Genomic DNA, 133,226 nt, shown 5'->3' with positions numbered 1-133,226 from the left:
ACACAATTTTGTACTAACATTTTTTATGAAATTGTATTAATACTTTTTATATCCATTAATGCGTTGTATTCTTACCTATTGTGTATTTTTTATTTTTTTTAGCAGAGATGGAAAAATGGCACCAACCTATAGAATGTTTACTATGAAATAAACACTTCAACAAATTAAAATGATAGCCATATTTCAAGAACCGTCCCCACCAAGAGTACTACTTATATAACACTCGTCTAACTCAGTGTTTTTCAACCTTTTTTGAGGCAAGGCACATTTTTCTCATTTGAAAAATCCAGAGGCACACCACCAGCAGAAAATGTTAAAAAAATTAAACTCCACCAGGTCGTCGTGCCTTATTTTGAGTTTGTTAGTGTTTTCCCGTGTGTAGTGCTTTAGTTCTTGTCTTGCGCTGTTATTTTGGTGGCCCTTCCTGTTTTGTTGGTGTTTTCCTGTAGCAGTTCCATGTCTTCCTTTGAGCGCTATTCCGCGCACCTGGTTTGTGTTAGCAAGCAAGGCTATTTACATTGTTGCTATCCTTATTTGTGTGGACATTGTTTATTGTCATGTCAAGAACGGACGTACTTTGTGGACGCCGTAAGTTTTTGCTGTCGTCCAGCGTTCTGTTTGTTTACTTTGTAGCCAGTTCAGTTTTACTTTCGTTTTGCATAGCCATTGCCTTTCCCTTTCGTTAATTTTTGGATCCCGATGTGGTCTGCATATTGGGATCACAACAAACCATCCTCGTCTCACCCGACACTTTATGACTTTTACAAAGCAAGTAACTACCCGCTGCCACCTACTGACATGGAGTATTACGTGGTTACCCTGCCGAGTTTTACACAGCACAGACACTAAGCAACGGCACATTATTTGCAGATTATAATTATTGATTTGCAAAAAATATTTTTTGGCCCAATTAGGTGAAGTTGCATACTTTCCCACGGCACACCAGACAATATCTCGCGGCACACTAGTGTGCCGCGGCACAGTGGTTGAAAAACACTGGTCTAACTGATATTAGCGATTGTTGCCTTGATTAAAAACACTAAGTCTGTTTGAACGGCTCTTTGACAGGAAAGACCAGACTCCCTTCAAAGAGCCGTAAATCAATTTTTTTTACGGGTGTATTTGTTTCTGATATTGTATGACTAAAAACCCTCTTAATGAAACCTTATGAACAACTTTGGTTTTATTCAACAGCAACAAAAGTGACGACGAGTTAGCCTCCGTGCTAACTGCGGCAGCTAAGTGCTGTCGCCACAAACGTGCCCGGTCAAAAACACGTTGACGTTGCTGTGTAACAAGTCGCGCATGTTAATCAAATAAACGCAAGAGTTCCAGTCCGTGTTTGCCTGCCTCGGTTGTTGGTGCTAAAATGCGAGCTAACAGCGGCTATGAAGCTTCCACGCAGATTCTACCAGCAATAACGACAACATAAGCATGTTTCACTGCGGTACTGTCAATGTTATTGGCGCCGATAAGAGACGTTTCTCGTCCGTGTTCAAACCCCCGAGCACGGCCAGCCACACCCTCTGCCCCGGTGACGGCTGTCGGACCGCTGCACACTGGGTAAAAACCAAGTTATATACTAACCTCGGGAAAAAATTTCCAACAATTCCTCCTGTTCGACCACCATGCACCAGTGCAGGAAACACTCTCACCGGGAACATGTATGACAGCATGAGCCTCCCTGCGGAGCCCGCCCGTTTTTTCCTTCACACCGCATCCTGATTGGCGGGAAGCCGGCGGCAACGCCTCCTCATTGGCCGAGACAAACGTCTGTCCGGCCGAGGGGGGGCGGAAGTATTGCGGCCATTCAGGTTTGCGGGCCCCATGACAGGCGCCATTCCGCGTCGCTTTTCGTAGTGTCGGTGACTTTTCGACGCGAGCGTGGTCCCAGGAAAAAAAACACGCGAAAAGACACGACGGCGGTGGGTGGCGAGCCAGAACTCGGAGAATGTCCTCTGGGAATGTGGCGTTCACCCCGCTGTCGTTGGCCACAAGCGCCAGACGTGCGGGGGAACCGTCGAAGCGTCCATGTTGGAAAACAAGGCCGTGTGGGTAAAAAAACAAGGGCAGTGTGGGCAATGCAGTCTATGCGCTAAATACTTTCTTCCACTCCTCATTTTTTTTAAAAACAGGGTTCGTACGGGTGCTTAAAAACCTTGAAAACGCTTGGATTTTAATGTTGTGTTTTCAAGCTTTGAAAAATGCTTGAATTTTGGGTGACGTGCTTGTAAATCAGGGGTGTCAAACTCAAATACAGAGTGGGCCAAAATTTAAAACTGAACAAAGCCGCGGGCCAAGGTTGAACAAATTAACCTTTTTAATAGGGACCCAAACAAGTTTTGCATTGAATATTGAACAAGCAAGTCTTATATAACTTTATAGTGACATGCAAAATCGAGTTTCAAATAATAATAATTAAAAAATATCAATGGCATATCAAATACAATTTAAATAAAAATTGAATGCCTCTTTTCTATTTGCAGGTAAATATCAACATTAACTTTTTCCACAGGCTAATACATTTGAAAATAAAATCACAATGAATAAAACAACCATTCAGGACTTTAAACTGCTCAGTTTGCAACACCCATCCATCCATCTTCTTCCGCTTATCCGAGGTCGGGTCGCGGGGGCAGCAGCTTAAGCAGGGAAGCCCAGACTTCCCTCTCCCCAGCCACTTCGTCCAGCTCCTCCCGGGGGATCCCGAGGCGTTCCCAGGCCAGCCGGGAGAGATAGTCTTCCCAGCGTGTCCTGGGTCTTCCCCGTGGCCTCCTACCGGTCGGACGTGCCCGAAACACCTTCCTAGGGAGGCGTTCGGGTGGCATCCTGACCAGATGCCCGAACCACCTCATCTGGCTCCTTTCGATGTGGAGGAGCGGCGGCTTTACTTTGAACTCCCCCCGAAAGAGAGCTTCTCACCCTATCTCTAAGGGAGAGCCCAGCCACTCGGCGGAGGAAACTCATTTCGGCCGCTTGTACCCGTGATCTTGTCCTTTCGGTCATGACCCAAAGCTCATGACCATAGGTGAGGATGGGAACGTAGATCGACCGGTAAATCGAGAGCTTTGCCTTCCGGCTCAGCTCCTTCTTCACCACAACGGATCGATACAGCGTCCGCATTACTGAAGACGCCGCACCGATCCGCCTGTCGATCTCACAATCCACTCTTCCCCCACTCGTGAACAAGACTCCGAGGTCCTTGAACTCCTCCACTTGGGGCAACACACTGATCTAATCTGATGTGCCCAAGCCAGATACCTAGCATCTTTTCTTGGATGCCAGTTCATTAATGTCGGGGCTCAGGCTTTGAGCTGAGGCAACCTTCATTATCGAACGAAGGTGTTCATCAGTCATTATATCTCGTATTCCACAGTCTTGGGGGCGTGCCTTACAGGCACTGCTTTTAACGTCCTCTACGAGTTGTCGTCACGTCCGCTTTTCATCCCTTCTAACAACGTGCCGGCCCAGTCACAACATATGTGCGGCTTTTGTACACACACATACATACGTGAATGCAAGCATACTTGATCAACAGCGATACAGTTTACACTGAGGGTGCCCGTATAAGCAACTTTAACATTGTGGCCTATATACGCCACACTGGGAACCCACACCAAACAAGAATGACAAACACATTTTGGGAGAACTCCGCACAGTAACACAACAGAACAAATACCCAGAACCCTTTGCAGCACTAACTCTTCCGGTACGCTACAATATACACCCCGCCCATACTTGCCAAACTTGAGACCTCCGATTTCGGGAGGTGGGGTCGAGGTTGGGGGCGAGGGCGTGGTTAAGAGGGGAGGAGTATATTGACAGCTAGAATTCACCAAGTCAAGTATTTCATACATATACATATACATATATATACATACATATATATCCATCCATCCATTTTCTACCGCTTATTCCCTTCGGGGTCGCGGGGTACACACACACATATATATATATATATATATATATATATATAAATCCTGAAAATATGCAAACAAAACTGTGTTTAGATCATTAATACTTCAAACTTGCATAAATAAATCTTAAGGAATATAACATAACTTGGCTTCTGAGAGCTTCAAACTGTAATGAATAAAATGTTTAATTTTAATAATTAAATATGGTCATTTTAAATGAATTATTATGATCATTTAAAATTAATTATTTCAAACATGTTTATTTTAATGTATAATTCTATGACTGGATGTAATAAGGAGTCAGAAAAAATACAAATAAAAATACAATTAATTTTGATGTTTTTAGCAAAATATAGTAAACATTTTATTTTTTATTTTTTAATTAATATATATATTTATTTTTAGGTAAGATAAACATAATAATACAATTTATCTCTACTCTGGATGATTTAGTTCTTGTCACCCTGTTGTCCTCCCGTCATAAAAAAAAGGCTGTCCTCACTCAGGTCCGCATGGAGCTGGACGGGGTGTGGCCTACAGCTCCGGCTGAAAATCGGGGGATTTTCGGGAGAATATTTGTCTCGAAAGGTTTTCGGGAGAGGCGCTGAATTTCGGGAGTCTCCCGGAAAACTTGGGAGGGTTGGCAAGTATGCCCCCCCTCACACACACACCTTGTAGCGTCCCGGAAGAGTTAGTGCTGCAAAGGGTTCTGGGTATTTGTTCTGTTGTGTTTATGTTGTGTTACGGTGCGGATGTTCTCCCGAAATGTGTTTGTCATTCTTAGTTCGGTGTGGGTTCACAGTGTGGCTTATATTTCTAACAATGTTAAAGTTTTTTATACGGGCACCCTCAGTGTAACCTGTATCGCTGAAGATCAAGTATGCGTTGCATTCACTTGTGTGTGCGTGCCAAAGCCGCACATATCTTATGACTGGGCTAGCACTCGTTGGACTAGACGAAAAGGGGACGTGACATTTTCAGGAGGGGCACTGAAATTTGGGAGTCTCCCGAAAGGGTTGGCAAGTATGAGAATTAGCGGTGAATGTGGTGTTACCGCGGCACCGCCGCTGTATATAATCGGTGGGCCAGCTCTAGTGTTAATTTGATATAGCCTCAAATTTGGCCCGTGGGCCAGAGTTTGACACCCATGTTGTAAATACTTGGGAATGTTCATCATATATCTCTGCAGTCTGACTCAATAGGCTAATTATAAAATGGAAACAAATAAAATAAGCAATCTTAAACATGAAAGCGACACGCTTGATCTGTTGGCTTTACACAAGCCCTTACGTTAGGTCAGACCTGGGCAAATTAAGGCCCGGGGGCCACATGCGGCCCGTTAAGCTTTTCAATTGAGCCCGCCGGACATTCCCAAATAATTTTTTTAGATCTTTAAGATGGAAACTGTAGCTGCCATTGTGATGTGCAATGATGTTTTCAAATGACCGTAAATCTTGAACTGAACAACATATTTCAATGGTTGGAATCTGCGCTTTTGCATGATATTTTAGTGACTAGTGTTGTCCTGATACCAATATTATTTCGATACTTTTCGGTACTTTTTGATACTTTTCAAAATTAAGGGGACCAGAAAAAATTGCATTATTGGCTTTATTTTAGCAAAAAATCTTAGGGTGTGGCGGACCGGTACTTTTCAGAGGCGGTATGGTACTGAATGATTCATTAGTATCGCGGTACTATACTAATACCTGTATACCGTACAACACTACTAGTTACTATGGTAATCTACGTCACAGCAGGTCAGACGAGGCACCAAGCAGTGTGGGTAGGGAGCGTTTCCACAGAGTGTTTCCAGAGCGGCCAGCCTGAAATGTGGGTGTCAGGGACAGACGCGAAAGGAGATTTTTTACAAGAAAGTTCTAAATCTTAGTGATGTATCAGATACATCAGAATGTAGGTGTTTTTTTTACCCTTCGCATTCATATTTCACTGTGTTTGTTGCGTTTTGCTTGATTGTAAAGTATGTCGATTGAAACGGGGTGTGACGTTCATATGTTGAGACCTACACTGTTTCAATGTCCAACCTAACCCCCCCGACCTCCGTCTCGTCCCGTCCCAACCCCCGGAATGTAAATAATGTAAATAATTCAATGTATATACTCTGATGATTAACTTGTGTGATGACTGTATTATGCTGACAGTATATATTTGTACCATGAATTGATTAACATGGACCCCGACTTAAACAAGTTGAAAAACTTATTTGGGTGTTACCATTTAGTGGTCAATTATACGGAATATGTACTGTACTGTGCAATCTACTAATAAAAGTTTCAATCAATCAATCAATCAATCACGCTTGATCTGTTGGCTTTGCACGAGCCCTTACGTTAGGTTGTTGCCATGTATATACGGCTCTGTGTCGCCCCTAAGAGGACAGTGGTGCATCGGTCCATGTTTTAATGAACATTGGATGGAAAATGACAAATACAAACTTTGGATAAAACGTTGGACCAAATCCAAGTATACAAAAAGGAAATCCAACATGGTTCGATGTATTTTTTGCTCCATTATTTTGGTTGTCTACTTCAGTGTTTTTCAACCACTGTAGTGTGCCGTGAGATCATACTTGCCAACCTTGAGACCTCCGATTTCGGGAGGTGGAGGGGGGGCGGGGCGTGGGCGGGGGGGATTGCGTGGTTGGGGGCGTGGTTAAGAGGGGAGGAGTATATTTACAGCTAGAATTCACCAAGTCAAGTATTTCATATATATATATGTGTATATATATATATATATATATATATATACAGGTAAAAGCCAGTAAATTAGAATATTTTGAAAAACTTGATTTATTTCAGTAATTGCATTCAAAAGGTGTAACTTGTACATTATATTTATTCATTGCACACAGACTGATGCATTCAAATGTTTATTTCATTTAATTTTGATGATTTGAAGTGGCAACAAATGAAAATCCAAAATTCCGTGTGTCACAAAATTAGAATATTACTTAAGGCTAATACAAAAAAGGGATTTTTAGAAATGTTGGCCAACTGAAAAGTATGAAAATGAAAAATATGAGCATGTACAATACTCAATACTTGGTTGGAGCTCCTTTTGCCTCAATTACTGCGTTAATGCGGCGTGGCATGGAGTCGATGAGTTTCTGGCACTGCTCAGGTGTTATGAGAGCCCAGGTTGCTCTGATAGTGGCCTTCAACTCTTCTGCGTTTTTGGGTCTGGCATTCTGCATCTTCCTTTTCACAATACCCCACAGATTTTCTATGGGGCTAAGGTCAGGGGAGTTGGCGGGCCAATTTAGAACAGAAATACCATGGTCCGTAAACCAGGCACGGGTAGATTTTGCGCTGTGTGCAGGCGCCAAGTCCTGTTGGAACTTGAAATCTCCATCTCCATAGAGCAGGTCAGCAGCAGGAAGCATGAAGTGCTCTAAAACTTGCTGGTAGACGGCTGCGTTGACCCTGGATCTCAGGAAACAGAGTGGACCGACACCAGCAGATGACATGGCACCCCAAACCATCACCCAACCATGCAAATTTTGCATTTCCTTTGGAAATCGAGGTCCCAGAGTCTGGAGGAAGACAGGAGAGGCACAGGATCCACGTTGCCTGAAGTCTAGTGTAAAGTTTCCACCATCAGTGATGGTTTGGGGTGCCATGTCATCTGCTGGTGTCGGTCCACTCTGTTTCCTGAGATCCAGGGTCAACGCAGCCGTCTACCAGCAAGTTTTAGAGCACTTCATGCTTCCTGCTGCTGACCTGCTCTATGGAGATGGAGATTTCAAGTTCCAACAGGACTTGGCGCCTGCACACAGCGCAAAATCTACCCGTGCCTGGTTTAAAACCATGGTATTTCTGTTCTAAATTGGCCCGCCAACTCCCCTGACCTTAGCCCCATAGAAAATCTGTGGGGTATTGTGAAAAGGAAGATGCAGAATGCCAGACCCAAAAACGCAGAAGAGTTGAAGGCCACTATCAGAGCAACCTGGGCTCTCATAACACCTGAGCAGTGCCAGAAACTCATCGACTCCATGCCACGCCGCATTAACGCAGTAATTGAGGCAAAAGGAGCTCCAACCAAGTATTGAGTATTGTACATGCTCATATTTTTCATTTTCATACTTTTCAGTTGGCCAACATTTCTAAAAATCCCTTTTTTGTATTAGCCTTAAGTAATATTCTAATTTTGTGACACACGGAATTTTGTATTTTCATTTGTTGCCACTTCAAATCATCAAAATTAAATGAAATAAACATTTGAATGCATCAGTCTGTGTGCAATGAATAAATATAATGTACAAGTTACACCTTTTGAGTGCAATTACTGAAATAAATCAAGTTTTTCAAAATATTCTAATTTACTGGCTTTTACCTGTATATAAGAAATACTTGACTTTCAGTGAATTCTTGCTATATATATACATATATATATATAAATACATATACATATATATATATATATACATATGTATATGTATATATACACACACACACATATATATATATATATATATATATATATATATATATATATATATATATATATATATATATATATATATATATATATATTAGAGATGCGCGGTTTGCGGGCACAACCGCGGAGTCCGCGGATTATCCGCGGATCGGGCGAATGAAATTAAAAAAAATTAGATTTTATACGCGGGTCGGGTCGGGTCGGGCGGTTGAAATAAAAAAAAATTAGATTTTAAATAGATTCAGGCGGGTGGCAGTTAAACCAATTCGGAAATATGTATACATAGTTAAATGTTGTTACCCACATATGAAAAACGAGCAGGCACCTGCTGCATATGCCACAACAGAAGAAAAAAAAAAAAGAGATGGACACTTTTACGGAGCGGAGAAGGGACGCCTCGCCGGGGTCCGGGACCGAGGCCCCTTCCCCCGAGAGGGCCCCACCGGGAGCCGTAGCTGAGGCGATCCGCGAGAAGGGCCCGACGCACGTCCAGGGTCACCACCGCGCCCACCGCACCGACACCCCGCCTCGTCCGCCTTCGCCGCGGCCGGCGTCACGCGCAGCAGGTAAGCAGCTTACCTGCCCGCCACCCCCGTGGCCGGGGGCTCGTAACAGGGGTCACTTCGCGCGCTCCGCCCGCCACCCCTGTTGCCGGGGGCGCGTAACAGGGGTCACTCCGCGCGCAGTGCGCTCACGAAAGGGGTGGGGCTCACCCTGGTTGATATAGACAGCAGGACGGTGGCCATGGAAGTTGGAACCCGCTAAGGAGTGTGTAACAACCCACCTGCCGAATCAACTAGCCCTGAAAATGGATGGCGCTGGAGCGTCGGGCCCATATACCCGGCCGTCGCCGGCAGCGAGACGCGCTTGGAGGTGCGCTCAGCGCGGCTCCCATATGATTGCGCACTGGTGTGCGTCTGGGTCGTGACAGCGTGGCACGCGAATGTCTGTGCTGCATTGGATCAGTCTCCTTTCTTTAACAGGCAAAAGCTTTATAACCTCACTAATGCCTTGCATCGTCTATATTAGATATATAACAACGGGCGGGTGCGGGCGGATGCGGTTCTGATCAAATGTTAGATCGGGTGGATTGCGGATGGTTGACGACTTTTTGATGCGGTTGCGGATGAAATAATTGCCTATCCGCGCATCTCTAATATATATATATATATATATATATATATATACATATATATATATATATATATATATATATATATATATATATATATATATATATATATATATATATATACATATATATATATATAAGAGAAATACTTGAATTTCAGTGTTCATTTATTTGCACATATACACACACATAACACTCATCTCCTCATTGTTGAGTTAAGGGTTGAATTGTCCATCCTTGTTCTATGCTCTGTCACTATTTTTCTAACCATGCTGAACACCCTCTCTGATGATGCATTCTGCTTCGTCTCCTTGTTGTGTGCACAGTTGTGCACTGCACTATCTAAAAGCCGTAGATGTTATTGTCACATATGCATCTACAGTAAATGGCAGTATTGTCCTGTTTAAGAGTGTCACAACATTGCTGTTTACGGCAGACAAACTGCTTTACGGTAGACGAAAACGTGACTGCTGTTGTTGTGTGTTGTTGGGAGGACGTTAACTGTCTAACAATAAACCCACATAAGAAACTAAGAACTCGCCCTCGATCATTCTACAGTTATAACGTGATTGGGCAGGCATGCTGTTTATATTGTGGGAAAGCGGACTTGAAAACAGGCTGTCGACACGTCACTCAGGTCCGCCTGAATTTCGGGAGATTTTCGGGAGAAAATTTGTCCCTGGAGGTTTTCGGGAGAGGCGCTGAATTTCGGGAGTCTCCCGGAAAATCCGGGAGGGTTGGCAAGTATGCGTGAGATATTGTCTGGTGTGCCGTGGGAGATTCTGTAATTTCACCTAATTGGGTTAAAAATATTTTTTGCAAACCATCCATCCATCCATCCATCTTCTTCCGCTTATCCGAGGTCAGGTCGCGGGGGCAGCAGCCTAAGCAGGGAAGCCCAGACTTCCCTCTCCCCAGCCACTTCGTCCAGCTCTTCCTGTGGGACCCCGAGGCGTTCCCAGGCCAGCCGGGAGACATAGTCTTCCCAACGTGTCCTGGGTCTTCCCCGCGGCCTCCTACCGGTCGGACGGGCCCTAAACACCTCCCTAGGGAGGCGTTCGGGTGGCATCCTGACCAGATGCCCGAACCACCTCATCTGGCTCCTCTCGATGTGGAGGAGCAGCGGCTTTACTTTGAGCTCCCCCCGGATGGCAGAGCTTCTCACCCTATCTCTAAGGGAGAGCCCCGCCACCCGGCGGAGGAAACTCATTTCGGCCGCTTGTACCCGTGATCTTGTCCTTTCGGTCATAACCCAAAGCTCATGACCATAGGTGAGGATGGGATCGTAGATCGACCGGTAAATTGAGAGCTTTGCCTTCCGGCTCAGCTCCTTCTTCACCACAACGGATCGATACAGCGTCCGCATTACTGAAGACGCCGCACCGATCCGCCTGTCGATCTCACGATCCACTCTTCCCTCACTCGTGAACAAGACTCCTTGCAATAGCTGGTTGAGAAATGTTGTTCTTAACAATTTGCTCACGCATTTGTTGACAGAGTGGTGACACTCGCCCCATCCTTGTTAGTGAATGACTGAGCATTTCATGGAAGCTGCTTTTATACCCAATCATGGCAGCCACCTGTTCCCAATTAGCCTGTTCACCTGTGGGATGTTCCAAATAAGTGTTTGATGAGCATAACGCAACTTTCTCAGTCTTTTTTGCCACTTGTGCCAGCTTTTTTTAAACATGTTGCAGGCATCAAATTCCAAATGAGCTAACATTTGCAAAAAATAACAACGTTTTCCAGTTCGAACATTAAATATCTTGTCTTTGCGGTCTATTCAATTGAATATAAGTTGAAAAGGATTAGCAAATCATTGTATTCTGTTTTTATTTACCATTTACACAACGTGCCAACTTCACTGGTTTTGGGGTTTGTACATATTTACGAGTTTGCCCCGGTTTTATGTCAAACGTAATATAACATGTAAAATGTCATGGCATGGAAATTCATATAACATTTTACCACAGCCGTATTGCCAGTCCCTTCCTGCCTATCCCTTCTGCATTTGGGCGGCAGGCGGGGTACACCCTTGACAAGTGGCCGCCTCAAGGCAGCATATCAACAAGCATGTATAATAATAATAATAATAATAACTGGGATTTATATAGCGCTTTTCTAAGTACCCAAAGTCGCTTTACATGTAGAACCCATTAATCATTCACACCTGGTGGTGGTAAGCTACTTTCATAGCCACAGCTGCCCTGGGGTAGACTGACGGAAGCGTGGCTGCAATTTGCGCCAACGGCCCCTCCGACCACCACCTATCATTCATCATTCAATTCACCGGTGTGAGTGGCACCGGGGGCAAAGGGTGAAGTGTCCCGCCCAAGGACACAACGGCAGCGATTTTTTTGGATGGTAAGAGGCGGGGAGCGAACCTGCAACCCTCAGGTTTCTGGCACGGTTGCTCTACCCACTTCGCCATGCCGCCCCCGTATAATATTTATTAATGTGCTAAAATGCCTATTTGTCCGTCACATAAGATTGTGTTACGTAAGGGTACTCACCCTCGTCAAGTGCGTACTTTGTGTACTTTCAGCATTGTGCAAGGGAAAATTTACTGTAATAAAACACTTCAAATATTGAATGAACCTTTTTGCTCAAACAAAGCCGTAAGTCAATCATTGACATTTATATCAAAGGTTTCCCGCAAGACTAGAATAAAATATATTAAGAAGGCATATTGCATAAGCACACATGAAGCATATAATGTGTTCATTCAAGTCTCTATGATGATCACTTATTGAACTGTAATCAATCAAAATATACATTGCAACAATTAGGGCTCACCTCAGTATTGGTGACCAAAAGGGTCTCAGTCATTAAAGTGCTAAAAATGAGTCATACATTAATTTTTTTTTTCCACTTTCAACGCTTAAATATCTATAGATCAACTACAGATCTACCCGTTGGCATAGAGTTTACATTTTCTTATGTGTTACCTACCCCCTTTTTGTCAGAGAAAATAACTCTTTTTTTTTTTACGGCAAAACCAGAAAATTAGCAATATTTTTTTACCCCCAAAAAGTGATAGGAGCCTTAAAAATGTAAATATTTCCTATGGCTGCATTACGTTCATTGTTGTTTTTTGTGAACACATATCAGACTAAAAGTCTTAGGTATTAAAAAGGGCCCCACTGATAAAAGTGTTAAAAATAAGTCATACATCAATGAATACTAGAGTACGCCTGAGCGGAACTGAACCGGGTGAGAGGAGTGTGTGGATGATGGGACGGTTCAAATCGGATGAGAAGAAAAACACTGGAAATTCAGGGAAAACCAGGACTTTTGAGAAAGGAAAAATATGTTTTGCGTTCGGGACAAGCGGTAGTAAATGGATGGAAGGATATGGGTAGAGCAGTGTCGGTGGATGGTTGAAATGTCGGAATCGAGTTTAAAAAAGTTGAACAATTTTGAGAAATGTTCCCATTCATTTGAGTGGGAATTTCCTGGAAGTTTGGGAATTTTGCGAATTTTTGAAAATATTGATCCTAGCACATTTGTCCAAGATGATATGAATGGGTCGGTGTTGGAACTTTTCGAATCGGTTGAAAAATGTTGACGTAGTAACACTTCGAATTTAGAAGTGGTATTTTGGAATTCCTGGAATTTGGAAGAAACTGGGAATTTGGAAGAAAAAACTTGTAATGTTGTTGTCCCAAATTTAGAGGAATGTTTTGAAGGTGGAATCGTCAAAAACGGTTGAAAAATGCAGACTTTGAAAACTTTTCAGCAAGAGGGGAAAATAGGGCTTTGGAAAACCGGGAATTCTGGGAATACCTGGAATGTTTTAAAGTTGGAAAACAATAGTTTGCTTGTCCAAGGTGAGTGGAGTGTGTGGGTGGTGAAATCGTTCAAATCGGATGGGAAGAAAAATACTGGAAATTCAGGGAAAACCGGGAATTTTAGGAAAGGGAAAATATGTTTAGCGTTCGATATATGGGTAGAGCAGTTTTGGTGGATGGTTGAAATGTCGGAATCGGATTTAAAAAAGGTGAACAATTTTGAGAAATGTTCCCGTTCATTTGAATTGGGAATTTCCTGTAAGTTTGGGAATTTAGCGAATTTTTGAAAATATCGATTTTAGCACATTTGTCCAAGATGATATGAATGGGTCGGTGTTGGAACTTTTAGAATTGGTTGAAAAATGTTGATGTAGTAACACTTCGAATTTAGAAGTGGTATTTTGGAATGCCTGGAATTTTGAGGAAACCGGAAATTTGGAATAACATTTTTTTAACTTTGTTGTCCCAACCAAGAGGAATGTTTTGAAGGTGGTATGGTCAAAAACGGGAAAACAGGGTTTTGGAAAACCGGGAATTCTGGAAATTCCTGGAATTTTGAGGAAACCGGAAATTTGGAAGAACATTTTTTAATTTTGTTGTCCCAACCAACAGGAATGTTTTGAAGGTGGAAGGGTCAAAAACGGGAAAACAGGATTTTGGAAAACCGGGAATTCTGGAAATTCCTGGAAATTTGAGGAAACCGGAAATTTGGAAGAAAAAACTTTGTAATTGTGTTGTCCCAACCAAGATTAATGTTTTGAAGGTGAAATGGTCAAAAACGGGAAAACAGGATTTTGGAAAACCGGGAATTCTGGAAATTCCTGGAATTTTGAGGAAAACGGAAATTTGGAAGAACTTTTTATTTTATTTTGTTGTCCCAACCAAGAGGAATGTTTTGAAGGTGCAATGGTCAAAAACGAGAAAACAGGGTTTTGGAAAACCGGGAATTCTGGAAATTCCTGGAATTTTGAGGAAAACGGAAATTTGGAAGAACATTTTTTAATTTTGTTGTCCCAACCAAGAGGAATGTTTTGAAGGTGGAATGGTCAAAAACGGGAAAACAGGGTTTTGGAAAACCGGGAATTCTGGAAATTCCTGGAATTTTGAGGAAACCGGAAATTTGGAAGAACATTTTTTTTATTTTGTTGTCCCAACCAAGAGGAATGTTTTGAAGGTGGCATGGTAAAAACGAGAAAACAGGGTTTTGGAAAACCGGGAATTCTGGAAATTCCTGGAATTTTGAGGAAACCGGAAATTTGGAAGAACATTTTTTAAATTTTGTTGTCCCAACCAAGAGGATTTTTTTGAAAGTGGAATGGTCAAAAACGGGAAAACAGGGTTTTGGAAAACCGGGAATTCTGGAAATTCCTGGAATTTTGAGGAAACCGGAAATTTGGAAGAACATTTTTTTAATTTTGTTGTCCCAACCAAGAGGATTTGTTTGAAGGTGGGATGGTCAAAAACGGGAAAACCGGGAATTCTGGAAATTCCTGGAATTTTGAGGAAACCGGAAATTTGGAAGAAAAAACTTTGTAATTTTGTTGTCCCAACCAAGAGGAATGTTTTGAAGGTGGAATGGTCAAAAACGGGAAAACAGGGTTTTGGAAAACCGGGAATTCTGGAAATTCCTGGAATTTTGAGGAAATCGGAAATTTGGAAGAACATTTTTTAAATTTTGTTGTCCCAACCAAGAGGAATGTTTTGAAGGTGGAATGTTAATAAAGGGGAAAACAGGGTTTTGGAAAACCGGGAATTTTGGAAAGTCCTGGAATTTTGAGGAAACTGGAAATTTGGAAGATCATTATTTTAATTTTGTTGTCCCAACCAAGAGGAATGTTTTGAAGGTGGAATGGTCAAAAACAGGAAAACAGGGTTTTGGAAAACGGGGAATTGTGGAAATTCATGGAATTTTTTTAAACTTTGGAGCCTTGAATACGTCAATAATCCATAACAACCTAGATTTTGATTCATTATTATTTTGTAAGCAATGACAGTTAGTATTGTCACTTTTTCATTACATCACACCCGTTTGTTCTTTTATTCCACCTTTTATATATATATTTTTCGTACGAATGTTTTAAAAATCCCCTGCGGGCCGCACTTGGCATACCCCTGCACCACCGCGCCTGATTTGCTGGAGACATGCATGTTTAGCAAGACGTGTTGGGGGAAAAACAGCGTTCCAATATTTCCTGAACAAGCAAAGAACAATTCAAATGTACCGACAAATCTCCAAAGTGTTGCATAATTGTCAGAGACAGTTTGATTTAGAACGTTCTAGAGAGGATCAAGGACACAAAATTGACTTCTGTGTTATCAGTCGACAAATTGCTTTTCATTGTGTTGACTGTTATCTGTGTTTGTTAGAAATTAATATGTAACTTTTCAAATGGTTAACCATCATTTTGTATGGTAACGAGCGCTATAAATTCCCCCAGTCGGTCGTCACCTCGGAACGTCGGCTCCTGGACTTCCTCCTCGTCAAGGTAAGTGGATGGATTCCGTAACAGAAAACGGGGGAAATCTAACGTTGAAATTTAACTTATTCTTAGGTTGTGAAAAGAAAAGAGCTGCAGGATGTTGACAGCTGCGAGCGTCTTCCTGCTCTTCCTGCAGGTCGTGACACGAGCGTCAGGTGAGGTTTTGAGTAAATTGAACATTTTCAGCGGGCTTGTAAGGGGAGAACACGCACACGGGTAGGGGTGTTCAACAAAAAAAAATCAAAAAAAAAATCTGATTTTCAAAATGAATCGTGATTCTTATTTATACGATTCTTAATCGAGTAATAGAAATTTATTTTTTTCCTCAATCTGTCCATCCACTCAGAAAATCATATTATTGATGTAGATCAGGAGTGTCAAACTCATTTTAGCTCAAGAAATTGTGTGCACACGCGGGCCTGACTATTAAAATCATGGCATTAAAATAAAAAAAATAAATACTTTGGCCAAAAAATAGAACAAACACATTCTGTAAATATTACAATAAAAGTGAATGAATGTTTTTAACTGAATAAATGTACACGAGTGTCAGGTGAGGTTTTGAGTAAATTGAACGTTTTCAGCGGGCTTGTAAGAAGAGAACACGCACACGGGTAGGGGTGTTCAACAACCAAAAAATAATAATAATAAAAATAAAAAAATCGATTTTTAAAATGAATCGTGATTCTTATTTATAACGATTCTTAATCGAGTAATAAAAAATGATTTTTTCTCCTCTATCTGTCCATCCACTCAGAAAATCATATTGTTGATGGAGATCCGGGGTGTCAAACTCATTTTAGCTCAGGAAAATCTGTGCACACGCGGGCCTGACTATTTAAATCATGGCGTTAAAATAATAAAATAAGACAACTTCAGATTGTTTTCTTTGTCTTACTTTGGCCAAAAAATAGAACAAACACATTCTGTAAATATTATAATAAAAGTATAGAAAAAAGCGGTACAGTTTCGATCCATGAAGGAAAGAAGAAAGTGAATGAATGTTTTTAACTGAATAAATGTACGTATGCATAACATGCATGACACGAGTGTCAGGTGAGGTTTTGAGTAAATTGAACGTTTTCAGCGGGCTTGTAAGAAGAGAACACGCACACGGGTAGGGGTGTTCAACAACCAAAAAATAATAATAATAAAAATAAAAAAATCGATTTTTAAAATGAATCGTGATTCTTATTTATAACGATTCTTAATCGAGTAATAAAAAATGATTTTTTCTCCTCTATCTGTCCATCCACTCAGAAAATCATATTGTTGATGGAGATCCGGGGTGTCAAACTCATTTTAGCTCAGGAAAATCTGTGCACACGCGGGCCTGACTATTTAAATCATGGCGTTAAAATAATAAAATAAGACAACTTCAGATTGTTTTCTTTGTCTTACTTTGGCCAAAAAATAGAACAAACACATTCTGTAAATATTATAATAAAAGTATAGAAAAAAGCGGTACAGTTTCGATCCATGAAGGAAAGAAGAAAGTGAATGAATGTTTTTAACTGAATAAATGTACGTATGCATAACATGCATGACACGAGTGTCAGGTGAGGTTTTGAGTAAATTGAACGTTTTCAGCGGGCTTGTAAGAGGAGAACACGCACACGGGTAGGGGTGTTCAACAACCAAAAAATAATAATAATAAAAATTAAAAAAACGATTTTTAAAATGAATCGTGATTCTTATTTATAACGATTCTTAATCGAGTAATAAAAAATGTTTTTTTTCCTCAATCTGTCCATCCACTCAGAAAATCATATTGTTGATGTAGATCCGGGGTGTCAAACTCATTTTAGCTCAGGAAAATCTGTGCACACGCGGGCCTGACTATTTAAATCATGGCATTAAAATAATAAAATAAGACAACTTCAGATTGTTTTCTTTGTCTTACTTTGGCCAAAAAATAGAACAAACACATTCTGTAAATATTATAATAAAAATATAGAAAAAAGCGGTACAGTTTAGATCCATGAAGGAAAGAAGAAAGTGAATGAATGTTTTTAACTGAATAAATGTACATATGCATAACAAGCATGACACGAGCGTCAGGTGAGGTTTTGAGCAAATTGAACGTTTTCAGCGGGCTTGTAAGAGGAGAACACGCACACGGGTAGGGGTGTTCAACAACCAAAAAATAATAATAATAAAAATAAAAAAATCGATTTTTAAAATGAATCGTGATTCTTATTTATAACGATTCTTAATCGAGTAATAAAAAAATGATTTTTTCTCCTCAATCTGTCCATCCACTCAGAAAATCATATTGTTGATGTAGATCCGGGGTGTCAAACTCATTTTAGCTCAGGAAAATCTGTGCACACGCGGGCCTGACTATTTAAATCATGGCATTAAAATAATAAAATAAGACAACTTCAGATTGTTTTCTTTGTCTTACTTTGGCCAAAAAATAGAACAAACACATTCTGTAAATATTACAATAAAAGTATAGAAAAAAGCGGTACAGTTAAGATCCATGAAGGAAAGAAGAAAGTGAATGAATGTTTTTAATTGAATAAATGTACATATGCATAACATGCATGACACGAGCGTCAGGTGAGGTTTTGAGTAAATTGAACGTTTTCAGCGGGCTTGTAAGGGGAGAACACGCACACGGTTAGGGGTGTTCAACAACAACAACAAAACAAACAAAAAAAAAAATATATATATATATATCGATTTTTAAAATGAATCGTTATTCTTATTTATAACGATTCTTACTCAATTGAAACAATTGATTTTTTTCCCTCAATCTGTCCGGTCCATCCACCCAGAAAATCCTATTGTTGATGTAGATCCGGGGTGTCAAACTCCTTTTAGCTCAGGAAAATCTGTACCGGACTATTAAAATCATGGCATTAAAATTTATCCTGACTGATCAGGATAAATCAAAACATAGAACAAACATATTCTGCAAATATTACAATAAAAATGTAGAAAAAAGCGGTAAAGTTTAGATCCATGAAGGAAAGAAGAAAGTGAAGGAATGTTTATAACTGAATACATTCACATGTGCGTAAAAATGTGTTTTTTTTTGTATAATTTTATTTAATGAATGAAGTAACGTTTATGACAACCTATTTCCGAAACACAATATAGAATGTGAGATATAACAGGATAATGCATACCTTTATCATTTGTTTTCAAAACGGTTAGAAAAAAGTGGGACCCCAAAAATGTACTGTGGGACCCCATTTGTATGACTTGATGGGTCCCTGGGACCCCATCAAGTATATCACAAATATCATCCTGGGGGGTCAAAAAAATTAATTAATTCGCGGGCCAGATCTGACCCACGGGCCTTGACTTTGACACCTAGGATGTAGATGATCATATTTGCTGAAGTGTGGGAGTACTCCTCTTGTTGTTTTATTTGTACTTTACTTTTTTAAATGTTTGGGTAGAATTTTACTAAACAAAACCAGTTTTCTTTTAAGTAATATGGACATTTATTAGAGTTGCTTATCTATTTCACTGTTATTAGAAAAGTATTGATTTTGAATCGAAAGTCGTTTCGAATTGAATCGTTACCCCCAAGAATCGAATTAAATTGAATTGTGTGGCGCCCAAAGATTCCCCGGCCCTCGTGGTCCATATGGGTACTCAGTTGTAATACACTTTTCCACCACTTGTGGCAATAATGGCAATATCAAACAAACAAGAAGTCTGGAGCTGAAGTCATAGAGGTTTTTAAGCGCAAAAATTATGACTAAAGGGTGAAGCTGTATTTTCATTTGCGCTTACATTTTTTCGACCGTTTATTCAAGAAACATATATATTAGGAGTGTAAAAAAAAATAAAAAAAATTAACGATTCCTAATCGATTAAAAAAAATAAAAAATCAATGTATTTTTTTAAATTAATTATTTATTTTTGTCCTGTTTAGACACTCAGACAAATCATATTGTAGATATTAATGTTCTATTTATTTGTATTTGACTTTATTAAATAAATAGGTAGAATTTTACTAAACAAAACACGGTTTTTGTTTTTCTGGGGGGGTTTAAATGTATTCCGAACATGTAAGCAACTACAAGTGATACCTTGTATAGTTTACACATTTACATTTCCATTTGCAACATGTTTGAAAAGGAGAAGGAAGAAGGAGAGCTTATTTAAGTCAACCCCTTTTTCCGATTCATAGCGGTTTTAGTAGCAGGTGTTCACTTCCTGTCTCCATTCATGGATACAACAAATCTCTTAATAATAGTTAAGTCAGTTATGGGTCACATACGAGATGAATAATATCGCATTTTTAATCAATTTCAAGATGTTCTTCAAAATTATTCTTCCTTGTACTTGGTAAACATTTTTAGCTTGAACAGCCTCTTAAAGCGGATCATATTTAACACATTCCATAATTTAATTGAACGGTTTTAAGTGTTGTACGTGCATACAAATGTTTTAAAATAGATCTCTGTTTAAGTACAATTGACATTTATTAGATCTGATTGTCTATTTTATGGAGGAATGCAGTTAATCACAGAACTAGCACCCAATATTATTAAAAAAAAAAATTGATTTTGAATCGAGAATTGATTCTGAATCGAATCGTAACCCCCAAGAATCGACTCGTAAACAAATAATACGCAACAAACACCATTCCGGTTTCTTAATGCAAAAAATGCCAGCATGCAATTGTGTTCAATCACATGTCGTCTGTAAACACAATTATGAAGTAATTTACTCTATAACTAATAAACGGGGAGTAGAAATAATTTATTATACAAATGTCCGATAATATTGAAATAAATTAAATACGATTTTTTAAATTAATTTTCCTTTATTTAACCAGGTAAAAATCTCTTTTGCAAGAGGGACCTGGCCAAGAGGGCAGCAAAAAGAGGTTTCATACATAAATAGGACAACAGTAGCAAACACACACTACAGTTAAAAGTACAGATTTACTTACAAAAGGGACATAAAAACACGCAATAGGTACAAAAAAAAAAAAGTTCAATAAAAACAAGTACAATGCCCAGTAGAAACAGTTTCTATATCTTTTAAAATGGCCTGAAATTCCCCCAAAGGGATGAGTTCAGGTAGCCTCAGATCCTTTTGTCATTCATTCCATGACCGCAGAGCAGCAAATCGGAAGGCTTTTTTTGACCGAGACTTGTGCTCCAGGAACAAACATGCTAAGTATGTCCTGTGACCTTAAACTGTATGCATAAAACAACATAAATACGGGGGAACCACACCAAGAAGTGATTTATATATAAAATAGAATAAAAAGGACGGGAAAAAGTACAGAACAAAGTACAGTAGAAAGTACAGACCAAATTACAGAACAGAGAACAGAACAAAGTACAAAACAATAACAGAACAAAAAACAGCACAAAGAACAAACAACATACAGAAAAAAGTGCAGAACAATAACCGAACAAGCACAAAGATTGTACAAAGCACAGATCAAAATATAGCCCAAAGTACAAAACAAAGTAGAGAACAGAACAAAAGATGGAAAAAAGTACAGAACAAAGTACAGTAGAAAGTACAGAACAAATAAAACAAAAAAACAGAACAAAGTACATTAGAAAGTACAGTACAAAGAATAGAACAGAACAACAAAGTACAGCAAAAAGAACAGGATAAAATACAGATTAAAGTACAGAACAAAGTACGTTTGTATATAACAGAGAGCAGAACAAAAGACGGAACAAAATACAGAATAATAACAGCATTAAGTACAGAACAAAGGAAATAAAGTACAATAGAAAGTACAGAAAAAGGACAGAACAATAACCGAACAAGAACAAAGTATTGTACAAAGTAAAGAACAAATAATACAAAATACAGACCCAAGTAAAGGAACAGAGTACAGAACAGAACAAAGGACAGAAAAACTACAGAACAATAACAGAACAAAGGACAAACAAAGTACAAAACAATAACAGGACAAAGGACAGACAAAGTACAGAACAATAACAGAAGAAAGGACGAACAAAGTACAGAACAAAGGACAGAAAAAGTACAGAATAATAACAGGACAAAGGACAGACAAAGTACAGAACAATAAAATAACAAAGGACAAACAAAGTACAGAACAGTAACAGAACAAAGTACAGAATAATAACAGAACAAAGGACAGAAAAAGTACAGAATATCAACAGGACAAAGGACAGACAAAGTACAGAACAATAAAAGAACAAAGGACAAACAAAGTACAGAACAAAGTACAGAATAATAACAGAACACAAAGGACAGAAAAAGTACAGAATAACAACAGGACAAAGGACAGACAAAGTACAGAACAATAAAAGAACAAAAGACAAACAAAGTACAGAACAATAACAGAACAAAGTACAGAATAATAACAGAACAAAGGACAGAAAAAGTACAGAATAATAACAACAGGTCAAAGGACAGACAAAGTACAGAACAATAAAAGAACAAAGGAGAAACAAAGTACAGAACAATAAAAGAACAAAGGAGAAACAAAGTACAGAACAATAACAGAACAAAGTACAGAATAATAACAGGACAAAGGACAGAAAAAGTACAGAACAATAAATGAACAAAGGACGAACAAAGTACAGAACAATAACAGAAGAAAGGACTAACAAAGTACAGAACAATAACAGAACAATGGACAAACAAAGTACAGAACAATAACACCTGCACCAGTAATGACCAATAGGGGTGTGAATCTTTGGGCCCTTAACGATTTGATCCGATTCCGATTCCTGGGGAGACGATTCAATTCAGAATCGGTTCTCGATTCAAACAGATTCCCGCAATGTATTATTTCGTATAATAATTATAATGAAACTTTTCCAAAACAGGTTACAAGTTAGAAAGGCTCCTTCTGGTTAAATGGAGACGGCCTACACAATGTCTTTTTAAAAATAGATTTTTATTTAAAAAAAACATTTTTTTTTTAAACAATATTCAAAAATTAGTGATCTATTTAAAAACGGCATTTAAAAGAATTGTGATTTACATGTGAATACATTTTTTGTGCAGCCCTATTGACCAATAGGTCAATTCCGATTCCTGGGGTGACAATTCGATTCTCGCAATGTAATATTTGGTACAATAATCATTACAATTTTTAGGTTAAAAAAAGAGCCTTCTGGTTGCATGGAGATGGCCTAAAATGTATTTTAAAAATGTATTATTTTTTTATTCAAAGATTGTTTCAATTTTTTTATTTTTCAAATCAACAAGGCAATTCAGAACCGGGATGAACAATAATCGCAATTCGGATGACAATCATTTATTTTGTGTGCCCCTATTGGCCAATAGAGGTGTAGAATCTTTGGGCACCCTATGATTATATCCGATTCCGACTCCTGGGATGATTGCTCGATTCAGAATAGATTCTCGATTCAGCACAATTCTCGATTCAAACCGATTCTCGCAATGTATTTTTTGGTATAATAATTATAAGGAAACATTTCCAAAACAGGTTAGATGTTATAAAAGCTCATTTTGGTTGCATGCAGATGGCCTAAAGACGTGTTTAAAAATGGATTCTTATTAAAAAAAATACATATTATGAACGATTACGAATCGGGATGAATAAAAAATTCTGTTTTATTGTGCACCCCTAACAACCAAGTTTTAAAAACATGACGTGTATGACTTTCCGACGATAAAATTGCATTTGTGTCAAAATATTAGGTTATTTTTCAAAGCTAATGTCAATTATGCAAGCAAGTAATTAACTCTGATTAATTATGATTCACCCAAATACAAAAGTGGGATTAACCTGGCTTGGAAAATGAACCGTTTGACCGCGCTAGTATTTGCTACTTGTCGTAGGAAAAACGAAGAATACAAGCAGCAATGAAATATGATGACTTTTCCAGGTTCGGTTGTCTCCAGCTGCGAGGCGTGCCACAATGAAGCAACATGCCAAGAATCACAGCAACGAGGCGACTCCTTCCCTGACATCTCATGTGTCTGCAAAGACGGCTTTGTGGGTGATGGTGCCGCCTGTTACGATACCTCTACCTGCGGCGATGGTTCTTGTTGCCACCCGGGTTATCAGTGGGCGCCTGGCCGCGGCTGCGTGGACGTTGACGAATGCACCCTCTCCGACTCACCGTGCACGGCGCCTTGGGTTTGCCAAAACACGGCAGGCTCCTATGAATGCCTGGCACCTGCTTCGCTCTCCAAATCCGCCATTTCTTCACCGTCCGTCCAGTTCAGATGTGGCGACGCCGCGTGTCCGGTTGGCATGGACTGCCTTGGAAATAACGGGACGAGCTGCGAAGACCCGTGCGAAAGCTACACTGTACTGAACGACACCTGGCGGTCCACAGAAAATGGATTTGACTCTCACAACGTAGCATGTGACAGTAGAGTGGAGTGGCGCGGCTGGTATCGCCTGTTCCTGGGACCAAACGATGCACGTATTCCTGAGGGATGTGTTCCTGGATTCAAGTGTGGAACACATATTACAATGACGCTAAATGAACCTCATCCCACACTGTCTGATGGCATTGTAAGTCGCTCTGTATGCAACACCTGGGCTAGCGATTGCTGCGGTGTCAATAATCAAATACGCATCCATGTCAAGATGTGCTCCAGAGCACATGCTTCCAGCTTCTACGTGTACAAACTTGTCACGTCATCAGTGTGTCACTACGCATACTGTGCAGGTACGTTTCGCTCTGTGAAACCTGAACAAAATGATAGAACATTCTGGTAGAAGGTTTGGAGTTCAGCTTGGTTTTATGCTTCTGTGTCAAAAATATAAATCCAACCTCACATTGTAGGGGCTGTGACTGGTCGGTTTTTAGGACATTCTTTTCTGTGTGGGGGGCGCCTTCTCTTTTATCGGTCAAGCTACATTCCTGTCCTCACATATTCTCAGGGCATTCAGTCGATCGCAAACTGGACTGTTTGGTTTGTCTTAGAAGACGTTTGTTTGGCCTCTCATCCAATTTGCAGACTTAGATTGGTCAGATCAAGGCTTTGATGAACTGATGAAGCCTCTAAATGTCCTCTAAGACAAACCAAGCAGTCCAGTTGCGAGCTATTGAATGCCCTGAGATTACAATGACCTGGGTGAATGAGAACATCCTCACCTATGGTCACAAGCTTTTGGGTTGTGACCGAAAACATGTGGCTGAAATAAGGTTTCTCTTTCGGGTGTCGGGATTCTCCCTTGCCATTCCAGAGGAGCTCAGAGTAAAGCCGCTGCTCCGCCACATCGAGAGGATCCAGATGAGCTGGTTTGAGCATCTGCTCAGGATGCGCCCCGGACACCTCCCTGGGGAAGTGTTCAGGGCACGTCCGACCGGCATGACTCTCTTTCACTAGCGACAAACGACAGTAACAAGCTAAATAGTCGGCGACTGTCATGGTTGTTCACTGACTTGACTCTCTGGAAAATGCAGTGTATGCAGATGTAGCGGTTGTGTACTCTCCTTCCCTCTCTCTGCTGCATTGTGTTTTTTCTACTACTCCGAGGGGGGCACAAACCCAGGTCGGGCAGACTACCGGGCTAAAAGCCCAGGCTATACGCTCGATAGCCAGAACTACTCTTGAAGTTGTTAGGGAGTGAGTGAATGTATACATGGCCCAGCCACACTGGCTAGCCTCCATTACACAGAAGCATAAACCAGATGTTATGAACAAATAGCTTACCACCTGTTGGCACATCTATTTAGGGTCTCATCCCCCAAAAACTGCAATTTTAACTAAATGTTTTTTTGTCCTCAGAGGTAAACGAAGCAGGTTCTTTTACACCAGAACCTGAAGGACCTTCAATGGAACCAACAACTTACACTTACCCAGGGACAAGCAATGCCATGGAAACAACAGAAGCTAACACTTATCCAGAGACAGAGACAACCACTGCTGCCTCAACAACGGTGCCCTCAATAAATGAGGGCGAGGTCCGTCTGGCAAATGGAAGAAACAGCTCCTGCTCCGGTAGAGTGGAGATCTTCCACCGTGGACAGTGGGGAACAGTGTGTGATGATATCTGGGACCTGAAGCATGCCCAGGTGGTGTGTAGACAGTTGGGCTGTGGCAGGGCCCTATCAGCCCCACAGCAAGCCCACTTTGGACAAGGAAGAGGACCCATTTGGTTGGACAATGTCAGATGCAAGGGCAGTGAATCAAAGCTCAGTGAATGTACACACCAAGGGATTGGATCACACAACTGTGGTCACCAAGAAGATGCTGGTGTGGTCTGTGAAGGTAAGAAGATATAAATTACAGACACTGAAATCTTTAGTCTGGACTAGGGATGGGACGATTTATGAAAAAAGCGACGAAGGAGTGGGATGAGGTATGGGGTGCAGTGTGTGTAGTCGTCCAAGGGTGCCTGTTTGTCCATAAGCCTGGAAGTCACTTTGTTCGGCGGCATCATGGAATAGAGTCAACATTCCAGGTGTCTTTGCAAGAGAGATACGGGAGAGGGAGGGGATAAGTCTGCCTTTGTTGAAAGCCCAAAGAAGAAGCATTATTGGGATGTACGGTATTCTGGGCTGTTAAAGAGAACAATGTTCATGGAATCCAACTAAAAACTGAGTCACTGATAATCTATATTTAAACCATAGATTTTGTGAACCGTTCCAACCTGGATCCATGTGGTGTAAGAATGTTAGAAAACTGATGTCAAGACTTAAAAACAATCATCAGATGCAAAGTCTGAAGATTGTACCAATATGTTAGTTCCATAATGTATAGGCAGACATGCATGAGTGATGTGTTTTGTTGTGTCAGCTGCTTCCCCCTTAAGGCTGGTCAACTCTGACAACCGCTGCTCTGGAAGAGTTGAGGTCTACCACAATGGACAGTGGGGGACGGTGTGTGACGACATATGGGACCTCACCAACGCCAAAGTGGCGTGCAGACAGTTGGGCTGTGGCAAGGCTCGGTCGGCACTGCACGGCGCAGCTTTCGGACAAGGCAGAGGACCCATCTGGTTGGATGACGTGCGCTGTTATGGCAATGAAACATCCCTAGTGAGCTGCAAACATCTTGGATTTGGGAGACACAACTGTGTCCACAGGGAGGATGCTGGCGTCATTTGTGAAGGTGGCTTTTATTTATTTATTCGAAAAATATTTTGGCACATTAAACTAAGGAAGGGAAATTGACGGCCTTTTAATACTTTCTTTAAAGTCGGAAACTATAAAACATATATTACGATGATGCTAAATGAACCTCATCCCACACTGTCTGATGGCATTGTAAGTTGCTCTGTATGCAACACCTAGGCTAGCGATTGCTGCGGTGCCAATAATCAAATACGCATCCATGTCAAGATGTGCTCCAGAGCACATGCTTCCAGCTTCTACGTGTACAAACTTGTCACGTCATCAGTGTGTTACTACGCATACTGTGCAGGTACGTTTCGCTGTGTGGAACCTAAACAAAAAAATGATAGAACATTCTGGTAGAAGGTTTGGAGTTCAGCTTGGTTTTATACTTCGGTGTCAAAAAAATAAATCCAACCTCACATTGTAAGGGCTGTGACTGGTCAGCTTTTAGGACATTATTTTCTGTGTGGGGGGCGCCTTCTCCTTTATCGGTCGAGCTACATTCCTGTCCTCACATATTCTCAGGGCATTCAGTCGATCGCATCTGGACTGTTTGGTTTGTCTTCGAAGACGTTTGTTTGGCCTCTCATCCAGTTCGCAGACTTAGATTGGTCAGATCTAGGCTTTGATGAACTGATGAAGCCTCTAAATGTCCTCTAAGACAAACCAAGCTGTCCAGTTGCGAGCTATTGAATGCCCTGAGATTACAATGACCTGGGTGAATGAGAACATCCTCACCTATGGTCACAAGCTTTGAGTTGTGACCGAAAGGACAAAACCATATGTATATGTGGCTGAAATAAGGCTTCTCTTTCGGGTGTCGGGATTCTCCCTAGTCATTCCAGAGGAGCTCAGAGTAAAACCGCTGCTTCGCCACATCGAGAGGAGCCAGATGAGCTGGTTTGAGCATCTGCTCAGGATGCGCCCCGGACACCTCCCCGGGGAAGTGTTCAGGGTACGTCCGACCGATATGACTCTCTTTCACTAGCGACAAACGACAGTAACAAGTTAAATAGTCGGCGACTGTCATGGTTGTTCACTGACTTGACTCTCTGGAAAATGCAGTGTATGCAGATGTAGCGGTTGTGTACTCTCCTTCCCTCTCTCTGCTGCATTGTATTTTTCCTACTACTCCGAGGGGGTCACAAACCCAGGTCGGGCAGACTACCGGGCTAAAAGCCCAGGCTATACGCTCGATAGCCAGAACTACTCTTGAAGTTGTTAGGGAGTGAGTGAATGTACACATGGCCCAGCCACACTGGCTAGCCTCCATTACACAGAAGCATAAACCAGATTTAGGAACAAATAGCTTACCACCTGTTGGCACATCTATTTAGGGTCTCATCCCCTAAAAACTGCAATTTTAACTAAATGTTTTTTATCCTCAGAGGTAAACGAACCAGGTTCTTCTACATCAGAACCTGAAGGAACTTCAATGGAACCAACAATTTACACTCATCCAAGGACAACCAATGCCATGGAAACAACAGAAGCTAACACTTATCCAGAGGCAGAGACGACCACTGCTGCCTCAACAACGGTGCCCTCAATAAATGAGGGCGAGGTCCGTCTGGCAAATGGAAGAAACAGCTCCTGCTCCGGTAGAGTGGAGATCTTCCACCGTGGACAGTGGGGAACAGTGTGTGATGATATCTGGGACCTGAAGCATGCCCAGGTGGTGTGTAGACAGTTGGGCTGTGGCAGGGCCCTATCAGCCCCACAGCAAGCCCACTTTGGACAAGGAAGAGGACCCATTTGGTTGGACAATGTCAGATGCAAGGGCAGTGAATCAAAGCTCAGTGAATGTACACACCAAGGGATTGGATCACACAACTGTGGTCACCAAGAAGATGCTGGTGTGGTCTGTGAAGGTAAGAAGATATAAATTACAGACACTGAAATCTTTAGTCTGGACTAGGGATGGGACGATTTATGAAAAAAGTGACGAAGGAGTGGGATGAGTTATGGCATGCAGTGTGTATAGTAGTCCAAGGGTGCGTGTTTGTCCATAAGCCTGGAAGTCGCTTCGTTCGGCGGCATCATGGAATAGAGTCAACATTCCAAGTGTCTTTGCAAGAGAGATACGGTAGAGGGAGGGGATAAGTTTGCCTTTGTTGAAAGCCCAAAGAAGGAGCATTATTGGGATGTACGGTATTCTGGGCTGTCACTGAATCCAACTAAAAACTGAGTCACTGATAATCTACAGTATAACTAAACCATAGATTTTGTGAACCGTTCCAACCTGGATCCATGTGGTGTAAGAATGTTAGAAAACTGATGTCAAGACTTAAAACAATCATCAGATGCAAAGTCTGAAGATTGTATCAATATGTTAGTTCCATAATGTGTAGGCAGACATGCATGAACGATGTGTTTTGTTGTGTCAGCTGCTTCCCCCTTAAGGCTGGTCAACTCTGACAACCGCTGCTCTGGAAGAGTTGAGGTCTACCACAATGGACAGTGGGGGACGGTGTGTGACGACATATGGGACCTCACCAACGCCAACGTGGCGTGCAGACAGTTGGGCTGTGGCAAGGCTCGGTCGGCACTGCACGGCGCAGCTTTCGGACAAGGCAGAGGACCCATCTGGTTGGATGACGTGCGTTGTTATGGCAATGAAACATCCCTAGTGAGCTGCAAACATCGTGGATTTGGGAGACACAACTGTGTCCACAGGGAGGATGCTGGCGTCATTTGTGAAGGTGGCTTTTATTTATTTATTCAAAAAATATTTTGGCACATTAAACTAAGGAAAGGGAAATTGACGCCCTCATAATACCTTCTTTAGAGTCGGAAACTTCACTCAGTATATCCCGCCTCATCTGCGGCTCTGACAAACTCCAAGTTGGGCTGGATTCAGTTAGCACAACAAGCGCTGGTTATAACCCACTCACTGGCAATCTGGCAGTCCACAACTGTTCCTGGGTCAGAGTGCAAGATGGCATTGTGTGGTACGAAGTCGACGCCCAGGCAGATGCTTGTGGAAACAAACTGGCGGTAAAAACAAACTTATCTATTTGTAAACATGTAAGGATTGGAGTCATCTTAGATCATAAGTGTTGTAGATTGTTATTTATCAGGTTCTGGTCATCAGCAAAGGTGAAATGGGGGCAACTGAACTCTTCTTGACATTTCATTCTGAAAACTTTTTCACTTCTACATTTCAGGTGTGACCATCCTTCATTTATGTCCCTGACATGTCCCCTTGGGGTAGTCGCAATCGGTCAAATGTTGGCCGCACAGTCAGGAGATTGAGGGTTTGAATCTCTACTTGGGCATCTCTGTGGGTAGTTTGCATGTTCTCCCCGTGCGTGCGTTTGTTTTACGCCGCCTTCCTCCCACATTCCAAAAATAGGAACGTTAGTCCAATTAGAGACTGTAAATTGTCCATAGGTACGAATGTCTGCGATTGGTCTCTTACCCAAAATCAGCTGGGTTAGACCCCAGCATACCTGTGATCCTAATGAAGACAAGTACCGTATTTTCCGCACTATAAGGCGCACCTAAAAACCACAAATTTTCTCAAAAGCTAACAGTGCGCCTTATAACCCGGTGCGCTTTATTACGATTCATTTTCATAAAGTTTAGGTCTCGCAACTACGGTAAACAGCCGCCATCTTTTTTCCCCGTAGAAGAAGCGCGCGGTGCATGCTGGGATATGTGACGTTTCATTTCCATTTGTGTGTTTATGTAAAGACCCCAAATGGCTCCTATTAAGTGTGTTGTCTGTCTAATTATAAATAATGCAGACGAGGCGTGTTAACTGAGTTCTCAACGTTTTCTCACAGCGTGCTCATAACCACATTCGAACTCCCAGCATACAACAACGCTTCTCAGGGCTACCGCGCATGCTCGTAACTATCGTTGCATGCTGGGTAGTGTAGTTGTTATATTTGCTAGCTCATAACAGCACATTGAGAGACACGCTTACGCGCTTAATTCAATACTCGCCGTCATTCCGGGTGGATTGACAAAAGACCTCCAGCCGCTAGATATTGGTGTCAACAGGGCATTCGAAGCTAGACTGCTAACTGCGTGGGAACTTCTCAGGGCTACCGCGCATGCTCGTAACTATCGTTGCATGCTGGGTAGTGTAGTTGTTATATTTGCTAGCTCATAACAGCACATTGAGAGACACGCTGACGCGCTTAATTCAATACTCGCCGTCATTCCGGGTGGATTGACAAAAGACCTCCAGCCGCTAGATATTGGTGTCAACAGGGCATTCGAAGCTAGACTGCTAACTGCGTGGGAACAATGGAGGACAGAAGGCGAACACACCTTCACTAAGACGAGGAGGCAGCGCCAGACGACGCCAACATCTGCCAGTGGATCGTAAATTTGCCCAACTTTTCACTTCGGACACCGAAGACGAAGGATTTACGAATGAAGAATAACTTCAGAAAGTAAGCGCTATGTTTATTTTGTGTGTTGTGACATTAACGTTCGAGCAACATTATGTTGCTATTGCTCTGCACTATTTTGAATTTTACTATGTTTGTGATTGCACATTTGCGTACATTTTGGGAGTGAACAGAGTTGTTAGAACGCTGGTTTTTAATATATTATTAAAGTTTGACTGACCTATCTGACTGTTTTTTTGACATTCCCTTTAGCGCAGCGTAGGCGCGGCTTATAGTCCGGGGCGGCTTATTGGTGGACAAAATTATGAAATATGTAATTCATAGAAGGTGCGGCTAATAATCCGGTGCGCCTTATAGTGCGGAAAATACGGTACTAAAGAACATACATGAGAAGCCTTATGAACGATGAAACGTTTTCAACAAACAAGAGTCCAGTTGCCACCATTCAACCCTTGCTGAATCTTTGACCATCTCTTCAACATACATTTATTAATCATCAAGAAAAGACTGTAGTTGATGTTTCAAGTCATGACTATGTGTTTTTCAGACCAACGGCACACATGCCATCTACTCCAACAGTTTATTCGTCTATCCAACAAACAACGCTTCCTTCTCTGTCCCCACAAGTCTTCCGTTCTCATGTGCTTATCCCCTGGACACAGAGAGCAGACTGAACGTGGCCGTCCGACCATCCCTGGCGTGAGTAGCTGTCAGGTTCAAACACAAGCAAGGAATCATGCAGAGACAAAGTTCAATTTGGCTCAATGAGGAGAGACGTTTTTGGGCTGTACTCTAGTTACAGAACCAACCTACGCTCTAAAATCCTGCCCACGTGCTCCTCTATTTATTTGGGAGGTCCCTGGTTACATCACTGAGGCTGCCGCTAAAGGAAGGGGGTAATCTCAGCAGCCGCAGTTAGACACAATATATGACTATTAATGAAATGCAAATGTGCTGACACTCTTGATATCGCCCTGTCTCTGCTCTGTCTGCGTCACGGCACTCGATGTTCGCCCTTGGCAGTCAGCAGGCCGATTCTGGAAACAAACACTGATACGAGACGACTCGCTTTGCACAGATAGAAAAGTACAACTTCAGCACAATTGATAATAACTATTGCAACGGCCTTTAAGCATAAGAGTTGTGTGATAACTTACACATAATTATTCTAACAGTAACCCATTCAAGAATAGGACATTTATGATGGTTTGCAATGATTTTAGTCAATATGTCTACTTAAAATACTTAAAGAGAGCAGTCAGAAAGTTTAGGAGATCCACTTTGGTGTGGTACTGCCAGCTTCATCTGGCCGTGATCTTCAACATTTATTGGATCGGTTCGCAGCAGCAGAGTGTGAAGCGAATGGGATGAAAATCAGCGACTCTTAGTCAGAGTTCATGGTTTTAGCCCGGAAAAAGGGTAGAATGTCAACTCCAGGTTGCGGATGAGGTCCTGCCCCAAGTGGAGGAGTTCAAGTACCTTAGGGTCTCGTTCACGAGTGAAGGAAGAGTGGATCGTCAGAGCGACAGGCGAATCGGTGCGGCGTCTGCAGTGATGCAGACCCTGTACCAATCCGTTGTGGTGAAAAGGGAGCTAAACCAGAAGGCAAAGCTCTCAATTTACCGGTCGATCTACATTCCTATTCTCACCTATGGTCACAAACTTTGGTTTGTGACTGAAAGGACAAAACTGTTGATACAAGCGACCAAAATAGGTTTCGGGGTAAAGCGGCTGCTCCTCCACACCGAGAAGAGCCAGATGAGGTGGCTCCGGCATTTGGTTAGGATGCCCCTCATACGCCTCCCTGGGGAGTTGTTTAGGGCATGTCTGACCGGTAGGAGGCCATGGTGAGGACCTAGGACACGGAGAGATAAATTCTCCCAGCTTGCCTGGGAACGCCTTGGGAGCTGGACAAATTAGCTGGGAGCGGGAAGTCTGGGCTTCTCTGCTGAGGTTGCTGCCCCAGCAACCCAAAAAAGAAAAAAGATAGACGAATGTCTACTTAAAATACATAAATGTGTTGATAGTTTTCTTGTTTACTCTCGGGCTGCAATTTTAGTCATGACATCAAAATGTTAGAATAAGAATAATAATAACGACAAAAGGAACTAGTTTTATGATTTTATGTGTATTTCATTGACAGGGTGGAAGGCGGTATTGTTGGTTTAGGTGCCAAAGCTAGAGCCTCTATGGTCCTGTTCCACGACTCCAACTATACAGAAGCTTATCCATCTGGTACGGTGTACCTTTCAGTGGGCTCACCACTGTATGTCGGGGTCTCGGTGGACAAAAGAGATCCCAGCTTGGCAGTTGTCCTGGAGGACTGCTTCGCCTCTCACTCCTCAAACCCTAACTACTCTGAGCGATACTCCCTCATCCACAATAAGTACGTCTACGCTCAGTTGGGTAAACCAGAGACCGGATGCTTGCTGAACGCCCACTGATAAGTCATTGTCTTCGTCAGGTGTCCCACTGACCGCCAACAAGTGTCTGTGGTTGAGAGCGGCTCATCCCTGCGGGCTCGGTTCTCTGCCCTGTTCTTCCTTCCTCAGGGAGAATACCGAAATGTTTACCTCCACTGCAGCCTCAGCCTGTGCGACCGCAGGGGCTTGTACTCTTGCGCTCCGGTGAGTCACACGTCACATCTCAATTCTGTCTCTGTTATTGTTTCTAATGTTTCGTGACATACTCCCACCGTGTAGTCTTGCACAAGGCGACAACAACGCTCGGTCTCTCACTCCATTCAAACCGAGCCACTGACCATTGGACCAATCACGTACGTATCTCATGAAGGCAGTGGTTTTTAGGCCCCTTTGGAGGAAGACCAGTCGTCGTTCCCCGTGCTTCGCCACACTGTTAACTTCTACAAAATCCTAATAAAGAAAAACTACTTTCATGGCATCTTTGTGAATCAATTTTGGTACATTTTGGCTCAGACCAGGGGTTTGCAAATTTTTTGGACACACCTTATCATTCACAACACAACTGATGGTCCCAACCCCATTTCTGGCGGTATAGCTCGGTTGGTAGAGCGGCCGTGCCAGCAACTTGAGGGTTGCAGGTTCGATCCCCGCATCCGCCATCCTAGTTACTGCCGTTGTGTCCTTGGGCAAGACACTTTACCCACCTGCTCCCAGTGCCACCCACACTGGTTTAAATGTAACTTAGATATTGGGTTTCACTATGTAAAGCGCTTTGAGTCACTAGAGAAAAGCGCTATATAAATATAATTCACTTCACTTCACTTCACTTCTGGCGACTACCTCTTGAAGCTCATCGAGAGAATGCAAAGCAGTAATCAGAGCAAAGGCTAACAAAAAACACTGAAATAACTGAAAACATGTCTTATATTCTCGTTTTTTCAAAATAGCCACCCTTTGCTCCGATTACTGTTTTGCACACACTTGGCATTCTCTCAATGAGCTTCAAGAGGCAAAGTTAAAGTTAAAGTACCACTGATAATCACACACCCACTAGGTGTGGTGAAATTACTCTCTGCATTTGACCCATCCCCTTGTTCCACCCCCTGGGAGGTGAGGGGAGCAGTGAGCAGCAGCGGTGGCCGCGCCCGGGAATCATTTTTGGTGATTTAGAAACCATTAGTAAATCAGAGGCTACTCAGAGGGTGAGATAACTCCTGGAAATGACTGGCTTTTAATGGCCAAAAGTATAGATGTGTGTGTCCAAGTTAAAGGAAACGGCAGGCTGTCTTCTTCTAATGTATTTATTACAATCTGTGGCAAGCTGGGTAACGTTTGCTGTGGTCTGGAACAATATTTTTTACATACAGATAATGTGTCATGAGACATGCAAAACTAAATTATATACAAAGAGGATAAAAGTAAAGGAAATTAAATTAGCTCAAATATACCTACAAATGAGGCATGATGATGCAATATGTACATACAGCTAGCCTAAATAGCACGTTAGCATTGATTAGCACTGACCAAATATGCCCGATTAGCACTCCACACAAGTCAATAACATCAACAGAGTGCACCTTTGTGCATTCACGCACAGTATAAAAGGTTTTGGTGGACAAAATGAGACAAAGGAGTGGAAGATTTTACATGTAAACAAACCGTCGCGTCACAGTCCACACTATGGTGAGTTCAAGAACCGCCAAAATGAGTTGGACAAAACGATGTTCACCAAATACTCTTATCAGTGAAGCATACACACACACACACACACACACACACACACACACACACACACACACACACACACACACACACACACACACACACACACACACACACACACACACACACACACACACACACACACACACACACACACATATGAAACAGTGGGCTTACTAACAATTGGGAAGGTTTGTGTCATTTTTGTCCTAAAAAAAAAACATACTAAAACTAAACAATTATTTTTTTACATCTTTTTCCATGTTCAATCCTTTTTTTTTTTTAAATGCTCCAGGGAGCCACTAGGGCGGCACTAAAGAGCACACAGACAAATAATATTGCTCTAATGAAGCCACAACAATACTAACTGTCTCTTCTGCCCAGAAGGTATATTGTGCTGTTATGCCCCACAATGTTATTTTCTAAGACACCTAGTGGTGGAAATCAGTTTTGCAGTTTGTGTTCTATTTTGACCCTCCTGTCTTGCCGTAGCCAGCTTAGTGTGTGTGTTTTAGACAGCAGTATGAGAGCAAATGTCAAACAAATAGCACTTACTGCAGCCTTCAAGCTTACTTTTCAACTTTGAAGGTCTAAACCTGTAAGTTTATGTGAAAGCAACATTCATATGTATATTGTGACACATTATTTGTGCATCTTCAGTTTAAGTCTGCTTTAGTAAGATATTTGTGCCTATTGTTGAAAGCGAATTACTGGCAGCGTTTTGTTGGTTTGGATGCTAAATAGGTTACATAGCAGACTTCTATATTGGTTTATATAGCTATAAAATGTTTGTTTATGTGTTTTTGTTCACAGTTTTACAAAAAATACGATTGATCCTTCACTAAAAAGGCCTAAACTACACCCCAGACGCTTGGGACTCTTTTTTTTTCATCGAGGATTATATTGTTATGTTATTGTTTTAAATAACACATCGTTGGATGACTTGCAGAACTGTCTTTTCATCACGATCACATATTACAAACGCTACTTCAACACTCGTGCGTACAAGGTGTGTACCTCTCTCAAGAGTCCTACCTGACACATACTATATATTGGTTCCTAGTCATTTGTAGACTCTTACTACCACCATGTGGTCAAACACTATCATTACATCCCCCTTTCTAAACTAAGCACCCATTGCTAATACAATGTTTGTATTAAACAAATAACTTGTTTTTCTATCTTGACCACATGAATATGCAATCTTTTCAAAAACTATCCATGCACCACAGTATTACAAAACATTTAAAATATTTTTAAAAAACGAACTCTTTAGCTTGTCAATCAGTTTGATATTATACGAGTTCAATAATACACGTAGTCATCATTCACAGGTTTCTTGATCTGCCTTGTAGATCTTCTCAACACAGGTTCAGGATCGTCAGTCACTTCTTCATTCATGTGCTGCGTTGGCATTGTTTCACAGTCAGTAAGTGTAGATGAAACCTCGGACTCAGCTGTTGCTTGGTTTGAAACAGTCGGTGTAGATGAAACCTCGGACTCGGCTGTTTCTTGGTTTGGAACAGTCTCTGGAACCCTCAGCAAACTGCGACGATTGCGACGTAGTATCTGTCCTTCTTCACTCCTCACAGTATATGATCGTGGTGATGTTTCTTGAAGAACAGTAGCTTTGGTTTTCCAACCATCAGGACCTTCAATTCTCACTGTGTCACTTGGTGATAGTGATGGGAGCGATTTGGCTGCTTTGTCATAAAACGACTTCTGCTTTAGCTTTTGTTGCTTTAGCTTCCGTTGTACTTTTTGACTCTGCGTTGGTGTGGACATACTTGGTAGTGTAGTACGAAGCTTTCTGTTCATCAGTAGTTCAGAGGGTGACAAGCCACACTCAAGAGGTGTCGCTCTGTAGCTAAGTAGTGCTAGGTATGGATCAGAGTTACTATCCACTGCTTTCTTCAAAAGTTGTTTGAGAATATGTACTCCTTTCTCAGCCTTTCCATTTGACTGTGCGTACAGAGGGCTTGACGTCACGTGTCTGAAATCATAGTGTTTTGCAAATTGCTGCCACTCTTTACTGTTGAAACATGGTCCATTGTCACTCACCACAGTATGCGGTATACCATGTCTAGCAAATATAGATTTGACATGCGTGATCACACAGTTTGATGATGTGCTTGATAGCAAAGCCATTTCAGGGAAATTAGAATAGTAGTCAATTACAACAACATACTCTTTGCCCTTCAAATAAAACAAGTCCATTCCCACTTTCTGCCATGGTGCAGTAAGAACTTCAGGCAATATCATGGGTTCTTTGGTTTGTTTGTTTCTGTATTTTTGACATGTTGCACATCTACCAATCATGTTGTCAATGTCTTTGTTGATTCCAGGCCAGTATACAGTGTCGCGTGCTCGTCTCTTGCACTTTTCAATCCCTAGATAACCTTCATGGATTCTTTGTAGTATATCCTGCCTCAATGTTTGTGGAATGACTATTCGGTTTCGCTTCAGTAAAAGTCCATCCACAACACTTAGTTCACCTCTAACATGGAAGAACCGTGGGCTGGAACGTGGAGGCCATCCATTCTGCATGTTGGTAATAACACGCTGCAACTCTTCATCTTTTGCCGTTTCCTCAGCGATTTGTTGTGATTTTATGTCTGACACTGGAAGTGTAGCTGACACCATATTCACATGGTTTTGTACATCCTCTTCAGTAGCACTGACGCTGTTTTTCATGGGTGCTCTTGAGAGTGCATCAGCCAGTATCAAGTGCTTTCCAGGTGTGTAGATGAGCTGAAAATCATATGGCTGCATCTTCATCATGAAACGTTGTATTCGTGGTGTCATGTCATTCAAGTTTTTCTTGATGATGGAAACTAGTGGGCGATGGTCTGTTTCTACAGTGAAGGTAGGGAGACCATAAACATAGTTGTGGAAGCTCTGCAGGCCATATGCTAACCCTAGACATTCCTTTTCTATTTGAGCATACCTACATTCAGCCTGTGTCATGGATCGTGATGCATAGGCTACTGGTTTCCAGTGTTCATCATCAGCCTGTAGTAAAACTCCACCCAGTCCATCTTTTGAAGCATCTGTTGACACCTTTGTTTTCTTTGTAGGGTCAAAGAACGTCAGCACAGGTGCAGTAGTGAGTGTTTCCTTCAGTCTCTGCCACTCATTCTCGTGCCTGGACGTCCACTTGAACTCTGTGTCATTGTGAAGGAGTTCACGAATGCAGGATGTTTTCACAGCAAGGTTTGGGATGAACTTGCCAATATAGTTGACCACGCCCAATATACGCTGTACACCTGTCTTGTCTGTGGGACTCGGCATTCTTTGTATGGCGTGTATTTTTTCATCATCAGGTTGAACGCCATGTGCACTGAGCTTGTCTCCCAGAAAAATTATCTCTGACACTCCAAACTGACACTTCTTTTTGTTTAATTTGAGTCCATATTGTTGTACTCTTTCCAACACTTTGGTCAGCCTTTCGTTGTGTTCTTTTGCTGTTCTTCCCCACACAGCAATGTCGTCGATGTACGCTCGCACGCCTTCCAAGCCTTCAATGATATGTTCCATTGCTCTATGGAATATTTCTGATGCAGATTTGATCCCAAATGGTAGGCGTTGGAAGCAGTAGCGACCAAAAGGCGTGTTGAAAGTGCAGTATTTGCTACTGTTTTCGTCTAGTTTGATTTGCCAAAAGCCATTTGACGCATCCAATTTTGAGAAATATTTTGCCCCAGCCATCTCACTGGCTATTTCTTCACGTTTTGGTATTTGGTAGTGCTCACGTTTTATGTTTTCATTCAAGTCTTTTGGATCCATGCATATTCTTAGATCGCCATTTTTCTTTTTCACACAGACCATGGAATTTACCCAATCTGTTGGTTCCTCAATTTTCTTTATTACACCCAGTGTTGTCATCCGGTCCAGTTCCTTTTTGAGACGCTCTTTAAGTGCTGCTGGAACTCTTCGCGCTGCATGGACAACTGGACGTGCCTGCTCTTTAAGCTGTATTTTGTATGTAAAAGGTAAAGCACCAAAACCAGTGAACACACCAGCGTAGTTCTGCACTATTGAATCAGTTTCAATTTTTTGAGCGCTCACATCTGTGTTCACAAGATACACTCTTTTCACCAGTCCTAAAACTTCACATGCTTTGTCACCCAATATTGACTCTCGTTCCTCAGTGACAACTGAAAATAGCAGGTAGTGCACTTTTCCTTTTACAGTGACTCTCAATTTGCATGTGCCCAGACTGTCAATGCTACGACCATTGTAGTCTTTCCGTACAACTGTTGTTTTGTGGATTTTCGGTTTTTCTCTCAATTCCTTGATGTCTGACATGTTGATCAAGTTTGCCTTTGCACCAGTATCTAGTTTCATGTTAACTCGAGTTCCATTTATTTGTAGCGGTGCAATCCACTTGTCTTTTTCAACAGCATTAACTACTTCTTCAGTTTTATTTTCACTGTTCACTAGGCCAACAAAGAATGTTTCACCCAGATCAGTGTCCTCCACTACATTGACAGATTTTTCCTTTTTAGCGCATGGTTTTCCTTTAGCAAAACATTGTTTGGCAAAGTGATTTTTTCCATAGCATTTGGAACACTGCTTACCAAATGCTGGACACTGCTTTGGCTTGTGCTGCGATCCACAGCGCTTGCATTGGAACATGACGTCACTCTTCTGCTGTGCAGGCTGCGACTTCCATCCCCTTGACACGACATGCACATTGTCGCCTCCCACGCTGATGGCTGCGGTGGACGCCATTTCACCAAACGTCTTGACGTGCATCTGTGACAATTCTGCTGCATGACAAATTTTAATGGCATTCTCCAACGACAATTCTGTCTCTCTCAACAGCCTTTCTCTGACTTTTTTGTCTTCTATGCCACATACAATCTGGTCCCTTATCATAGAGTCCTTCAGTGTAGCAAAGTTGCAAGTTTGTACTTTCAGCCTCAAATCAGTCACAAAACTGTCAAAACTTTCTCCATGAGCTTGCACTCTTGAACGGAACACATATCTTTCATATGTCTCATTCTTCTTGGGAGAGCAATGAGCATCAAACTTTTCAATGACAACATCCAACTTGTTTTTTTCATCTGGATTATCAAACACAAAAGTGTTGTAAACTTCAATGGCATGTGGGCCTGCTATTGTAAGCAGTAACGCTACCTTCCTTGCATCCGGCTTATCCTGCAGTGCCATGGCCGCCATGTACAGCTGGAACTGCTGCTTGAAGGTGCGCCAATTGCTGTCGACATTTCCACTTAGCTTCAGCTTTTCAGGTGGCTTCAAATCCATGTCGCTTTTCACAATACACCACTTCAATTTTCGTTCACTCCTGGTACCATGTTATGTTATTGTTTTAAATAACACATCGTTGGATGACTTGCAGAACTGTCTTTTCATCACGATCACATATTACAAACGCTACTTCAACACTCGTGCGTACAAGGTGTGTACCACTCTCAAGAGTCCTACCTGACACATACTATATATTGGTTCCTAGTCATTTGTAGACTCTTACTACCACCATGTGGTCAAACACTATCATTACATATATCATGCTAGCTATCTGCTAAGCTAACCAGCAAAAAGTTGTTTAAACAAATATAAAGCTTGTCTAAAAGATTTGACTTCATGAGCACGTTCAACAATGTTGCCAAAATAACGATAACTGACCGAGAACACGTTTGTTGTGTTCTTTAATGAATATTTTAGCACATGTTTGCATCGAGGATGCTGCTTTTTACGAGCTCTTGAACGTGACACTTGAATGTGGCGGCGCGAAAGTGGGCCGACGTCGACGAGGGGTCGACCCTCGAGGCGGGCAGGGACTGACCTGACGTCACTGTGGCGACGAGAAACTTCCACAGCATTCGGAGTGGCTGCCGAGACGTATCGGGCGCCGTCTCCGTGGAGACCGTCAACAAGAGAGGAGGCTTGTCCTCAGCAGCTGACAGACAGAATTTAATAGGTAGGAAAATATTCACACTTTATGTCACATTACAATGATTACATCATCTCTTAATGGCTGACACATACACATATGTACATTTTAAAATATAACATATATATACAAACATATGGCAAACATACCTGTTAGCCCTAAACACTTTATAATGGGACTGTCTGCTTGTAGTTACAACCCCGCGCAGTAGATGGCTTTGTCAGGTCTTCTTTTCAACACTCATATGCACCTGGTCTGCCAGAGAATAAGAAGACACAGCAGGAGGGATTAGTGTTGCCAACTTATCGACTTTGTTGCAATATTTTTTATATATATATATATATATATATATATATATATATATACACATATATACACATACATTGATATATACAGTATATCATTTATATTTATTTATTTTGCCGTTTCTGTTTACATGTTAAAGGTGTTTTAATGAATATACATGCATGTTTAACACATATAGATTCCTTTCTTTCATGTTGACAAGAATATAAGTTGGTGTATTACCTGATTCTGATGACTTGCATTGATTGTAATCAGACAGCAGTGCTTAACGTCCACGTTTTCAAATGCAGGAGAAAAAAAGTTCCTCCTTTCTGTCTAATACCACATGAAAGTGGTTGGTTTTTGGTATCTTATTTGTCCAGCTTCCATATTCGTTTTCACACACTTTACAAGAAATACATTGGCGGCAAATTCCGTAGCTTGCTAGCTTGTTTGCGCTGGCTTTCGGAGACTCTTATTTTGAAAGCGCAGGCGCGATGGAGCGGCACTTTTATTGTGAAGACAGGAACTGTGCAGTCAGTCTTTAGGCTTGTGACGGGATGTACGTTTGAAATAAAAAAGTGTCTTTTTTCCTTCACACTTTTGATTGATTGATTGAAACTTGTATTAGTAGATTGCACAGTACAGTACATATTCCGTACAATTGACCACTAAATGGTAACACCCCAATAAGTTTTTCAACTTGTTTAAGTCAGGTCATGTGACCGCCTGGCTCTGTTTGATTGGTCCAACGTCACCAGTGACTGCATCTGATTGGTGGAACGGAGTCAAACGTCACTAGTGACTGCATTTTATTGGTGGAACGGAGTGAAACGTCACCAGTAACGCAGGCACTTTGAAGGTCTGTCTGACAGACCAAAACAAACAAAGCGTGCATTAACAGATCGATAAAAATTTGTAGCGAGCTGAATGTAGATAAAAGTAGCGGAGTAAAAGTAGCGTTTCTTCTCTATAAATATACTCAAGTAAAAGTAAAAGTAAGTTGCATTAAAACTACTCTTAGAAGTACAATTTATCCCAAAAGTTACTCAAGTAGATGTAACGGAGTAAATTTAGCGCGTTACTACCCACCTCTGCGTATAACACTTACTTTGTTGTTGATTGGGTTGGCTGATTGGGCACTTTTAGGGACAAATGTGAAACTTTCAGTCATTTCCTGCACAGTATTAAAGAATCTAATTTTGTTTTACACAAAAATGTATGGAAGTTCATTTGTGACTTTATTATAAAAGCTTTTTTTTGGACACTAATTTTTTTGTGTTTAAAATGTGTAAACTGAGTTTTTTTGTTTGTTTTTTTGCATCAAATTATGCTAACAATTACATTAAATGAAAAGAATGCGACCAAAATGTGTGTTTTCAGTTCAGGGGCCGCCGAAAAGGGGGGGTAAAAGAGACGGATTCTAGGGGCCCATGATGGAGGGGGGCCCAGAGAGGCCCCTAATGATGATGAAATTATAATACAGAAAAAATAATGACACTGTGTTGGGGGCCCTGTAAAGATTCTTGTCATGGGGCCCAAAATCCGTAGCGGCGCCCCTGTTTCAGTTTGTCAAAATACAGTAGTGTTTTAAAATGTGTAAAAAAAAAAAGTCAGTGTATGACAATTCAATGCAAAAAAAAAAAAAAATCAGTACAAAATAAGTTCAGTGCAGAAGAACTTAAGCAACAAATATTTCTGCGCTGAATATTAACAAACTGAATTTTTAAACACTCACATTTTTATTGAATAAAAAGTGTGAGCAAAATGTATGTTTAAAAATTCACTGTACAGTGTTTTAAAATGTACTGTAAAAAAATTCAGAGTAAACAAAAAAAATAATTGGTGAAAAATTCAGGGTAAAAAATAAATTTGGTGCAAAAAAAATTCTGAAATGTGTTGCTTGTTGGATCTTGAATTTTGAAGCAGCAAATATTTCTGCACCAAATTTTTCTGCACAATTCTTTTACACTTGATTTTTTAATTGTTTAACGTTACTTACTCACATTTTATTGAATAAAAAGTGTGAGCAAAATTTTTGTGTTTTAAAAATTCAGGGTGAAATAATTTGGCTGAAGAAAAATTCAGTGTAAAAAATCAGTGTAAAAAAAATTCAGTGCAAGAAAACGTTCCGTGTAAAATAATTCAGTGTAAAAAAATTCAAGGCAGCAACATTAAGAAATATTCGTTGCTTGTTGAATCTTGAAGCAACAAATATTTTTGCACTACATTTTTCTGCACATAATCTTTTACACTCAATTTTTTTCCACACTCAATTTTAAAACATTGTAATTTAACTGAACTTTTAAACACTCACATTTTTATTGAATAAAAAGTGAGCAAAATGTGTGTTTAATAATTTTGGGTAAAATAATTTGGTGCAGAAAAATTCAGTGTAAAAAAATAATTGCAAAAATAAATTCAGTGGGGAAAAAAATCAGTGCAAAGAAATGTTCAGTGTAAAATAATTCAGTGCAAAAAAAAAAGTGTAAAAAATTCCAGGCAGAAACATTAAGAAATATTTATTGCTTGTTGAATCTCGAAGCAACAAATATTTTTGCACAAAATTTTTCTGCAAATCATTTTTTACACTTGACTTTTTTCCACACTGAATTTTAAAACACTGTAATCTAAGAAACTGAACTTTCAAACACTCACATTTTTATTGAATAAAAAGCGTGAGCAAAATTTGTGTGTTTTAAAATGTAGGGCAAAATAATTTGGTGCAGAAAAATTCAGTGACAAAACGAATTCAGTGTAAAAAAAAAAATTCAATACAAAGAAACATTCAGTGTAAAATAATTCAGTGCAGAAATAAATTCAACTTAAAAAAATTCAGTCAAAGAAAAGTTCAGTGTAAAATAATTCAGTGCAAAAAAAAATCAAGGCAAAAACATTAAGAAACATTCTTTGCTTGTTGAATCTAGAAGCAACAAATATTTTTGCACTAAATATTTCTGCACACACTTATTACTCATTTTTTTCCACACTGAATTTTAAAACACTGTAATCTAACAAACTGAACTTTTAAACACTCACATTTTTATTGAATAAAAAGTGTGAGCAAAATGTGTGTTTAAAAATTCAAGGTTAAATCATTTGGTACAGAAAAATTCACTGTAAAAAATCAGTGCAAAAATAAATTCAGTGTAAAATAAGTAAAACATTCAGTACAAAGAAACATTCAGTGTAAAATGATTTAGTGCAAAAAATTCGATGAATCTCGAAGCAACAAATATTTTTGCACTAAATCTTTATTTTATTGAATAAAAAGCGTGAGCAAAATTTGTGTGTTTAAAAATTTAGGGTAAAATAATTTGGTGCAGAAAAATTCAGTGTAAAAATTAATTCAGTGTAAAAAAAAATTTGTGCAAAATAAATTCAGTGTGCTTGGGAGAATTTAGGGTAAAATAATTTGGTGCAGCAAAATTCACTGTAAAAAATCAGTAATAAAAATTCAGTACAAAGAAACGTTCAGTGTAAAATAATTCAGTGTAAAAAAAATTCAGGGCAGAAACATTAAGAAATATTTGTTCCTTGTTGAATCTGGAAGCAACAAATATTTTTGCACTAAATTTTTCTGCACATAATTTTCTTACACTTGATTTTTTTTCACACTGAATTTTAAAACAGTAATTTTACAAAATGAACTTTTAAACACTTACATTTTTATTGAATAAAAAGCATGAGCAAAATATGTGTTTTTAAAGATGTAGGATTAAATAATTTGGTGCAGAAAAATTCAGTGTAAAAAATCAGTGCAAAAATATATTCAGCGTTAAATAATTCAGTGCAAAAAAAGTTCAGTGTAAAATAATTCAGTGCAAAAATAAATTTGGTGTAAAAAAAATCAGTGCAAAAATAAATTCAGTGTAAAAAAATCAGTGCAAAGAAAACTTCAGTGTAAAATAATTCAGTGCAAAAAAAAATTGTGTAAAAAAATTCAAGGCAGAAACATTAAGAAATATTCGTTGCTTGTTGAATCTTGAAGCAACAAATATTCCTGCACTGAATTTTAAAACACTGTATTTTAACAAATTAAATTTTGTCAGCATAATTTGAAGTAATTTTTTTTACAAAATTCAGACGCAAAAAAATTCCGTGAAAAAAAAAAAAGTTCTGGCAATAAAAAAAAAAAAAGAACCCCCATAAAAATGTGATCTGGTTCGTAAATGACAATAATTTATTTTAGGCACTGGTGTTGTTGGCATGACAACCCCAGCCAGCCAGGACGAGTGGGCTCCACCGCGGTCCGGAATGGCGTCCGGGCCGTCGACACTCGCTTCACTGGTTCCACTGGTCTTGGGTCAGCCGGGCTCCAACACCACCTTTGTGTTGGATCGATCGGCGGACATGAGCGCTGCTCTGGAGTCTGTCAAGGAGCTTCTGGTCCAGACTCTGGTGAGCAAGGCGTCCCACAGAGACTCGCTCTTCAACATCCTGTCCTTCTCAGGCCAGGTGAGGATGAAGGTGATGTTCCGGAGTGTTCCGCAGGGGGCGGGGTCTGACAGTGTTCCCCCCTTTGTAACAGGTAAGCTGCTGGTCGCCCCGCATGCGCCCCTGCACCGCCCACAGCGTGTACACGGCCCTGTGCTGGATTCGCTCTATCACCTGCGGCCCGGGGAAGGACTTCCTGTCTGCCGTGACTCTGGCCCTGGCGGACCCGTCGTGCCAGGCGGTCCAGATGCTGAGCGCCGCCATGCCGGAGCAGGCAGCGGCCGTGCTGAGGGCGCTGCCCCGCTTAGCGTGCGGGAGGCCCGTCAACGTCTTCTACCTGCTGGACGCGGGACGGCAACCGGACGCCGGCACGAGAGACTACCTGCACGCGCTGACCGACGCCACAAAGGGGCGCTGCTATGTGATTCCTGTGGACCACAGTGGTGGGCTGGACCAGGTACGCTTTTCCATTTTCAGCACTTTAACTTCCGGTCTGTTGCTGAGGACCAGAATGAAACACAAAAACTAAAATAAAAACGAATAATGTTCATAATCAATGTTTGTTTCACCAGGAAGGCCCAAGTGTTCACAAACGAAAGAAAATGTTTTTTTTATATCAGTGTATTTATTGCTTTTTTTTTTGTATTCCGGTATATTTACTTTCATTGCTTGTTGTTTATTTGAGTTTGTAGAAAAGTGCTTGTAAATAAATTGAATTATTATTAGAATAGATTTAAATGCAGCTCCCCACAGGTTCAAGAAAATAATAATTACATGAGTAATTAAATAGTGACATATTGAATACCGGAAATAAATAAATGTTGAAATTATAAAACATGAAATAATTTAATGATGTAATAATTAAATAAGTAATTAAATAGTAAAATAATTAAAACATGAAATAATTAAATTATGTAATAATTAAATAGTGAAATAATTAAAACATTAAATAATTAAATTATGTAATAATTTAATAAATAGTGAACTAATTAAAACATGAAATCATTACCTGTTGTAATAAATAACTAATTAAATGTTGAAATATTTAAAACATGAAATAATTAATTTAAATAAGTAATCAAGTAATTAAATAGCGAAATAACTAAAACGTGAAATAACAAAATTGCGAAATAATTTAAACATACAATAATTAAATAGTGAAATTATTAAAACATGAAATAATTATGTTGTAATAAATAAGTAATTAAATTGTAAAATATTTAAAACATGAAATAATTAAATAAAATAATGAATCAAGTCATTAATTAGTGAAATAACTAAAACGTAAAATAATAAAATTGCGAAATAAAACATAAAATAATTAAATTATGTAATAATTAAATAGTGAAATAATTAAAACATGAAATAATTAAATTATGTAACAATTAAATAAGTAATTAAATAGTGAAATAATTAAAACATGAAATAATTAAATTATGTAATATTTAAATAAATAGTGAAATAATTAAAATATGAAATAATTATATGTCGTAATAAATAAGTAATTAAATGTTGAAATATTTAAAACATGAAAAAATGTAATTAAATAATTAATCAAGTCATTAAATAGTGAAATAACTAAAACGTGAAATAATAAAATTGCGAAATAATTAAAACATAAAATAATTAAATTATGTAATCATTAAATAAATTAATTAAATAGTAAAACAATTAAAACATGAACAATGTATTCTCCTTGGCACTTTTGCTAGCCGAAAGCTGCGTTCGTTAACCGATTAGACACTTCCTGTCCCTCAATTTTAAAACGTACCGGGAGGGAAATTCGCTACATATTCTGAATACGTGTAAAACCGCTAGGTTAAAAACTACCCAATTTGGGTAGTTTTCTACCCAGCTGCTGGGTAACTACTGGACCAAACCACCCATCCATTTTCTACCGCTTGTCCCTTTCGGGGTCGCGGGGGCTGCTGGAGCCTATCTCAGCTGCATTCGGGTGGAAGGCGGGCTACACCCTGGACAAGTCGCCACCTCATCACAGGGCCAACACAGATAGACAGACAACATTCACACTCACATTCACACACTACGGCCAATTTTAGTGTTGCCAATCAACCTATCCCCAGGTGCATGTTTTTGAAGGTAGGAGGAACCAATGCTGGGTTAATTTAACCCAGCAAGATGGGTTATATAACACTTTTATAAGTGGCACCCTTTTGGATCCATTATAATTTTAAAATTTCTTTTTTAACAGTCATGCCTCAAAAAATAATAATGACAAAATAAATGTTATGAATTATTGATCTATTTATATTTCACAAATATTCCACTTTGAATTGGTTTTGATGGAAAATGTTGCATATTTTGTTTGTTTTTGCAGTAAAAAAAATGGGTTTTCTTTGACATAAAGACTATAAAACATAAAATAAATACAACGTTATACTGACAGATAGATCTGAAGTTTATTTAGAGATTTAAGTGTTGAAAATAAATAATATATGACTTGTTTTATTTTTTTAAATTGACAGACCCTTTTGGGTGTGTAGGACTAAATTTGACCAACAACCGAAGTTTTCTTTGGCAAAAAGGGCATAAAGCAAACACAAAAAAAACATAAAAAATTATAAAAACTTATAAGATCTGAACTTAAACATGGAAAGTTAAAAATCAAATATAAATGATGTGTGACTTATTTTTAACACTTCAATGAGTGGATCCATAAGAATTTTAATGGGATTTTTTTTTGTTTTAAATGTCAAAAATAGTAATTAATCAAAATCAATGTTATCAATTATTGGTCTATTTATACTTCAAATATTCCACTTTGAAATGGTTTTGATGGAAAACGTTGCATATTTTGTGTTTTTCCAGTAAAAAACAAAAGTTTTTTCTTTGACATAAAGGCTATAAAACATAAAATAAATACAATTAGATGCCGAAAGATAGATCTGAAGTTGATCGAGAGATTTAAGCATTGAAAAAAAGATATATATATAATGACTTTTTATTTTTATTTTTTTTATTTGACAGACCCTTTTGGGTCCCTGGGACCAAACTTGACCAAAAACCCAAGTTTTCTGTGGCATAAAGCAAACACAAAAAAACATTAAAATTTTTTTTTAAAAAACGTATAATCGACGGATAGATCTGAAGTAGTGTTGAAAGTTAAAAAAAATTAAACTGATGTGTGAATTATTAACACATTTATGAGTGGATCCCTTTTGGATCCTTGATAATTTTAATGGGATTTATTTTTTTTGTTTAAACTGTCATGTCTCGGGATGGTTTCCTGCTGACCCCACTGTGGACTGGACTCTTACTGTTATGCTGGATCCACTATGGACTGGACTCTCACAATATTATGTTAGACCCACTCGACATCCATTGCATTCGGTCTCCCTAGAGGGGGGGGGGGGGGGTTACCCACATATGCGGTCCTCTCCAAGGTTTCTCATAGTCATTCACATCGACGTCCCACTGGGGTGAGTTTTTCCTTGCCCTTATGTGGGCTATACCGAGGATGTCGTTGTGGCTTGTGCAGCCCTTTGAGACACTTGTGATTTAGGGCTATATAAATAAACATTGATTGATTGATTGATTGATGTCTCAAAAACTAATAATGAATCAAAATCAATGTTATGAATTATTGGTCTATTTATACTCCACAAATATACCCCTTTGAAATGGTTTAGATGGAAAATGTTGCATATTTTGTGTTTTTGCAGTAAAACAAAACAAAACAGCGTATTCTTGTTATAAATCGTAAAATAAATACAACTTTATACCGACCGATAGATCTGAAGTTGATCTTGAGATTTAAGCATTGAAAAAAAGATATATATAATGACTTTTTTTATTTTATTTTTTTATTTGACAGACCCTTTTGGGTCCCTGGGACCAAACTTGACCAAAAACCCAAGTTTTCTGTGGCATAAAGCAAACACAAAAAAACATTAAAAAATAATTTAAAAAAACTTATAATCGACGGATAGATCTGAAGTAGTGTTGAAAGTAAAAAAAATTAAACTGATGTGTGAATTATTAACACATTTATGAGTGGATCCCTTTTGGATCCTTGATAATTTTAATGGGATTTATTTTTTTTGTTTAAACTGTCATGTCTCAAAAACTAATAATGAATCAAAATCAATGTTATGAATTATTGGTCTATTTATACTCCACAAATATACCCCTTTGAAATGGTTTAGATGGAAAATGTTGCATATTTTGTGTTTTTGCAGTAAAACAAAACAAAACAGCGTATTCTTGTTATAAATCGTAAAATAAATACAACTTTATACCGACCGATAGATCTGAAGTTGATCTTGAGATTTAAGCGTTGGGAAAAAAAAGTGTCCAGACTAAAATATGTTTGTGTTGAGTTCAGCCAGTCCCGCTGCACAGTGCGGACAATACCTGTCCCGCCCGGTCTTGCTGTTCTATCTCTGACCATCTCCCAGCATGGAGCAACATGACCTCGCCTCCGTTCAGGTGGGTCTCCATGGCAACCGCCTCCTGCTCCCTAACAACATCATCCTGCGCTGTCAACATTCAATAAACAAATAGTCACTTGCAGAATGAGAAGCACAACAAACCTCAGCGCCTTGTTGACTTCCTGTTTTCCTGCAGGCGTCACCTTCTCCGTCCTTGCACTTCCTGCGTGCTTCCGGCTGCGACCTTGTCCACGTCCGAGTTCTTCCCAGGGTGTCGGGTGCTGGCCAGGAAGGACGTGGATGCTTTTTATTACCTTGCTACTGTCATTCAGCGAGTGCAGGTGAACGTGCGTGACCAGAAATAACTCTTTCTCTCATCTTGGGATGGCGTGGCAAAGTTGGTAGAGTGGCCATGCCAGCAATCGGAGGGTTGCTAGTTACTGGGGTTCAATCCCCACCTTCTACCATCCTAGTCACGTCCGTTGTGTCCTTGGGCAAGACACTTCACCCCTTGCTCCTGATGGCTGCTGGTTAGCGCCTTGCATGGCAGCTCCCGCCATCAGTGTGTGAATGTGTGTGTGAATGGGTGAATGTGGAAATACTGTCAAAGTGCTTTGAGTACCTTGAAGGTAGAAAAGCGCTGTACAAGTATAACCCATTTACCATCTTGTGTCAACTGGCACCATCCAGTGGCAGGAAATATATTTCATCCTTTGCAGTTTTATTGTGGTGACTATACAGAATATACAGTAAAAAAACTTGCATGCTAACGTTACACGCTAAAATGCTAACTAACATCTGTCCAGTACAAAATTATTACTCTGAGGGGTGTACTTGAAAAATGTGTTCAAAATGCTAGCCTGCTAACGTTAACATGCATAAAGTACCAAAATATGATTGATGTGTATACCTCCAAAATGAGTTTAAAATGCTAGCATGCCAACATTAACATGTATAAAGTACCAAAATATGATTGAGGTGTATACCTCCAAAATAAGTTTAAAAAGCTAGCATGCTAATGTTAGCATGCTAACATGTGTATCATTCGTCAAGTAACAAAAAAGTCTATACCTGCAAAATTAGCTACAAAAAAATGAATGTTGGCATGCTAAAATGCTAACTGTAACATGTGTCAAGTCCCAAAATACTGTTACTCTGATGTGTCGCTAAACATATTTTTGTTTAAAATGCTCATTTAGCAAAATATGTCTGAGGCGTCTACCTGTAAAATAAGCTAAAAAATAAAATAAAAAGCGAGCATACTAATGTTAGAACGCTAACATATCATTCCTCATGTGACAAAATATTTGACGCTGAGGTGTATACTTGCAAAATTAGCTACAAAAAAACTAGCAGGCTAAAATGCTAACTGTAACATGTGTCAAGTCCCAAAATACTGTGCTACTCTGAAGTGTTGCTAAAAAAAAAAAGGTTTAAAATGCTTTTAGAAAAATATGACTGAGGCGTGTACCTGCAAAATAAGCTAAAAAAAAAAAAAAGCTAGCATACTAACGTTAGCACACTAACAGATATCATTCTTCAAGTGACAAAATATGTATATATTATATATATATATATATATATATATATATATATATATATATATATATATATATATATATATATATATATATTAACGTTAGCACGCTAACAGAAATCATTCCTCAAGTGACAGAATTATATATATATATCTATATCTATATATATATATATCTATATATATATAAATATATAAATAAATAAGACGCTGAGGTATATACCTGCAAAATTAGCTACAAAAAAATTAGCATGCCAATGTTAGCACGCTAACAGATATCATTCCTCAAGTGACTATATATATATATATATATTAATATATATATATATATATATATTAACGTTAGCACGCTAACAGATATCATTCCTCAAGTGACAAAATTATATATATATATATATATATATATATATATATAATAACTGTATATATATATATATATATATACATACAGTATATATATATATATATATATATATTTATTAACGTTAGCACGCTAACAGATATCATTCCTCAAGTGACAAAATTATATATATATATATATATATATATATATATATATATATATATATATATATATATATATATATATATATATATATATATAATTTTGTCACTTGAGGAATGATATCTGTTAGCGTGCTAACGTTAATATATATATATATATATATATACTGTATGTATATATATATATATATATATATATATATATATATATACTGTATGTATGTATATATATATATATATATATATACTGTATGTATGTATATATATATATATATAGGGACGGCGTGGCGCAGTGGAAGAGTGGCCGTGCGCGACCCGAGGGTCCCTGGTTCAATCCCCACCTAGTACCAACCTCGTCATGTCCGTTGTGTCCTGAGCAAGACACTTCACCCTTGCTCCTGATGGGTGCTGGTTAGCGCCTTGCATGGCAGCTCCCTCCATCAGTGTGTGAATGTGTGTGTGAATGGGTAAATGTGGAAGTAGTGTCAAAGCGCTTTGAGTACCTTGAAGGTAGAAAAGCGCTATACAAGTACAACCCATTTATCATTTATATATATATATATATATACAGTATATATATATATATTTTGTCACTTGAAGAATGATGTCTGTTAGCGTGCTAACGTTAGTATGCTAGCTTTTTTTTTTTAGCTTATTTTACAGGTACACGCCTCAGTCATATTTTGGTAAAAAGATTTTTAGTATTTTGGGACTTGACACATGTTAGTTAGCATTTTAGTGTGCCAACATTAGCATGCTAGTTTTTTGTAGCTAATTTTGCAGGTGTATATACCTCAGCGTCTTATTTATATATATATATATATATATATATATATATATATATATATATATATATATATATATATATATATATATATATATATATATGCAAAATTAGCTACAAAAAACTAGCATGCTAATGTTGGCACACTAAAATGCTAACTGTAACATGTGTCAAGTCCCAAAATACTGTGCTAAATTTTTTTTTCAAATGCTCATTTACCAAAATGTGACTGAGGCGTGTACCTGTAAAATAAGCTAAAAAAAAAAAAAAAAAAAAAAAAAGCTGGCATATGCTAACAGCTATCATTCGTCAAGTGACAAAATATTTGACGCTGAGGTGCAAATTTATCCAAAAAGCTAGCATGCTAGTAGTATCAGAACGCTAACGATTGGTAAAAAATGAGCGGGATGCACTTTGGACACCCATTTTGTGCTTGCATACAGTAAGTCCACACCTTTCTGTCCAATCAGGGCCTCGCAGGAGTTTGGGCGGTGGAGTTCGACTGTACAGGAAGTGCCATCTTGGGCGCTGAACAACAGCTGGTGTGCACCGCAGACATGATCAAACACTGTGGGACAAGCCTACCCTCCCTACGCTGTGGGGACGTCGTCCTGTCGCCCTGGGAAGCCCACCTGCGCAGATACGGCCCTGGAAGAGTGACGTCTGTGAGGGAGTGTGGAGGTCACTTACTTCCAGGTGAGGTCCAAAGCCTGGTCCAGGTGCAGATGTGGAACACCTGCGTGTGTTTGCTTCCGCCCGCTCTGGTCCGGCCAATCACGGCCTGCCGCTACAGCACATTGGTCCTGGAGCTCTGCAGCACCGGTTCTGCACACAAGGGCCCGGAAGGAAGGATAAAGTGTGACAGCACCCGGGGTCATGATGGAGATGTGATGCAGGCGGACACGGAGGTGACACTACCGTCCTCCGATGATGATGATGATGATGATGAAGGCGCATTTCTTCCTGCTGTTAAACGACGAGCGAGCAGACAGCGTCCTCCTTGGAGGTACTGGAAAAGAACGGGTCCGGAACCGCAACACACACAACCAGGTTAGTAATAGGGCTCCGACCCTTTTAGGAAGGAGCGAGTCCACCCTTTGTTGTAAGGCCGTCTAAAACGATGGGCGGTTTAATAGACTTTTCCGGACTAAATTTTAGAAGAAGAATTTTTATCCATATATAAGCCACACCTGACTAAGCCGCACCTGACTATAAGTCGCGGATATATACTTAAAGTTAAAGTTGAAGTTAAAGTACCAATGATTGTCACACACACACTAGGTGTGGCGAAATTATTCTCTGCATTTGACCCATCACCCTTGATCACCCCCCGGGAGGTGAACGGAGCAGTGAGCAGTAGTGGTGGCCGTGCCCGGGAATCATTTTGGGTGATTTAACCCCCAACTTCAACCCTTGATACTGAGTGCCAAGCAGGGAGGTAATGGGTCCCATTTTTATAGTCTTTGGTATGACTCGGCCGGGGTTTGAACTCACAACTAGAGATGTCCGATAATATCGGCCGATAAATGCTTTAAAATGTAATATCAGAAATTATCGGTATCGGTTTCAAAAAATAAAATGTATGACTTTTTAAAACGCCGTTGTGTACACGGACATAGGGAGAAGTACAGAGCGCCAATTAACCTTAAAGGCACTGCCTTTGCGTGCCAGACCAGTCACATAATATCTACGGCTTTTCACACACACAAGTGAATGCAAGCATACTTGGTCAACAGCCATACAGGTCACACTGAGGGTGACCGTATAAACAACTTTAACACTGTTACAAATATGCGCCATACTGTGAACTTACACCAAACAAGAATGACAAACACATTTCGAGAGAACATCCGCACCGTAACACAACATAAACACAACAGAACAAATACCCAGAACCCCTTGCAGCACTAACTCTTCCGGGACGCTACAATATACACCCCCCGCTAACCCCCCCCCCCACCCCCCCCCACCTCAGCCCCGCCCACCTCAACCTCCTCATGCTCTCTCAGGGAGCGCATGTCCCAAATTCCAAGCTGCTGTTTTGAGGCATGTTAAAAAAAATAATACACTTTGTGACTTCAATAATAAATATGGCAGTGCCATGTTGGCATTTTTTTTCCATAACTTGAGTTGGTTTATTTTGAAAAACCTTGTTACATTGTTTAATGCATCCAGCGGGGCATCACAACAAAATTAGGCATAATAATGTGTTAATTCCACGACTATATATCGGTATCGGTTGATATCGGAATCGGTAATTAAGAGTTGGACAATATCGGAATATCGGCAAAAAAGCCATTATCGGACATCTCTACTCACAACCTACCGATCTCAGGGCAGACACTCTAACCACATATACGTAGTGAAACGAGTTACTTACACTGAAATATTCCGTAAATGTTCATTTACGTGCCTTAATCGTGTGCGACACAGCAGTAAAACGGATGATCAAACAAAACAGAAGTCGCCGTCATGGACCCGCCAGCTGCGCAAGCTAGCTCTCCAATCAGCTAAACAGACTCAGTAACTCCACAGTGACGTTTTGATGAATTTACTGGATGAATTTGTAAAACTGAAACAATACAAAAATAATGTCATTGCAAGTTAATAACACTAACACAGACACTTGTAAGTGTGTTAGCATATTAGCTGATGCCAACGACGCTAGATTCATTACATTATGACAGCACGTGCTAATATGCATGAAAACACTCCAACGGACGTCACACATGGGACGGTTTAGTAAGTAAGAATTGTTTTAGTTGTATTGTAAAACTCACAAACGTCGCTTGGAGTGACGAATGAAGGCTCCGTACGAGTGGAAACGCTATGGACGCTCACTTTTGGTTTAAGGCGTTAAAACAGGACGTTCATTGTGAGCGAACTTGTCCAAGAGATGGCGCCATAGCACAAAGACTAACATAATTTCAGCCCTCTGCTTGGGTTTAATGCAAACTATTGAACACAAAACATTATGGGCATTAGCGGAAAAAAAAAAAGTAAATAAAAAATTAGCCGCTCCGTCTTATAAGCTGCAGGGTTCAAAATCTAGGAAAAAAGTAGCGGTGTCAGGTTTAAACACTGATGACATCTATTAAATAAGACAAGAAGCAAAGAATTAAACAGACAGAATTAAATTTGGCTCAATTGAGGAGACACGCCTGGACACTGTACCCTTGTAAGTGTCTCACCACGCTTTGGCGAAAGATTGTACGCCTTTTCTTTTATTTGGACTTTCCCTGATTACATGGCAACAGCTGTTCCTAAGGGACGGGGGTCATAAACAGCCATCGCCTTTGATTAAAACAGTTCACAGAAAAGGTCGTAAAACAAAGAAGAGGTCCCTGTAGGGGAGTCAGGTCCTGCTTCCTCTTCGCTTTGTAGTTCTTGGGTCAAAACAAAATATTTCTGTTGATTGCAATACATGAAAGAAACAGAACACCTTCATGTTATCTCCCATCCTACACAGTGGAGTTTTACAAGCCTTCTGCTTGGTAGGATTAAAGACAGCTTTTGTCTGCTCGCCGGGGAACTCATTGAAACAAAGTTTTGTGATAACTTAGATACAATTATTCTGACAAGCGGAATTCACGGTAAGCACCGGCCGTTTAAAGTCCGGAGCAATCTCTAAAATGGTCCCCCGTCTCTCGTGCTTTTGTCCACCGAGATTGCTCTTCCTTGACAGGGATCGAAACTGAAAGTACACACTCTCCCTCCAGGCTGGTACTTCATGACACCAATAAACTAGAGAAAATGGAATATGCGTGTGAGTTAGGGCTGCACAATTCTTCTCTCCAAAATGTTTATATTTCCAACCTAAAAATGCATAAAACTGCAAAAAACAACGAGTGAAAAAAGACATGTCACTTTTAGACCGTCAATCAGAATATTCTTACTATATTAAACAATATGCAGTAATTTACTTAAAAAAATATATGGCTTTTTGCAGCCTTTGTCTACATCACAGGTGTCAACCTCGAGACCCGGGGGCCGCCACATCGCTTTATGAGGCCCCCGGGAGCCTGAACATATAAATACCGCACTTTATTTTTCTCTTTTCTTTTTTGGGACGGAAAAGTTGCAAGTACTGCATAAAATGTCGTGTCTTTTCAACTTTATTGTTATCTGTTCGTGCAAAAAAAACATATTACCAAAAAAAAAAAAAAGGTAAAAAAACCCCCACAAACCTAAATATCTGCTTATGATTTCAAAGAAATTATCCATCACGTACGTAAAAAAAAAAATTTGTGTAATAATATCATTGAAAATCATATATATATATATATATATATATATATTGCTACATGTGGCCCTCAGAGGGCAGCCATTACTGCGATGTGGCCCCTCGGTGAAAATGAGTTTGACAGCCTTGGTCTATGTCATGGTCTTAAAATGAAGAAATTACTACTAATGATAATAATAAAAACTACAGTGTTTATAATGTAATGTAATTATTACATATAATAATAACGCAAGGTGACATTTATAGGGGTGTAAACTTTTGACTAACTTTGACATTTGTTGTCCTAAATAAACAAAACAAACAAAAATTAAAGCTGCAAGCAGCGATGGACGGGACCGACTTTGAGGGCTCATAAAATCCAAACCGGAGCATTAATTAAAACTCTTTCATCAACTTTTAATCAGAAGGGTTCAATCTCTCTCCTGTGCTAATTTGAAGCCGACACGACAAAGCCGCTCAGAGGAGATAATGTTTCAAAAAAGGTGACTGTTTTTACACAACTTTTGTTTTGAAGGGGGAATTGCAAACTTCCTGTTGATTTTTGCTGGGGGTTGTCAGTGTATGACATATAGGTCTAAGTGAGACCTACATAAAGGTTTTTGTTTCATGTCTCTACGACATTCCTACTGGGAGTTCCAGGCAGTTTTGTCTGTGTTTTCTTCCTAGGGGGCGCTAGAGCGCAATTTTGAGTTTTGGTTTTTTGATTAGATCGCAATTTTTGCCAGTCCTGATGTGTGTGTCCAATTTGGTGAGTTTTGAAGCATGTTAAGGGGGTCAAATTACAGCTCAAAGAGGCGGCGGTATAATAATAAAACGCTAGAAATTCAATAGGGTCCTCTGTCCCAAAGGGACTCGGTCCCTAATAAATTGCACTCATTTCTGTAAGCAAAAATTTTACTAAATATTGAACATCTTAAAGTACTCCCCCCCCCCCCAGTTAGAAAAACTGGGTCTTTTTTCTCTCTCGCTCGTTCGTCCGTGTTGATGGGCTCGTATTGCCCACCCGATTTGAAGCTGAAATATTACCACGACGGGACATTTGGCTTGGGAATCATATTTTCTTCCGCCTCATTTTCGAGTCTGTACTTCCTGCCCACCGAGACAAAGATTGTGAATGACTGAAAAGAGGGCTCACTGCGTTCGGTCAATTCTACTGGTAAACGAACGCACTGAGAGCGATGCACAGGCTAACGAACGCGAGGCTCAGCGATTCTGATTGGCGAACTTGTCTGTCACTCAAATGCCGGTGACGGTGGAGAAAATCAAACAAAAATTTCAGCATCTTGCGGGTATTTATCGCACTAATTGAACCCGTGCAGCCCTAGTGTGTATCTCTTCTAGCAGAACGAAGGCAGAAGCTAGGGATTTGTAAAAGTGGGAAAACATTTGAGTACATTAACACATCCAGTATTTCAAACATCAACAATGTTCACCATAACTATTGATTATGTCGGCATTTTGTGAGTAACATACACTCAAACCATTTCAGTTTGTTGTTAAAGTTTTGATTGTTATTTTATTTTTCAATTACCCACAGCAGGTGTTTAAACTGTGATATGATGTTAAATGTTTTATGTACTTATTCAAAGCCAAACTGTGCATCGTTATTAGTTATTAATATCAACATTTCCTCTTTATTTTGTGACTTTCTGCTCTATTTAAGCCAGTGAAAAAACTAACGGTGTGCTACAAATGTTCCCCAGGCCACACTTTGCACACCCCTGGGCTAGGACTAGTACTAAATATATTCATATTTTTTCAATAATGTACATTTCTGGGCACACTTTGTAGTTTGTAATATTGTACGAATATGTTTGTGTTTCTTGCCAGTGAGGACGTCGTCGCCTGCAAGATCCAACTTTTTTATTTCGCGGACCAGCGCCTCGCCCAATCATAGCTCACGATTTCAATCACTTCCTGGTTCTAAACTCAATCACAGCTCTGTGTTTTAGTCATGCTCTGGTTCTAAACCCAATCACAGTTGTGTTTCAGTCACTTCTTGGTTCTAAACTCAATCACAGTTGTGTTTTAGTCACGTACTGGTTCTAAACCCAATCACAGTTGTGTTTTAGTCACTTTCTGATTCTAATCCCAATCACAGTTCTGTGTTTTAGTCACTTTCTGGTTCTAAACCCAATCACAGTTCTGTGTTTTAGTCACTTTCTGGTTCTAAACCCAATCACAGGTCTGTGTTTTAGTCACTTTCTGGTTCTAAACCCAATCAGAGTTCTGTTTTAGTCACTTTCTGGTTCTGAACCCACTCCCAGTTCTGTCTTTTAGTCACTTTCTGATTCTAAACCCAATCCCAGTTCTGTGTTTTAGTCACTGTCTGGTTCAAAAACCCAATCACAGTTGTGTTTTAGTCACTTTCTGATTCTAAAACCCAATCACAGTTGTGTTTTAGTCACTTTCTGATTTTAAACTCAATCACAGCTCTGTGTTTTAGTCACTTTCTGATTCTAAACCCAATCACAGTGCTGTGTTTTAGTCACTTTCTGGTTCTAAACCCAATCACAGTTCTGTTTTAGTCACTTCCTGGTTCTAAACCCAATCACAGTTGTGTTTTAGTCACTTTCTGATTCTAAACCCAATCACAGTTCTGTGTTTTAGTCACTTTGTGGTTCTAAACCCAATCCCAGTTCTGTGTTTTAGTCACTTTCTGATTCTAAAACCAATCCCAGTTCTGTGTTTTAGTCACTGTCTGGTTCAAAAACCCAATCACAGTTGTGTTTTAGTCAATTTCTGATTTTAAACTCAATCACAGCTCCGTGTTTTAGTCACTTTCTGGTTCTAAACCCAATCACAGTTCTGTGTTTTAGTAACTTTCTGATTCTATACCCAATCACAGTTCTGTGTTCTAGTCACTTTCCGGTTCTAAACCCAATCACAGTTCTGTGTTTTAGTCACTTCCTGGTTCTAAACCTAATCACAACCCTATTCCAGTCACTTCCTGGTTCTAAACCCAATCACAGCACCGGGTTTTATTCACTTCCTGGTTCTAAACCTAATCACAACCCTATTCCAGTCACTTCCTGGTTCTAAACCTAATCACAACCCTGTTCCAGTCACTTCCAGGGTCTAAACCCAATCACAGTTCTGTTCCAGTCACTTCCAGGGTCTAAACCCAATCACAGTTCTGTTCCAGTCACTTCCTGGGTCTAAACCCAATCACCGCCCTGTTCCAGTCACTTCCTGGTTCTAAACCCAATCACAGCCCAGTGTTTTAGTCACTTCCTGGTTACTCGGAGGTAATCACAGATGAAGGCTTCCTTCTTTTCTCGGACTACTACAAAGCCTTTGATGTGATTTGTGTATTTTCTTTGGCTTCTGGTCTCCATTTAAATGTGAATAAGTGTGAACTAATGGCTGTGAACAGATGTGAAATGCTGTCTATATGTAATATTCCAATTAAGGAGAAGATTAATTACCTGGGAATAATTGTTACTAAAAATCAAGAGTTCTAGATCAGTCCTGAACTTGACTCCAATTGTAGATAAAAACCAAGAAAAGATTGAACCAATGACTGCAGAGATATTTATCCTTAAAGGGCAGAACGTTACTCTCCAAAGCAGAAGGTATCTCCAGGCTTACGTATGCAGCTATTTCTTGAGTTGTTAACCAGAAATATGTAAGACTATTGACAAAATACTTGTTGACTTTATTTGGAAAATTCATTATATTAACAAATCTGTTCTAATGAACCATTACAGTAAGGGTGATCTAAATTTTCTCGATTTCACTACACTACACAACATCTTCAAGGTTAATTGGATAAGACACTATTTGAAAGATCCTACCCCAATTTGGAACTTCATTTCTCATCGTGTCGTCTCTAATCTCCAGGGCTTCAAATTGTTGTTAGTGCACAACTACAATATTGATAGGATTCCTGTTTCTCTTTCAAACTTCCACAAACACCCTCCTGGCATGGTCTCTTCTCTATAAGCCAGTGTTTTTCAACCACTAGTGTGCCGTGAGATACAGTCTGGTGTGCCGTGGGAGATGATCTAATTTCACCTATTTGGAAAAATATTTTTTGCAAACCAGTGATTATAGTCTGCAAATGATGTGTTGTTGTTGAGTGTCAGTGCTGTCTAGAGCTCGGCAGAGTAACCGTGTAATACTCTTCCATATCAGTAGGTGGCAGCCGGTAGCTAATTGCTTTGTAGATGTCGGAAACAGCGGGAGGCAGCGTGCAGGTAAAAAGGTGTCAATTGCTTAAACCAAACATAAACAAAGGGCGGGTGCCCCAAAGTAAACAAAAACAGAATGCTGGACGACAGCAAAGACTTACTGTGGAGCAAAGATGGCGTCCACAATGTACATCCGAACATGACATGACAATCAACAATGTCCACACTAAGGATAAAAACAACTGAAATATTCTTGATTGCTAAAGCAAAGTAGATGCGGGAAATATCACTCAAAGGAAGACATGAAACTGCAACAGGAAAATACCAAAAAAAGAGAAAAAGCCACTAAAATAGGAGTGCAAGACAAAAACTAAACCACTACACACAGGAAAACAGCAAAAAAAGTCCAAATAAGTCACGGTGTGATGTGACAAGTGGTGACAGTACACCTACTTTGAGACAAGAGCTATAGTGATGCAGTCATAGCCAACAATTGCGACAACGACTTTTTACTGTCAACCGAGTTTCGTTTTTTAATGATTTCTGCTGGCGGTGTGCCTCCGGATTTTTCCAACGCAAAAAATGTGCCTTGGCTCAAAAAAGGTTGAAAAACACTGCTATAAGCACACTTTCTCACCTACAAGATACTTCATTTGGAACAAAAGAGGCATATGTGTCAAAAATAAATCACTTTTCCTCAGTCAGCGTTTCAATAATTACCAGGAACAATTTACCTGTGACTCCCAAACAATTTGCCATTGTCTTTGATGCCATTCCAACAGGTGTCATGTTGTACTTCTTGTCCTCTTTCTGCTGTAACAATTGTGAACGATCCACTTGACACCCCTCCTTTTGATCAGAAAAATAACAGAATAATCTGCAGCTTATTCCAAAATGATTGTGTTACTGTCTCCTATGTAATTGTGCTCTGGAATAATGTTGTGAAGGGTCAATACGTGGTCTCTTCCGAACAGGTATTTACTTACCAACAAAGTCAGAGATCTCTTTCGAAATCATTCATGACTGCGATGGTTAGATCCAAGAAGGACATTGATGTAACATGCACCCAGACACTGTTTACCACCAGTTTTGGACTTGTGAAAGCACTCGATCACTATGGCAGGTAATCCTGGACAATAGTCATGACAAATGTGTGCTTTGTCTTAAAGATGCGCTATTTGGATTTACACTGCATGAGAACAAATTTGAAAATTAATTTCACCTTTGCAACCTCATTGGCTAAGTTTTATATTCATAAATGTAAGGTTCTGAATACTCAACCTGTTTTTGTGCCTTTAAAAAAAAGTTTTAACTTAAAAAAAAACAAAACATTATCTACCTCTAACAACCAAAAAGCTGTGAAAACTATGATGCTGTGCTCCAAATGTAAACTATTTACAGAACTTGTGTGAGCCTATAACTATACACATTACTACATATGTATATTTTACATTCTACTATAATTCTTTTAATGAACTAACAACCCCCTGGCGCTGTATTGTACTGTTTTTGTACTTGTTTTAATTGTACCTGTTCATGTTTGTTTGTAAATGTTGAACTGTATAAATAAAGTGTATATATATATATACCCTGTTCAAGTCACTTCCTGGTTCCAAAACGCAATCACAGCCTTGTCTTTTAGTCACTTCCTCATTCTAAACGCAATCACAGCCCCGTGTTTGAGTCAACTTCAGATTCTAAACTCAATCACAGCTAGGGTGACCAGGTGTCCGGATTTAGGCCGGACAGTCCGGATTTTTAATGCCCTGTCCGGCGTCCGGCGCAGCTTCAAGCCGGACACGTATTTGTCCTCCTTTTTGAGGCACTAGGCTTGAAGAGCGGAGTTTTTTCATCTTTGCTGGGCTGCAGCGCGATAGCCAATCAAAGACCGTAAAAAATGCCCCCAACGCAGTAACGTATCAAATGATTGGCTAAGAGTTGTGTCGGATACAAATCTGCTTATCATTGGTTAAAAAAGTAAACAAGCATTTGCATATGTTCTGGACGTGCCCAAAACTCTCAAGTTTTTGGTCGGCTATTTTTGACACTGTTGGGCAGGCCCTCGATAGGACAATAACACCCAGCCCGCTGACTGCCCTTTTTGGCGTTCCCCAGGTGGACGGTTTACCTTCAACCGCTCGTCATGTCATTGCGTTAACGACTCTGCTGGCTAGGCGTACAATTCTTTTTAAATGGAAGCTTGCGTCTCCGCCGAGCCATAACAGTTGGATACAAGATGTCTTGCGGTGTCTCCAGTTAGAGAAGCTTCGGTTCTCCCAGAAAGGATCTGTGTCATCTTTCCATAAAACTTGGGGCCCCCTCCTAGACCTTATTAGGGACAAGCTTGACATCACCCCAAGCGATTCGAGTAACACAACTTAGACAGAGCTGACCGCTGAAGGCCCCCCCCCCCCCCCCCCGACCCTCATTCCTTGTGTTTATTTACTTTTATGTTATATTTTTATTTATTTATTTATTTATTTTTTGCACATCTTATGTAGTATTTATTTATTTATTTACCTTATTTATCTTTTGTTTATCTTTAATATATTTTTTTAGATTGAATCTAAGTTTGCATATATTCATGTGTGTCTATATTTGTTGTGGGCACTAGGTGACAATTACCTTGGGAATTAAAGTGGGTGGGTATTGTAAGGGGTGGGGCTTACTATGTTACATATTGTAAAATGTGCAGATACCTCAACTTGCTGTTGCCATGATCCATCATACTGTACTGTCTGCAAAATTCAATAAAAATAATTGAAAAAAAAAAAAAAAAAAGGAAACAAGGGTCCATGTGCTGCTGCGGCATAACATTGACAGAAAGTTAGCATCATGCCAAAACGCAAGACCTCGTTTAATTCTGAATGGATAAAAGAGCACGAATTTATAACGAAAAGCAGCCGAGACTCATTCCATGGCTTCTGCACACTTTGTCGATGTGATGTCGACGTAAGTAGTCAGGGGAAAGCTGCAATTGAACGGCATGCGGGTACGGATAAACATAAAAGTAATAAACATGCGGCAGGTAAGTCTTCAATGAGGACATTTTTTCATGAAGTTTCGTCGCCCCTGGATGACAAGATAACTGCTGCGGAGCTGTGCAAGGTGTACCATGCTGTAAAGCAGTGGTTCTCAAATGGTACCCTGGGGGTATGTAATGTAATGTAAGTTCATAAACTGAACATCAAATTAAGTAGGCTATTCCATTCATTACCATAAACCCAGAGTTTCCCCCATGCCATGATGGTTTGACCCTCACTAAAATGTCTGTCAAAAAGAACTGTGAAAAGAAATGCAACAATGCAATATTCAGTGTTGACAGCTAGATTTTTTGTAGACATGTTCCATAAATATTGATGTTAAAGATTTCTTTTTTTGTGAAGAAATGTTTAGAATTAAGTTCCTGAATCCAGGTGGATCTCTATTACAATCCCCAAAGAGGGCACTTTAAGTTGATGATTACTTCTATGTGTAGAAATCTTTATTTATAATTGAATCACTTGTTTATTTTTCAACAAGTTTTTAGTTATTTTACATATTTTTTTCCAAATAGTTTAAGAAAGACCACTACAAATGAGCAATATTTTGCACTGTTACACAATTTAATAAATCAGAAACTGATGACATAGTGCTGTATTTTACTTCTTTATCTCTTTTTTTCAACCAAAAATGCTTTGCTCTGATTAGGGGGTACTTGAATTAAAAAAATGTTCACAGGGGGTACATCACTGAAAAAAGGGTTGAGAACCACTGCTGTAAAGCATCACCAGTCCTACAGAAGTTTAGACTGCGGCATGAAAGTGGACCGGGAGATTTTCAGTGACTATCCCACAGCTAAAGGGATGGCCTGTGGCCGAACAAAAGCCAAGGCATTGTGCGAGAACGTCATCGCTCACTATTCGGTACAGGAACATACCGACTACATAAAAGAAAACAACCTACCCTTTTCCGTAGCAACCGACGCCTCAAATAAAGGAACAAACAAGTGTTTTCCCATTGTGGTAAGGTATTTTCACTTTGATGAAGGCATCCAACATGTCCTGTTGGATTTTTATAGTGACAGCAACAAAACGTCAGAAGCCATAACAAACCAGCTGCTGGCAAAACTTGAGATGTCTGGCTTAGAGGTGAAAAACATGTCTGCATATGCAGCAGACAATGCCAGTGTCAATTGTGGCAAACATAACAGTGTGTATCAGAAGCTGAAACTGAGCCAAAAAGATGTGCTCCCTGCAAACTGTTTGGCCCATATTCTGCATAACGCAACCAGATATGCAGCAAGCAGCCTTGATGTTGATGTGGAAAAATTTTTGTGGCATTTTTTTAAAATTATATATGTTAACTACATTTAAGTCCACACATGTTATGCTTTGTGGCACTCTGCACTTGAAAAGATTCATCTCAGTGGTCACTTTTTGAACACCACAATGTATTGAATAAATACAAATACTGTTAACAAACACTTGACTTTAATATTTTTTCCTATTCAGCCACACAAACATCATCTTTAAACCACTCAAAATTGTACTATAAATAAGAGTATACCAGAGTCCTATGTACACCATAGTAATTTATTGATATGCCGCATAATGTCCTCCTTTTTGGTATCATGGAAATGGTCACCCTAATCACAGTCCTGTGTTTCAGTCACTTCCTGGTTCTAAACTCAATCTCAGCCCTGTGTTTCAGTCACGTCCTGTTTTTAAACCCAATCTCAGTCCTGTTTCAGTCACTTCCTGGTTCTAAACTCAATCTCAGCCCTGTGTTCCAGTCACTTCCTGTTTTTAAACCCAATCTCAGCCATGTTTTTCAGTCACTTCCTGGTTCTAAACTCAATCTCAGCCGTGTGTTTCAGTCACTTCCTGGTTCTAAACTCAATCTCAGCCCTGTGTTTCAGTCACTTCCTGTTTTTAAACCCAATCTTAGCCCTGTTTTTCAGTCACTTCCTGGTTCTAAACGCAATCAAAGCCCTATATTTCAGTCACCTTATGATTCAAAACCCAATCAGAATTCAGTGTTTTAGTCACTTCCTGTTTCTAAACCTAGTCCCAACCTTGTTTTAGTCACTTCCTGGTTCTAAACCCAATCACAGTCTTGTGTTTCAGTCACTTCCTGGTTCTAAACTCAATCTCAGCCCTGTGTTTCAGTCACTTCCTGTTTTTAAACCCAATCTTAGCCCTGTTTTTCAGTCACTTCCTGGTTCTAAACGCAATCAAAGCCCTATATTTCAGTCACCTTATGATTCAAAACCCAATCAGAATTCAGTGTTTTAGTCACTTCCTGTTTCTAAACCTAGTCCCAACCTTGTTTTAGTCACTTCCTGGTTCTAAACCCAATCACAGTCTTGTGTTTCAGTCACTTCCTGGTTCTAAACTCAATCTCAGCCCTGTGTTTCAGTCACTTCCTGTTTTTAAACCCAATCTTAGCCCTGTTTTTCAGTCACTTCCTGGTTCTAAACGCAATCAAAGCCCTATATTTCAGTCACCTTATGATTAAAAACCCAATCAGAATTCAGTGTTTTAGTCACTTCCTGTTTATAAACCTAATCACAACCTTGTTTTAGTCACTTCCTGGTTCTAAACCCAATCGCAGTCTTGTGTTTCAGTCACTTCCTTGTTCTAAACCCAAACACATCTCAGTGTTTCAGTCACTTCCTTGTTCTAAACTCATTCTCAGCCCTGTGTTTCAGTCACTTCCTGGTTCTAAACTCATTCTCAGCCCTGTGTTTCAGTCACTTCCTGGTTCTAAACTCATTCTCAGCCCTGTGTTTCAGTCACTTCCTGGTTCTAAACCCAATCTCAGCCCTGTGTTTTAGTCACTTCCTGTTTTTAAACCCAATCTTAGCCCTGTTTTTCAGTCACTTCCTGGTTCTAAACGCAATCAAAGCCCTATATTTCAGTCACCTTATGATTCAAAACCCAATCAGAATTCAGTGTTTTAGTCACTTCCTGTTTCTAAACCTAGTCCCAACCTTGTTTTAGTCACTTCCTGGTTCTAAACCCAATCACAGTCTTGTGTTTCAGTCACTTCCTGGTTCTAAACTCAATCTCAGCCCTGTGTTTCAGTCACTTCCTGTTTTTAAACCCAATCTTAGCCCTGTTTTTCAGTCACTTCCTGGTTCTAAACGCAATCAAAGCCCTATATTTCAGTCACCTTATGATTAAAAACCCAATCAGAATTCAGTGTTTTAGTCACTTCCTGTTTATAAACCTAATCACAACCTTGTTTTAGTCACTTCCTGGTTCTAAACCCAATCGCAGTCTTGTGTTTCAGTCACTTCCTTGTTCTAAACCCAAACACATCTCAGTGTTTCAGTCACTTCCTTGTTCTAAACTCATTCTCAGCCCTGTGTTTCAGTCACTTCCTGGTTCTAAACTCATTCTCAGCCCTGTGTTTCAGTCACTTCCTGGTTCTAAACTCATTCTCAGCCCTGTGTTTCAGTCACTTCCTGGTTCTAAACCCAATCTCAGCCCTGTGTTTTAGTCACTTCCTGTTTTTAAACCCAATCTCAGCCCTGTTTTCTGGTTCTAAACTCAATTTCAGCCCTGTGTTTCAGTCACTTCCTGTTTTTAAACCCAATCTCAGCCATGTTTTTCAGTCACTTCCTGGTTCTAAACTCAATCTCAGCCCTGTGTTTCAGTCACTTCCTGTTTTTAAACCCAATCTTAGCCCTGTTTTTCAGTCACTTCCTGGTTCTAAACGCAATCAAAGCCTTATATTTCAGTCACCTTATGATTAAAAACCCAATCAAAATTCAGTGTTTTAGTCACTTCCTGTTTCTAAACTTAATCACAACCTTGTTTTAGTCACTTCCTGGTTCTAAACACAATCACAGTCTTGTGTTTCAGTCACTTCCTGGTTTCAAACCCAAACACATCCCAGTGTTTCAGTCACTTCCTGGTTCTAAATCCAGTCACAGCCTTGTATTTTAGTTATTTCCTGGCTCCAAAACACAACCACAACCTTGTTTCAGTCACTTCCTGGTTATAAACCCAATCACATCTCAGTGTTTTAGTCACTTCCGGTTTCTAAACCCAACCAAAGCCTTCAGTCACTTCCTGGTTATAAACCCAATAACAGCCTTGTCTTTTAGTCCTTTCCTGGCTCCAAAACGCAATCACAGCCTTATGTTTGTCACTTTCTGACTCTAAACCCAGTCACAGCTTAGTGTTTTAGTCACTTCCTGGTTCTAAACCCAGTCACAGCTTAGTGTTTTAGTCACTTCCTGGTTCTAAACCCAGTCACAGCTTAGTGTTTTAGTCACTTCCTAGTTCTAAACCCAGTCACAGCTTAGTGTTTTAGTCACTTCCTGGTTCTAAACCCAGTCACAGCTTAGTGTTTTAGTCACTTCCTAGTTCTAAACCCAGTCACAGCTTAGTGTTTTAGTCACTTCCTGGTTCTAAACCCAGTCACAGCTTAGTGTTTTAGTCACTTCCTGGTTCTAAACCCAGTCACAGCTTAGTGTTTTAGTCACTTCCTGGTTCTAAACCCAGTCACAGCCTTGTTTTAGTCACTTCTTGGTTCTAAACCCAATCTCAGCCCTGTGTTTTAGTCACTTCCTGGTTCAAAACCCAGTCACAGCCCAGTGTTTTAGTCACTTCCTGGCTACTTAGTGGCTTCCTGTTCCACTCAGGATTGAATACAAAGTCTACCTACTAACCCACCAGTGCCTCCATGGAAATACCCCCCTCTACCTCAAAGAACTACTCACCCCCAAATCCTCCACGACACCTCCGCTCCAGACGGGCTAACCTCCTCCAACCTCCGAGGACAAAGCTACAAACAATGGGAGACCGGGCTTTCTGCTCCGCCGCTCCCAGTCTGTGGAACGCTCTCCCTGACCACCTGAGGGCACCACAGACTGTGAATGCTTTTAAAAAGGGCTTAAAAACCCTTCTTTTTAAAAAAAGCCTTTTTTTTTTTTTTTTAAGATATATGCATACTATTTCTAGCTATTTGGCTGTTTTATTTTTTATTATCTTTTTATTTTTTAATACACTGTAGCACTTTTGAGGTTGTTTACTCAATGTAAAGTGCTTTTTACAAATAGAAACCAAGTCACAGCCTGGTTTCAGTCACTTCCTGATTCTAAAGCCACTCACACATCCCTTTGTTTTAGTCACTCCCTGGTTCTAAACCCAATCACAGCCTTTTTTCAGTCACTTCCTAAAAATGTGAATTATTGATTGTTTAGAACGTGAAACTGCATTTATTTGAGATTAGAATAAATTGGCTAAAAGACAAAAAGGTATATACCTGTACATATCCCCATGTGAGATCTTGTTTGATTGAGAGCATTAGAAGTGTTTATTTACTCGATTAAATTTGTCATGTTTATTACAGATGGCAACCTGGAAACGATTACTTTGCAAGCTAAGTTTTTCATACTTCAAAGTCGATTTCTTAAAGTGAAACCCAATTCATCGCATTGGATTATTTTAAATTATAAAAGCTTAAGCAAGGTTTTCTTTATTAATGAATTTAAGTTTTATATGAGGTGGCGACTTGTCCAGGGTGTACCCCGCCTTCCGCCCGATTGTAGCTGAGATAGGCTCCAGCGCCCCCCGCGACCCCAAAGGGAATAAGCGGTAGAAAATGGATGGATGGATGGATAAGCCCAATTTTTTTTATACATTAGTTTAATGATTATATAATTTCTTCCTTTTACAGTTTGTATAAGGATGTATAGCAATAGATGATATCTGCCTATTACCTGACATGTTAGCTGCTTCTCTTTGTTTATGTTTATAATGTCTATTTTCTGCCGGATCTACTCTCTATTTTATGCTGCTGCTGTCACATATACTGTAATATTGTACATGGTCTTTGGTATATATGTATATATAATATACTGTACACATATGTATATATGTTAGATTTTTTATCGCTATATTAGTCTATTTATACCTGCATTGTCCTTTCCATCCTTACACTTTCCATCATTGTAACTGAGCTACTGTGTTGAATAATTTCCCTCGTGGATCATTAAAGCTTGTCTAAGTCTAAGGTTGCTCAAATTGAAAATATTGATTTAATTTGTACAATAAAAAAACATTTCAATCACTTCCTGTTTTTGGGGAAAGAAAAGCAAACATAGCCGCTTTTAGAGCGACTGTGCTTCAATGTGGAGGAGGAGGAAATGTTAGCGCTCACAGAGTCGTCTCCACGAAGACAACATGACATTCTCTCATTGAAAAATAAAATCTTTATTTTGATACTGGGCGGTGGGATTTGGTATCAATAAAAAAACGCTGACATAAAAAAATATATATGTGTATACATGTATCATTACTAGTGACAGTCTTGGTGTGGCCGGGTCAGAGGTCAAACGTGAGGCTGACCGTCTCGCCGGCGCCGAGGTTGATCATCTGAGTCTTCTGCTGTGAGCCCGGAAGGCTGGCGCTGACCGCGTACTCTCCTGGGGCCACCTCGATGTAGAAGTCCTCCTCTGCCGACGTGCCTCTACCCTGAACACAAGTTGGTAGTGTGAGTCTGACGTCACCCAAGATGCTCATTGACTTCTCCCTGCTCACTTATTTCTACACTTTGTGTTCAAATGGGGCTCTCCTGTACATTTGATAAAGCTCTTGTGGAGGCCACAGTTTGACCCTGGAACAGATCATTTCTTATGGAAAAAAAGGCCAGTGTTCGTGTGTATTAGCAACTGCATAGTTTAGGCGGTTCAAACATTCAAACTTCAGCTAAGTGATTTTAGAGTAAGTTGAAATTTTAATTCAAAAAATATATATATATTTAAACCTTTCACATTAATTATGGAAAACAAAGAATACATTTTTTTTTTTTTTTTTTTTTTTAAAGACGATAAAAATAATTTCCAAAAATACATTTTGAACATAGGAAGAAAATAAGTTTATATATATTTATTAAAAAAATTAAGGGAAAAAAAGAATGAAGGAAAATAAAGATATTAACAGAAAAAAATTATACTTGTGTAAATATAAAAAATGTATTTTTAATAATGTAAGCGGTAGCATTTTTGAATATCAAAGAAAAAAGATGAAAAACATTAAGAATAATGAATAAAAAATATTACAGTAAATAAGTTGAAATATTTGTTCATTAAAATAAATGGTAAAGTAAGGCGGAAAATAATTTTCCAAATGTCAAAGAAAAAAGTTACAATTTTTTTTTTTTTTTTTTTACAAGAATACTTTTTTCCCTCCTGTTAATCTAAGAAAAAGATAAGAAAACTGATAAGAACCAAGTCAAATATGTAGAGAAAAAGTGAATTTGTTTGTAAATGTTTTAAATTCAAATTATATATATATATATATATATATATATATATATATATATATATATATTTAAACCTTTCACATTAATTATGGAAAACAAAGAATTAAGTGTTTGTTTTTTTAAGACAATAAAAATAATTTCTAAAAATAAATTTAAACATAGGAAGAAAATAAGTTTATATATTTATAAAAAAAATTAAGGGAAAAAAAAAAAAGGAAAATAAAGATAAACAGAAAAAAATTATACTTGTGCAAATATAAAAATGTATTTTTAATAATGTAAGGGGTAGCATTTTTGAATATCAAAGAACAAAAGATGAAAAACATTAAAAAATAAAAAATATTACAGTAAATAAGTTGAAATATTTGTTCCATTAAAATAAATGGTAAAGGGGGAACAATAATTTTCCAAATGTCAAAGAAAAAAGTTGAAAGTTTTTTTTTTTAAAGAATACTTTTTTTCCCTGTTAATCTAAGAAAAAGATAAGAAAACTGTGATAAGAACCATGTCAAAATATGTAGAGAAAAAAGTTAATTTGTAAATGTTTTAAATTCAAAAATTAACAAGCAGAAAAAAGGTAGAAATATTACAAATCAAGTTAATATTTGGTCAAATAAACTGTAAAAATGGAAAAATATAAAAAACTAAAACGAGAGAATTAGGAAAATTAAGTGACAGCAGAAAAAAATATTGATCCTATAAGAAAACATGTCATTTTTCAGAATAAAATGGTATTTTTTTTTTTTTTTTTTTAAGTTGTCATACGAGAAACAAAAATAAAGTTGGAAGAAAAAGTTACAATATTCTGAAAATAAATTAAATGTGTGGGGAAAAAAAGATATGCAAGAAAAAAAAGTTGAAATATTTGTAAAAACATGAATTACTTTTATTGTTGAGTTTAGCGATTATTGATTAGGCCATGAATTGATTAACGTGGACCCGACTTGAACAAGTTGAAAAACTTATTGGGGTGTTACCATTTAGTGGTCAATTGTAGGGAATATGTACTGTACTGTGCAATCTACTAATAAAAGTCTCAATCAATCAATCAGGGATACTAGCGATGTGTCAAATAAAAAGTATCAAACATGGTGACAGCCCAAACTTCTCGTAGACACGTTTTTTCCTCAGCGGTTTCACTGGAACATGCATGCACATTGCTTGGCCTATTCATACTTTATACTAATAATCATGAGAAGCCATGATGGAAACTAAAGAGTTTTTGCACTCACGTGTCGCCCGGGTGGCCGTGGATAAGCGTTGATATGCTTATGGAAGCGACTCATGTGTTTCTTTTCAGACTTGGGCATGTCCACGCAACCTGCCAGCTGGTAGAACTTCTGCAAGGCAAAGAGTGAAGCGGTGACGGCGGGCTCAGGTGTGACGTGCAAAGAGGCGCCGACTGACTTTGCAGTAGTAGTTGGTCGTCACCATGTACTCGGCGATGGTGGCGAAGGCTTCCTCCAACTCTCTCCGGCTTCTCTGCGCGGCAACAAGGGAGGATTAGGGAGGGGGTGAAGGTGGCGTAAAAAGTGCGTCGGCGAGACGGGCTCACCTTGGTACGTGTGACCGGGTCTTCGGGCATGTCGGTGGCGTAGATGTGCGGAGGCGTCGTCCAGTCCACCTTCCGCCTGGAGGCTCGCTCCAGCACCTGCAGGCCCAGGCGGGCGCTGCGCTCCAGGGAAGACTCGATCCAGTCTAGCGTCGTCATCAACGAGACCTGCTCACCTGGGGAAGAAGAGAGTTTAAATTATTTTACTGTGCAGCTTCTTCTTCTTCTTCAGGGTGGCGGGGAGCTAGGGCTGCAACAACTAATCCATTAAATTGATTAAAATCGATTATAAAAATAGTTGGCGATTAATTTAGTCATCGATTCGTTGGATCTATGCTATGCGCATGCGCAGAGGCTACTTTTATTTTTATTAAATTTTTTATTTTATTATAAACATTTATTTATAAACGGCAACATTTACAAACAGCTGAGAAACAATCAAAATAAGTATGGTGCCAGTATGCTGGTTTTTTCAAATAAAATACTGGAAAGGATAGAAATGTATGTTGTCTTTTTTATTTGATTATTAATCGATTAATCGAAGTAATAATCGACAGATTAATCGATTATCAAATTAGTTGTTAGTTGCAGCCCTACGGGGAGCTGGAGCCTGTTCTTTCCCGGCTGACTATACACTTTGTCAAATGTAAAAGGTAGCATACTTCCAACGAAGCCCGTGATTAATAGGTTTAAAAAGTAGCATGCCAACCCTAATATGCTGGCAGATGAAAAATGAGCATACTTCTAATATGGCGCCAAGTAACAAAATCCATGATTTTTCAGTTAAAACGTACATAATTAGCTTTAAACATTAGCATATTAACAAGGGAACAGGTAGCCTACTTCTAAGATGGCGACAAGTAACAAAATCCATAATTAGGTTAAAAAGTACAAAACTTGGTAAAATGCAGTGTAAAAAAAACTTTAGCATGCTAATGTTAGCATGCTGGCAGATGAAAAATTAGCATACTTCTAATAAGGCACCAAGTAACAAAATCCATAATTAGGTTAAAAAGTTCGAAACTTGGTAAAATGCAGTGTAAAAAAAACGTTAGCATGCTAATTTTAGCATGCTAACCCTAACATGCTGGCAGATGAAAAATGAGCAAACTTCTAATATGGCGCCAAGTAACAAAATCCATGATTTTTCAGTTAAAACGTTTATAATTAGCTTTAAACATTAGCATATTAACAAGGGAACAGGTAGCCTGTTTCTAAGATGGCGACAAGTAACAAAATCCATAATTAGGTTAAAAAGCAGGAAACTAGCTAAAATGCCGTGTAAAAAAACGTTAGCATGCTAATGTTAGCGTACTAACCCTAATATGCTGGCAGATGAAAAATGAGCATACTTCTAAGATGGCGCCAAGTAACAAAATCCATGATTTTTCAGTTAAAACGTACATAATTAGCTTTAAACATTAACAAGGGAACAGGTAGCCTACTTCTAAGATGGCGACAAGTAACAAAATCCATAATTAGGTTAAAAAGTACAAAACCAGCTAAAATGCAGTGTAAAAAAAACATTAGCATGCTAATGTTAGCAATGCTAACCCTAATATGCTGGCAGATGACCAGTTAGCATACTTTTAAGATGGCACTAAGCAGAGGTGTGGACTCGAGTCACATGACATTGACTCGAGTCAGACTCGAGTCATGAATTTGATGACTTTAGACTCGACTTGACAAAATGTAAAGAGACTTGCAACTCGACTTAGACTTTAACATCAATGACTTGTGACTTCACTTGGACTTGAGCCTTTTGACTTGACATGACTTGACATGACTTGCCACTTTCCCCAAAATCCAAAGCTTAAAAAGTTATTTGGGAGCGCTCCGTATTTTTCATTTTCTTCGTCTGTCTATCAGCGTGTTATTCCTGTCAGCTGGTGTGCTGTCAGTACAACAGCCAATCAAATTAGATTGACGTTGTTTTCATCACACAGCATTCATCCAATCAAATTGCAGGACAACCAATGAACAATTGTTCATTGGTTGTCCTGCAATTTGATTTGAACTCTTAAGAGTTGTCCAACAACGTGCCAGTGAGAAACAATTATGTTAAAGTTGGTTTCGTTCGGGTATAAAAACTACGACTTGGTCAACAAAAAACGAATTGCCATATGCAAATCACGCAGTTCGAATATTACAGACGGCGACGCAACAACTTCCAACTTCGTTCGACATTTGAAGTTGCACAAAGAAGGGTAAGTTTTGAATGTAAGATAACGTTTATTGGCTAAGTAACGTGACTTTTATTTGCTGTGTAGTTAAATCAGTGAGGCTGCAAATTCACTGCTAATGTTATAACCATAGACATCTTATAAGTAGACGCAGCATCGAGCGCTACTGCCTACTGGCGCAGACGAGGCGCGGGGCCGCCATCTTGGAGTGGTGATCCGCTCCACTCAGTGCAATTAATTTGGCAGGAGCAATGAACTGTCAGCGCATTTAATTCATTTTACCTCACTGAATACCACTGATTTTCACCCCCTTTTTTGTCATACGTGTAGCTATGATAACAGACACATGTTTTGGCGTGTTTTATTATTCATAGTTTGCTTAACAGTAATATAATATTCTTATACGCTATAAGTGACCAGACATCCGAGATCAAAACTGGGAATATAATCCCAGAGAAGGGGGAAAAAAACAGTAAGCTATTTTTAAGTTGAAGAAACAATATGATTAGGTTATATATACATATGCGTGTATCCTACATAAACAATGTATGAATACATTAGATATCTATATATCTTAGGGACCTATAGACTGTATCTCTGTTGCTTCAGCAGCAGAGAGTTTATTCTGTCTTGACACTTTGTATTGATATTTTCTATTACATTCTTCCCTTAAATGATCATGTTTGCAGTGAGTGTTTTATATGTATTATTTTATGTAAGTCGCTTTGGATAAAAGCGTCTGCCAAATACTTAAACATAAATAAACACCTGAAAGTCTTCATATCAGCTAAAACCACCAATCTGTTTCACTGGATTCAGAATAAAACCAAATTCTTTTTAACCCAACAATGTTAGTATTTGAATATTGTTACTTGAAGACTGATTCCTGGTTACAATTATACTGTTAAGAAAGTATTGTCTTATACTTTGCCTAAAATGAGAATGCATCATAATCAGTAGTGGCTGGTGAATTTTGTTTTAGGTGGGGCTGAAAGTTTGTAAACCAAACCCCAGTAGGGGCGTCATCCTCCCCCAGAATATTTCTTTGTGATTTTCACATACAAATATTGAAGATCTTTGATCCTTCTCAACTCTGTGCTAATATTATTTTCATAAAATACAACCAATAGTACGTTAATGTTAAATCTCACTTGTGAAAAGTAATCCCCCGATTCCTATTTTCAACAGTCCGCTCATTTGAGCAGGAAAACGCTAAACACCAGCCCGGCATCTTTGTTTTCTACCTGTCAACTGTCAGTTTCGGCTGCTCGCCGGCTCCTCATCAGCACTTCAAGATGGCGGCCAAATTGCTCACGTCACAGCAACCTGCGTCTACTTATAAGATGTCTATGGTTATAACGTCATTGCAAACACGACAATCTGTTGCGTCCACTGCAGTTTGCTACCTTATTCATACTTTTTGTCAAGTGATTTTTTTTTAAGCAGGGTTGCATGAGGTACCTACACATAACGTTACGTTAGTCAATGTATCACACACAGTAACATTACGTTAGTCAATGTATCACACACAGTAACATTACGTTAGTCAATGTATCACACACAGTAACATTACGTTAGTCAATGTATCACACACAGTAACGTAACGTTAGTCAATGTATCACACACAGTAACGTAACGTTAGACGGCAGTCAGCAGCACCGCGTATTTTAGCCACCTACAAAAAGACAAACATAGTCAAATAAAGGTCAGTTAAAATGTATACTATATTAAGAATATGTGTACATATTGCATAGGGTCCTGACATCTAAAAAGTACAACTCTGTTCATTGTTATGTTCATATATTTGTTATGTTTTTCATGTGTACGCACACATAAACACACATACAGTATGAGATGAGATCAATGAGATAAGGTAAGAACAGGATAGAAACTGCTGTGGAACTAGTTACAATGCAATATGCCATGGAAATACAATGTTAACACTTTTGTGCAAATAAGTACAGTTGCACTTGTTTTTTTCAAATGTGTTTATTCTGTAAAGGAATGAGTTACATGTTTAAAATGACTGGTTAATAGTGCTATTTTGAAGTGCAATGTCAGCACTATCTTTTTCCCTGCAATTTCAAATGCACTTGTTTTAATAAATAAATACAGCATTTTAAAAGCATACACAATCTGTGTAAATGACTTGAAAGGACTCGAAACTCAAAATGCAGGACTTGGGACTTGACTTGAGACTTTCCAGTCTTGACTTTGGACTTGACTCGGACTTGCCCTGTCTTGACTCGAGACTTGAGGGTAAAGACTTGAGAGTTACTTGTGACTTGCAAAGCAACGACTTGGTCCCACCTCTGGCACTAAGTAACAAAATCCATGATTTTTCAGTTAAAACGTACACAATTAGCTTTAAACATTAGCATATTAACAAGGGAACAGGTAGCCTACTTCTAAAGATGGCGAAAAGTAACAAAATCCATAATTATTAGTTTAAAAAGCACGAAACTAGCTAAAATGCCATGTTAAAAAAATGTTAGCATGCTAATGTTAGCATGCTAACCCTAATATGCTGGCAGATGAAAAATGAGCATACTTCTAATATGGCGGGGGGGGGGGGGGGGGGGGCATGTCTGTGTTTACTAACAAGACATGGCAGAGCCGAAGTAGAGTTTCTTAACATGGAGATATTCTCACTACTTTTCTTTTGTCGACCACAAAGAAAAGAACATTTTAGTTAAATGTAGAGTTCAGTGATGCAAATGCATGTCAAGATGATCAACAGATTGTATTATTCTCCAGTGCAATAACAGTACTGAAATGAAGGCTAAAAGGGCATTAAAGGGGGCCTTAAATTTTTTTTTAAAAACATAACTAAATAGTTACTTTTCACAGTAACACATTACTTTTTGGTGTAAGTAACTGAGTTAGTAACTGAGTTACTTTTGAAATAAAGTAACCAGTAACTGTAACTTGTAACTGGTTTTCAGTAACTAACCCAACACTGAAAATGACTGATCTTGGTGTATTTTTAAAAATGTGCTGAGGGCAAATACACAAAAAGCTCCTAAAACGACTGCATGGGAGAAAATAATCTGCGAGTTGACGGAACCATACGGAAGTTAGCCGGACTACCAGGCGACCCAGACCAGGAAAGATCCCAGGATAAAGTTTGCGAAATTTAGCCGTAATAGTTATTCAATTATTACAAAGTACAGAAAACGTCCCACAGTCAGCACTCCCATGAATGCATCACCAGTCAGCACCTGCCAGGTGGGCAGCACTAATTAACAGTGCTACGTAAAGTACTACAACTTTTAGAACGTAATGTATGAGCGCAGTGTGTACTTTTCTACATCAAATTTAAACATTTTCAAGCATGTTGGATAGTTTCACTCACCAAAAAAGGAGCAGCCATTGAAAGATTTCAACTACAAAACTGTTCTTTCGGACTACATTGAACTACACATGGTGGACAATGCCTGCTCGCTTCAACTTACAAACATTCCGTCGTCGCTTCAACCGGTTTAGAACATTACAAAAATAATTAGAGGATTTAAAAAAAAGTAATCACATAGTTTAACATTAATTAAGTACATTTAGTGGGACTTGTCAAGTTTGTCAGCAATGACGTAATGAAGTTGGCGAGGCAATATGGCGGGCGAAGACGAAGAGTGGAGCATTTTAAACGTACGCGCTCGCACGCCGCTTGTCAAGTATTCGACGTCTTACCTCACTTTGACGAGCGACGTCATCCGCGTCTACTGAGACATTTGCCCCTTCTCACAGTTGACACTAGTCACACACGACAGGACGAGGCATTCCCTCGCGTTTTAAACCGCGCCCCCGGAAGAAAAAAAAAGCCGGAAGTGGCGGGGGACGGGGGGCTAGAGACCACGCCCCCACCCCCCCACACACAAAAAGTACTTATACTGAAATCTTTTGAACTAGGTATGTTTTTAAACAACTGGTAAAACACGCTTTACTTTGCATTTATTATTTCATAATGCCTCACTGATAGTCTTTAGTATTTTATGTTTCAATGGCTTATCTTTTATTGTTACATTTGTTTACACGACAGAATATTAGGATTCACTACTGAAAAGCGGTCCTTGATCGCACCGTAAAAACGGCATCTCCTAATCCTCATTTTAAGAGAGCACATCTTGCAAGTTCGACGTGCACAATTGAATAGCTACGTAGCTCAGACAATGTGTTTATTCAAGTTTGGATCGATGTATGTCGTTTAACGGGTAAAGACGTTAATACCTCTTGTTTTCATATTAGCATTTTAAGACAGCGAGCTGGTACCAGTCTGTCCTAAGTGTATCAAAGTGCAGTTTATCAGTTCGATACTTTTGATGGTAACACTAACAGTCAACATTTTTACCATTTATTGTTGCATCCCTAATTAGCAAAGTAAAAATTAAATACACTGAATATCAAACTGTGTGTAGTGGATTTATAAAGTATGAGTTTTGCTATGTGACTTGAACTATTGAACTTTAAAAAAAAAAATGTATTTAATGCGACATGTTTACACAAGAGAAGGAAAACAGTCAAGCTCAGTGCAGTGAAGCCCAGACATGTTTGTTTTATAAACTTTATTTTTGCAAAAAGGCATTAGGCCATCAGTACGCAGGCTCCGCCCACTGCCTTGATCTTTTCTTCGGCCAGTCGGCTGAAGAACTTGGCTTTGACGATGACTGGCTGCTTGGGCAGCTTGCCTTTGCCCAGAATCTTGTAGTAGCCCTGAAAAGAACAATTCAACGGTGAAGCTCACAAAACGTTCAAACGCTTTCCAAGTTAACTTGTGATGCGGCTCCACTTACAGCGCGCACAGCATCAATGATGGGCGCGGGTCCTTCGGGCTTCTTGCTGTAGTTGACTCTGGTCTGCTCACTCACCAGGGTCCACAGCTTGTCCAGGTTAATGGTGGGACAGAAGGTGGTGTTCCTCTTCAAATGGTAATGTCTCATACCCACCTTACCAAAGTACCCGGGATGGCTGAAAGCACACAGCGAATAAGACGTGAGCACAAAGCAAACACTTAGGAATGTGGTCCAGTCACAACTTCATCAGATGCAATAAACTACTGTCATGATAGAAATACATTTAAGTTGTGGACTAATCAAAATATTTAGTACACATTTGGGGTTAATTGCCTTTCCATATTACACCAAGATATATACACCTACAGTTAAAACATCCACACCATGTCCAGCTAATTAAGAATATTTAAATGTTTCATGACATCACAGCACTAGTTTAGTTGCATCCACTTAAAGGGGAACTGCACTATTTGGGGGCAATTATATTCCATCATTCACAATTCTATGTAAGACAAGAACATGTTTTGCTTTTTTAATGCATTATAATTCTCAAAATACAGCAAGTACAAGGTGGCTAACAATGCAGCTAATTAGAGTAATCCATTATGAGCATAAATCCCCCAATAAATACTTTATTTACATCTTGTGACCTGAATGTTGTTATAATCATAATCACTGAACTATCTTAAGCAGTGCCATGATCACAGAGAGCTAAAAGTAAAAGTTTAATCTAGATGATAAATCATGCCTCTCACTTGTATAGTAGGAGGTTGTGGACATAAACCAAGAAATTGGTCAACTTTGACATGCAACTTATACCAGGTGGCATGAAGACACGAAAAGACATCCGTTTGTGGCCACTTTTTTTAAAGTATCTGGATGCGGATTATGATTAATTCTTCATCTAAACGGGAAGCTATACACATCTTGTCAGTCAGCATCCCATGAGAGCAGACAATAAGCCCCCCTCTACACCGCAGGAACTTCCCCACTTAATAAACTACCCTGTGTTTCCACCAAAAACTACCCGGATATATTTAGTTATTTCGGAACCTTTCGGCGTTCCTCCTAGCTCAGGGGTCGGCAACCCAAAATGTTGAAAGAGCCATATTGGACCAAAAATACAAAAAAAAAAATCTGTCTGGAGCCGCAAAAAATTAAAAGCCATATTACATACAGATAGTGTGTCATGAGATATAAATTGAATTAAGAGGACTTAAAGGAAACTAAATGACCTCAAATATAGCTACAAATGAGGCATTATGATGCAATATGTACATATAGCTAGTCTAAATAGCATGTTAGCATCGATTAGCTTGCAGTCATGCAGTGACCAAATATGTCTGATTAGCACTACAACAAGTCAATAACATCAACAAAACTCACCTTTCATGCACAACCTTAAAAGTTTGGTGGACAAAATGAGACAGAAAAAGAAGTGGCATAAAACACGTCCTAGAAAGTCGGAGAAAGTTATACATGTAAACTACGGTGAGTTCAAGGACCGCCAAAATTAGTACGACAAAACGGCGCTCGCCAAATACTCGAATCAGTGAAGCATGTTTAATATAAACAGTGTGCTTTATAACAATTAGGGAGGTTTGTGTCATGTTTGTCCTCCTACAGAAACCATATTAAAACAAAAAATAGATTTTTTTTCTCCTCATCTTTTTCCATTTTTCATACATTTCTGAAAAAGCTCCAGAGAGCCACTAGGGCGGCGCTAAAGAGCCGCATGCGGCTCTAGAGCCGCGGGTTGCCGACCCCTGTCCTAGCTAGGTGGGACTTTTACAAGCGACCAAGAACCTTTTCGGGGGCGGGCTGTGCTGTAGAACACTGAACACAGCTTTCCTAAAAATTCATTTTCAATCACACGACTGCCATTGGAATACACACAGCGACTTGTTTATTTCTAATTTGTGTATTTCTATGACAACAAACTTGACAACGGAGAGAAAGAAGTACAAAAGGAACTTTCGACTTGCAGGAACTTTTGTGGGGCATCTTTATGCACAAAAACACATAACAGTGGTACTATCTTGCAGTGTTTTTGAAGTAAATGCAGTTTATTATTTTTAGAAACTTAATTTCGATACGCGAAGCTACAAAAAGTGGACGGACTCTTTTAAACGTATTTACCGAGGACTATGAAGTCAGACTCGAAGCGGCGACCTCAGCTGCTTACTACTCTGACTTTGTTAAATAAATGTGAAAAAAGGAGGCAGCACACGAGCGGAAGGAAGGTAAATAACATCAAATATGTAAGTTATTAGCCTCAACCCTGGTGAACAGAATGCTAAAGCTAACAAGCTAACTAACGCCAAAGCCGATGTGTTTGTGCTGTCGGTGTGAGATAAACACTGACGTATTATTTATATATTATTTACAGATACACTGACATTTAAATGTTATTTACAGATAAACACTGACATTTATTATTGATATATTTACAGAAAAACACTGACATGTATTATTTTAATATTGTTACTTAGATAAAAAACAATATTTATAAATTGTTATTTACAGATAAACACTGACTATTATTTATCAATTATTTACAGATAAACACTGACTATTATTTATATATTATTTACAGATAAACACTGACATTTATCATTTATATATTGTTACAGATAAACGCTGACATTTAAGATTTATATATTGTTATTTACAGCTGAAATGGACCAAAAGGAAACACCTGACTCTCATGAATTCATCATTTACTGAGAGGACAACTTTCTGACTGTTGGACATTACGGACAAAAGCCTGACTTTTTATGAACAATTTGGTACACTTTATTTTTTTAAATCATATCGTTTTGTAGATTATTGATTTCTATTTAATTTACTTTTTAGTAAAATAACTGACCTAATATGTTGTTTATTTACATGGTATTAGTGTACAAATATACTAAACCACTCCTCCATACGTCATCAACCTGATTTGTATAAACTACCTAAAAAACACACACCTACAGGAACCTATGGTTCCAGGAACTAGAAATTCAGGGCCTATTGTACAGTAAGGGATTGTTTTATTTTGTATATAGTTTGTGTTTTTGTACTTAATACTGCTACTTGCTGGATATGTTTATCACTCAGCTTCTAAAACATGTACTTAATCCTCCTTATATTCAGGATAAAACAAGGTCCTGGATAATTTTTTGTCCCGAAGTAGTCTTTGTTGTCTCATGAAGTCTGATACAAGTAGTAGTGTTGTTGAATGGAAACGTAAACGTGATGCATCTGTGAAATGAATACGCCACCGTATGCTTAAAATGAGAAAAGACTGCTTTATAGGCTGAATAGAGCAAATCACATTGGCTCCATTAGTAGCTGACTCTGGCTAGCATTTATTTATGAGTTAGAATGCATTATAAAAAAGAAAAGCGTGTTCTTGCCTTATATAGGAATTGTGAATGATAGAGAAAATTCCCAAAAAAGTGCAGTTCCCCTTCAAACAATATGAATAAGAACTAAGTGCTTCTTGTGACTGGTTAGGTGACTAACTGGCCTAGAAAAGTGCCAGTCGGTGAATAAAACCAGTCTTTCCTCTAAGAGAACTTTAGCACACCAAGACAATGATTACTGTCAAGATGAGACTCTAGTCTCTACAACACAAAGGCTCAATTCCAATATCCCCCCCTTGCCCCCCCTCCTTGATTTGTCTTTTGACCTATCTGACTGTTTTTTTGACATTCCCTGTAGCGCAGTTAGATGCGGCTTATAACACGGGGCGGCTTATTGGTGGACAAAGTTATGAAATATGCCATTCATTGAAGGTGCGGCTAATAATCCGGTGCGCCTTATAGTGCGGAAAATACGGTATACATTTAAAACAAATCTGTTTTTCTTAAATTAGTATTAACATATATTTTTTAAACATTTTGCCCTATTTTCAACTGTTACTTTTTGTACAGGGTACTTTGTTGACATTTTTTTCAAGTGTTTACAGACTTAATGAGTTTGCTTTACTTAATAACAACTAGCAATAAATCTAGCATCTTCTTCTGGTGTTATTATAGAATGTACTCGTGTACTTCTGTCCCTCGATGTCCCTAACTTAAAAGGCTGAAGCGAACATGACGCTACACTTGTTTGGCGCTGTTGCTCTAGTTGGACTTTCTCTTCTTAAAAGCTGCCAATGTCCTCTAAATATTTGCACATTTTGTCGATGGATACCTGCGGATCCATCTACAATATATATAAACATTACGTCCACATCACAGACATGCTGACAACGCTCCAGACAATGGCGTGCGTCTTGTTTACTTCCGGTTATCAAAGTATTTTTTCAGTGGTCAAGTTCTCGGTGCATCACTTGTCAATAGTGCACACATAATAGGTTAAATATATATTAAATCACACTGTAACAACCAGCTAATGTTGATGTTTTATGTTTGGGTGATTTGGATTTGATATCATTTTTCCCTATGTTTACAAACACACCGAGAAAGGTGATTGGCAGAGAATAAGGAAGTGCTGTGAGTCCGGGGAAGCGAAGACTCACGGAGTTGGAATTGTGCTGTTTGTTATAAGGTTGGTAATAAAATGTAAAAATAGCGTCGGACTTTGCGTGATTTCTTCTGGGGGCTACAATATATTACTTGAAATTTCAAGTAAAAAAAGGCCCCTATGTTCAAGGTCTGGCGTAGGGGTGTAACGGTACGTGTATTTGTATTGAACCGTTTCGGTACAGGGGTTCCGGTTCGGAGGTGTACCGAATGCATACCTGCCAACTTTTGAAATCAGAAAAACCTAGTAGCCAGGGTTCAGGGGCCGCAGGCCCCGGTAGGTCCAGGACAAAGTCCTGGTGGGGGGTTCAGGCTTCGCCCCCCCGACGCAAAATGATTATTAGCATTCAGACAGGTTAAAATGTTGCTAAAACCATCACTTTTCTATCAGTCACAGTGACTTTTCAAAACAAAAATATTACAGCAAAAATCATATGGGTTGATTGACATGTTTATTCTGTAAGCTAACTTCAATAGTTTGAAAATATTTTGACAGTTAATGCCAGTTATCCTGTCAACCTTTCACAAGACTTCAATTTGTTAATTGAAAGTATAAACACTTTTTACAGTAAACAAATGGTAAAACAGTACTAAACAATTCCATAAAAAAAAAAAATTGGTGTCATTAACTTTCTGTCCAAGCTTGTATAATCTACTGCCTTGTTCAATTGTATAAAATATTCTGTGCCTAAAATTCACATTTCTATCACAATTATCATACTGTAAACATGGTAAGCTAACTTCATTAAAATTAATAGTCCTGTCAATAGCATGGAATTACAATTCAAATGTAGTTTTTTTGTAAGCCTTTCAAAAGAATTCAAAATATGAAAAATTAATGAAAATTAATTTAAGCCATCAGACACTTGAAAAGTGGCACATCACATCTCTAATGTAATCATTTTAACTTTTCAACAGAAATAGCACTGCAAAAATATTAAGGACATACTTCTGTATTTTGGTAGTTATGCTGTCAACATTTAACAAGATTTCTTCAACTTGGACTTGAAAGCATAAATAGTATAAACACTTTTAACAGTACTAAACAATTCCAATAGATAACATTGGTGTCATTACCTTTTTGTGGCTAAAATCCAAAAAACGTTGAAAGTTTTCCACTTGTATCGCTAGCAACGGCATTAGACTTGTGTTCTTTTGTCCCAACGTGGTCTTTTACATCGCTAATTCCTCCGTGTCCGATCGAAAAATCTTGTCTGCACAAGGTGCAATTTGCGTAGTTTTCACCCTTTTTGGAACGGATAATTATTCCCGGATAGGCTTTTGAATATTCTTCACGGAATGACTGCAGTTTTCTTTTCGGTTTAAGACTCGTTTGCGATTTTTCTCCGGCTGATTCCATGATCGTTCGCTCGTTTGGAAACAATGGCAACAGGTGCCTCGTGCTTCGCAGCGGTGCTATAAATAGCCTCGCGCATTTAAAAATTTTTTTTTTTTTAATTAATGAAAAACCGTATTTTTTATCACTGCAACCGTAACCCGGAATAGGTTGATGAAAACCGTACTAATTACGGGAAAACCGGAGTAGTTGGCAGGTATGCGAATGAGTTTCCACACGGACATATTAAGTAGCGTAACGCACGTTGTGTAAAAAATGCACACCGAGGCACAACACACGGCATGGTAGCAGCTAACGGGTTACGATAGACTGACCATACACCCTCTTTTCACCAAATATGTCCTCTTTTGCGGAGCTGTCAGGGCGGAGTTTCTTAAATGCCTCAAATGTCCGGCATTTTGAGTTAGGGTTAAAAACAAAGCAAATTGTGCGCGCAGCAGCATTCGTGAGGGAGGAGCAGAGACAGAGAGAGCGAGAGAGTTATGATAAACGCGCATGCGTCGCCAGGCTCTGCTTTTTATCCATATTTATCAGATTTAATTTTTTTATTATCTATAGCAGGGGTGTCAAAAGTGCCCCGGAGGCCATTTGCGGCCCACAGCTAATGTTTTAAAGGCCCACGGCACATTCTAAAAACACTTAAAATAAACAAAAACATAACATAAGTGAAATAAAAAAGCTTAAAGGTTGCAATGTTGACTAATAAAACAAAGCTGTTTTTTCCCTTTCAAACTGTCATTGCTCAAAACATAATATTGAATAAAAATCAATGTTATTATGAATTATTGACCTGTCCAAGGTTCCGATTACTTCACATCAAACATTCCACTCAGAAAAATATTTTTGGTGGAAGATTTTGCAAATTTGGTAGATAAATAACCCAAAAATGTATATTATGTTGTCTTCTTACTGTACCGAAAATGAACCGAACTGTGACCTCTAAACCGAGGTACGTACCAAACCGAAATTTTAGTGTACCGTTACACCCCTAGTCTGGCGGTAATAAAAATGCAGTGGCGGCACGCAACATTCAATTACATTAAAGGGAAACCCTGCAATACACTACACAAGACAGTACAAATGTCTTACATTGTTACATGGTGGACACAAGAATGTGAAAAACTTGGCAACAAATAGGGGCATTGAAACAATTGTCAATGTTAGCGGTGAACTAGTTCCATAACAGACAAAATTGAACGTGTGATCTTGAAGTAACATGGTTTGAATTTATAATACTTACATGTTTAACATTACATCTTACTAACCAGGGTTTCCCCTTATTAATGTAATTGAATGTGGCGCACCGCCACATCATAGTATCGATCCTGTATGTACCCGATACAAGATCGATACCAACATTTACCATCCGCTTAGAGACGATACAGCACTTACTATTTATCAAAGCTGGTCCTGTGGTGATGCATACCACCAGCGTTACCTCGACCTCCAGGATGCTTCCTGTGCTTGCCTGTCCAAAGACAATACAAATTATTTAATAATAGAGTTGCAACACTTTATTTTTTTCCCCCATGGAGAACTTTAACAAAAAAAAAAGGTGTATTCTTACCTACACGACCATGCCCGTGGCTCACATGTCCTCGGAGCTTCCTGGTCTTGCTTTTTTTAGTCGGCTGTCAGGGATTAAAACAACATTTTAGACAAGTTAGTTCGCTAGCATGGTCTTTATCAGGCATTTTGTTGATTAGTTGATTTAAATACGAACACTTTAAGACGTTACAACCTGCATGGCAATACATTTATGCTAAATGTAACCTAGCATGCTCGGCTAGGTGGCTAATGCTAATAGCCGTAGCTTCTGATTAGAAGGAAAAGAGCTGACTTGACTTATTTAAGTTGTCGCTATGTTCTTATGTGTTGTTTTTTGGCAGACGCCATAAGTAAAAGCGCATACATAATACGGGGAACGAGAGAATTGAAGGTAAAATCATGATTGTTTGTCTGCTTTAGCCAGAGGCCGAGCAGCTCTCATTGAGAAGCGGCAACGTACTTCTTATTAATCTATGGACATCATCACAATAATGACCACCACAGCAACTGCAGGGTATGTGGAATACTTTCAGCCTGCAGATAATCGACGTAAATAAATGAAAAACAAGGATGGACATAGATTTGGATGGCTTTTAAAGCACAGTGATGTACGCGACAGCACCTACCATCTTGGAGGCTGGTTGAAAGAGGAACGAGACTTGGAAGTCACGCGATTTTCTGTGAGATTTCGCTCCCGGAGATAAATAAACTCGACTGCCCTCTGGCGCTCTTTGGGAGCCATTTTTCTTAAAGGGGCCGTTCAAAAAACTGGGTCGTTATTGTAGTTACTTTTTTAATCAAGGAAACACAGCAGTTATAAGATACAAGTGTTTTTCAACCACTGTGCCGCGGCGTGAGATATAGTCTGGTGTGCCCTGGGAGATTATCTAAATTTATCTATTTGGGTTAAAAATATTTTTTGCAAACCAGTGATTATAGTCTGCAAATTATGTGTGTTGTTGAGTGTCAGTGCTGTCTAGAGCTAGGCAGAGTAACCGTGTAATACTCTTCCATATCAGTAGGTGGCAGCCGGTAGCTAATTGCTTTGTAGATGTCGGAAACAAGGTAAAAAGGTGTCAAATGCTTAAATCAAACATAAACAAAGGGCGAGTGCCCCTAAGAAAAGGCATTGAAGCTTAGGGGAGGCTACGCAGAACAAGACTAAAACTGAACTGGCTACAAAGTAAACAAAAACAGAATGCTGGACGACAGCAAAGACTTACTGTGGAGCAAAGATGGCGTCCACAATGTACATCCGAACATGACATGACAATCAACAATGTCCACACTAAGAAGGATAAAAACAACTGAAATATTCTTGATTGCTAAAGCAAAGTAGATGCGGGAAATATAGCTCAAAGGAAGACATGAAACTGCTACAGGAAAATACCAAAAAAAGAGAAAAAGCCATTAAAATAGGAGTGCAAGACAAAAACTAAACCACTACACACAGGAAAACAGCAAAAAAAAGTCCAAATAAGTCACGGTGTGATGTGACAGGTGGTGACAGTACACCTACTTTGAGACAAGAGCTATAGTGATGCATGCTTGGTTATGGTTTAAAGTCATAGCCAACAATTGCAACAACGACTTTTTACTGTCAACTGAGTTTCGTTTTTTTAATGCCTCCGGATTTTTCCAACGCAAAAAATGTGCCTTGGCTCAAAAAAGGTTGAAAAACACTGAGATCAGAATAATTTACATTTACACAAATATTACACGATTAGTAATTAATAACTGTATTCTGAAATATTTGCTGTAATTGTCTTGTTATGCCTTATCCTCACATCACTATTTAGAATTGTCCCTCACCTAAAAAAAGTTTGTGGCACAAGAGCATTTTTACAAGAGAATACCGGTACACAGAAAGTAAGTCAAAATAAAAAGTACTTGATGATATCAAAAGTACAAATACAACTGGGATAAAAATGAGGACATATTAAAAATTTGGATACACAATTGCATGTGTATGGATCAATATAATATAGCTTAATATTATATAATCTAGATTCAGTGTGGCGGTCACTCTTGACCAGAAACACAACATGTGTAAGAAGGTTGACCAATGAAATAGAAGTGGTGATCATCATTTATATGTGTGGAGGCTATTATAAGGCCCTGAGAATTGTAAATCATGTTATTTATGAATGTTTTCATTCGTGAATCGTTCTGAATTGGCCTGAATATGACAGGAAGGTTAAGTTTGGCTTATTAAATGATATATTTTTTTTAATGACAAATATCAATTTGAATACATCTGTACAATAGTTGACATACACATGCAATCATTTGTTATTCTGGATTAAGCAAATACTTTGAGGTTTGTTTACACTCAATTTACCTGTTCAGATGAACATATGTCAATTACAATGTATTTATGGTTTTGTGTTTGACAAATTATAAATGTAATATAATATAATTTAGGACAATATATATATTTAATTATGTTACTATATATATATATATATATATATATATATATATATATATATATATATATATATATATATATATATATATATATATATATAAAAATAAATGTACTTGTTATGTCATGTTACATAATTCGAGTGTCCTGAAAGGGGTATACCTGTTCTGATTAACATATTTTAAAACATTTTTTTAATGGCACCGTGTTTACAAATTGTCAGTTTAAAATATAATATAAATTAATATAATATAATATAATATGAAATAAAATAACATAACAACATAATATAACATAACATAAAATACTGTACTATAACATAATATAATATATTTATATATGCCACTATAGTTTATAATTTTTATATATATATTTTTTAACTATATATATATATATATATATATATATATATATATATATATATATATATATATATATATATATTTTATTTTTTTTATTTTTTTTATTTTATTTTTTATTTTTATTTTTTATAGCTATATATATGTTAGCAATATATATATATATATATATATATATATATATATATATATATATATATATATATATATATATATATATATATATATATACATATATATATATATATATATATATATATATATATATATATATATATATATATATATATATATATATATACACATACATACATACAATACAGGCCAAAACTCCTCATTCAATGGGTTTTCTTTATGTTCACGACTATTTACATTGTCGATTGTCCCTGAAGGCATCAAAACTATGAATGAACACGTGGAGTTATGTACTTAACACGGTGAAATAACTGAAAACATGTTTTATAGTCAAGTTTCTTCAAAATAGCCACCCTTTGCTCTGATTATTGCTTTGCACACTCTTGGCATTCTCTTGATGAGCTTCAAGCACACCTGTGAAATGAAAACCATTTCAGGTGACTACCTCTTGAAGCTCATCGAGAGAATGTCAAGAGTGTGTAAAGCAGTTATCGGAGCAAAGGGTGGCTATTTTGAAAAATCTAGACTATAAAACTTGTTTTCAGTTATTTCACCTTTTTTTTGTTAAGTACATAACTCCACATGTGTTCATTCATGGTTTTGATAGTCATGAAAAGAAGGAAAACGCATAAATGAGGTGTGTCCAAACTTTTGGCCTGTACTGTGTCAAGACTTGGTCCTGGGTGTTTGCTTTTCCGGGATGCAACGGAAAGTTGGCTCGGGCGAGACGGGAATGTGAGTACATTTTTATTTAAACACTGTAAATACAAAACAAGGAAGTAAACAAAAGGCCCGCACAATGGCGGAGAACAAACTATGAAACCAAATACTTGCACAAAGGCAAAAACTATGAACAACAAAAAACACTAACTGTGGCAATAATAAACAAAAACTTACTTGGCATGGAACCGGCATGAAAAAAGAGCAGCAAGGGTCTTAAGGGTGTGTGGAGAGTGTGCAGAAGCATAAATGTGGGGATGTCATCAGAACGACAAACTGAAAACATCCATCCATCCATCCATCCATCTTCTTCCGCTTATCCGAGGTCGGGTCGCGGGGGCTGCAGCTTAAGCAGGGAAGCCCAGACTTCCCTCTCCCCAGCCACTTCATCCAGCTCCTCCCGGGGGATCCCGAGGCGTTCCCAGGCCAGCCGGGAGAGATAGTCTTCCCAGCGTGTCCTGGGTCTTCCCCGTGGCCTCCTACCGGTCGGACGTGCCCGAAACACCTTCCTAGGGAGGCGTTCGGGTGGCATCCTGACCAGATGCCCGAACCACCTCATCTGGCTCCTCTCGATGTGGAGGAGCAGCGGTTTTACTTTGAGCTCCCCCCGAATGACAGAGCTTCTCACCCTATCTCTAAGGGAGAGCCCCGCCACTCGGCGGAGGAAACTCATTTCGGCCGCTTGTACCTGTGATCTTGTCCTTTCGGTCATGACCCAAAGCTCATGACCATGGGTAAGGATGGGAACGTAGATCGACCGGTAAATCGAGAGCTCTGCCTTCCGGCTCAGCTCCTTCTTCACCACAACGGATCGATACAGCGTCCGCATTACTGAAGACGCCGCACCGATCCGCCTGTCGATCTCACGATCCACTCTTCCCCCACTCGTGAACAAGACTCCGAGGTACTTGAACTCCTCCACTTGGGGCAAGATCTCCTCCCCAACCCGGAGATGGCACTCCACCCTTTTCCGGGAGAGAACCAACCCTCACTGGAAACGTGTCCGACTTACTGCCGGCAATGCGGACCAAGCTCTGACACTGATTATACAGGGAGCGAACTGCCACAATAAGACAGTCCGTTACCCCATACTCTCTGAGCACTCCCCACAGGACTTCCCGGGGTACACGGTCGAATGCCTTCTCCAAGTCCACAAAGCACATGTAGACTGGTTGGGCAAACTCCCATGCACCCTCAAGGACCCTGCCGAGAGTATAGAGCTGGTCCACAGTTCCATGACCAGGACGAAAACCACACTGTTCCTCCTGAATCCGAGGTTCGACTATCCGGCGTAGCCTCCTCTCCAGTACACCTGAATAGACCTTACCGGGAAGGCTGAGGAGTGTGATCCCACGATAGTTGGAACACACCCTCCGGTTCCCCTTCTTAAAGAGAGGAACCACCACCCCGGTCTGCCAATCCAGAGGTACCGCCCCCGATGTCCACGCGATGTTGCAGAGCCTTGTCAACCAAGACAGCCCCACAACATCCAGAGCCTTAAGGAACTCCGGGCGGATCTCATCCACCCCCGGGGCCTTGCCACCGAGGAGCTTTTTAACTACCTCGGCAACCTCAGCCCCAGAAATAGGAGAGCCCACCACAGATTCCCCAGGCCCTGCTTCCTTATAGGAAGACGTGCTGGTAGGATTGAGGAGGTCTTCGAAGTATTCTCTCCACCGATCCACAACATCCGCAGTCGAGGTCAGCAGAGCACCATCCTCACCATACACGGTGTTGACACTGCACTGCTTCCCTTTCCTGAGGCGGCGGATGGTGGTCCAGAATTGCTTCGAAGCCGTCCGGAAGTCTTTTTCCATGGCCTCTCCGAACTCCTCCCATGTCCGAGTTTTTGCCTCCGCGACCGCTGAAGCCGCACACCGCTTGGCCTGTCGGTACCTGTCTGCTGCCTCAGGAGTCCCATGAGCCAAAAGAACCCGATAGGACTCCTTCTTCAGCCTGACGGCATCCCTCACCGCCGGCGTCCACCAACGGGTTCTAGGATTACCGCCACGACAGGCACCAACCACCTTGCGGCCACAGCTCCAATCGGCCGAAAAACAATGAAACTGAAACTGAAAACAATGAACTTAAATACTATAGACATGATTAACGAAAACAGGTGCGTGACTCAAAATGTGAAACAGGTGCGTGACGTGACAGGTGAAAACTAATGGTTGCTATGGTGACAAAACAAAAGTGCACAATGAGTCCAAACGTGGAACAGGTGAAACTAATGGGTACCGTATTTTCCGCACTATTAGCCGCACCTAAAAACCACAAATTTACTCAAAAGCTGACAGTGCGGCTTTTAACCCGGTGCGCTTTATATATGGATTAATATTACGATTCATTTTCATAAAGTTTCGATCTCGCAACTTCGGTAAACAGCCGCCATCTTTTTTCCCGGTAGAACAGGAAGCGCTTCTTCTTCTACGCAAGCAACCGCCAAGGTAAGCACCCGCCCCCATAGAACAGGAAGCGCTTCTTCTTCTACTGTAAGCAACCACCCGCCCGCGTAGAAGAAGAAAAAGCGCGCGGATATACCGTACGTTTCATTTCCTTTGTGTGTTTACATCTGTAAAGACCACAAAATGGCTCCTACTAAGCGTCAGGGATCCGGTTCATGAAAAGACGCAATCTCTCCATCCGCACACGGATTACTATTTCACAGCAACTGATATTCCTGTGAACCGCACTGTGGATACAACGGGAGCACGTACGGTGAATATTCGCACCACAGGGAATGAGAAGTCATCCTTCACTGTGGTTTTAGCTTGCCATGCTAATGGCCAGAAACTTCCACCCATGGTGATATTCAAAAGGAAGACCTTGCCAAAAGAGACCTTTCCAGCCGGCGTCATCATAAAAGCTAACTCGAAGGGATGGATGAAGAAAAGATGAGCGAGTGGTTAAGGTAAGTTTAAGTTTACGCGAAGAGGCCGGGTGGCTTTTTTCACGCAGCTCTGTCCATGTTGATATACGTATGTTTGTGATTGCACATTTGCGTACATTTTGGGAGTGAACAGAGTTGTTAGAACGCTGGTTTTTAATATATTATTAAAGTTTGACTGACCTATCTGACTGTTTTTTTGACATTCCTTTAGCGCAGTTAGATGCGGCTTACAACACCGGGCGGCTTATAGGTGGACAAAGTTTTGAAATATGCCGTTCATTGAAGGCGCGGCTTTTAACCCAGGGCGCCTTATGGTGCGGAAAATACGGTAATCATGGAAACAAGACAAGGGAGTGAAAAGCCAGAAACTAAAGAGTCCAATAACTAAACAAAACATGACTAAAACAAAACATGATTACACAGACATGACATACTGTAAATAAAAATCTAAATTTACTTGTTATGTCATGTTACATAAATTGTGTCCTGAAAGGGCTCTATCTGTTCAGATTGACATATTTCAACTATTATTTATTTATAACATTGTGTTTTACAAATTATCGGTCTATAATACAATATTGGATGGATAATATAATATAATATAATATAATATAGTATAATATAATATAATATAATATAATATAATATAATATAATATAACATAAAATAACATACATTTGTAATTTGTCCTGCATATACACTATATTTTAGTTGTTATATCATAAATCGAGTGCCCTGAAAGGGACCTATAAATAAACTGCCCTGGTAATGTTTCATAATACTGTATATGCAATTAAGCTGCTGTCACGACACCTCAGTAGGACTGGATGCTGTACTTTTATAGTCAAAAGAGAGACTTTCAAGTGTGTTTTCCTGCTTAAAAAAACATGAATATGTATGTAGTTCACAGAAGTATTATTGCTGTTGCTTGTGTCCCTGGAGGACCATCAAGGACGTCGTTACCAGAAGACGCTCACTTGCAGGGATTCAGTGAGAGGGTTGCATCACCGCTCTCAACCTCATCTCCCGTCCAGCCTGGAGAGTCCTTGATCAGATCATCTCTTCAATATTGTCACCATAATCAGGTAAGGATCATGCTTTTGTGAGCTGACCGTGTTTTGTTGCTGTTATTGCGGATTTTTCTCGAAACATCACATCCATTTGACAAGTATGAATGTTCTTTCTCTTGTGATAATGACCCAGAGAATGTCCTTCGCCTTGCTCTTGGCAGGTTTTATATCAGACTTTAACCCAGTGTCGACATCAGACATTTTACTTCTGCATTTTCTTCAGGCCCTCCAGAGGCTGGAGCTCATGGAGACGGCAGATCCTCCCTACCCACGTCATGGCAACCTCCCCAGTGGACAGCCTAAGAAATACTGTAAAGTGTCAATAGAGACCGACTCCTCTGAGACGGCTCCCAATGTGACGAACAAAGATGTCCGAAGGGTTCTGGGTAGCTCTCGCAAAGCTGTAGTGAGACTGGAGCGTCTGGACTTCCGTACTTTATCGGGCGCTTCTCTGGGACAAGTCGGGACTTTGGTACGGGTGCCATGATGTCCGGATCAAAAAAAAAACACTTTGATTTGCTTTTGTCTCTTTCTGTTTTCAGAATGAAGTGAATCCAAATGGATCAGCTAAGGTGGAGATCCAGGAGAAAAGACCTGACTTGAGTCCCTCGGGGTGCGTTCACACTTGTAGTCCGGAACAAATGAACAAATGATGTGTTCTTGAGTGCGCTTCGGTTAGTGTTTCACACTTTGTGTTTTTATCTTCGGACACGTAATGCTGTCTGTTACCTAGCCGGCACAAGACATTAAAACAACGTTGAGAACTTGTTGAATTAGGTCCTGACGTTGAGCAACTCAAACCTAACATTGAAACAACATGCTTTTTGACAACGTTTAATCAATGTTGGGTTCTGACTTTGATTTGACCATTGAAATTTGGTCATTTCCCAACCAATATTCCATCCATCCTTTTCCTACCGCTTGTCCCGTTCGGGATCGCGGGGGTGCTGGAGCCTATCTCAGCTACATTCGGGCGGAAGGCGGTGTACACCCTGGACAAGTCGCCACCTCATCACAGTCCAACACAGATAGACCACATTCACACACTAGGTCCAATTTAGTGTTGCCAATCAACCTATCCCCAAGTGCATGTCTTTGGAGGTGGGAGGAAGCCGGAGTACCCGGAGGGAACCCATATAGTCACGGGGAGAACATGCAAACTCCACACAGAAAAATGGGATCGAACCCAGGACCTTTGTATTGTGAGGCAGACGCACCTCTACCACCGTGCTGCCCCCAACCAATATTCTACAACACAAATACCATGTTGAAACAACTTCCTTTTTGAGGTTTATTCAATGTCAGGTTGTGACGTTGATTTGACCATTGAAATGTGGTCATTTCCCAACCAATATTCTACAACACAAATACAGAGTTGAAACAACACGTTTTTTGAGGTTTATTCAATGTCAGGTTGTGTCGTTGATTTGACCATTGAAATTTGGTCATTTCCCAACTAATATTCTACAACACGAACACAACATGTTTTTGACGACGTTTAATCAATGTCAGGTTGTGACGTTAATATGACCATTGAAATTTGGTCATTTCCCAACTAATATTCTACAACACGAACACATGTTTTTTGACGATGTTTAATCAATGTCAGGTTGTGACGTTAATATGACCATTGAAATTTGGTCATTTCCCAACCAATATTTTGCAACACAAACACAACATTGAAACAACATGTTTTTTGACAACGTTTATTCAATGTCAGGTTGTGACATTAATTTGACCATTGAAATTTGGTCATTTCCCAACTAATATTCTACAACACGAACACATGTTTTTTGACGATGTTTAATCAATGTCAGGTTGTGACGTTAATATGACCATTGAAATTTGGTAATTTCCCAACCAATATTCTACAACACAAATACAACGTTGAAACAACATGCTTTTTGAGATTTATTCAATGTCAGGTTGCGACGTTGATTTGACCATTGAAATTTGGTCATTTCCCAACCAATATTTTACAACAAAAAACAACGTTGAAACAACATGCTTTTTGACGACATTTAATCAATGTCAGGTTGTGACGTTGATTTGACCATTGAAATTTGGTCATTTCCCAACCAATATTCGTGTGGGCGGTATAGCTTGGTTGGTAGAGCGGCCGTGCCAGCAACTTGAGGGTTGCAGGTTCAATCCCCGCATCCGACACCCTAGTCAGCCCACCTGCTCCCAGTGCCACCCACACTGCTTTAAATGTAACTTAGATATTGGGTTTCACTATGTAAAGCGCTTTGAGTCACTAGAGAAAAGCGCTATATAAATATAATTCACTTCATTCTGCAATGTTGAAACAACTTGCTTTTTGACAACGTTTAATAAATGTCAGGTTGTGACGTTGATTTGACCATTGAAATTTGGTCATCTCCCAACCAACAACGTGGATCCAACGTTAGACATCAACGTTGTTTCAATTTACAAATTCAACTGTTGTTTCAAAGTCACTTTTAAAGGACATGTATGTATAATCAATGTTGTATCAATGTCTTGTGCCTGCTGGGTAGGCATATGCAAGCATATCATTAAAACCATTTCTGTAGATTATCTAAAAGATAAAGATGGCAACAACTTCACCAAGGGGGTGATTAACATAAACGCTTTGTTTAAAACGTAGGGGTGTCCCAATCCGATATACTGTAGATATCGTTATGATATCAGCAAAAACAAGTATCGGACTACATCGGCTTGCATCTAAAATGTCCGATACAAGCGCTCTGATATGAGCAGTCCTACTTACCGGTAACTGATACAAGGTTGGTCTTTTCTTGTATTTAGGTCAACCTATTTACAAAATGTAAACATGGTAGGCCAGTGTTTCTTAACCAATATTGTTGGCGCCACAAAAGGCCGCCAAAAAATAAATATTTCTCAACTGTGGTCCGTATGGGTTAGTTGTAATACACTTTTCCACCACTTGTGGCAGTAATGACAATCTCAAACAAACAGAAGAATTCTGGCGCTAAAGTCATAGAGCAGTTTCTTAAGCGCAAAAAATATGACTACGCTGGTGAAGTGGTATTTCATTTTTACTTTAATTTTATTGACAGTTTGTCTAAAAAACATATTTATAATATTTTTTTAAGATGCATGAAAGGTGAGTTTTGTTGATGTTATTGACTTGTTGGAGTGCTAATCAGACATATTTGGTCACTGCATGACTGCAAGCTAATCGATGCTAACATGCTATTTAGGCTAGCTATATGTACATATTGCATCATAATGCCTCATTTGTAGCTATATTTGAGGTCATTTAGTTTCCTTTAAGTCCTCTTAATTCAATTTATATCTCATGACACACTATCTGTATGTAATATGGCTTTTAATTTTTTGCGGCTCCTGACAGATTTTTGTTTGTATTTTTGGTCCAATATGGCTCTTTCAACATTTTGGGTTGCCGACCCCTGCCCTAAGCTCTTATTTCTTGAGGATTTTAACTCAGCTTTCTGTTATGCTTTGCTAGTCATCGCCTGGTTTTGCTCAAAATTGGCAATCGAATCCTAAATTTTGGTACGGTCTGTGTTCATACTTGCCTAACTCAGGACTAGAGTGTGCTTGCAGGCAGACTAAGATATACGCCTGTTTGGTCCTGTGTTTGGTGAAATGTGTCACAACTTGACCGAAGAACCATATGAGCAAGGCAATCAGACTAAAGCGGCGTCATTCTGGACTGAACCACCTTGTCCTGACAGCTCGCCTGCATCGGCACCAGAACTGGAATCAGATCCGGATCCACCTTACGTCATGGTTCACCAGCATGGGAAGGCTGACTTGGACACCTTCTACTTGGATCCGGACCGTAAGCTCATAATGGTACTTGAGCTCGAGCCAGAAGATTCTGAATGCGAACCGGCTCCTGAGTCCAAATGTGGAGATCCTACCGGGGACTCCTCGAGTCAAGAAGTGGTCCAAAGTGGAGGCGGGAGCGAGGAGATGGAGAGTGAAGACTACTGTGCTGTGTGTCGGAGTGGAGGAGATCTGCTTTGCTGTGACTTTTGTCCTAAGGTTTACCACTTGGCTTGTCACATTCCTTCACTCCTCAGCCTCCCAACGTGCGTACCGACTCTAATCTCATTTCCTTCACGTGAAGCCATAACTGGTACATTTACTAACCACGACACCGGAACCGCATCTCCACCCAATGTCCTGCAGGGGAGACTGGGCGTGTTCGCTGTGCACGACTGACCACGACCCAGCAGAGGCCTTCGTCAGTGAGGGGGTCAGCACCCAGTACGCCCTGTCCCCGTGCGACCAGAGGGTGAGCATGTAGTTGCGAACATTGAAGGAGGAAGTCGAGCATCTTTGTCTGCTGTCCTGCAGAGATGTGAGAAGCTGACGTTGCTGCTGTACGTCCACACGCTGAGCGATCCTTTCCACGAGCCTGTCAGCCGCCAGGTAAGTCACAAGGTGCATTCTGTGTACAGTACACAGTAGACTGTGTGTACAATGTTCATTGAGGTGGGGACTATGCCTCAGGCGAGGAACTACTACCAGGTCATCAAGAGGCCCGTGGACTTGTCGCTGATCCGCAGGAAACTAGACAGGAGCAACACTGTGCACTACTTCACAGCCGACCAATTCGTCAACGACGTCCTGCTGATGTTCAGCAACTGTGCTACCTTCAACTACGTAAGTTTCATACGTACAGTGGTACGTCTTACTGAATTACTATTTTTTGATGTAGCAGTAAGTTATCAGCCCCTATAGTAGGGGTGTCAAACTCAAATACAGAGTGGGCCAAAATTTAAAACTGAACAAAGCCGCGGGCCAAGGTTGAACAAATTAACCTTTTAATAGGGACCCAAACAAGTTTTGCATTGAATATTGAACAAGCAAGGCTTATATAACTTTATAGTGACATGCAAAATCGAGTTTCAAATAATAATAATAATAATTAAAAAATATCAATGGCATATCAAATAAAATTTTAATAAAAATTTAATGCCTCTTTTCTATTTGCAGCCTTCTGAGGTAAATATCAAAATAAACTTTTTCCACAGGCTAATAATACATTTTAAAATAAAATAACAATAATGAATGAATCAAACATTCAAGCCTTGAAGTAGCAAGAGAAAGTGCATGAATAAAACAAATTAGTGCTCAGTTTGCTACACTGATTTGCTTTAACACTGAATATGGAACAAGCAACGATTAAATAACTTAATAGTGCAAAATCAACTTTCAGAAAACAAACGAAAAAACATCAATGGTATATTAAATAACATTTTAATAAAAAATTGAATGCCTATTTTCTATTTGCAGCCTTCTGAGGTAAATATCAACATTAACTTGGTGGGCGGGGGCGGGGTTTGGTGGTAGAGGGGGTGTATATTGTAGCATCCCGGAAGAGTTAGTGCTGCAAGGGGTTCTGGGTATTTGTTGTGTTGTGTTTATGTTGTGTGTTCTCCCGAAATGTGTTTGTCATTCTTGTTTCGTGTGGGTTCACAGTGTGGCGCATATTTGTAACAGTGTTAAAGTTGTTTATACGGCCACCCTCAGTGTGACCTGTATGGCTGTTGACCAAGTATGCTTGCATTCACTTATGTGTGTGTAAAAGCTGCATGTAATATGTGGCTGTTTGTATGGAGGAAAAGCTGACGTGACGACAAGTTGTAGAGGACGTTGAAGGCAGTGCCTTTAAGGCACGCCCCCAATAATGTTGACCGGGAGAAATTCGGGAGAATGGTTGCTTCGGGAGATTTTCGGGAGGGGCACTGAAACTCGGGGGTCTCCCGGGAAAATCGGGAGGGTTGGCAAGTATAAGTATTAGCGGTGAATGCGGTGTTACAGCGGCACCGGCGCTGTATAATACTGGTGGGCCAGCTCTAATGTTAATTTGATATTGCCTCAAGGGCCAAATGAAATTACACGGCGGGCCAAATTTGGCCCGCGGGCCAGAGTTTGACACCCGTGCCCTATAGCATCTTGTAATGCTAAAAGTATAGCAGGTCCAGAGGCTCAGGTCAAAGGACTCGCCAGCTGCGTTTTCATTACTCCTAGAAATGCGCAAAACCTAAATATCGCAATAAGAAACTGCTAATGAAACCTCTCAAATATCGCTAACACATTTTTGCGCTCTCATGAGGTGGTTTAGAGACGTTCCGATATTTAAGTGTTTCGCAAAGGCACGATGGAAACACTGTTTTTACATTTAGAGGTCACCTAAACACTGAACCGGCAGGGTGCCAACGCAGGACAACCAGGGTAGACGGGTCGTCTTGGTTTTTGATTGATTGATTGAGACTTTTATTAGTAGATTGCACAGTACAGTACATATTCCGTACAATTGACCACTAAATGGTAACACCCGAATAAGTTTTTCAACTTGTTTAAGTCGGGGTCCACGTTAATCAATTCATGGTAAATTCATGGTCTTGCTTTCCGACGCTTGGCTGGGGGCGAGCGAGGCGGCACCGCCGCGCCGTCCCTTCCCCGCAATAGAGGCCGATCCGCAGGCACGGAGAGAGCAACATGCCCAAACAATGTTAAGGGGAAGTGTATCGTACTGTGTCGTATCGTAACTTAAAGTATTGTAACTAATCGTAAAGTATCAGATCGTAATGCATGTGGCATAACGTATTGTATCGTATTGGAACTTACCGTATTGTAACTAATCGGAAAGTATCAGATCGTAATGCATGTAGCATAACGTATTTTATCGTATCGTAACTTACGGTATTGTAACTAATCGTAAATTATCAGATCGTAATGCATGTAGCATAACGCATTGTATTGTATCGTAACTTACAGTATTGTAACTAATCGTAAAGTATCAGATCGTAATGTGTGTAGCACAACGTATTGTATCGTATCGTAACTTATGGTATTGTAACTAATTGTAGAGTGTTGTATCGTAATGCATGTAGCATAACATAATGTGTCATATCGTAACTTTCGGTATTGTAACTAATCGTAAAGTATCACATTGTACTGAATGAAGCATAACGTATCGTATATTGTATTGTAATGAATGAAGTACAATTTATCGTACTGTGTCGTATCGTAACTTACAGTATTGTAACTAATCGTAAAGTATCACATTGTACTGAATGAAGCATAATGTATCGTATATCATATTGTAATGAATGAAGTACAATGTATCGTACTGTGTCGTATCGTAACTTACAGTATTAACTAATCGTAAAGTATCAGATCATAATGCATGTAGCATAACGTATTGTATCGTATTGTAACTTAGAGTATAGTAACTAATAGTAGAGTTTCAGATCGTAATGCGTGTAGCACAACGTATTGTATCGTATCATAACTTATGGTATTGTAACTAATTGTAGAGTGTTGTATCATAATGCATGTAGCACAACGTATTGTGTCATATCGTAAGTTACGTGTTTTAGTAATCGTAAAGTATCACATTGTACTGAATGAAGCATAACGTATCGCATATCGTATTGTAATGAATTAAGTACTACGTCTCGTACTGTGTCTTATCAGATCATAATGCATGGAGCATAACGTATTGTATCGTATCGTATCGTAACTTAGGGTATTGTAACTAATAGTAGAGTTTCAGATCGTACTGCGTGTAGCAAAACGTATTGTATCGTATCGTAACTTACGGTATTGTAACTAATCGTAAAGTATCAGATCGTAATGCGTGTAGCCCAATGTATTGTATCAGATCGCAACCTACGGTATTGTAACTAATCGTAAAGTATCAGATCGTAATGCATGTAGCATAACGTATTGTATCGTATCGTAACTTAGGGTATTGTAACTAATAGTAGAGTTTCAGATCGTAATGCGTGTAGCAAAACGTATTGTATCGTATCGTAACTTACGGTATTGTAACTAATCGTAAAGTATCAGATCGTAATGTGTGTAGCCCAATGTATTGTATCAGATCGTAACCTACGGTATGGTAACTAATCGTTAAGTATCAGATCGTAATGTGTGTTGGACAACGTATTGTATCGTATCGTAGCTTACGGTATTGTAACTAATTGTAGAGTGTTGTATTGTACTGAATGAAGCATAACGTATCGTGTATCGTATTGTAATGAATGAAGTACTACGTATCGTATCGTAACTTACGGTATTGTAACTAATCGTAAACTATCAGATCGTAATGAATGTAGCCCAATGTATTGTATCAGATCGTAACATACGGTATTGTAACTATTCGAAAAGTATCAGATCGTAATGCGTGTAGCCCAACGTATTGTATCAGATCGTAACATACGGTATTGTAACTAATCGTAAAGTATCAGATCGTAATGCATGTAGCATAACGTATTGTATCGTATCGGAACTTACAGTATTGTAACTAATCGTAAAGTATCAGATCATAATGCATGTAGCACAACGTATTGTATCGTATCATAACTTACGGTATTGTAACTAATCGTAAAGTATCAGATCATAATGCATGTAGCATAACGTATTTTATCGTATCGGAACATACGGTATTGTAACTAATCTTAAAGTATCAGATCATAATGCATGTAGCACAACGTATTGTATCGTATCATAACATACGGTATTGTAACTAATCGTGAAGTATCAGATCGTAATGCATGTAGCATAACGTATTGTATCGTATCGGAACTTACGGTATGGTAACTAATCGTAAAGTATCAGATCGTAATGCATGTAGCACAACGTATTGTATCGTATCGTAACTTACGGTATTGTAACTAATCGTAAAGTATCAGATCGTAATGCATGTAGCATAACGTATTGTATCGCATCGTAACTTACGGTATGGTAACTAATCGTAAAAGTATCAGATCGTAATGCATGTAGCGTAATGTATAGTGATGTACTGTTGGGTATAAGTTTGTAGTGTACTGCAGTGTAACTTATGGTATCCTACTGCAGATAGTATATCATGTATAGCGAAAAAGAGGTAAGTCAGGTACTTTAGGGAGTAGCCTGAGACATTTAAGGACAAGTCTCAGGTCTGATTAGAGGACTTGAGTGTGGGTGTTTTAAGGGTAAACTAAATAGGGCCTCATTAGCGGTGTGATGTAGAAGTCACACAAATGAAACAGGCACTCTGACCCCAGCACTCTCCTCACCGCAGCCCGACTCGGAGGTGGCCCGGGCCGGCCGCCACCTGGAGGTGTTTTTCCTGAGCCAGCTAAAGGAGATTTTCCCGGACAGGACGTTCCCTTCGGCCAGCCGGGACAGGACGGAGCGTGCTCGCCTGCAGTGGCGCAGCAGGAGGAGGAAGGAGGCCGGCAGGCGAGAGAGAAATGTGAGGAGTGGATGGAGAAAAGACTTTCTACTCTAAAGACCTGATGTAGTGAGATCCGAATAACAAGTTCTAAATAGCGTGTACTACTAGTGGGCGTGTGTGCACAATTAATAACAAGTGCAAAAGGTGTGCAGACTACCATTTTTAAATAAGGGTTTTATAGAGAAGCGTGATTTAGATCAGTGATTTTCAACCACTGTGTAACCATGTAATACTCCATATCAGTAGGTGGCAGCAGGTAGTTCATTGCTTTGTAGAAGTCAGAGGATGGTTTGTCGTGATCCCAAAATGCAGAGCACAGCGGGAGACAGTGTGCAGGTAAAAAGGTATGTAACGCTTAAACCAAAAATCAACAAAAGGCAAGTCCCGCTAGGAAAAGGCACTGAAGCATAGGGATGGCTATGTAAAACAAAAGTAAAAATGAACTGGCTACAAAGTCAACAAAAACAGAATGCTGGACGACAGCAAAAACTTACAGCGTGTGGAGCAAAGACGGCGTCCACAAAGCACATCCCGTACATGACATGACAATCAACAATGTCCCCACAAAGAAGGATAGCGTATGCACAACTTCAGTAGTTTTGATTGCGAAAAAACAAAGCAGGTGCGGGCAATAGCGCTCAAAGGAAGTGCCTTTAAGGTTTATTGGCACTCTGTACTTCTGCCTACGTCCGTAGAAACCGATACCGATAATTTTGAAACCGATACCGATAATTTCCGATATTACATTTTAAAGCATTTATCGGCCGATAATATCGGCAGTCCAATATTAACTGACGTCTGTAATATATATATATATATATATATATTTATATATATATATATATATATATATATATATATATATATATATATATATATATATATATATATATATATATATATATATATTATTTCTAACATTTTATGACTGATAAAATACAAATTTTATATCATATTGGTTTTGAAATGGAAAAATATCAAAATAGCTTTAATTTTTCAGTGTGCGGCCCTAAGTGGAAAAAAGTTTGTGCAAAATCATCCATCAGGAAAAAGCTCTTCCTGCCATAAAAAAAACATGGACAAAGTCTGCTGATAAGAGCAATGTGCAGCAAGGATGTGTGAGATCACAGAAGAAGGCGCGTGGGGGTTGTTTGGCCCAGCTTTTAGGGGGTCACCGACCTCACTCCAATCTGAGGAAGCTGAGCGCATCAAAGAACGTGCTCGAGTCCCCGACTCCGTCCAGTAAACCTCAGTCACGTGACGCTCCGCGCTGGACTGGAAGGTGCAGATGTTTGCCTCTGAGACATCAGACAGGAAGGAGAAGGAGAAGGAGAAGGAGGAGGAGACCTCCGTGTGATGTTTTGCTTCTCCATTGCTTCCTCCGTGTCATTCCAGGTCACTCCCGCTCATTTCCTCGCTCGCCGTGCGGATAAGACGCGGCATTAGGAGGCGGACTTCTTCGGCATGTTTACTTTGGATGCCGCAGTGAGCGCCTCGCACTTTTTCTTCAAACGGTGATTGAATGAGAAGAATTCCCGGTCCAAGATGTCTCCTTTTTTTTTTTTTTTTTTTTACTTTAGGCTGACGAGCTCCACTTGACGTCAAAATAAAAGTCCTTCTATGCACTTTTCACGACTTTGAAATATGCTCCATCGGTCATTTCAATACTTCAGACTACCCACATGCCCATATATGGGTGTTGACCTTTTCCAAATTGATTTGCATCAAACTTTCAGGATTTATTATTGGACCAAAGGCAAGAACCCTGCAGATTCCGGACCGATCCAAGGGTGATGACATCAATAGATCAATATTTTTCTCCTCTATCTTTATTTTATTTATTTATTTATCTTTATTTTTTTTTCGGAAAAGGGTGGAGTGCCATCTCCGGGTTGGGGAGGAGATCTTGCCCCAAGTGGTGGAGTTCAAGTACCTCGGAGTCTTGTTCACGAGTGAGGGAAGAGTGGATCGTGAGATCGACAGGCGGATCCGTGCGGCGTTTTCAGTAATGCGGACGCTGTATCGATCTGTTGTGGTGAAGAAGGAGCTGAGCCGGAAGGCAAAGCTCTCGATTTACCGGTCGATCTACATTCCCATCCTCACCTGTGGTCATGAGCTTTGGGTCATGACCGAAAGGACAAGATCACGGGTACAAGCGGCCGAAATGAGTTTCCTCCGCCGGGTTGCGGGGCTCTCCCTTAGAGATAGGGTGAGAAGCTCTGTCATCCGGGGGGAGCTCAAAGTAAAGCCGCTGCTCCTCCACATCGAAAGTAGCCAGATGAGGTGGTTCGGGCATCTGGTCAGGATGCCACCCGAACGCCTACCTAGGGAGGTGTTTAGGGCACGTCCAACCGGTAGGAGGCCACGGGGAAGACCCAGGACACGTTGGGAAGACTATATATCCCAGCTGGCCTGGGAACGCCTCGGGATCCCCCGGGAGGCGCTGGGCGAAGTGGCTGGCGAGAGGGAAGTCTGGGCTTCCCTGCTTAGGCTGCTGCCCCCGCGACCCGACCTCGGATAAGCGGAAGAAGATGGATGGATGGATGGATAGATCTTTCTTTTAACAAATGCTTTTTGTTGTGTTGATCTCCTGGAATTATTCTTCCGGTATCATCTTAAAGACCGTAGCACTGGGAGTTAATAGTTGTTGTTTTTTTTGCATATTTTTCACTATTGTACAGATACTATACAGCACAGGTGTCAAACTCAAGGCCCGGGGGCCAAATCTGGCCCGCGACATCATTTTACCTGGCTCGCAAACACCTGGAAATGATATGTGTCAATAAAGTACTTAACATTTTCTCACTAAATGTAATAGATTTTTTTCATTTTGACAGAAAAATGATATGTACTGCTTGAAATTGCATACCTTTTAAATAGAGATGTCCGATAATATCGGCCGATAAATGCTTTAAAATGTAATATCGGAAATTATCGGTATAGTGTTTTTTTTTATCGGTATGGGTTTTTATTTTTATTTTAATTTTATTATTATTATTATTTTTTTTTGGTATTAAATCAACATAAAAACACAAGATACACTTACAATTAATACACCAACCCAAAAGACCTTCCTCCCTCATTCACACTCATCCACACAAAAGTGTTGTTTCTTTGTTATTAATATTCTGGTTCCTACATTATATATCAATATATATCAATACAGTCTGCAAGGGATACAGTCCATAAGCACACATGATTGTGCGTGCTGCTGGTCCACTAATAGTACTAACCTTTAACAGTTAATTTTACTCATTTTCATTAATTACTAGTTTCTATGTAACTGTTTTTATATTATTTTACTTTCTTTTTTATTCAAGAATTTTTTTTAAATTTATATATCTTATTTTATTTTTTTTAGTTTTTTTTTAAAAAGGACCTTATCTTCACCATACCTGGTTGTCCAAATTAGGCATAATAATGTGTTAATTCCACGACTGTATATATCGGTTGATATCGGTATCGGTAATTAAGGGTTTGGTCAATATCGGAATATTGGATATCGGCAAAAAGCCATTATCGGACATCCCTACTTCTAAACTTTAATAGTATCTAATATTGCAAAAGATATTACAGTATATTATCATATTTCCAAAAAAATTTTGTCTAAATAAAAATAAATACTTATACATCTGCTTGACTTATGATTTTACAGCAAACTACCAATCAAATTAATAAAAATTACAATACATTTTACGGAGTTCTTTACAGCATATTACTGTAAATTGAAAGAAACTTCAATTTTTTTTGCGTTAAAATTGTTGACTGAGCTGCCATATTTTTACTGTAAAATCTCGTTACTAGCTTTTTAAGCACATTTTGCAGGTATACACCTCAGCCTCAAATATTTTGTTACTTGACAACTGATACTTGTTAGCATGCTGAGGTTAGTATGCTAGCGTTTTTTTTGTTGTTGCCAATTTTGTAGGTATACCGCTTAGTCATAATTTGGTACTTGATACATGCTAATGTTAGCATCCTAGCATTTTGAACACAATTTTTAGGTAGACACCTCAGAGTAATATAATTCAGTAATTGACACGTTACAGTTAACATTTTAGTATGCAAAAATTAGCATGCTAGCTTTTTAAGCTAATTTTTCTAATACACAGCGTCAAATATTTTGTTACTTGACAACTGATACTTGTTAGCATGCTGAGGTTAGTATGCTTGCGTTTTTTTGGTTGTTTCCAATTTTGTAGGTATACAGCTTAGTCATATTTTGGTACTTGATGCATGCTAATGTTAGCATCCTAGCATTTTGAACACAATTTTCAGGTAGACACCTCAGAGTAATATAAATAGGTATTTGACACGTTACAGTTAACATTTTAGCATGCAAAAATTAGCATGCTAGCTTTTTAAGCTAATTTTGCCGGTATACACCTCAGCGTCAAATATACTTGACAAATGATACTAGTTAGCATGCCAAGGTTAGTATGCTAGCCTTTTTTTCTTTTGCCAATTTTGTAGGTATACACCTCAGTCTTATTTTGGTACTCAATGCATGCTAACGTTAGCATCCTAGCGTTTTGAACCCTTTTTTCTGGTACTTGGGCGCTTGTTACAGTTAGCATGCAAACTTTTTTAGCTAGTTTAGCAGGTAACCACCTCAGTGTCATATATTTTGGTATTTCACTAATGCTAACTGTCAGCATGTTGTTGTTAACATGTTAGCATAGTACCATTAGCAGGCTAGCTTGTTTTTTTATTTTTATTTTGCTCATATTTTTGTTACTTGACTCTGTCTGGCTAGCATTTTCAGTTCGGCTTTGGCTCAACATTCGCATTAAATTTCTGACAAAAGTGCATTTTCTGGTTCTTTCAAAAAAATATCAACATTTTGTACTGATTTTGAAGGTGAAAACTACAAAAATGGCCCCCAATTCAAGTTTTTTAATTTTTTAATTTATTTAAATCTGTCCTTTCCAGCCTTGCAAATCATATTGTTGATGTTGACGCCCATATTTGCTGTACAGATATAAGTACTACAACAAATTATCAAAACTGTTTTTGGAGGAATGTAGTTAATCATAGACCGTTGCACCCAATGTTATTAAAAAAGTATTGATAATTAATCGAGAATCGTTTTGGAACGAGAATCGATTCTGATTCGAATCTTACTGACTGCATCTGCACCGTTCTGTGGCTTTCCTCGTCCGTTCTATTTTGTGTGGGGCGGCGCCAATTTGCTTAGTAACTAAAAGTCTATCCAAAATACAAAATAAACCAGTGGATTGTACTTTCAATCAAAATGAGGCACTGACGTGAAGGAAAACCAAAGGGCCCTCTGGGACTAATTAGCGATCGTACATGAGATATCTAAAAACTGGCAGAGAAGCAGACGTCTCGTCTTTAGATTCACGCCATCCGAACGTCCGGTCCTTGCAGTCCTGTAACGTCAACACGGCGGGGTAAGGAAACTCCAAAAAAGGGGAAGTTGCGAGTATTTGCTTGACTGACAGGCTGGGAATAATCTAGAACACGCTCACGATTGTTTACACGCGTCAATGCTGGGAAGGCCTGGCGGTCCCTAAAGACACGAGGTGGTCTTTGACGGAGCCAAGACCACATGAAGGCTTTTTTGGATAATTGGGTTTTGATTACTTTCGTGAAAGACGGTCGCTGGGTTGTTTCGTCGAAATGGAAACCGGAGCTTTCTTTTAGAGTTGAGCAACTTTGCACCAATAAAACGGCTGGGCATGTGTTTCCATTCACAAATATGAATTCTATTGACGTTTGACAGAGGTCTGATCTACCGGAGGTTTGCATTACGATAAAGCGTATAAGCCTGCTCAGTGGCCTTGTGGTTAGAGTGTCCGCCTAGAGATCGGCAGGTCGTGAGTTCAAACCCCGGCCGAGTCATACCAAAGACTAAGTGGGACCCATTAACTCCCTGCTTGGCACTCAGCATCAAGGGTTGGAATTGGGGGTTAAATCATCAAAATGATTCCTTAGCGTGGCCACCGCTGCTGCTCCCCTCAACTCCAAAGGGGGTGGAAAAAGGGTCATTTCAACACACCTAGTGTGTGTGTGACTACCAGTGGTACTTTATTAATGAGAACTTCCGACAAATGATCGAAAAACCGTGAATTAGTGATGTGCAGATACTGAAATATCGAAATGGCCGATACCAGATCTTTATGGTCTGATGTCGATCCTCAATTCAAAATATCCACACTTTTTCCATCAAAGTCAAAGTATGCCGAGGCCGTATCGATATATTTTTGTATTTATTTTTTGTGTCAAAAATTCTGCCTGTACAAAAATATTCATGTTCATGTTTATTCAAATTAATTCATAAGTGAGTATTATTTTTTATTAACTAACTAAACTTTGTTTATATTTCAAGTATATTTAATTTTTTATTTTGAGGGCTAATATTTTAGATCAGGCAGGGGTGTCGAAATTCTTTCCACTAAGAGTCGCATAATGAAAGGTCAATGTATGCGGGGGCATATTATATTATTATTATATATTAATATTATATTATATTATAATTTTTTTAATTTCAATGCTAAAAACAGATATTGTGTCAGCTTTGTATATTTGGTGGCTAAGAATATTATTAATAATTATTAGTTAGAATATTTTACCTTTTTCTCATTACATACCACTTTTTTGCTCTTTTTCTTACATTTTTACTGTTGTTAACCCCATGTAAGAATATAATACAAATATTAATTATACAATGGTTTAACTGCATAATTTAGTGTGTCAACAATAATATTTAATGTTTTAATTTTTAAAATTATTTCAAAAGTTTGTATTATTATTTTTATTTTTATTTTTTATGAACTAACTAACTAATGTTTATTATGGTTGTTTTTAACTGCATAATCTAGTGTGTCAACAATTCTGCCTGTTATTGTTAATGTTTATTATTGTTGTTTTAATCTTTAAAATTAATTCAAAAGTTAGTATTATTTTATTTCTTAAGGAACTAACTAAACTTTATTTTTATTTTTGAGATTTTGTAATATTTTAGACCACGGGTGTGTAAACCTTTTCCACCATGGGCTGGATATAGAAAAGTCAAAGTATGCAGGGGCCATATTGATATATTTTCATTAAAAAAAACAGATATTGTTTCAGCTATGTATTATAGGTGACTAAGTATATTAATATTAATTATTAGTTAAAACATTTCAGCTTTTTCTCACTACATACCAACTTTTTTTTGCCATTTTTTCTTACATTTTCACTATTGTTTTTTCCCATGTAAGGACAAAATAAAAATAAAAATACTATTGTTTAACTGCATAACCTAGCGTGTCAAAAATGCTGCCTGTATGAATATATTAATGTACATGTTTATTATGGTTGTTGTAATTTTTCAAATTCATTCATAAGTTATTATTATTTTATTTTTCAATTAATTACTGAACTTTGTTAACAATTTAAGTATATTTTATTTTTATTTTGAGAGCTAATACTTTAGTTTAGGGGTGTCTAAGCTTTTTCCATCAAGAGCTGAAAAGTCAAATATGAGAGGGGCATTTTTGAGATTTTTCTGGTTTAAAAAAAATGCTAAAAAAATATATTTAAACACAAACCTTTGTATTATAGGTGACTGAGTATATTATTATTAATAACATTTTTTTTTTGAATTAGCTTTTTCTCATTACATTTTGATGTTTGCTCTTTTTTCTTACATTTTTATTATTGTTTTTTTTCCCCATGTAAGAATATAATAATATTGATTATAGTAATAATAAAAATAATAACAATGATAATAATACGATTGTGTAACTGCATAACCGAGTGTGTCAAAAATTCTGCCTGTACAAAAATAGACATTTTCATGTTTGTTGTAACTTTTCAAATTAATTCAAAACAATTAAAAACAATTTTTTTTTAAATAACTAACTATACTTTGTTTACATTTTAAGTATATATATTTTCTATTTTGAGAGCTTCTAATATTTTAGATCAGGGGTGTCTAAACTTTTTCCACCAAGGGTTGTGTACTGAAAAGGCAAGTATGGTGGTGCCATTTTGATATGTTTTTGGTTTACAAAAATGCTAAAAAAAATAATAAATATATATATAATTTTTTTTTTTTAGCATTTTATATATATATATATATAAAAAAATTTTTAGCATTTTTTTAAACCAAAAATATATATATGTCATTACATTACATTTTTTTGCTCTTTTTTCTTACGTTTGTCTTGTATTTTTTTTTTAGATAGAAATATTAATATTTGAAAATACACAACTTTTATAATTTTAGCAGACACATTAGGAATATCTGCACAAAGCATTGGTATCAAATCGGTATCAAACAGGAGAACTTTAATTATGACCAATGTATGATACTGTAACTACTTGGTATCGGATTCATACCCAAATTGGTAGTTTCAGCCAAAACTAATATCAAACAAACAGAAGAATAAGTGTTTATTACATTTTAACATAAGTGTAGGTAGAACATGTCAAAACAGAAAGTAAACAGACATTAACCGTAAATTAACAAGTAGATTAATAATCCATCATTATTTTGACAAAATAATAATACATTGAGAAATGACACAAAATGTTACTGCAGACAATTAGAAGCCTTTGTTTGCTTACTTACTACTAAAAGGTAAGTTGTCTAATATGTTGACTAATTTATTTAATGACAAAATCGTTGTTTGATTCCAATAAGTGTTTAAAGTATCATAAGATTTTTAAAATGAAAATAATGCCAATAATGAAATTTTTTGTGGTCCCCTTAAGTATCAAAACACTTTTTGGTACACGTACCAAAATATTGGTATCGGGACAACCCTCCCCGCAACATTTTTTTTTTTTACTTTGCACATGATAATTAGTGTGTGTTATTTGGGGTTTTAGTAGATCAGACCCTCAGCGTTAGCGTCTCCTCAAGCTTTCTCCTTCACCCTGGACCCTGACTTTATGACTCCTAGCCCACAAACAATTGAATCGACATTTTTTCCACATAGTGTCACACTGCCTTTTCTTCACGAGACTACAATTTCAATAAAACAACTTTCCGTGGAAGAGAGTAAGTATGAAGTTGCTCCCAGCAGGAAGTCGAGTATTCAACCTGGAGGAATAAAGGCTTTTTTGATGTGGACTCCTTTAGTGGACCCAGCTGTTTTATGACAGGAAACTAAGATTTTATGTCTACAAGAGGAAAAAAAATGAAACAAGGTCTGAAGTTTTCTCTTAAGAACCCAGATCTATTAATGCTTCAATAAATTGTGGATTTACTACGCACCAAGTATTTTGTGTTGAGCTGTTTAGAAAAGCATATTGTTTAATAAATAAACATTTGCTTGAAGCGAACAAACTGTCGAGTCCCTTGTTGATTGTATTAAAGACTTAAAAATGACCCAAGGCAGTGTTTTCTAACCATAGGGCCATTGTTGGGCCGCAAGCGGCACTCCGGTGTAATGCACTTTTCCACCACTTGTGGCAGTAATGGCGATATCAAACACACAGAAGAAGTCTGGAGCTGACTTCATAGAAAAGTTTCTTAAGCGCAAAAAATTACGACTAAAGTGGTGAAGCTTGTATTTTCATTTGCACTTTAATTAATTGTATTGACAGTTTATTAACAAATATATTCATTATTAATTCAGTTCAGTTCATTTATTTATTTCAGCACAACATAATTAATTTTTTGTCAGTTATTTTTCTAATCAGCCTGACCGAAGCCTAAGGTTTGTGTGTTAAAGGAATAATATTTGTGATTAAAACATTTGACAAGGTTGTAAATTGTAAGTAGGTTAGATATAATTATCAAATATGATTAAAATTAACAGTAAGATTATCAGTTCATTAGAGTGGGCCCCCGTGCCCCGGTGTAGTGGAGTAGTTGGGCCCCCAGGTCCAAAAGTGTACGAAGAAAGTTTACGATTTTTTTCCTGTTTTTAACAATTACGACTTTACTTCAAAATTCTGACTTTCGTGTACGAACAAAAGCAATTTTTTTCCCGGATTGTTACATTTCATTAAAAATAGCTACAATTCTGAGATTTTGTTTTAAATTAAAATCATTTGATTAAATTTAATGACAACTTTTTTCTTCCAAATTCTGACTTTATTCTACGAAAAAAGTTATGACTTTTTTCCTGTTTTCATCAATTGCGACTTTTAATAAGGTACAATTATTAAAGACAAAAAAAACATTGGTGATTGATCACGATTAATTACGAGTTAACTACACACTAAAAAATATTGGGTTATTCTAATAATCCAATTTATGAGTTGCGAGTGTTAGGTTAAATTTTTGAGTTAATTTTTATGAAGAGCAATCCATTTTTTGGGTAATAAGGGTATATGAATGGTTGCTTAAAAGACGGCGTGGGTTTAACATAAATACATTTGCGTGAAATATTAGGTTAATTCAAATTACGTAAGCAAGTCCTTTACTGTGATTAAAATCAACAGTAAGATTATTAATTCAGTGTTAATATTTGAGCGGGCCCCTAGGTTAAGAACCCCTGACCTCTTTACACTTATTAAAAATTAAAATAATGTCAATACATTGGTGATTGAGCACGATTAATTACAAGTTAACTACAAACAATGTGGTTAATTGCAATCAAATATTTTAATCATTTGTGGTGTGTTGTATTTCATCTTGTAGAATTTATTACTTACAATTTATTTAGTATTTAGATCACAATTAAGCTCAATTGATGAAAAAACTTAAATCTATTGGTGATTGAGCACGATTAATCACAAGATAACTACGAACAATGTGATTAATTGCGATTAAATATTGTAATCATTTGACAGCCCTGATAACTCTGTGATGTGTTGTATTCCATCTTGTTGAATTTATTACATACAATTTATTTTTTATTACTGAAGTAATTAATAATAATAAGGCTATCAAAAATCACGAGTTAACTCGTGCTTAATCACATAAAATATCGCAATAATCATATTTAATCGCAGATTAATCGCGCGATTTATTGAGATTTTTTTTAAAATTACTCTTTACATTAATTTATTTCGAGCTCTTTTAAATCCACCGTGAATGGTTGCTTAAAATACGGCGTGGGTTAAAAATAAATACATTTGCGTCCAAATATTAGGTTAATTTAAGTAATGTAAGCTTTACTGTGATTAATCACGATTAACTCAAACTCAAAAGTGTGTTTATTGTGATTAAAAACTTTATAATCTGACAGCACTGGTTTGTAAACAAAATTAGTATTTTTGTGTGTGTTTTTTTCAGTAGCGCCTTCACCCTTTCATAAGTACATGTTTTGCAAACAAGCCAAGAGGAGAAGAATGCAGATTGACCCCGCGCACAACTTGATATTCGCTGAATGGAGTGTTTTATGAAAACAAACTTACCACGGTGCTCCGATGTGACCCGACGGCATTTTCAGGAGGAACAGGGGAACTCAGTGAATGAGAGCAGGGAGGGCAGGGCGTGCGTTCGATTCCCCCCCCTGCTCCTTTAAAGCACCGGCCGCACTCTGGAGAAAGAGGAGAAGAAGAGAGGGAGCGTCAAGACGGCGAATCGAGGAAAAATCTCAACCATGACCGACATCAAGTTGGCTCTGCTGGGAAGTCCAGGCGCTGGAAAGTCAGGTCAGCTTTTTATTCACTAAACTCTACTAAGGTTCTATCGTTCATATATATATAATAATAATCCTGATTTTAATATCGATGAAAATAATCGTGATTAATAATCGTGCAGCTCTATGATACATACGGTACATACTAGAGATGTCCGATAATGGCTTTTTTTGCCGATATTCCGATATTGTCCAACTCTTAATTACCGATTCCGATATCAACCGATACCGATATATACAGTCGTGGAATTAACACATTATTATGCTTAATTTGTTGTGATGCCCCGCTGGATGCATTAAACAATGTAACAAGGTTTTCCAAAATAAATCAACTCAAGTTATGGAAAGAAATGCCAACATGGCACTGCCATATTTATTATTGAAGTCACAAAGTGCATTATTTTTTTTAACATGCCTCAAAATAGCAGCTTGGAATTTGGTACATGCTCTCCCTGAGAGAGCATGAGGAGGTTGAGGTGGGCAGGGTTGAGGTGGGGGGTGGGGGGTAGCGGGGGGTTGTATATTGTAGCGTCTCGGAAGAGTTAGTGCTGCAAGGGGTTCTGGGTATTTGTTCTGTTGTGTTTATGTTGTGTTACGGTGCGGATGTTCCCCCGAAATGTGTTTGTCATTCTTGTTTGGTGTGGGTTCACAGTGTGGCGCATATTTGTAACAGTGTTAAAGTTGTTCATACGGCCACCCTCAGTGTGACCTGTATGGCTATTGACCAAGTATGCTTGCATTCACTTGTGTGTGTGAAAAGCCGTAGATATTATGTGATTGGCCGGGCATGCAAAGGAAGTGCCTTTAAGGTTTATTGGCGCTCTGTACTTCCTCCCTACGTCCGTGTACCACTCCTTACAGCGGCATTTTAAAAAGTCATAAATTTTACTTTTCGAAACCGATACCGATAATTTCCGATATTACATTTTAAAGCATTTACCGGCCGATAATATTGGCAGTTCGATGTTATCAGACATCTCTAGTACATACAGTACATACACTGTACAAACAAACATACATATACAGTACAAGCACATATGCATACATACAGTCAGGCATTTAATCATGTTTCATCAAACATATATTAACGTTGTTGCCCTAGGGGAAACTGGGTAACACACTGACAAAGCTTAACCTATTGTGACTATAACAATCTACAAGGTTAATACAGTTCACTTCTTTCTTCCCCCTCCATTTATCTGCTTTCTTTTGTATTTCAAGTTATCATTACATGTATGTATTGTTGCATTTGTATCGTTGATAACAGAGGTAATTATTGTTATTATTCATTATCAATAGTGCTATTGCTATTGGTATTTGTATTGCTCCATTTGTAGTGCAAAAATGTTCATTGTCATTTCTGTTATTTACTTCACTAACTGCTTCTTTGCTATCATTTTTACTATCATATTTGTACATATCCTATTTGCTGATGTTCTGTTGTTGTGGTTGTTATTGTTGTTGTTGTTGTTGTTGTTGTCTCTCTGTCTTATCCCCCCTCTGTCTTCCTTTTTTTCCTCCTCTCTCTTCCAAACATCAAATCAATATTAAATGTAATAAAGTCAAATACAAATCTACATCAACAATATGATTTGCCTCAGTGACTGGACAGGACATGTAAAAAAAAAGAAGTATATATATATATATATATATATATATATATATATATATATATATATATATATATATATATATATATATATATATATATATATATATATATATATATATATATATATATATATATATATATATATATTACATGTCCTGTCCAGTCATCAGAAAATAATAAAATAAATAAAAATAAATAAACAAAATAAAGGATAAATAATTTAAAAAAAAAAATAAATAAATAAATACAAAAAAAATAAAAATAATAATATATATATTTTTTTTAAAATAATTATTCATCCTTTATTTTGTTTATTTATTTATTTTTGGATAATTTTTTATGGTTCATTGTGCAAAAACATGCACCTGGGGATAGGTTGATTGGCAACACTAAATTGGCCCTAGTGTGTGAATGTGTGTGTGAATGTTGTCTGTCTATCTGTGTTGGCCCTGCGATGAGGTGGCGACTTGTCCAGGGTGTACCCCGCCTTCCGCCCGATTGTAGCTGAGATAGGCTCCAGCGCCCCCCGCTACCCCCAAAAAAAGGGAATAAGCGGTAGAAAATGGATGGATGGATGTTCTGATGTGTTTTAGTTCGAGCATACAAACCCCAGGTTTGTATACACACATCTTTATAATCCCCTAATAATTATTTTCTTTTTTTTTAAAATACTTTTTGTGTCCATTAATATATTTTACCCTTACTTATTATTTGTGTATTTGTTTTTCTGTATTCTTAAAACAGGTTTTAACATACTTCAAACCAGTGATGTCACTGTCACATCACATGGGGATATGAGAATGGTTGCCATGAAAAAACACACACATTTTAATTATAGACAAAATTTTCAGATTAAGTCCCACCAATAGAGGAATATTTTTGTACATTTAAATGATTCCGATCATATATTAGTGATTGTTTCCTTGATACAAAAGAAAGTAAAAAAAACCTATAAAAACCTACTAGTCTTTTAAATAATTTTTACCCCTCAAAGGTAACAAAAAAAACAATTATTTGTGAGAATTTTTTTTAATGTAATTAATCTAGTGTCGGTCTTATACAACTCTTATTTATTTGTGATAGAGTGATTGGAGCACATACTTGTTGCTCACAAACACATTCATGAAGTTTGGTTCTTTTATGAATTTATTATGGGTCAACTGAAAATGTGAGAAAATCTGCTGGGTCAAAAGTATACATACAGCAATGTTAATATTTGCTTACATGTCCCTGCAATAAGGCGCTTTTGGTAGAATTTGGTTGAATTTTTGACCACACTTCTTGACAAGCATTGGTGCAGTTCAACTAAATGTGTTGGTTTTCTGACATGGACTTGTTTCTTCAGCATTGTCCACACGTTTAAGTCAGGACTTTGGGAAGGCCATTCTAAAACCTTAATTCTAGCCTAATTTAGCCATTCCTTTACCACTTTTGACGTGTGTTTGGGGTCATTGTCCTGTTGGAACGCCCAAATGCTGATGATTTTAGCTTGTCCTGAAGCATTTGGAGGTAATCCTCCTTTTTCATTGTCCCATTTACTCTCTGTAAAGCACCAGTTCCATTGGCAGCAAAACAGGCCCAGAGCATAATACTACCACCACCATGCTTGACAGTAGGGATGGTGGTCCTGGGATTAAAGGCCTCACCTTTTCTCCTCCAAATTGTTGGGTATTGTGGCCAAACAGCTCAGTTTTTGTTTTATCCGACATCACATGGACAAAGATAAGACATTCTGGAAGAAAGTTCTGTGGTCAGATGAAATAAAAATTGAAGTTGTTGTATTTGTACATGCGCCATGTTGAGACTAGTGTACCTAATGGAGTGTCCAGGTGCCAAGATGACGTCATCCCTCCACCCGCCAACACTCAGTGATTGCCTGCGGTGGAAGAGTTGGCTCCAAAGTGGAAATAAAGCCAGTCGGCTCGCCAAAAATCACTCGCAGGCCTTTCCTCGCCGCCGCTTTCATGCGAGGCTTGGCGTTCACCCGCAGACTCACGCCGACGGTTGGCGTGGTCTGCACCCCCCCCCCCCTTCCCCCCCACTGCACCTGCAACCGTGCCATGCCTCATGTTGTCTTTTTCCATTTTGTCCAGCTGTCCTCGTGCGCTTCCTGACCAGACGCTTCATCGGAGAATATGCCTCCAACTCCAGTGAGCTCCTTTTTCCTAATGATGAATGTTTCCCCGTATGAGAAACACTCATCATCTGTTCCAGGGTCAAACTGTCGCCATTTTTTATTTAGTTATTATTTTTAATAGTTTGTAACAAAAGTGCTTACGTTCAGCATAAACTAAACGTGTTCAAAGAACAAAACTTGGAACGCTCATGACTAACGATGACCACTAACGCGCTAATTGCTAGCTGGCAACAAGGACCTTTGATTGTTAGCGGAAAAACTGCAGCGCTAATCTTTAGCTGGCATCTGGAGCGCTAATCGCTAGCTGAAAACTAACTCTCTAATTGCCAGCTGACAATTAGAGCGCTAATCACAAGTTGACAACAAGTGCGATAATTGCAAGCTGATGACTAGCGTGCTACATTTTGCTGACAACCAGAGCTGTAATCGCTAGCTGACAACTAACTCTCTAATTGCTAGCTGACAGTTAGAGCGCTAATCACAAGTTGACAACTAGAGCGCTAATCGCTAGCTGACAGCTAACTCTCTAATTGCTAGCTGACAATTAGAGCGCTAATCACAAGTTGACAACTAGAGCGCTAATCGCTAGCTGACAACGAACTCTCTAATTGCTAGCTGACAATTAGAGTGCTAATCACAATGTGATAAATAGAGCGCTAATCGCTAGCTGACAGCTAACTCTCTAATTGCTAGCTGATAACTAGAGCGCTAATCACAAGTTGACAACTAGAGTGCTAATCGCTAGCTGACAACTAATTCTCTCATTGCTATCTGACAATTAGAGCGCTAATCACAAGTTGACAACAAGTGCGATAATTGCAAGCTGATAACTAGAGTGCTACATTTTGCTGACAACCAGAGCTGTAATCGCTAGCTGACAACTAACTCTCTAATTGCCAGCTGACAATTAGAGCGCTAATCACAAGGTGACAACTAGAGTGCTAATCGCTAGCTGACAACTAACTCTCTAATTGCTAGCTGACAATTAGAACGCTAATCACAAGTTGACAACTACAGCGCTAATCGCTAGCTGACAGCCAACTCTCTAATTGCTAGCTGACAATTAGAGCGCTAATCACAAGTTGACAACTAGAGTGCTAATCGCTGGCTGCCAGCTAACTCTCTAATTGCTAGCTGACAATTAGAGCGCTAATCACAAGTTTACAACTAGAGTGCTAATTGATAGCTGACAACTAACTCTCTAATTGCTAGCTGACAATTAGAGCGCTAATCACAAGTTGACAACTAGAGAGCTAATCGCTAGCTGACAACTAACTCTCTAATTGCTAGCTGACAATTAGAGCGCTAATCACAAGTTGACAACTAGAGTGTTAATTGCTAGCTGACAACTAACGCTCTAATTGCTAGCTGACAATTAGAGCGCTAATCACAAGTTGACAACAAGTGCGATAATTGCAAGCTGATAACAGGCGTGCTACATTTTGCTGACAACCAGAGCTGTAATCGCTAGCTGACAGCTAACTCTCTAATTGCTAGCTGACAATTAGAGCGCTAATCACAAGTTGACAACTAGAGTGCTAATCGCTAGCTGACAACTAACTCTCTAATTGCTAGCTGACAATTAGAGTGCTAATCACAAGTTGACAACAAGTGCGATAATTGCAAGCTGATAACTAGCGTGCTACATTTTGCTGACAACCAGAGCTGTAATCGCAAGCTGACAACTAACTCTCTAATTGCTATCTGACAATTAGAGCGCTAATCGCTAGCTGACAGCTAACTCTCTAATTGCTAGCTGACAATTAGAGCGCTAATCACAAGATGACAACTAGAGTGTTAATCGCTAGCTGACAACTAACTCTGTAATTGCTAGCTGACAATTAGAGCGCTAATCACAAGTTGACAACAAGTGCGATAATTGCAAGCTGATAACTAGCGTGCTACATTTTGTTGACAACCAGAGCTGTAATCTCTAGCTGACAACTAACTCTCTAATTGCTAGCTGACAATTAGAACGCTAATCACAAGTTGACAACTAGAGCGCTAATCGCTAGCTGACAGCCAACTCTCTAATTGCTTGCTGACAATTAGAGCGCTAATCACAAGTTGACAACTAGAGAGCTAATTGCTAGCTGACAACTAACTCTCTAATTGTTAGCAGACAATTAGAGTGCTAATCACAAGGTGACAACAAGAGCGCCAATCGCTAGCGGACAGTTAACTCTCTAATTGCTAGCTGACAATCAGAGCGCTAGTCACAAGTTGACAACTAGAGTGCTAATCGCTAGCTGACAACTAACTCTTTAATTGCTAGTTGACAATTAGAGCGCTAATCACAAGTTGACAACAAGTGCGATGATTGCAAGCTGATAACTAGCGTGCTACATTTTGCTGACAACCAGAGCTGTAATCGCTAGCTGACAACTAACTCTCTAATTGCTAGCTGACAATTAGAGCGCTAATCACAAGTTGACAACTAGAGTGCTAATCGCTAGCTGACAACTAACTCTCTAATTGCTAGCTGACAATTAGAGTGCTAATCACAAGTTGACAACAAGTGCGATAATTGCAAGCTGATAACTAGCGTGCTACATTTTGCTGACAACCAGAGCTGTAATCGCTAGCTGACAACTAACTCTCTAATTGCTAGCTGACAATTAGAGCGCTAATCACAAGTTGACAACTAGAGCGCTAATCGCTAGCTGACAGCTAACTCTCTAATTGTTAGCTGACAATTAGAGCGCTAATCACAAGTTGACAACTAGAGCGCTAATCGCTAGCTGACAGCTAACTCTCTAATTGCTAGCTGACAATTAGAGTGCTTATCACAATGTGATAACTAGAGCGCTAATCGCTAGCTGACAGCTAACTCTCTATTTGCTAGCTGCCAACTAGAGCGCTAATCACAAGTTGACAACTAGAGTGCTAATCGCTAGCTGACAACTAACTCTCTAATTGCTAGCTGACAATCAGAGCGCTAATCACAAGTTGACAACTGAAGTGCTAACCGCTAGCTGACAGCTAACTCTCTAATTGCTAGCTGACAATTAGAGTGCTAATCACAAGGTGATAACTAGAGCGCTAATCGCCAGCTGACAGCCAACTCTCTAATTGCTAGCTGACAATTGGAGCGCTAATCACAAGTTGACAACTAGAGTGCTAATTGCTAGCTGACAACTAACGCTCTAATTGCTAGCTGACAATTAGAGCGCTAACCCCAAGTTGACAACAAGTGCAATAATTGCAAGCTGATAACTACCGTGCTACATTTTGCTGACAACCAGAGCTGTAATCGCTAGCTGACAACTAACTCTCTAATTGCTAGCTGACAATTAGAGCGCTAATCACAAGTTGTCAACTAGAGCGCTAATCGCTAGCTGACAGCTAACTCTCTAATTGCTAGCTGACAATTAGAGTGCTAATCACAAGTTGACAACTAGAGTGCTAATCGCTAGCTGACAACTAACTCTCTAATTGATAGCTGACAATTAGAGCGCTAATCACAAGTTGACAACATGTGCGGTAATTGCAAGCTGATAACTAGCGTGCTACATTTTGCTGACAACCAGAGCTGTAATCGCTAGCTGACAACTAACTCTCTAATTGCTAGCTGACAATTAGAGCGCTAATCACAAGTTGACAACTAGAGTGCTAATCGCTAGCTGACAACTAACTCTCTAATTGCTAGCTGACAATTAGAGCACTAATCACAAGTTGACAACAAGTGCGATAATTGCAAGCTGATAACTAGCGTGCTACATTTTGCTGACAACCAGAGCTGTAATCGCTAGCTGACAACTAACTCTCTAATTGCTAGCTGACAATTAGAGCGCTAACCACAAGTTGTCAACTAGAGCGCTAATCGCTAGCTGACAGCTAACTCTCTAATTGCTAGCTAACAATTAGAGCGCTAATCACAAGTTGACAACTAGAGTACTAATCGCTAGCTGACAACTAACTCTCTAATTGCTAGCTGGCAATTAGAGTGCTAATCACAAAGTGAAAACAAGAGCGCTAATCGCTAGCTGACAGCTAACTCTCTAATTGCTAGCTGACAATTAGAGCGCTAATCACAAGTTGACAACTAGAGTGCTAATCGCTAGCTGACAACTAACTCTCTAATTGCTAGCTGACAATTAGAGCGCTAATCACAAGTTGACAACAAGTGCGATAATTGCAAGCTGATAACTAGCGTGCTACATTTTGCTGACAACCAGAGCTGTAATCGCTAGCTGACAACTAACTCTCTAATTGCTAGCTGACAATTAGAGCGCTAACCACAAGTTGTCAACTAGAGCGCTAATCGCTAGCTGACAGCTAACTCTCTAAGTGCTAGCTAACAATTAGAGCGCTAATCACAAGTTGACAACTAGAGTGCTAATCGCTAGCTGACAACTAACTCTCTAATTGCTAGCTGGCAATTAGAGTGCTAATCACAAAGTGATAACTAGAGTGCTAATCGCTAGCTGACAGCTAACTCTCTAATTGCTAGCTGACAATTAGAGCGCTAATCACAAGTTGACAATTAGAGTGCTAATCGCTAGCTAACAACTAACTCTCTAATTGCTAGCTGACAATTAGAGCGCTAATCACAAGTTGGCAACAAGTGCGATAATTGCAAGCTGATAACAGGCGTGCTAAATTTTGCTGACAACCAGAGCTGTAATCGCTAGCTGACAACTAATTCTCTAATTGCTAGCTGACAATTAGAGCGCTAATCACAAGTTGACAACAAGTGCGATAATTGCAAGCTGATAACAAGCGTGCTACATTTAGCTGACAACCAGAGCTGTAATCGCTAGCTGACAACTAACTCTCTAATTGCTAGCTGACAATTAGAATGCTAATCACAAGTTGACAACTAGAGCGCTAATCGCTAGCTGACAGCCAACTCTCTAATTGCTTGCTGACAATTAGAGCGCTAATCACAAGTTGACAACTAGAGAGCTAATCGCTAGCTGACAACTAACTCTCTAATCGCTAGCTGACAATTACAGTGCTAATCACAAGGTGATAACTAGAGCGCTAATCGCTAGATGACAGCTAACTCTCTAATTGCTAGCTGACAATTAGAGCGCTAATCACAAGTTGACAACTAGAGTGCTAATCGCTAGCTGACAAATAATGCTCTAATTGCTAGCTGACAATTAAAGCGTTTATCACAAGTTGACAACAAGTGCGATAATTGTATGCTGATAACTAGTGTGCTACATTTTGCTGACAACCAGAGGTGTAATCGCTAGCTGACAACTAACTCTCTAATTGCTAGCTGACAACCGGAGCGCTAATCGTTGCTAACAAATAGCACACTGATCGCTAGCTGACAACAAAGGAGATAATCTGCGGACCCCCTGATGGCGACCTCTGCTAAAGGTGCTATTTGCTATGTTTGCAGACTCGCTGTATCGCAAGAGGATGTCCATTGATGGCAGACAACTCAACCTGGAGGTGTTAGACCCGTGCTCACAGGTGAGGACCACTAACTAGCTCATGTTGTTGTCACATTCACCTCAGGAAATACACTCAGGAGATCCTGAGGCTCCTTCCTAGAAGGGTCGCACACCTGGGCTAAGACTTTGACCAGACCCAGCTGCTTGTCCAGGGAGGTGACGATGGTGGAGGAGAAACAAGGAGGATGAGAGAAACATGGAGAAGCAGAAAGAGAAATAGAAGGAGATGGAGAGATAAAAGGCGATAAAGAGGAAGAAAGAGACATTTGAGAAGGAGAAGAAGGAGAAGGAGAGGACAAATGGAGGAGAAGAACAAGAGAAAGAAGGAAAATGAGGAGATTAGGGAGAAGAAAAGGGAAAAGGAGGAAAAGGAGAGGAAAGACGAGAAGAAGAAAAAGTAGGAGTAAAAATTAGAAGACCAAATAAAAAATGGACAGAGGAGGAAGAAGAAGATGAAAAATATAAACATTTTAAAAAACAAAGTAGAAGAAAAGTAGAAGAAGAAGAAAAAGTAGAAGAAGAAGAAAAGTGACAAGGAGAAGAAGGGGTAAAGAGAAGGAGAAGAAAAATAAAAATAAAAATAAAAAGAAGAAGAAGAATGAGAAGAAGAAGAAGGAGAAGAAAAGAAGAAGAAGAAGAAGGAGAAGAAGGAAGAGAAGAAGAAGAAGAAGAAGAAGAAGAAGAAGAAGAAGAAGAAGAAGAAGAAGGAAGAAAAGAAGAAGAAGAAGGAGAAGAAGGAAGAGAAGAAGAAGAAGAAGAAGAAGAAGAAGAAGAAGAAGAAGAAGAAGAAGAAGAAGAAGAAGAAGAAAAAGAAGAAGAAGAAGAAGGGCAAGAAGGACAAGAAGAAGGACAAGAAGAAGAAGAAGAAAAAGACGGACAAGAAGAAGGGGAAGAAGGACAAGAAGAAGGACAAGAAGAAGAAGAAGAACAAGGGCAAGAAGGGCAAGAAGGACAAGAAGGACAAGAAGAAGAAGGAGAAGAAGAAGAAGAAGAAGAAGATGAAGAAGAAGGAGAAGAAGAGAAGAAGAAGAAGAAGAAGAAGACTGGAGAAGAAGGGGCAAGAAGGGCAAGAAGGACAACAAGAAGAAGAAGAACGAGAAGAAGGAAGAGAAGAAGAAGAAGTGGAGAAGAAGAGTGGAGAAGAAGGGAAAGGACAAGAAGAAGGGGAAGAAAGAGAAGAAAGAGAAGGAAAGAAGACACGTGCAACAACAGTAATGGATGTGGGAGAGCACTACATTGTCCAAATACAGTATGCACACTCAGGAAGTAAGTACACACTACAGTGTACAAAGTATACTTACTGAAGTGTACCAACAGGAAGTAGGTATACACTACAGTGTACAAAGTACACTTACTGAAGTGTATAAGAGAAGTAGGTACACACTATTGTGAACAAAGTATACTTACTGGGGTGTACTCAGAGAAGTAAGTACACACTACAGTGTACAAAGTATACTTACTGGAGTGTACCAACATAAGTAAGTACACAATACAGTGTACAAAGTGCACTTACTGAAGTGTATAAGAGAAGTAGGTACACACCACAGTGTACAAAGTATACTTACTGAAGTGTACCAACAGAAGTAAGTACACACTACAGTGTACAAAATATACTTACTGAAGTGTACCAACAGAAGTAAGTACACACTACAGTGTATAAAGTACATTTACTTGAGTGTACTAAGAGAAGTAGTGTGTTTATGTTACTCCTTCCTGGTTGCCATAGTAATGATGATCAAGTGTGAGGATGATGAAATATAATGTTTGTTGTCCCTGTCAGAGCTCAGGGGTGACTTGTCTGGTGGAGGAGCCAGTGGACTGGGCACACGGCTTTGTGGTGGTCTACAACATCAGCGATCGCTCCTCCTTCCTCCACGCCAAGGACATCCTGCGGCAGATCTGTGAGGCCCGACTCAACCACTGCAAAGGGTCAGATTGGAACATTCTTCCCTTGCTAGGCTGCCTTGCAGTCTAACAATAGTAGTAGGCAGCATAGGCCACTGCAGTGCGATCGCTCCTCAACACTTACAGTACATTTGGGGTGCACACATGCCCATTTTGTGGGTTTGTGTGTGTGTGTGGAGAGGGTGGGGAGGGTTGTGGTGCGGCTAAGCTAAAAATCAATACATCGGTACAAAATGTGCACACATGCAAACTGTAATTGCAATCGCTCCTCTACATTTACATTTGGGTGCACTTGCATATTGTGTGTGTGTGTGTGTGTGTGTGTGTGTGGGGTGTGTGTGTGTGTGTGTGTGTGTGTGTGTGGTAAAGCTAAGCTAAAGATCAATATGTCTGAACAAAATGTGCACAAATGCAAAGTGTATTGCAATCACTCCTCTACATTTACATTTAAAGTGCACATATGCCAGGTGTATTCCAATCACTCCTCTACATTTACATTTAAGGTGCACATATGCCAGGTGTATTGCAATCGCCCCTCCACATTTAAGGTGCACACATGCCAGGTGTATTGCAATCGCTCCTCCACATTTACATTTAAAGTGCACACATGCCAGGTGTATTGCAATCGCTCCTCCACATTTACATTTTAGATGCACACATGCCAGGTGTATTGCAATCGCTCCGCCTCATTTACATTTAAGGTGCACACATGCCAAGTGTATTGCAATCGCTTCTCCACATTTACATTTAAAGTGCACACATACCAGGTGTACTGCAATCGCTCCTCCACATTTACATTTAAGGTGCACACATGCCAAGTGTATTGCAATCGCCCCTCCACATTTAAGGTGCACACATGCCAGGTGTATTGCAATTGCTCCTCCACATTTACATTTAAGGTGCACACATGCCAGGTGTATTGCAATCGCTCCTCCACATTTACATTTAAGGTGCACACATGCACATTTAAAGTGCACACATACCAGGTGTATTGCAATCGCTCCTCCACATTTACATTTAAGATGCACACATGCCGAGTGTATTGCAATCGCTCCTCCACGTGGTACAGTTCACCCACCTTCACTCCAATCAACTCCACCAAGTCAAAAGAATGCAATTCCTCCTCCTCACACAGTAGGGAGAGCAGATTGTAAACATGCGACTCTGTAAATACACAAGTGTCAAAGATAATGTAAATAATGTTTAACAACACACGTGTTGTATGTGAAAATATTCTTCAATCAATGATGTTGTCATCGGGCGCTAAATTACCAATAAAAGCACACATGGAAATACAAAAAAATATAAAAGCTGACAACTTTAAATCCATCCTCTGTATAATCAATAATACCCAAAATAACGTGTGGTCATTTGAGCATGCCAGTATTAGCAAACACTGCGCCTGCCGTGCTCCTTACAGCCATGTGAGGGCGCTCGTCTTCCAGTGACATATTTGTTTCCCCCTTGCTCTCCTTACCTTTCACCTGTCTTTTATTCCACTTTTTTTTAATATATATATAGAGTAATTTTTAGTTTTAGACAGTGGTATTATTTTACTGTTTTAGTCAATTGGGCATGTATTATTTTTTTAAATAAAATAAATAATAATTTGAGTATGTATGCTAATTGTTCGATCTTTTTAAGATTCCAATTGGCCAACAGCGGCGTCTGATCTTCACTTCCGTGCCGCGCCGTCACGTGGTCTAAATAAGTCGAGTAGCAAACATCGTTTGATGCTACAAATTGTAAGCCATGGGGAAGTTTAATGTGTCCTACTTCCTTTGAAGCTGCGCACGCATCCTCGAGGCGAGACAGCTGCGTGGAATGCTGGGATTAATCGCGTGCACGTGCAGCGCCGCGCAGCTGATTCAGTTTGCAATACACGTCGCTGTTACTGTTGACAAATATCGACGTCAGTGAATCGACGTGGGGATGTAGCTCAGTGGTAGAGCGCATGCTTCGCATGTATGAGGTCCCGGGTTCAATCCCCGGCATCTCCATTTATGTACAATGCAGATTGTATTATACTCGTCTGGAAATCAAGTTATCGTGTTCATAAAGTACTTATACACACATTGACATCTTTTAACCAAACTTTAACACATCCATCCATCCATTTCCTACCGCTTGTCCCTTTACAAAATAAGTAAATAAATAACACAAAAAATACTTTCCTTGGCAGACCAAACCGTAAATATGGTTCTGGTTTATTAAGGGACAAATTATTGTTGTTTGAGTGTTGAAATAGCGATTAGCACATTGGCTGCCAGCTAACTGTCAGCTACAAGCGATTAGTGCACCTGCTACCATCGAGCAATTAACGAGCTAACTGCCAGCTACAATAGCTGCTAGCTAGCGGTTAAAGCGTTAGCTGCCAGCTAGAGGTTAGCACGCCAGCTGCCAGCTAGAGATAAGTGTGCTTGAGGCTTCTCAGGGAGTAGCTAGGGATTAGTGCACTGGCTGCCAGCTAGCTATTAGTGTGCTAGCTGCCATTTAGCAATTAGCATACTAGCTGCCAGCCAGAGGTTAACAAGCTAGCTGATAGCTAGTGGTTAGTGTGCAGGAGGCTTATCCAAGAGCAGCGAGCTTTTAGCCTGCTAGCTGCCAGCAAGAGATGAGCAAGCTAATGGCTTTTTCAGTAGCAGGTAGCGATTAGTGCGCTAGCTAGCTATTAGTGTGGTAGCTGCCATCCCGCAATTAGCACACTAACTTCCAGCTAGGGGTGAGACCACTAGCTGACAGCGAGAGATGAACGTGCTTGAGGCTTCTCCAAGAGCAGCTAGCGATTAGTGAGCTAGCTGCCCGCTGGCTATTAGTTTCCTAACGCATCGAGCAATTAGCGTGCTAACTGCCAGCTAGAAGTCAGCACACAAGCAGTCAGCTAGTGGCTAGCGTGCTAGCTGCCAGCTAGAATTTTACGCGCTAGCTGCCAGCTGGAGATGAACGTGCTTCACAGGGAGCCGCTAGCGATTAGTGGGCTAACTGGCAGCTAGAGGTTAGCACTCTAGCTGGGAACTAGCTTTTAGCCTGCTAGCTGCCAGCAAGAGACGAGCAAGCTAATGGCTTTTTCAGTAGCAGGCAGCAATTAGTGCGCTAGCTGCCAGCTAGCTATTAGTGTGGTAGCTGCCATCCAGCAATTAGCACACTAACTTCCAGCTGACCGCTAGTGGTTAGCGTGCTAGCTGCCAGTGAGAGATGAACGTGCTAGAGGCTTCTCCAAGAGCAGCTAGCGATTAGTGAGATAGCTGCCAGTGAGAGATGAACGTGCTAGAGGCTTCTCCAAGAGCAGCTAGCGATTAGTGAGCTAGCTGCCAGTGAGAGATGAACGTGCTAGAGGCTTCTCCAAGAGCAGCTAGCGATTAGTGAGCTAGCTGCCAGCTGGCTACTAGTGCCCTAGTCGCCATCTAGCATTTAGCGTGCTAACTGCCAGCGAGAGGTCAGCACACAAGCTGTCAGCTAGTGGTTAGCGTACTAGCTGCCAGCGAGAGATGAACGTGCTAGAAGCTTCTCTAAGAGCAGCTAGCGATTAGTGAGCTAGCTGCCAGCTAGCTATTAGTATCCTAGTCGCCATCTAGCATTTAGCTTACTAACTGCCAGCTAGAGGTCAGCACACACGCTGTCAGTTAGTGGTTAGCCCACCAGCTTTCAGCTCGCGGTTAACACGCAAGCTGCCATCTAGAGATGAATGTGCCTTCCAGGGAGCGGCTAGCGATTAGTGAGCAAGCTGCCTTCTAACAATTAGTTGCTATATAGCGATTAGCGCGCTAGCTGCTTCTCCGGGAAATGAGCAGTATTTTCATGCCGTGAGTTTTATTGAAGTGCGTTAATCAATCACGGTTTTAAGATATTTAAGATTTAAAAGGGTAAAATTGTCTGCAATGTTACTGTGGTTTATCATCAATACCGCTAATCGTTACTGTCGGGTTCAAACACTGATGACATCTATTAAACAGACAAAGAAGCAAGGAATTAAACAGAGACAGAATTCAATTTAGCTCAATTGAGGAGAGACGTCTGGGCCGTACTCTTTGTACAGTCTCCCACCACGCTCTGACGAAAGATAAATCAATCAATCTTTATTTATATAGCCCTAAATCACAAGTGTCTCAAAGGGCTGCACAAGCCACAACGACATCCTCGGTACAAAGCCCACATACGGGCAAGGAAAAACTCACCCCAGTGGGACGTCGATGTGAATGACTATGAGAAACCTTGGAGAGGACCGCATATGTGGGTAACCCCCCCCCCCTCTAGGGGAGACCGAAAGCAATGGATGTCGAGTGGGTCTGACATAATATTGTGAGAGTCCAGTCCATAGTGGATCCAACATAATAGTATGAGTCCAGTCCATAGTGGGGCCAGCAGGACACCATTCCGAGCGGAGACGGGTCAGCAGCGCAGAGATGTTCCCTGCCGATGCACAGGCGAGCGGTCCACCCCGGGTCCCGACTCTGGACAGCCAGCACTTCATCCATGGCCACCGGACCTGTGCCCCCCCCCCTCAAGGAAAAGGGGAGCAGAGGAGAAAAGAAAAGAAACGGCAGATCAACTGGTCTAACAGGGGGGCTATTTAAAGGCTAGAGTATACAAATGAGTTTTAAGATGGGACTTAAATGCTTCTACTGAGGTAGCATCTCTAATTGTTACCGGGAGGGCATTCCATAGTACTGGAGCCCGAATAGAAAACGCTCTATAGCCCGCAGACTTTTTTTGGGCTCTGGGAATCACTAATAAGCCGGAGTTCTTTGAACGCAGATTTCTTGTCGGGACATATGGTACAATGCAATCGACAAGATAGGACGGAGCTAGACCGTGTAGTATTTTATACGTAAGTAGTAAAACCTTAAAGTCACATCTTAAGTGCACAGGAAGCCAGTGCAGGTGAGCCAGTATAGGCGTAATATGATCAAACTTTCTTGTTCTTGTCAAAAGTCTAGCAGCCGCATTTTGTACCAACTGTAATTTTTTAAAGATTGTACGCCTCCTCTTTTATTTGGACTTTCCCTGATTACATGGCAACAGCTGTTTCTAAGGGAAGGGGGGTCGTAAACAGCCCTCGCCTTGGGTTACAAAACAGTTTAAAGAAAAGGTGCCTGGAGGGGGTCAAGACAAATTTTCTTGTGGATTACAATACATCAAAGAAACCGACACCTTCATGTCGCTTCCCATCCTACACAGTGGAGTTTTAAAAGACTTTTGATTGGTAGGATCAAAGACAGCTTTTGTCTTCTCGCCGGGAACTCATTGAAACACAAAATTTTGTGATAACTTAGATACAATTATTCTGACAGTTACATCCCTAGATTAGAATCATATTTAATGATGTCACCACTTGACATCATTAAAATAACGTGTAGTAAACATACACTTCAACCACACGGGGGCGCTCAAGTTACACAAAAAATGATGGCACTTTTCCCAGCCTTGATCTAAAATGTCCAAAAGTCAAAAGTGTTGCCCATCACTGAACGTCAACCTTTGACCTTTCAGGGAGCCGCCCTGCGTCCCCGTGTGCCTGTTGGGCAACAAGCAGGACCTGTGCCACGCCCGGCAGGTGCGCGAAGACGAGGGCCGCCGCCTGGCCCAGGACAGCGGCTGCCGCTTCCAGGAGGTGTCGGCGGCCGAGAGCTACCAGGACATCGCCGGCCTGTTCACGCAGCTAATCCGCCAGGTGATGGAGCACCTGAAGTACCGCGCCGACCGCCGCCGCTACAGCGGCTCCAAGTCTATGGCCAAGCTCATCAACAACGTGTTTGGCAAGAGGAGGATGTCGGTGTGACCGCCAATAAACTTAATTTTGGGCACTTTTATAAAAAGGGGAGCTTTACATTTAAAGGAATATATTTTCAATTTCGCATGGACTATTTATTTTTCAAGCATATTCGATGTATTTTTGGTCAGAATCAAGCATTTTGTACGTATAAAAATGACTGAATGAACTATAAATGGCAACCAAGCCAATGAGAACGGGCGGTTTAGTATCGTGGCCACTGATTGGTCAGCCGCAGGCAGCATTACTATATTAGATTAAAGGAGTGTAAATGTGACTATATGGGTGT

General features: G+C 39.4%; 6 protein-coding genes and 2 non-coding genes across 11 annotated transcripts in view; 4 read left to right on the top strand and 4 right to left on the bottom strand.

Moving 5' to 3' along the window:
* Positions 1-2,042, bottom strand: part of znf143b (zinc finger protein 143b) — a 40,127-nt gene extending 38,085 nt beyond the window's left edge. Inside the window, exon 1 of one of the 2 annotated variants that reach the window (XM_072911887.1) lies at positions 1,588-2,042. The gene's annotated coding sequence lies outside the window, so the exon portion shown is untranslated. The remainder of the gene's footprint in view (positions 1-1,587) is intronic. The other variant, XM_061924775.2, reaches the window with a different exon arrangement.
* A 13,677-nt stretch (positions 2,043-15,719) lies between these two features.
* Positions 15,720-34,056, top strand: LOC133572087 (scavenger receptor cysteine-rich domain-containing protein DMBT1-like). The gene is made up of 12 exons (XM_061924774.1): positions 15,720-15,784; positions 15,851-15,933; positions 23,602-24,396; positions 25,463-25,945; positions 26,474-26,788; positions 28,182-28,664; positions 29,181-29,495; positions 29,582-29,790; positions 31,705-31,856; positions 33,301-33,543; positions 33,622-33,784; positions 33,860-34,056. The coding sequence occupies exons 2-12, from the start codon at positions 15,876-15,878 to the stop codon at positions 33,962-33,964; spliced, it is 3,321 nt and encodes a 1,106-aa protein (XP_061780758.1). The 5' UTR covers positions 15,720-15,784; positions 15,851-15,875; the 3' UTR covers positions 33,965-34,056.
* Positions 34,057-35,798: 1,742 nt separating this feature from the next.
* Positions 35,799-64,350, top strand: lg29h11orf16 (linkage group 29 C11orf16 homolog). Of its 2 annotated transcripts, XM_061924778.1 has the most exons (8): positions 35,799-35,900; positions 40,994-41,249; positions 45,700-45,965; positions 46,039-46,401; positions 50,290-50,393; positions 50,532-50,676; positions 53,631-54,210; positions 59,234-64,350. In XM_061924778.1, exons 3-8 carry the CDS (start codon positions 45,717-45,719, stop codon positions 59,353-59,355), a joined length of 1,563 nt encoding a protein of 520 aa, XP_061780762.1. In that variant the 5' UTR covers positions 35,799-35,900; positions 40,994-41,249; positions 45,700-45,716; the 3' UTR covers positions 59,356-64,350. The 2 variants fall into 2 exon arrangements, with proteins under 2 accessions (XP_061780762.1, XP_061780763.1); XM_061924779.1 differs by lacking the exons at positions 35,799-35,900; positions 40,994-41,249 and having other exon boundaries at positions 45,109-45,965.
* A 6,379-nt stretch (positions 64,351-70,729) lies between these two features.
* Positions 70,730-79,362, bottom strand: akip1 (A kinase (PRKA) interacting protein 1). Of its 2 annotated transcripts, none has more exons than XM_061924785.1 (5): positions 79,219-79,362; positions 73,352-73,524; positions 73,204-73,278; positions 73,029-73,136; positions 70,730-71,006 (listed from the first exon to the last, which is right to left on the bottom strand). In XM_061924785.1, exons 2-5 carry the CDS (start codon positions 73,505-73,507, stop codon positions 70,857-70,859), a joined length of 489 nt encoding a protein of 162 aa, XP_061780769.1. In that variant the 5' UTR covers positions 73,508-73,524; positions 79,219-79,362; the 3' UTR covers positions 70,730-70,856. The 2 variants fall into 2 exon arrangements, with proteins under 2 accessions (XP_061780769.1, XP_061780770.1); XM_061924786.1 differs by having other exon boundaries at positions 70,730-71,001.
* A 713-nt stretch (positions 79,363-80,075) lies between these two features.
* Positions 80,076-88,463, bottom strand: rpl27a (ribosomal protein L27a). Its single transcript, XM_061924787.1, has 5 exons — positions 88,364-88,463; positions 87,757-87,820; positions 87,582-87,657; positions 80,319-80,493; positions 80,076-80,238 (listed from the first exon to the last, which is right to left on the bottom strand). The coding sequence occupies exons 1-5, from the start codon at positions 88,364-88,366 to the stop codon at positions 80,110-80,112; spliced, it is 447 nt and encodes a 148-aa protein (XP_061780771.1). The 5' UTR covers positions 88,367-88,463; the 3' UTR covers positions 80,076-80,109.
* Positions 83,804-83,933, bottom strand: LOC133572397 (small nucleolar RNA SNORA3/SNORA45 family). The gene has a single exon (XR_009810539.1). It is a non-coding gene; the product is annotated as a small nucleolar RNA SNORA3/SNORA45 family (small nucleolar RNA).
* Positions 88,464-115,956: 27,493 nt separating the features above from the next.
* Positions 115,957-133,226, top strand: part of rerglb (RERG/RAS-like b) — a 17,320-nt gene continuing 50 nt past the window's right edge. The window contains exons 1-5 of the mRNA XM_061924789.2: positions 115,957-116,115; positions 119,808-119,864; positions 125,208-125,281; positions 127,043-127,191; positions 132,658-133,226. The exon at positions 132,658-133,226 is cut by the window's right edge and continues 50 nt beyond it. Of these exons, the coding sequence (XP_061780773.1) occupies positions 116,064-116,115; positions 119,808-119,864; positions 125,208-125,281; positions 127,043-127,191; positions 132,658-132,946 (621 nt within the window). The 5' untranslated portion in view covers positions 115,957-116,063 and the 3' untranslated portion in view covers positions 132,947-133,226. The remainder of the gene's footprint in view (positions 116,116-119,807; positions 119,865-125,207; positions 125,282-127,042; positions 127,192-132,657) is intronic.
* Positions 129,096-129,167, top strand: trnaa-cgc (transfer RNA alanine (anticodon CGC)). The gene has a single exon. It is a non-coding gene; the product is annotated as a tRNA-Ala (tRNA).

This window comes from Nerophis lumbriciformis, linkage group LG29 (genome assembly GCF_033978685.3).
Source record: "Nerophis lumbriciformis linkage group LG29, RoL_Nlum_v2.1, whole genome shotgun sequence".
NCBI classification, from domain to species: Eukaryota; Metazoa; Chordata; class Actinopteri; order Syngnathiformes; family Syngnathidae; genus Nerophis; species Nerophis lumbriciformis.
Note: the sequence above shows the minus strand (reverse complement) of the source record. Positions and strands in the feature narration are given on the sequence as shown.

Coding starts and splice junctions, on each gene's coding strand:
- LOC133572087 (XM_061924774.1), top strand. CDS start 15,876: ATGTTGACAGCTGCGAGCGTCTTCCTGCTCTTCCTGCAGGTCGTGACA. Junction 15,934..23,601: donor GGTCGTGACACGAGCGTCAG/GTGAGGTTTTGA, acceptor TGACTTTTCCAG/GTTCGGTTGTCTCCAGCTGC. Junction 25,946..26,473: donor TGCTGGTGTGGTCTGTGAAG/GTAAGAAGATAT, acceptor TTGTTGTGTCAG/CTGCTTCCCCCTTAAGGCTG.
- rpl27a (XM_061924787.1), bottom strand. Junction 87,658..87,756: donor CCACGGGCATGGTCGTGTAG/GTAAGAATACAC, acceptor GTCTTTGGACAG/GCAAGCACAGGAAGCATCCT. Junction 80,239..80,318: donor TCATTGATGCTGTGCGCGCT/GTAAGTGGAGCC, acceptor TGTTCTTTTCAG/GGCTACTACAAGATTCTGGG.
- lg29h11orf16 (XM_061924778.1), top strand. CDS start 45,717: ATGACAACCCCAGCCAGCCAGGACGAGTGGGCTCCACCGCGGTCCGGA. Junction 46,402..50,289: donor ACAGTGGTGGGCTGGACCAG/GTACGCTTTTCC, acceptor TGTTGAGTTCAG/CCAGTCCCGCTGCACAGTGC. Junction 54,211..59,233: donor ACCGCAACACACACAACCAG/GTTAGTAATAGG, acceptor GTTTCTTGCCAG/TGAGGACGTCGTCGCCTGCA.
- akip1 (XM_061924785.1), bottom strand. CDS start 73,507: ATGACGACGCTAGACTGGATCGAGTCTTCCCTGGAGCGCAGCGCCCGC. Junction 73,279..73,351: donor ACCCGGTCACACGTACCAAG/GTGAGCCCGTCT, acceptor GTTGCCGCGCAG/AGAAGCCGGAGAGAGTTGGA. Junction 71,007..73,028: donor CACGGCCACCCGGGCGACAC/GTGAGTGCAAAA, acceptor ACTTGTGTTCAG/GGTAGAGGCACGTCGGCAGA.